The sequence below is a fragment of the Enhydra lutris genome, unplaced genomic scaffold, assembly GCF_002288905.1.
Source record: "Enhydra lutris kenyoni isolate GAN:26980312 unplaced genomic scaffold, ASM228890v2 scaffoldscaffold37, whole genome shotgun sequence".
NCBI lineage: Eukaryota > Metazoa > Chordata > Mammalia > Carnivora > Mustelidae > Enhydra > Enhydra lutris.
The window spans coordinates 25,961,924-26,080,246 of record NW_019154121.1 but is presented as its reverse complement, the minus strand read 5'-3'; the positions used below and the strand labels follow the sequence as shown (position 1 = coordinate 26,080,246).

The 118,323-nt window shown below is 50.6% G+C and overlaps 3 protein-coding genes and 5 non-coding genes across 9 annotated transcripts in view; 4 read left to right on the top strand and 4 right to left on the bottom strand.

The window, feature by feature from the left end:
* Positions 1–12,270: 12,270 nt before the first annotated feature.
* On the top strand, positions 12,271–40,288 carry LOC111154341 (zinc finger protein 777). Its single transcript, XM_022513891.1, has 6 exons — positions 12,271–12,406; positions 16,301–17,152; positions 18,118–18,244; positions 20,607–20,720; positions 35,250–35,501; positions 38,873–40,288. The coding sequence occupies exons 1-6, from the start codon at positions 12,290–12,292 to the stop codon at positions 40,027–40,029; spliced, it is 2,619 nt and encodes an 872-aa protein (XP_022369599.1). The 5' UTR covers positions 12,271–12,289; the 3' UTR covers positions 40,030–40,288.
* Positions 40,289–53,583: 13,295 nt separating this feature from the next.
* TRNAC-GCA lies at positions 53,584–53,655 on the top strand. Its single transcript has one exon. It is a non-coding gene; the product is annotated as a tRNA-Cys (tRNA).
* Positions 53,656–64,926: 11,271 nt separating this feature from the next.
* TRNAC-GCA lies at positions 64,927–64,998 on the top strand. The gene has a single exon. It is a non-coding gene; the product is annotated as a tRNA-Cys (tRNA).
* A 1,604-nt stretch (positions 64,999–66,602) lies between these two features.
* On the top strand, positions 66,603–66,674 carry TRNAC-GCA. Its single transcript has one exon. It is a non-coding gene; the product is annotated as a tRNA-Cys (tRNA).
* Positions 66,675–74,571: 7,897 nt separating this feature from the next.
* On the bottom strand, positions 74,572–74,643 carry TRNAC-ACA. Its single transcript has one exon. It is a non-coding gene; the product is annotated as a tRNA-Cys (tRNA).
* Positions 74,644–75,847: 1,204 nt separating this feature from the next.
* Positions 75,848–75,919, bottom strand: TRNAC-GCA. The gene has a single exon. It is a non-coding gene; the product is annotated as a tRNA-Cys (tRNA).
* An 11,027-nt stretch (positions 75,920–86,946) lies between these two features.
* LOC111154347 (zinc finger family member 783) lies at positions 86,947–104,010 on the bottom strand. The gene is made up of 6 exons (XM_022513902.1): positions 103,987–104,010; positions 101,235–101,636; positions 101,021–101,147; positions 100,735–100,863; positions 93,426–93,548; positions 86,947–90,380 (listed from the first exon to the last, which is right to left on the bottom strand). Exons 1-6 carry the CDS (start codon positions 104,008–104,010, stop codon positions 89,542–89,544), a joined length of 1,644 nt encoding a protein of 547 aa, XP_022369610.1. The 3' UTR covers positions 86,947–89,541.
* A 6,729-nt stretch (positions 104,011–110,739) lies between these two features.
* Positions 110,740–118,323, bottom strand: part of LOC111154346 (zinc finger protein 212) — a 15,516-nt gene continuing 7,932 nt past the window's right edge. The window contains exons 2-5 of one of the 2 annotated variants that reach the window (XM_022513899.1): positions 115,908–116,297; positions 115,476–115,602; positions 113,544–113,633; positions 110,740–112,798 (exon numbers count right to left, since the gene is read on the bottom strand). In XM_022513899.1, coding sequence (XP_022369607.1) covers positions 111,936–112,798; positions 113,544–113,633; positions 115,476–115,602; positions 115,908–116,297 — 1,470 coding nt within the window. In that variant the 3' untranslated portion in view covers positions 110,740–111,935. The remainder of the gene's footprint in view (positions 112,799–113,543; positions 113,634–115,475; positions 115,603–115,907; positions 116,298–118,323) is intronic. The other variant, XM_022513901.1, reaches the window with a different exon arrangement.

Here is a 118,323-nt window from a genome sequence, read left to right as displayed (position 1 = left end):
TTTGATCTTTGTCTTTTTAAGAAAATGAAAATGTAAAATAAAATCTGCGTAAAATTGCCCCAAGGGCATGGGAGTAGGACATGGAGAGAGAGTGGAAGTGGGTCTCACCCACGCCCATTGTGGTGATGGCATCCCTCCTGGGACCCACAGCCCCGATGTCGCCCACATGCTTCTTGTCCGCCCACCCCCCGCCGCAGGACATGTCTCCAGTCCTGGGAAAAGAACGAGGGACACTTCTGGTGCCTGCCCCGCTCACCAAGCCTCCAGCCCACCACCGTGCTCGGCCGTTCGCACACGCCCTCCCGCCACACGCCCCGGGTGCTGCGGGAATCCCGTGTCTCACGCCAAAGCCCTCAGCCATGTAGTGTTTCGCTCAGTAGACGACTCCCAAGGCTCTGGCTTGGGTGCACTCTCAAAACAGGGAATTTGGGGAGGACAGGGCTTCGTGGAGGCAGAGGGTAGAGTTCAGTATCAACACCCCGAAGGGACACTCGGTGAACAGTTAGGAAGACCAGGTCAGCACCTTGGGCTGGGGGCCCCCCCGCTTAGTCCAGAGCACTGCGGTCTCTTCTGGTCTTAGTGTCCTCTTGCTGCTAGGAAAAAGGACCACAAGCTTTGTGGCTTAAGCCAGGAGAGATCTGTTTCGTACTTCTAGAGGTCAGAAGTCCAAACTGAACTTTAGGGGGCTAAAATCAAGGTGTCAGCAGGGCTGCGTTCCTCCTGGGTCCAGTGAAGAATCCACGGCCTCGCCTTCTCCCACTTGTAGAGGCCACGCTTGGTTCGTGGCCCTCATCTCCCGTGGCAGTCATTCCAAGCTCTGCTTCTATCATCACATCGTTTTCTGACCCGGACTCTCCTGCCTCCCTCTCAGAATCTTGCAACGGACTCTGCGCCCACCAGGATAATCCAGAAAAATCACTTCATTTAGAGATCCTAAATTAATCACACCTGCAAAGTCCCTTTCACCATGTGAGGCACTATCATTTTTTTAAAATTTTGTTTATTTCAGACAGAGAATGAGTGAGAGAGAGAGAAAGCACAGGCAGGGGTGGAGGGACAGAGGGAGAAGCAGACTCCCCACCGAGCAGAGAGCTGGACGCGGGGCTCAATCCAGGACCCCAGGATCATGACCTGAGACATAGACAGATGCTTAACCGACTGAGCCACCCAGACGCCCCGTGTAAGGCACCATACTCACAGGTTCTAGGGATTAGGATATGGACTCTTTGGGGGGTGGTGTTCGGCTTACTATGCATTCCAAATCCCAGGGCAATCCCCAACTCCTGTCTAAGGCCAGGCCAAGTCCTCCATGAAATGTCCTACGTTCTGGCATCAAAGTGATGTGCTTAAGTGAGAAAGCTTGACGGTCGTCATGCCCCACCCCTCCCTCATCTCAGCCACCCTCTGCTGCCCATGGAAACATACCCATCTGCGGCCCGCCTCCTCCTGACATCTTTCTTTACTTTAATCTTTCTGTGACTTCATACTTGTCCAAAGATGGTCCCCATCCCTTTCGACTTTCCGTTGTTCCGTAGCAGCGCTGTATCTTTGTCCTGTTCCCAGGCGGACTTAAGAGGAGTCAACCGTGCCGTAACCATTGCAACAGCGTCAAGACCAGTGAGGACGGGGCTGGCCCCTTTAACTATTACTCTATTTTGTCTCCATTCTCGGGCAGATACCCCTCCCTCTCGAGTTTCCTGTTACCTTCTCTCTCTCCTCTCTGTTGTTCGTCAGTCTTTATTCCACATCACTGAAGGCTCGCCAAAATCCTCCTGGACCTCAAGGGTGGAACTCCCAGCCCATCCTGCCCCCACTCCGTCCCTCATACAGATCCGGGGTGACCTTTCTAACTGGGAAATCCGAGCACTCTCACTCCCTGGCTTAAAGCCCTTCATTGACCCCTATGACCTACTGCTGAAAATCCCAATTTTAGGCCTGCATAGCCGACCCCTCATGAAGACAGCTTCTCCGTATATTCATCTTCTGCCTAGACTGAACTACCTCTTCCCTGAGCACTGTGCTGTTCCATGTCTCTGCACATGCTGTTCCCACTTCATGCTGTTGCTCCCCCCATCGGCTCCACAGTGCACCTGGTACACTCCTTACCCTCAGGAGATGGCTCAGCATCACCAGCCGTCCCTGGTCTCTGCAGGCGGCAGTGATGCCTCCCCTGTTTCTCATAGACCCTTGTTCGCACTCCTTCGGTCTTCACATTAGACTCTCCCCTACTTTGTATATAATGTGTCCCTGGAAATGTTATAAAGGTGTATGTATAAAGACGAGGCAGAACACTTACACAAATCCTAAGGCAGGCTTTATTCCCTGACAGCTAGAAACAAAGTTCCTGATTTGACGTGATTGTCAAGCTCCTTTTAAGCCGGAGTCTTGTGCAAATTATACATGATTACTTAAACACATTAAAAGCGCCACTTAGGCATTAAACATATACACTTAAATAATCTGTCTTTAAAAATAGGGCAAAAAGGAATAAATGCAAATATTGTGGGTTGTAGAACCTGATAGAAACATCTGCAAATTCCAGATGGGATATAATAAACATAATTTTAAATACGGAGCTCAGAAAGGAATAAAGGGAAATCCTAGTGTACCAGAAATGAAGGCAAAACTACATCCAGGTTGTAAGCAGGCGAACAGTGGCTGCGTCTAACAGGGTGGGGTGAAGAGAAGGGTATAGAGGCCTTGGGCCCGTGAAGATCAGAGTTTGAGCTGACGCCTCATCCAGAGAAAGTCCTCTAAAGACCTCGACTTCAGAAAATACATGTTCAGAAAAAATACACCCAACTCCAAAAGACGATGTGCTGGGTGGTCCTCAGGAAGCAGATGCTGAAACATAGTTTCAGACAACAGGACATTGTGCTCGCTTCAGCCACACACATACTGAAGTGCAGGACGTTTACTGCACAATGACGCTATAAATGGTAAAGGCAGAAGGAAGCAGGATTTTGCAGACAAAGTCTCAGACCAGGACACAGACCTAACATCCACGGAAGGGAAGAAGAGCACAAGCAGGTTTGGGCAGCAGGAACAAAACATACTTTGTGGTTCTGACAGAGTTTGAGCCAACCAAAGGATTCTAGAGCAAATAATTCCTGTTAGGGGAGTCCTGTGTTGAGCGGAAACACCCAGACCCTCGCACTCTACCTGCTCCCTCACTGGTTGGCGCTGCCCAAGAACAGCGTGGACTTAGCTTGAAAGCCAAGGCATTTCCTGAAGGCATTAATGACTGGAGCTGTGGGCTAGCTGCATTCTTTGTAGCTGGACAGTAAATTCTGAAAGATCTGTGTGGCAGAACACCATGGCTGTCACAAATGACAAAAAGCTTATGCCTCGGGCTGGGCTCTGGGTGATGGCAGTGGGCAGGGCAGCATCATCATTAAGAATCTAAAACCACAGCTTGTACATCATGGAGGCTGGGATCCAAATTTACATTACCCACAGGGCTGGCCAATTGACATAAAACCTGGACAAGGGCCCATGAGAGCACTTATGGTTTCTGGCTGAGGAAATGCCAAAACAGGAGGAACTATCCCACAGTCCAGACCACGAGTCTGGCTCACTATAAGCTCACAATCACAAATTACAAAACCCACAAGGACACAGTCCACCATTAGTGAGACTACAACAAACACCGGGATCAAAATCTAAGAACCTGAATTCATGTACAGATTATTCAAGATAGAATGTAACATGGATAGTTTTATAATGTACCAAAAACTAACAGAGAGCAGAAAGTAGAAGAAGCAGCATGGGAAAAACCTGGTAAATAGAACAAATCAAACCTTAAGAAAAAGCAAGATACTATTAAAAAGAAAGTAACATTTGAAAAAACAAAACAATTTCTGGAAATAAAAGTCAATGAAATTTTTAAAACTCAGCAGACTGTTTAAACAGTTGACCAAGACACAGCTGAAAAAAATTAGTGAAATGAGCTACAGATGAGAAAAATACCCAGAATAAAAGACAGAGAAAATCATGAATGGAGATATATGATATGTTTAAGAGCATAGACAAAAACACCTCCATACACTTATCTAAACAGATTTTCTCATCTAGAAAGAAATAATTAAGAAATTAGGAGGAAATACATTTTTAAAAGAACGGCAGGCAATCTCCAAGACTTGGAAGACATAAATCCTCAAATTCAAGAGGCCCAAAGGTAAAGTCACACATTAAAAAAATTGTGGTGAAGGGCGCCTGGGTAGCTCAGTGGGTTAAAGCCTCTGCCTTCTGCTCCGGCCATGATCCCAGGGTCCTGGGATCGAGCCCCGCATCAGGCTCTCTGCTCAGCGGGGAGCCTGCTTCCCCACCCCCCGTCTCCTTGCCTGCCTCTCTGCCTACTTGTGATCTCTGTCTGTCAAATAAATAAATAAAATCTTTTAAAAAATAAAAATAAATAAAAATAAATAAAAAATTAAAAAATCGTGGTGAAACTAGAACCACCAAAAACAAAAGGAAAATCCTAAAAGCTGCCAGAGAAAAAGACAGATTGACATGAAAGGAAAAGGAGTCAAAGAAGACTGTAGAATCTTCTAAGACAATAACAGAGGTCAGAAGACAATGAGCTAACACCTGCAAAGTGGTGAGGGGAAAACCGTCAACCTAGATTTTGTACCCTGCTCAATTATTGCACACAACCAACACCAAATAAAGACGTTTGTTATAAGATAAAAACTGAGAAGGAAGCAGTCATAGACCCTCACCGATAAACGGCTGAGGACTGTCTTTGGGAAGAAGAAACTTAAACCCAGTATGGAGGAGGAGCAATCATAAGGAGAATCATGAGGGGGGAAACATAGTAAATATGGGTGTATATTAACATACGTGGACTTTGTAAAACAATAATAAAGATAAATTTGGAAGATACAAAACCAAGTATCTACAACACCGGACAGTGTGCAAGACAGAGCAGGAGGCCAGTGAAAGCATCCTGTGGTCCTTGTGATTTCCAGAGAAGGGCAATCATACATATTTGTAAGTCAATCAGACCTACTTAAATGTTCATAATAGGCCCTGAAAGAATAGGAGTAGAGTGGCTCCTAGCAGAGGGAGGGAGGGTGAATTAGGAAAACTTGATTCATCTAACAGACGGGGGGAAAGGGGCAACGTTATGGTAAAGATCACAAAATAAGGTGACAGAAAAAAATCCAAATAGGTCTCTCTATTCACTATGAATAGAAAAATAAGTTCATCAGTCGAAACACACATTGTCAGGTTGTAAAGCTGAACAAAGATCCATCTCTATGCGTTGAAGTTGTAGTGAGAAATATCCGTTGGGGCATAAATCTTCTATTCTCCAGCGATGGCCCCGTGATTGCACATGTCAGCCCTCCTCTCAGTGGCTATTTGGTACCATGATGACATGTTGTCAAAAGTCCAAAATGTTTCATAACTTGCCCTCACCAGAAAAGTCTCATTCCGGCCTCAGTCTGAACCCTATTTGAACTTCAGTGGCAATCTCAGGCAGAACGCATGTCCCCTCCACCCCAGTTCAGGCTCGATCTGTCTGGGGCCCCAGCAGCTTGGGGTGCAGAGAGCCACAAGGGCTGGTCCTCAAATCCTTCCTCCTTTCTCTCTCCGGTCTTCCCACACTTCACCTGGATTCCAACTTGGGTCTTCACAAAGCCTCACTTTTGGCCAATGCATGGAGAGTTCCAGAAGGACATGAAGGAGGACATGCTCGTGTGTGTTGCCATAGAAACTTCAGTTTGGTTCCGCCTGGGATTGTGGGGCTCGACTGGTACAGTGGAGTCCAGGAGGGGGGATTGGGGTAGTACTCAGCTTTACCCCCAATTCCTCTGACATGGAGAAGCATTTCCAGAGGGATATCAAGAAATGTCTGCCCCTGACTCTTCCCAGAAATGGCCCCCCATGATGTGGTCTGTGGCATGTGGGCACCCCAGGGGTCCCCCGCCTCCCACCTGCTGTGCTTCCGCTACAAGAGGGCAAGGAAGTGGCTTGGGTCTTATATTGCTCCACTGGGGTTTGAGCGGAACTGGAGCAGGGTGGGACTAGCCCCTCCTTTTCCCTGTGATGTCTTTAAGCCTTCAACAATCTCTACATTAAAAGCCATCTGTGGGGCGCCTGGGTGTCTCAGTTGGTTAAGCGTCTGCCTTCGGCTCAGGTCATGATCCTAGGGTCCTGGGATCGAGTGCCACATCGGGCTCTCTGCTCTGTGGGGAATCTGCTTCTCCCTCTGCCTGCCTCTCCCCCTGTTTGTGCGCATTTGTTCTCTCTCTCTCTCTGTGTCAAATAAAATCTTAAAAAAAAATAAAACTTTTAAAAAGCCGTCTGCCTCCATGTGCCAGTGTGCTCGCAGACTTCGGGGACTTTGGGGGACACAGAGCAAGGGCTCCTCTTCTTCCCTATGAAGGAAGAGGGAGCCTAGAAAGAGCAATGAGCGAAGTCCTGGGCTCCACAGAGGACACTGACTGCTCAGGAAGGGGAGGATGGCCAACAACGGCCTTCTCTCTAGTCCTCTTTGTGTGTGCACGTGCATGTAGAGGGGTTATCAGCTCCAAGGGGTGCTTCCTGGTAGAGCTCCGCAGGAGAGTGACTGTCCCAGCTCCTTCTGGCCACAAGAAAGTAAACTGTGGGGGCCTTAGCCTCGATCCCCAGACAAGGATAAAATGACACTTGCCGTCTTGTCACATGCTGTTTTCAAGAGACAAGAGTAGGGGCGCCTGGGTGGCTCAGTGGGTTAAGCTGCTGCCTTCAACTCAGGTCATGATCCCAGAGTCCTGGGATCAAGTTCCGCATTGGGCTCCTTGCTCAGCAGGGAGCCTGCCTCCCTCTCTGCCTCTGCCTGCCTCTCTGCCTGCTTGTGTGCTTTCTCTCTCTCTCTCTTTCTGACATATAAATAAATAAATAAAATCTTCAAAAAAAAAAAAAAGAGACAAGAGTAAGACTCAAAAGTACAACACGGTGCAAAGTAAAGAGTTGGGGGAGAAAAGCTCCCCTAGCAAACACTCATGTAAAGGAAACGGACTAGTAAATGCCTTTAGACAAAGCAGACATTACTGGGATAAAAAGGATTGCTGTATTATTTAAAAAAATAATAAACTATAATGTACCTAACAGCATGGACTCAGGACATATAAAGCAAACAATGACAGAATTATGATGAAAATTCTGGAAAAAATCACAATGGGACATTTCTATATACCTCTATTTGATAAAACAAACAAAAATTAGTAAGAATTTAGACTATTTGAAAAACCTATATAACTAATTTTATCCAAACAATTAGAGATTCTATGTTCAAGTGTATATGAAATGTTTACAAAAACTGGCTGCAAAGCAAATTACAACAAATTCCAAATAACCAATTCTATTCAGACCCCCTTTCATAATCACAACATAATAAATTAGAAATAATAAAATACACAAAGTGTTTGTAAAAGAGAAGAATGATTTAAGGGGAAAAAACCACCTTTTGCTCCTATTTGTTTTTTTTTTATTATTTTTTAAAGATTTTATTTATTTGACAGAGAGAGAGATCACAAGTAGATAGAGAGACAGGCAGAGAGAGAGGGGGAAGCAGGATCCCTGCTGAGCAGAGAGCCTGACGTGGGGCTCAATCCCAGGACCCTGGGATCCTGACCTGAGCCAAAGGCAGAGGCTTAACCCATTGAGCCACCAAGGCGCCCCTCCCATTTGTTTTTTAAAAAAGGTTTTATTTTTAAGTAATCTCTACACTGAATGTGGGTTCGAGCTCACAACCCCAAGGTCAAGAATCGCATGCTCTGGGCCTCCTGGGTGACTCAGTCAGTTAAGTGACGCGCTCTTGGTTTTCGGCTCACGATCTCCCGGCTGTGAGATCCAGCCCTACATAGGACTCCACACTGAGCACGGAGTCCGCTTCAGATCCTCTCTCGGCCCCCTCAGCTGTGTGTGTGCAAGCGCCTGCTCTCTCTCTCTCTCTCTCTCTCTCTCTCTGATGCTCTCTCAAATAAATAAATAAATAATCTTTTTTTTTTTTTTAAGATTCTATTCATTTATTTGACAGACAGAGATCACAAGTAGGCAGAGAGGCAGGCAGAGAGAGAGTGAGGAGGAAGCAGGCTCCCTGCAGAGCAGATAGCCTGGTGTGGGGCTCTATCCCAGGACCCTGGGATCATGACCTGAGCCGAAGGCAGAGGCTTTAACCCACTGAGCCACCCAGGTGCCCCTAAATAAATAATCTTTAAAAAAAATTGCATGCTCTACAAACATGTAAGCGAGAGAGCTGCAAGCTTTCGTCTTATCACTGCTTTCCATGTTTGGTTTTTGGGAAAGCCTGGGTGGCTCAGAGGGTTAAGCATCGGCCTTTGGCTCGTGTCATGATCCTGGGATCGAGCCCCGCATCGAACCCCACACTGGGCTCTCTGCTTATTGGGGAGCCTGCTTCTCCCTCTCTCTGTGCCATTCTCCCCCCATTTGTGCTCTCTGGCTCTCTCTGGCTGTCTGTCAAATAAATAAATAAAATCTTTAAAAAAAAATACACGTCTGGTTTTTGGAACAATTCCTACTGTAAAAAATTTATAGCAAAAAAGTTCAGATGATTACAGGATATTTATTTAATATCATCAAATATACAACTAGTAATCTTGAGGGGGGAATACACTGAGAGGATATGCAGTTATAAAAGTAACTTCGTGTTAAACATGTCAAAAGGAAGGCATATTTTTATTTTTCCACTTTTCACATATGCTAGAAGACAAAGAAAAATAAATTCAAGCAGCTAATTAACTCTTGGGTGATTGAAGTCTTTCGTTTTATTTTGGTAACAAGAAATCCAAAATTAGTACTGAACTTCTCATCTTACATTTGTCTGAAAAAGAATGATCATATATTCATTCATCTAGGTGTTTCTCCGTGGGACAGGAGCTGATTAGTTGATTTCTGGGCCCCATCAAAATTCTAGCTGGCTTAGTTGCAGAAATTCACAAGCTGACCCTAAAATTCAAAGGGAAGTTCAAGGCATCCCAAATGACCCAAAACAATTTTGAAAAACAAGAACAAAGTTAGAGGACTCCCTTCCTGCTGGTAACATTTGGAAACATAAAACGTACGCTACCAATAACACAAGGATGGTGGGTAACCTGCCAAGATTAACGCACAGATTAACGTAGCGTGGTGAGGGGGTAAAACTCGTGGGTGGTAGGCTGTTAAAAATTAAAGCTGTATGTGTTAAAACTTAGGGCAACCATTAAAAATGAGGCATAACTAATAATAAGTGTACAGTGAAAACAGAATTACTAAAAAAAGAAATACTCCATCCAAATGCAGGCAAAGAAAGAAGGAACAAAAGAAAGAGAAAGAAATTACCGAAGACCTGGAAAACAAAGTAAACAACTAGTAAGATGGTCGATGGAAATGCAATCCTATCAGTAAGCATGTTAAGTCTGGTGACAGGGTTCATATCCCTAATAAGTTCTTTTAAAAGTACCTATAAGGGGTGCCTGGGTGGCTCAGTGGGTTAAGCCTCTGCCTTCAGCTCAGGTCATGATCTCAGGGTCCTGGGATCGAGCTTCGCATCAGGCTCTCTGCTCAGCAGGGAGCCTGCTTCCCCCTCTCTCTCTGCCTGCCTCTCTGCCTACTTGTGATCTTTCTGTCAAATAAATAAATAAAATCTTTATAAAAAAAAAAAATAAAAGTACCTATAAACCAGTAAGAGGGGCGCCTGGGTGGCTCAGTGGGTTAAAGCCTCCGCCTTCGGCTCAGGTCGTGATCCCAGGGTCCTGAGATCAAGCCCCGAATCAGGCTCTCTACTCAGCGGGGAGCCAGCTTCCCCACCCCACCCCGCCTACTTGTGATCTCTGTCAAATAAATAAATAAAATCTTAAAAAAAAAAAGTAAGAAAAAGACTTCACAACAGAAACACTGGGAAAGGAAATGGAGAGAAAATTTGAAGAAACCAAGTGCCTAGGAAATGTGAAAAGATGTTCCATTCTCTTAATAATCAGGGACATAGAAATATCAATATAGGGGCGCCTGAGTGACTCGGTAGGTTAGGCCTCTGCCTTCAACTCAGGTCATGATCTCAGGGTCCTGGGATGGAGCGCCGCGTCGGGCCTTGGCGGGGAGCCTGCTTGCCCCCCACCTCTCTCTCTCTCTGCCTGCCTGTCTGCCTACTTGTGTGATATCTCTCTCTGTCACATAAATGGATATAATCTTAAAAAAAAAAAGAAATATCAATATAAAGTAAAGTAACTATCGTTTCGATTCAAACTCATCGTGTTGACAAGGTTCAAAGTCCATTATCAGTAAGTGTTGGCAAGGCTGTGGAAACAGGACCCCACGCCCCACTGGTGGGAGTGTCACGGGGCACCATCTCACTGGTGAGCAATTTGGTGAATTTAGGGAAGAGGCATGCGCTCCTGTCACCCCCTCTTCTGTGTCTGGGGGTCGCTCCCAGAGAAGCTCAAAATAGGCAATGAGACATGAACACACGAGTTGCTGCCAGCAGGTTTGTTTTCATCCCCCGCGGAGGGGGAAGTAAACTGGACTTTATTTATTCAATGAAATACTATACGGTGGTTAAAATGAATGAACCAGATATTCTTGTTTAAACAGGACTGTATCTCAAAAACAACGATGCTTACAAAAAAAAAAAGAAAAAAAAAAAAAACCAAACTGCAACCTGATATGGAATGAATTACATCATTCACATACACATTTAAAATACCCAAACCAGTGGTATGCCCTGTTTACTGATGCACCAAGACATAGGTGGGATCTCCAACCTCTGGGAAGGGAAGGAAATGGACCAGCCCTGGCCTTATCTGTATCCACAACTTTCCACTTTTAAAGAGACATCTAACTACACTGCCAGCGGACTGAGCCCTGCTCCTGTCGCCTTCTAAGGCAGCTCCACCCCTGGCCTCCCTGGGGTCCCATTAGGTGAACAAAGATATTCTACTTTTCTTCCCCCTCCCCCACTCAAGTTAGTTGCAGTTGGGTTTTCTCACGTGTATCCAGGAGGCCTGCCTGTACTTTCTCTCTTCCTCGCCCCCCACCCCCCATTTCATTTCTAGTTCTTGCCTCCTGGTAGATGTTCCATAAATATGGGTGTACGTGAACCTGTCCAGGAAAGGGAGCCGCCAACTCCAAGCTCTACCCTTTCTTTTGGGATATCTCTCAAGGTTATAAAGAGCATTCCTGCAAGGGGCTGGAACAGCAACTTGGGGTAAACATGTCCCTTCCCACTCGGCCTCAGTTTCCTCCCAAATGCCGGGTCGGGCCCCTTCCAGCCCTAGCACTCTATGATTCTCGGAATTGTGTCCTCTCCTGTCGAAAACAACACTCGGGCATTTCACAAAAGCACCCAACCCCCTTGTTACCCTTGGAACCACAGTCCGCTTCCCTGGAACCCGGACTGCACAGCGCTGGTCACATGAACCCGGGCTTGCTTTGGTGTGACGGGTTTCTTAGATCCCTTTGTGAGCGCAGGTTTTGAAAGGGAACGACCCGGGTTCTGGGTTTGAGAGGAGCAGGGGGATCCGGCGGGAGGAAGGCTGTCGGAGCCAATCAAGCCGCCTCCAGACCCCAGCACGTCGCCTCGGCCGCGCGCGGCGGTTTGTGCTCGGCTCTCCCGCCTCCGGGTCTCGCCCGAGGCTGCCCGGGGAGGCGAGGACCCCAGGTGAGAGGCCGGGGTGGGGGGGGGCGGCTGGGGGCGGGTGGGGGGGCAGGCCGCGCGGTTCGGCCCGGGCTCCACGACGGGCTGGCCCGGGGCTCAGGGCGTGTCCGTCGCCGCCCGGCTGCTCGCTCGACACTGTTCGCTCCTACCGGCTGTAGATGGAGCTGTCTGGGTTCCTGCAGCCTCCGACGAGCCTCGGAGTGTTTCTCTTTAAACGGCCTGAGAGGGACATGCCTCCCAGGATGCAGTTTGTATCAACATGGCAGCTGCTGTGCAGCTCCCCTGCTGAAGAGGCGCCGGGACGGCAGCGCAGCTCGCAGCCGGGGCCGGGGCCGGAGCCGGGGTCGCAGCCGCGGCCGCAGAGGGGCCGCGCGCGGGCCGGGGGCCGGTGCTGAGGGCCGGGGCCCAGCTCGCGGCCGGGGCGCAGCCCGCCCGGCCGCCCGCACCGCCGCGCGCCCCGCTCCGACGCCGCCGCCCGGCTCGGCCGCTCCGTCCCCGCCCGCCCTGAGCAGGCCGGGCCCGACGGCCGCGCGAGCCCGGGCGGGGAAGGCAGGGCCGGGCGGGCGCCGCCTGCGGAGAGGCCGGGGGACCTGCCTGCGCGGGGCCGCGCGGCGGGCGGCGACTCCGGGCCGGGCCGGACAGCGCACGGCCATGGCCGAGGCGGCCCCGGCTCCGGTAAGGGCGGCCCGCGCGCGCACGGACGCGCGGACTCGGGGCCCGGGGGACGGCCTGCGCGTCCCGGGCTCGGCGGCCCGGCCTGGGGTCTCGGTAAGGGACAGAAACGCCGCGACGTGGGGGGTTGGGGGGGTCCGGCGGGCTCGCGCGCCCCTTAACGGGGGCGGCGGTGGGGGGGGCGGGCTGCGGGATGGGAGCGGGGCCGAGGATCCGGCCGCCGTCCGGGCGAGGCTGCGGGGACGCCGGGGCCTGGCACGCTCGCGGGCCCGGAGGTGGGCGCCCTGGGCGGCGCGCCTCGCTCCCTGCGGAGCCGGCGCTGCGTCCGTCGGGGTTGCCGCCGCACGTTTTCCGCAGAGCTCGCCCCCGCCGAGCCTCCCGCGGCCGGAGCGCGGCGCTGACGCGGCTCACCCCATTTCGCAGAGCGGAGACACTGAGGCACAGACACCTGGCGGCGACCTGCCCGGCCTGCCCCAAGGTCACGTAGCGAATCCTCCGTGGCCCGGTGCCCGCGTCCCCAGAAATGCCAGCTTTCTCGGGCTGCGGGCCTGGACGGGGAGGGGGCGGCTCTGGTGGCGGCCTCTCCTGGGTTAGGGGCCTGGCCCTGAGCGCTGTGGACGCGGCCCGTCGGGGGGGAGGTGACGGCGGGGTGAGAGGCTGGGCAGCGCCCAGCCGAGCGGTTGCGTCGTGGGGAGCAGGTGACCCTCGGGCTCGGGCGCCTGGGCCTTCAGCTTCTGCGTCTGGAGGGCCCCCCCCCCCGCCAGATTTTGGGTGTCCAGACGGATGAGGTCTGGGGAGCGAGCTCCTAAGGGTTTCGTGGCCGATGGTCCTGCTTAGTGGGCCGTTCTTAAAAATCAGCCCTGAAATCTCCCCGCAGACCTGCTCTTTGAGATGCAGTGGCTGTGCTGGAGAGCAGGATGGCTGCTGGGAGTCAGCGCCTGTGAGCCTCAGTTTACTGTTGTGTGGAGGGGGTCGGGATACATGCTTTCTAAAGAGCCTCCCGGTTCAATAAAAATAGTAATCATCTATTGGAAAAATAAAGCAAAATGGAGATTTAAAAATGCCTACCTCTGGGCTTCGGTCTCCAGGGCCCTTGAATGGTATATAATTCTGAGTTAACCACACTGGGTCATTCTAGAAAATGGCATGGCTTTTTTATAAATCGGTATGAATGGTGATGTATTTTTTTCTGCTAATATGCACGAGTCCTGGGGACCCCATCCACTTGGGATGCACGAGGTAGGGAGGGTGGGTTAAATGCTGTGATCTATAATCTAGAATTCTCCCCCTGCCCGCAACAGTTTGAGAATGCAAGCTTATTAATCTTAGATACTATATTTATAGCTCCATTCCTCTCCTTATGCTTAGGGTAAAATTGAGCCACAGGTTTACTGACACGGAGGACATTATAGCAAGGGGCTTTAATTTGGGGGTAGAGGACAGGTATGTTCCTCTGGCCCCCCTCATCCCTCTACAGTCCTCCAAATCTGGAAGTGGAGAGAGCCAGTCTAGTAATAGCAAAGAAATGGTATTTTCCTTTGAGCTCTGATTAGACTAGTTGGTAACTGTATCTTATTCTGCTGGCTTTAGGCTTTAGGTACTGTACTGGAGCTTTTTATTATTATGATTAGTTTTTTCATTGTTTTAGTTAAACCCCTGTATTACTCAGGGAGACTAACTTGACCCCCGGGGATTTTTCCTTCTTCCCATTAGTTGTAGGCAAATACCCTAATCCCCCCTCGAAGGACAGGGCCATAATGTGCCTATTGTGTTCCGATATGCTGGTCATTTCCCCCTGGCATCTGAGGCTCCCGTCCCAGAGGGCTGTCCTGTCTGCCCTCACCTGTGACAAGTTGAGACGTAGCTTGATGAATCTCCAGGTTTTGGGGTCTGTGAACCCAGAATTTTGTGTGTGTGCCCACCTGTGGTTTTGTTTCGTTCTGTTTTGTTAGTTTTTTGAGGGAGAGAATCCACAACTTTCATTAGTTTTCAAAGGGGTCCATGAAATGTCTTTATGGGTAAGGCCTTCCCAGCCATAGACCCTCCCACAGGTCTATGTTTACTCTCCAGGCTTCTCTGAATTTTAGAGGCAGAAAGGATTCAGAACACTTAACCTGACCTGCTACCTGGGTTGACAGCTGAGGCCCAGAGGCAACCTACGGTGTCTGCGGCCAGCCTTTGGTGTGACCTTGGGTGAGCGGGTTGGCCTCTCCAAACTTCCACGCCTCCCTATGCTAAGTGTGGGTAACAGTTCTCAGAGTCCCAGTTTCCTAGGGCTTCCTGAGGATGACGTGAGAGATAGCCCTTTGCTTAACACAGTTCAGGGCGCACAGTAAATGCTGACTAACTGTTAGCTGTTATCTGACTAATAAGCGTTCACATCTGGTTAGCTGCAGAACTATTGGATCATACTACCTCGAGAACATTCCGCCTGCACAGGCCTTCAGTTTCCAATTCTTGGCTTAACGTGTGGTGCTGTCTCGGTGAAGGCCTCGTAAGTGAATGAATGAGCAAATAAAGGAAGGAAAGCGGTAGGAGACACAAATTAGTTGAGACGGCTCTGATAGATGACCGAAGCAATGTCATTCTGTCCCCTAACATTGTTTTTTCACGTGACCCAATCATCTGTATTGTTCATTCATTCAGCAGACATTCATTGAGCACATACTGTGTGTCAGACTGGATCTGCTCCCTTTCAAACGAAGAGAATGGGGATTCCAGTTACATTAAAGATCACTTGTACGTGGCACAGCAGTGGGTCCTTCAACAGATTGGTTGAAGGAAGATACAAGCAAATGGACAAACATGTTATAGAAGAACTTCTGTTCGGTTCCGATAGCGCTGTTGATGGGCTCAGTAAACCCAGAGCGGGCCACTCAGAAGATCTTGGCTTCACCTCCCTGGTGACACAAGAATTCTCCCAACACGAATGTGGCTGAGGTGGGGAACAGGGAGAGAGTGAATAATGAAAATCCCCAAAGGAGTCAGTCTTTACTTCAGTTCTAGTCCCCCCACCAGTTTTGACGGGAGTCACAGAATGGCTGACTTCCGCTCCATTTCCAGCCTCTCCAGGCCTTTGCTCCTCGTTCCCCACCTCACGGACCACAGGGAGGAACTCAGACCACCAGAGCACACCTCCTGCAGTGGGGACCATCGGCCCCGGGCACTTGGGCTCCCGCATACAAGGGGCTGAACTGCTGTCCCCTGGCCTGGCTCGGGCAGGGTCTCTCCTCTCTGTCAGCCTGGGATACCCAGAAGCCCATTCAGCCTCTCTCCATAGACATGCTTGGAGAAATTGTATTGATAAGTCCACAATTCAGCTTTTATCAGAGTCAGGGAAACTTAAGGTTTCCCTTAAGACAGAGGGCACAGGGACTGCCTGCTAATACAAGCAGGAGCAGTGGGGCCAGATGTCAAGTTCGTCATCGAGGGAAGTCCTTTAATAGCCCTGGCCCCACTGGGGTCTCCTTCCACCTTGCTGGGAGTCTGGAGGTCATAACGGTGCCCGGCCCTGACAGTTCTGCTCTTTTGGTTTACAAAGTCTTACTTTCTTTGATGCTCCGTGCTCAAACTCAGTGAGGTGGCAGGTGTGTCAGATACTATCTTTGTGTTACGGGCAAGGACACCGAGAACAGAGAGGCTGAGTGAGCTGGCAGCAGTCGGCCTGAACAGGACTGAGAACAGAGGCCTATATCTTTTCCTCTCGTCCACTTCTAGTCCTGGGTGGTCCCCGTGAGATGTGTGTTGTGAAGAAAGAGACAGCTCTACCAACACAGAAGGTGGCCACCTATTCTTTGTTGTTAATAATAGTTTTATAATTGATACCTAAATCAGCTCTAGGCTCTCAAGAGTCCAGAGACTCGTGTCCGCGCAATGTATCTTATTACCAGGAAACCCACGACCCTTTTCAGTGGGTGCCGATCTTTGGCATTTACTTTGCCATCTGGATTCTGTGGCCTTCAATCCTGTCCTTTCTCTCCTTGAACACAGGTCCAGCAGCTGGACATGGAGACCCAACGCTCGTCACCTCTGTCATTCCCCAATGTTCTGCAAGAAGAAACCCCGCGTCAGGCCCCTGCCGGAATCCCCCGAGAAACTCTGTTCCAGTCCCGTGTTCTTCCCCCCAAAGAGATTCCTTCTTCGTCTCCTCCCATTTCCCGACAAGGCTCCCTGCCCCAGACTCCCAAGCTAGAGACCTCTGGCCGAATGCCGCATGTTCTCCAGAAGGGACCCTCACTCCTGTATCCGGCCGCTTCTGAGCAAGAGACTCATCTCCAGGGTCCCCTGACTTCCCAAGAAGAGACCCAGTATCCACCCCCAGCTGCTGCTGAGCAAGAAATATCACTTCTCTCCCACTCCACCCCCCACCAAGAAGCCCCACTCCACTCACCTGAAGTTCCCGAGAAAGACCCCCTGACCCTTTCCCCCACAGTTCCGGAGACTGACATGGACCCCCTGCTTCAGAGCCCTGTTTCCCAAAAAGACACTCCCTTCCAGATCTCTTCTGCAGCCCAGAAGGACACACCACTCCCTACGGCGGAGATCACCCGCTTGGCCGTGTGGGCTGCCGTCCAAGCGGTGGAGAGGAAACTGGAGGCCCAGGCCATGCGGCTCCTGACCCTGGAGGGGCGGACGGGGACGGCCGAGAAGAAGCTGGCGGACTGCGAGAAGACGGCCGTGGAGTTTGCAAACCACCTGGAGAGCAAGTGGGTTGTGCTGGGGACCCTGCTGCAGGAGTACGGGCTGCTGCAGAGGCGGCTGGAGAACATGGAGAACCTGCTGAAAAACCGAAATTTCTGGATCCTCCGCCTGCCCCCGGGCAGCAATGGAGAGGTCCCCAAGGTAGAGCCATCCCAACTGGGGCCTCCCAAGGAGGGATCCGAATTGCATGTGTTTTAGGAATTTCATATAAAAGAAGGAAGAAGAGGTGGTTAAGGGGACATATAATGATACCTAGTTGCCAGCATGACTTCACCAAGCACAAGACACGCCAACATCACGTTTGTCCTGTTGGTTAAGCCATGGGTGAACAGGTCAGAGGACCTCCTAGTGATCAGGGATGGTCAGTTCTGAAGGGCGTTCAGTTCACAGAGAGTGGGACTTGGTGTGAACGTTGGGAGTTCGCTGTCAGAGGTGGATGGAGACCTTGGTGGAAGGTTCCAGGGCTCTGTCCTGCTCCACGTTTTTAACCGTTGACTTAGAAATTATGTTAATGCCAGTAAATATGTGATTTCGAGAAGTATCCTAAAAAACTAGAGAATAGTTAGGTTTTAATATTATTTTCCCAGAAAATCTTGAACTTGAATGTGGGCTGGTTTTCTTTCTGTTCTTTGTGTGTTGTCCCTGTACATAGCCTTATGTAGGGACGGGACTTGGACTGTATTCTCTATGCCAGCCCTTCTCAAATGTTAGTGTGGTGATCTTACTAAATGCAGAATCTGATTTAGTGGGTCTAGATTGGGGCCTGGGGGTCTGCATTTCTAGCAAATTCCCCGATATCATTGCTGCTGGTCTGCAGACCATGCTTTGTAGCCACAAGGATTATCCCATTAGACAGAAAAACAGACCAGACAAAACGAGACCCTTACTCTGTGGGGCCAGGACAGTGGCTGAAGTCAGGCCAGATTTCTAGAGAGGTCTGCGGTGAAGACCCACCGCTGGGCCGTTGGGCCTTTCCCACTGCAGTCCTGGGAGAAGGGGGTTGAGCCAGGGCCTGGGGCTGAGAGCCATTCGTTGCCTTGGGATTTGGCAGCTGAGGGCCCGTGACTGCTGTCCAGGTGGTCCAAGCTGAGTTTGTGTGGTTCCAGGTTCCTGTCACCTTCGACGATGTCGCCGTCCACTTCTCCGAGCAGGAGTGGGGGAACCTGTCCGAGTGGCAGAAGGAGCTCTACAAGAACGTGATGCGGGGCAACTACGAGTCTCTGGTTTCTATGGGTAAGGAGAAGGTTCACCCACACTGGGGGCTTCCTTGACACAAGCCTGAGGTTCATTTGGAGACGTGGGGAGTTCTGAGTGTCAGTCCTACCAATAATCAGAAACAAGAAAAACTAAATTTCAGTTTTTCTAACAACTGGTTCACAACCAGTTAGAACAAACGCCCCCAGGCACCAGGGTAGCAGAGATGAGGACAGTGTGTAGACAGAGCACCACTCCACTGAGAAGCCACGGGGACAGGTGGGAAGGAGACAGACGTCAGGGTCCCACCTCTACATTATTTCCTCCTGGCTCTGTACGTATATGTTTAATGAGTCTGTCCAAGAAATTGTTACAAAGCAGAGTGTGAAGGGCTTTATGAGAATCAAGTTACTTAATCCCCGCTTCTCCCAAGAGGGCGCTGGGACAGGTATGAGCCCTCACTCCCCTTCGCCCATTCAGGTGACTGAACACTGTCACTGATGGAGAGCCTACGTCCCCCGGGTTCTTACCTCCTCTGTGCAGAGAAGAGGCTGTGACCCGGGGGGTTGATGCTCATGCTGGGTTCCACCAGCAAGTCACAGTCTCACCAAGGACTCTCTTCCCCAGAAGTCTGTGCATTCTTGTTGTTTCCATTAATAAGAGTATTTCAGGAGGAAATCCTGGGAAAATATACTTCATTTTTATACATATCACTCTGTCTGGTGTGGGGAACTCTTTGGGCATACACAAAAAAATTAGGAAAACATTTACATGTGCAAGTCTATGCTTAGAAACTTGGATTCTTGCTAGAATTGTTCATTGAATATCCACATACCTCCCCATTAAGAGAACTTTCTTCTATTTGACTCGTTTTTTCTTTTCTTTTTAAAGTATATGCATAACTGAAATTTCAGTTTATTGAAATTGTTGGAAATTTAACAATTTAGATTTATAGAATAAAGAGCAACCCCCGTGCCCCCCAGAGGTAACCAGCACAATCCCTTCGGCCTGCGTTGCTTCCCATCCTCAGTCGTGCACGTGCAAACACAAGCTTGTGCACAGGCCGCCTGTGGCCTGCACGGATGGGGACGGGTGACTTACTCTATTGAAGGATGGGCCCTAGGCCGCTTTCCACAGCCGCACAGGTAGGCCTGTTCAGAAGGATGTGTGGCCTTCCAGGGAGCCGCTGGGCGTCTGTCTCGCTGTGGACAGGGAGCAGGCGGATCGCATCTCCTGTCTGCTGCCGCATCCAGACTCCGCGTCCCCGTGTGTCCGTGTGCGCCTGCCTGGGGACCGAAGGAGGATGGCTTCCCAGGAGGGCGTCTGCTGGGCAAAGAGGAGGCCCGCTCACAGTATTGTGGCCACTTCCTCCTGAAGGCTGTGACCTTCATGCCCCGAGCGTGGCAGTGCAGTCTCTGCACGCCAGGGCTCGAACCGATGGCCTTGTTTTAAACAGTTGTCCTTTCTGATGGGTGAAGAATGACACCTCATTACTTTCATATGGTTTTGTTTCTTTTTGGTTTTTTTTTTTTTTTTTTTTTTTGATGAGTAGTGAGCTAGTGCATCTTTTCCTGTCTTTACTGGCCATTTGCACTTCTTCTATGAATTACCTCTTTACAGTTGCTTTTTTTTTTTTTTTTTTAAAGATTTTATTTATTTATTTGAGAGAGAAACAGTGAGAGAGAGCATGAGCGAGAAGGTCAGAGGGAGAAGCAGACTCCCCATGGAGCTGGGAGCCCGATGCGGACCTCGATCCCAGGACTCCGGGATCATGACCTGAGCCAAAGGCAGTCGTCCAACCAACTCAGCCACCCAGGCGTCCCTACAGTTGCTTTTTTATCTTGTACGAATCGTGGTGGCTCTTTAGATAGAGTAACGCATGTTAACCATTTACAAAGAAGCCACGTGTGGGCGCACACGTGCATGCACGTCTCCTCCCCATGTCTTCATCTGGTAACTTCATTTCCAGAGAGCTTTAAACTTTTTTAAACATGAGGGACACTATCTGTGCTTGGTTTTTTAGCTTCTGGATTTTTGTCAGGATTCGTTTTTTACCCTATAAAATTTCAACTCTCTTGTGTGCCTTTGTCATGAAAAGCCCCAGCCGGGATTGGCAACCCGTGAGCAGCCACGGCCACCTGCGACAGGGTCGCTTCCTGCTGGTGTGCACGTGGCTGCTGCCCCCCGCCCTGCACGCGTGCAGGCCCCTCACACATGCACGCACAGGCCTACACACCGCGGGGGCCTTCAGAAGGAGGGCTGGGAACCGGGCGCATCTCTTTTCCAGCATTGCCACTGGTCGCGTGACTCCTCCTCGTGTCCCACTCACACAGGTGACACCTTTACAACAGCCAGCGTGACCTCACCACATAGCATATCTTCTTTCCTTCCTTCTGCCCAGACTATGCAATTTCCAAACCAGACCTCATGTCGCAGATGGAGCGTGGGGAGAGGCCGACCGTGCAGGAGCAGGAGGACTCCGAGGAAGGCGAGACGCCCGCAGATCCCAGTGCTGGTGAGTGGCTCCTGGGTGGCCCAGAGCTCTGCCTTCCAGGTCTTCCAGCCCTCAGGAGGCCCGGCGTGGGGTATCGCCACCCGCAGCAGACCCCTGAGGGCTGTGTTAGCAAATGTGTGCAGGAAGGAGGCCTGCAGGTGCGAGACCTGCCTGATGCCTCCTTGACCCCCCTGCCTCCCACCAGTGGCCCAAGTGGCTGAGAAATTAGAACACCATTGGGTTCATCATCTTGGGGAGTTTCTGACATGACCAGGTGTTACCCCCATCTTGGTGGGAAACAAAACCAGAACTGAAAGAAAAGTGGTCACTTGTCAGGGTGCTAGAGATGGTGCCCTGTGGAGCATTCCAGAGAAGGAATGCTCACCCCGGTCCTGCAGCTGGTCAGCGGAGGGATAGGGACAGACAGACTGGACGGGAGACGTTGTGCGATGTGCAGAACGGTGTGTGGAGGGGGTGGTGTGACAGAGGCCGCGGAAAGGCGTGTGTCTCAAGTGCGGACCCCGGTGTCAGATACCTGCGTTTTTGAATCCCGGCTTCTGTGCTCACCAATGGTCTGATTAAGTTAACTCAGCCTTTTGGGGAAGCTTATTTTCCCCATCTGTAAAATAGGACGGGTCCTAGTCTCTGGGGCCTGATGGGGTGACTGGGCTCTACTGGCAGCCCAGTAAACCCCAGGCGCGGTCATTCTGCGTAGGCGTCGTCCCTCGCCAGCCCCCGTGTCCATGGCCCACGTGCCTGCCCTGCTGGAGCTCTTGCGGAGCGTGGTCTGTTTGTGGAGCTCCTGCTTTGGAATTGCCTTTGGACTTGAATCATCTACCTTGAAGGTCTGCAGTGGAAGCCGATCCTTGTCCTTCACAGCTAGACATCACGGGTGATCCTATCTTTGGAAAAAGGATAGTCCAGCCGGAGAACTCACCAGAGCCAGAGGCCAGGTCTAGTTATGAAATTATGTCGCTGGTTCTGGGACCTGTCAGCTGGATCCTCGCAGAAGGTCCAGCAACATCTAGGGTAAAGTCAGCTCCGGTGACTGAGAGCTGCAAGTGACAGAAGAGACAGAAGCCTCTGGAAAAATAAGTGCCGGCATCCCTCAGAGCAACCCGGTACCCCCCCTCCTGGAGATTTGCGAGAGATTTAAGTTGAGAGTAGAGGCTGGTCTCGGTTCATTCTGGCAGACAAAAATCATGATTTAAAAGCAGGTGAGGGGCGCCTGGGTGGCTCAGTGGGTTAAAGCCTCTGCCTTCGGCTCAGGTCATGATCCCGGGTCCTGGAATCGAGCCCCACATCGGGCTCTCTGCTCAGCGGGGAACCTGCTTCCCTTCCTCTCTCTCTGCCTGCCTCTCTGCCTACTTGTGATCTCTCTGTCAAATAAATAAATAAATAATCTTTAAAAAAATAAAATAAAAGCAGGTGAGACTGGGGACTTGGGAACAAAGCATGGCGTATGACAGAAGGTCCTTTTGTTTGGAAGAAAATAAGTCTGTGTCCACAAGTTTGAGTGGCCACAGCCAAAAACAAGGATCACGTGGGAAGAAGAGAGAAATTCAAAGCAGAAGGAGTAAGAACCAGGCCTGGGAGGCAGAGAATGAGAATCTGGGCAAGTGGGTCAGGGTAGATACCCTAAAATCTGATGTCCCGGTGGGGTTCTGTGGTCTAGGTGCTGCTACTCGCGCATTATCTCACACGCGCTGGGACGACAGCCTCCGTCCCCTGCCTCCGTCTGCTTGTTCACACCCTCCTCACAGACGGGCCTCCCACAGAGCAGGGCCACAATCGAAAGCAAAAACCTCAGCCTGTTGGGCCCCAGGCCGGGTTTGTTGTGGTACACGTGCGTCCGTGGCCCGAGCATCACAGAGGCTGCCTTGTGTGGCTGGAATGTGCCATTTGTTCCACGGACCATCCCCAGACACTTGGAGCCCAGACGGGAGGGAGCACAGGGGAGGACATGGGAACCCCCACCACACAGGGCCAGCTGGGGGCTCTCACCTCCGTGTGTGACCGGGGCCCTGGCTGCTGGAGAGCAGGATTGTTCTGTGACCCTGCCCTTAGCAGAGCCTGTTACCAGAGCTCCCACATCTCACCCCTTAGAAGGGGGGCTGCAGAACTGGCTCTGGTGCGATACTGGTGGGGAAAAGCCTAGAAACCTGAGATTTTTCCAGAGTTCCAAGTATACTGAACATGACAATTTTATGAACTGGCTAAGTGAATGTATTCAATAAACTGTTTTTTTATGGTTTGCATCCCTGAGGGCAAAAATGCTTCTGATATCGACCCTGCTCTCAAAACACTCAAGCGGGGGCTCCCATTCATGGCCCTCAAAGGGGGGTAATGAAGGTCTGGGGAAGCCAGGTCCCATTTTTACCTAACAAATTAGCGGAGAGTAGAATCAAACCAGAAGGCATGGCTGAAATCCAAGGTCTCAGTCTTTGTGAAAAGCAATTTGATATTTTTTTAGTCTTAAAATATGTTTTAAATATTTAAAATGTTCATATACTTGACCTAAGAATTTCCTTTGCTTTCTGAGAGTCTGTAGCACGGAAAATAATCCAAACCATGGGGGTGCCTGGGTGGCTCAGTTGTTAAGCAGCTGCCTTTGGCTCAGGTCATGATCCCAGGGTCCTGGGATTGAGCCCCTCCTCGGGCTCCCTGCTCAGCAGGAAGCCCAATTCTCCTTCTCCCATGCCCCCTGCTTGTGTTCCTTTTCTTGCTGTGTCTCTCTCTATCAAATAAATCAATAAAATCTTAAAAAAAAAATCCACTGTGGATTAAGATGGACAGATACTATATTACATTATGCAGACTCTCCTACAGCCACTGAAATCATCAATGAAGTTTTTATACCACATGTTTCATTTGTATGTTTATTCTTTAGTTCTTGTTTTTGCTTTTAAGATTTCATTTATTAGCGAGCACAAGCAGGGGGAGTGGCAGAGTAAGAAGCAGACTCCCCGCTGAGCTGGGAGCCCGACTCAGGGGCTCCATCCCAGGACCCTGAGATCATGACCTAAGCTGAAGGCAGATGCTTAACAACGGAGCCACTCAGGCGCCCCTTCAGGGGTTTTTCTGGACCAGGCACTATGTCAGGAGACCAATAGTAAAACTAACCCCATCGCCCCCAACCACACATTCCACTAAGGAGGGCAGTGGTGCTGTGAAGGGAAGCATCCGGGCCTGTGAGACACACAGCATGGACGACTTTCTAGTGGGAACCTAAAGGGCGAGTAGGAGTTCCAGTTGCCCCGAGGAGAATTCAATTGGAGGGAAGAAAGTCTGGAAGCATTAAAAGCCAAGATCTGAGCTAGAAACAGACATCTGGGCCTTGGTAGCATAGACCCGGTCTGGAGAGGGAGACAGGAGAAAGCACAGGCCATCCCCTTAGGAGCCCTGACTTTTAGAGCAGATTTGGAATATACTGTTCTGGGTAGGGGCCCAGGCATTAATGTTCTTTAAAACAGTTCCAGGATGATTCTCACACACAGCCAATGCTGAGAACCACTGTTGAAGGAGTTGGAGAAGGAAGGAGGAGGCAGAGGAACCGGAGGAAATGGAAGGACTGGTCAGAAAGGTAGCAAGACAGGAGGATAGTTGGGGCCCTGGCTGGCTCAGGCGGTAGAGCACGCGAAGTTAGGGTAGTGCATCGTGGGGTCTTTCAAGAGAAGAGGGTTTCCAGAAGGAGGGCGTGTGGTCAGCCGTGCTGAATTCCGCGGTGTGGCTTAGTAAGGCAAGACTGACGTCCGCAGGACGTGCAGGTGGGCAGCGACAGTGACCTGGTGGTGTGATGGGGCAGAAGCCCGTCGGAGCAGGCTGGGGGGGCCGGGGAGGTGAGGGAGCCAGCACACGTCCTCGCTGTTTCAGGGTTAGCCGTGAGCAGGGAGTGCACATATGGGGCCTTAGCTGGGGGTGGACCTTGTTTGCTTCAGGTGGGCTTTGCTCACGTGACGCTGATGGCCAGATCCCGTCGATAGGGGAAGTGACTGATGTAGAAATGGAAATGTAACTTGAAGTCCGTGATATAAACAAAAGATAGGGAAAAAATTGAATGGAAATGTAACAAAATCGTATTTCTTTACACTGTAGAATGTTCTCGAGTAAGTATGTATTACTTATTCAGTAAAAATAATTAAAAAAAAAAACACACACACATGAAGAAAGACTTCGAGTTAAAGATGGCAGGTTGAACATGTGTTTACTCCTACCTCCCAGAATCCTTCTAAAGCAAGAGCGAAGGGCTTTTAGAAGGAGTGAGCAGGGAGACAACAGCAAGCACATTCTGGAAGCCCCGCGAGCAGATGGCTGGGTGATCACTGATTTAGAAAGCTACATCCAAAATTGGGATTGGGGAATGTAGAAGAGAAACTCCATGTGCACTGCACCCCCATTCCCTAATCCAGACTCGGGAAGGAGCAGTACTAGAGACCGTAGGTACCTCTGGAAATGGGGCAAAGGTGTGCTTAAAAACAGAAGATGGGTCAGACGTCTTTAACCTCCCCTCTACGGCCTCCCTCGGTCCCTCAGCCAGCATCTACCTCTCCCAGCCCTGGTGGACAGCTGGGCCTACTTCTCTGGAGAAGGTGAACAAGACCATGTCTGAAGGCGACACCGGGCCCCGTGGAGGACAGGGCACCACTCTGGCTGTTAGGTAGGCAGTGAAGCGTGACATGCAGGTACTGAGATCTCCAGTCTTCCTCCCAACCTGGCTCCCAAGCAGTAGCAGACATCGGGGATGAAACCCCCAGGCAGGATACTGGATGCGTTTTGCCTGGAGACTTCGGGGACCAGCCCATGGTATCCTCCCAGGAAATGACTCAGCCAAGCCATCCTGGTGGGAAGCCCATCACCAGTAAGCCCTACTTAAAGGCACCAAACTTTTCAATCTCTTTTGAGTGTTCTACTTTTAAATGTAAATAGATAACCATACCGCAGACATTTGGGGAAAGCCTCTAATATAGAAAGACCAAAGGAAAAGAAAGCAGAAAAAATAAATTTCAAGGAAACAGAGACTATGCAGAGAGATTTTTAAAACTGGGTTTAAACACATATGTATATATTTGTTTATATTTACGTAATATATATAACATATGTATTTCACGTTCCATAAGGAGATAAAAGAAGTGAATACATCCATGACACAACAGTATAATGCTTATTGGGGCACCTGGGTGACTCAGTGGGTTAAGCATCTGCTTTTGGCTCAGGTCATGATCCCAGGGTCCTGGGATTGAACCCTGCATCGGGCTCCCTGCTCAGTGGGGAGCCTGCTTCTCCTGCCCCCTGGTTCCCTGCTTTGCCCTCTCTCTCTGTTAAATAAAGAAAATATTTTTTAAGTATGATGCTTATAAAAAAAAAGGAACTGTGGGAATTTAAAAGTACTACAGATTAAAAACTCCAACTAGCAGTGTTAGAAGATAAAATTGAGCACATGTCCCAGAAAATAGAGCACAAGACAAAAAAGAAAGTAGTGACAGAATTTTAAAAAGTAAAGGATGGAAGTCCAACATCCAGATAATAGGAATATCAACAACCACAAAAGGAAGAAGGGAGAAGAGAAAAGAGAAGAACAGGAAAGAAAAGGGGAAAAATAGCAAAAATAGGGAAGAAGGAATTAGCAATGCAGTAATTCAAGGAAAATTCTCAGCACTGAAAGACACGGTTTTCTAGATTGAAAGAGCCCAACAAATACCCAGAACAGTGGATAAAAACAGACCCATGCCTTCGATACATCAGCAAGAAATTTCCAGGCAGCTGAGGTCAAAACGATCCTACAAGTCTTCAGAGAGGAAAAAAAAAAAGCTCATACAAAGGAACAAGAATTAAAATGGCTTTGGACTTTTTAATGATATTGGAAGAAGACAGTAGAGCAATACCTTTAAAATTCTCTAAAATTTCAAAATTGGAAAATATTTTCCAACCATTCTAGAGTTTTATATCGGCCAGATGATTCGAATTAAGTGTGAGAGATGAAATCAAGACATTTTCAAGGTCTCCCATGCACCCTTCCTCCAACTGGGGGAGGCAAGTTGCTGAAATGAGGAAGTACACAAAGAAAGAGGTGTTGGGAGTTCCAGCAGAAGTGAGGCGAGGGGGGGGTCCCCAGGGTGCTGCCCAAGGGGGATCCCAAGAAGACAGCTGTGCAGCTGGAGGCAACCAGTCCACACTGGGGCACATCAGGAGGTTGTAGAAAATTGTTCTCCCAAGTCGATGAAACTGAGAAATACCCATTATGTCTGAATGCTTTGAGGAGAGGCAGAAGAGGTCGGGGAGTTTGAAGCTGGCTTAATGAAATTTGTAAGCTGAGCCAAGGAAAGAATTGTGAGCTCCAGGGAAAGCAAAAGACACATAGAAAATAGCTGTGGTATACTCCACGGTCCAATGTTATGTAACATTTATGTGATCTAATAATGTAAATGCCCGAAATTCCTCCAAGCGGACTTGCAGATTAAAATGGAAGGCTCGGGGATTTGGAAGAGATTCACCTGGACGGGGAGAGAGGGCCTCCTGTCCAGCTCTCGGAAGCCGACAGGTGATGTTTACGCTGAAAATTCGAGGGACTCCTCGAATACATCCACAACACAAAAGTATGATGCTTCCGGGGGTGCCTGGGTGGCTCCGTGGGTTAAGCATCTGCCTTGGGCTCAGGTCATGATTCTAGGTCCTGGGATCGAGCCCCCCTTCAGGCTCCCTGCCCAGCGGAGAGCCTGCTTCTCCCTCTGCCCCTCCGCCTGTGCACGCACACATCTGCTCTCGCGCGTACTTTGACAAATAAAATCTTTGAAAAAGGAAAGAAAGATAATTCAAGGAGTAGCAAGAGAAGTGTTCCTTAGAGTTAGGAAGGGGATAACAGAAGAGTCAGCGGGAGGAATTGGAAGTGTTGCTCTGGGGAAGTGCGGCTGGGTGTGGAGGAGAACTTTTTAAAAACAAGTGTTGAAAAATGTTAAAGCTTTGGTAACGCTAAAAAAACTTCCATGTGGGCCGTCTGGATGGCTCAGTCGGTTAAGCGTCTGCCTTCAGCTCAGGTCATGATCGCAGGTCCTGGGATCGAGCCCCGTATTGGGCTCCCTGCTCCGTGGGGAGCCTGCTTCTCCTTCTGTGAGCTCTCTCTCTCTCTCAAATAAATAAAATCTTAAAGAATTTTTAAAAACTTCATGTAAAAACAGTATTGTGGATGTTAACAACAGAGTAAAGTTTCTGTGTCAAGGTTCGCTTTTAGTTTTATCCCTAGAGGAGGATTAGCTTTGTGACCTGAACCTGAAAATGATAAAATAAATCCAAGGAGACCACAGCAGGCTTAAAGTGATGTGACAAAAGCAGTTCCTCTGTACTAATGTCACAGTTCTTCTGTAAATCTAAAAATATTTCAAAATAAATGTTTATTTAAAAAATTTTTAAAAATAAAAATCAAAACAAGTTTTGAGAAACTAACCCTCAGCCTGTGTGCATGTGTAACTTTTTTAAGATTTTATTTATTTATTTCAGAGAGAGAGAGAGAGATCACGAGCAGGGGGAGGGACAGAGCAAAAGTCTCAAGCACATAATTGGAAGGAACACAGTGAAGAGAATAATGCGGCGCTTTCCCTCTCTCTGTATTTATTCCTTACAAATTATGCTGATGAAACTTCAGAGACTTACTGGAAAGTAAAAACCATGTTGCCACATTAACCTTCTTCATCAGCTCAAAACAGAGAAATGATGGTCGACATTGGCTTTCCAGCATCTTTATGGCTGTACTTTGTTAGATTTTTAAACTTTTTGGCATATTCTTCAAGTCTTTCTTAATGCATTTTTAAAAATTTTTATTCTTTATTTTTTAAAGTTTATTTATTTAAGTAATCTCTGCACCCAACCTGGGGCTCGAACTCAGGACCCGGAGATCAAGAGTCACACGCTCTTTGGACTGAGCCAGCCTGGTGCCCCGATTTTTAAAATGTTTTTTAAAAAGGTATGTAGGGACACCTGCATGGCTTGTTGGTTAAGCATCTGCTTTTGGCTCAGGTCATGATCCCAGAGTCCTGGGACTCGAGCCCCTAGTCAGGCTCCCTGCTCACTGCGGAGTTTGCTTGAGACTCTCCGTCTGTCCCTCCCCCTGCTCTCTCCGTCTCTCAAATAATAAATCAGATCTTAAAAAAAAAAAAAAAAACCAAATAGACTTTCTGGGTCCAAGGATAGACCCATTTAAAAATTTGATACCTATTTTAAAAATGTCCCTCAAAACGTGGGCACCTGGGTGGCTCAGTGGGTTAAGCCGCTGCCTTCGGCTCAGGTCATGATCCCAGTGTCCTGGGATCGAGTCCCACATCGGGCTCCTTGCTCAGCGGGGAGCCTGCTTCTCTCTCTGCCTCTCCCTGCCACTTCGCCTACTTGTGCACTCTCTCTCTCTCTCTGACAAATAAATAAAATTAAAAAAAAGAAAAAATTTTTTAAAATGTCCCTCAAAGCAGTTGTGCCAATTACTATACCTCCGGTTTGTACACAGACACGAGACTGCCTCTCTCCCCATACCTGTGCCGATAGTGGGTTTTATTTATCTTGTTATTATCTGCCACGGTGATGGGTAGAAAAGACAGTATTTTGATGCTTTCACTCAACTTCTGTAATGATGTTGCGCCTATTTTCATATCTTTATTGATAAGAAGGATGTCTTATCTTATGAATCTTCTGATCACTGTCCTTTTGGATTATTCATCATTTTATCATCTATCTGTAAAAGCTTTTTAAAAGTTAAGGATATTGGGCACCTGCGTGGCTCAGTTGGTTAAGCGTCTGGCCTTATCTCAGGTCCTGGGACACAAGTGTGTGTGCGCTTGCTCGCTCTCTTGCAGAAATAAAATGTCTTTAAAAAATTTTTTTAAGTTAAGTTATCCTATGTATGCAGATATAGTCATTTATTAGTTTATTTGAGAAAGAGACTGCATGAATAGGAAGGAGAGGGAGAAGCGGGCTCCCTGCTCTGATGCCGGACTCGATCCCAGGACCCTGGGATCACGACCCGAGCAAAAGGCAGACGCTTAACCGACTGAGCCACTCAGGTGCCCCTGTGTTTTTGAATATATGGTTTACCTTTGTATTTAGTATTTGTGTGTGTGTGTGGAATTTATATTTTGAATTTTTGTATGCTCAGATTTTATCAGTTTTAAGTTTCTATGTATTCAAATTTACCCATAACTAACTTTATGGTGTCTGGGTTTCATATTAAGAATAGAAATACTTAACTTAGCCCTTTTTATTCAGTAAACGTGATTACAGGTCTTGGGCCTATGAGCTTTTTAAAAAGTCTAAAAAGTCTAAAAATATTTGAAATCTGAAATAAAATATTTCTTGCTCCAGAAAACAAAAAGAAAATTCCAAAAGGCAAATAGTCAAGTATTTTCACTAAGTGTCTGGAAATATAACATTATATCAGCTTCATTAACTATTAAATGTAATGCTCACAAACACATGATACATTTGGAAACAATTTGTAGGGTTGATTTTTTTCTTTATTTCCCATCTTGCAAGAGTTCTCAGGAATAAATGTAGTTGCAGAGATCACAAACCAAGCACAAATTAGATCAGTTCCTCATCACCAAACAACATCAAGGCAAAGCTACAGAAATTCTTCCCAAAAAATGTACACCTGAAAATGAGAGTTGGTATGTGTTGGGCACATGTGACGTTGCTATGACCAACCAGATAGCTTCCAGAAGGAGGATCTGGAGTCCCAGGGGGCTGGGAATAGCCCGTTCCTCAGTTCACAGTCGTAAAGAAAGAGGAGAGAAACTGTTTTTTTCCTGACACTAGGATGAGTTTATTATTTGCGTCTAAATTTTTGTTTCATCAGTAATTTACTTTGATGTGACGCGAGTTGTCACCCCTCCATCCATTCATTCCCGCCCCATTTATTGAAAACTTTTCCCCAGTGGCTTGAAGTCCTACCTTTGATCGTAAACTGTAGTCCTGCAATACACGTGTCTTTAATTTTTTTTTAATGGGAGAACAAGTCGCTGCTTAGAAATGCAGTCGGGGTGTCAGTGCTCTTTCAAAAGTTGTGTGGGGTGGGGAAACCTTTTTGGTGGGAGACCACTGGCTTCCCTGCTGTCTAACAAATGGAGGAGAGGCATGCAGATGAGTAAATGCAGCACCTTGCAAGGGGAAGGAAAAGTGAACACCATGGAGAGGGGCACAGTTCCGTGCAGCTGAGAGCATCGTAAGAGGTTTGGCCGAGTGAGCTCTCGAAGGAGGGGCGGATCCTGGAGGGCAGCGGTCTCGAGCTGGAGTACCAATGCCCCTTCAGGCGCACAGAGACTTCCCAAGAGGGACATGACATAGATGGCTTTGAGGGTTCAGTAAGTCCTTAGTTGATCTGTTCTCATTCATAAAACTCATCAATGAAGGCACCCAACACATGTAGCCCGTCCTCGTCAGCCGCACCCCTCCCCAGTCCCCATCTTACAAGGGAGTAGTTCTCCGATGTATAAAAAGCCCTCTGGGTTACGGAGACAGTCCAGACCGTAGGGGCACGTGACCACAAACGCAGTGCCCTGGGGCCTGGATGGCAAATTCTTTTTTTTTTTTTTTTTTTTTTTTTTTAAGATTTTATTTATTTGACAGAGAGAGATCACAAGTAGGCGGGGGTGAGGGGTGAAGCAGGCTCCCTGCTGAGCAGAGAGCCCAATGTGGGGCTCGATCCCAGGACCCTGAGATCATGACCTGAGCTAAAGGCAGAGGTTTAACCCACTGAGCCACCCAGGCGCCCCTGGATGGCAAATTCTTTTGCAAGTTAGATCCCTTGCAATACTTTGCTTTCAACAAAATTGAAAGAGAACCTAATTAAGTTGTCAGCTAATAGGTCATTAGAAACAATTTTTGATGCTATGTTAACCATGTGCTTTCATAGCATTATAATTCAGAGCAAATTCAGAGAATCAAGTGACGATTCCACAACAGAGCCCCTGCCAGCCCATCTATATGTCTATGTAAATGAGCTTTGCCAATGCTTGTGTTTATGAAAATGAAAAATAGGAACAGATTTGATTCTGAACTCTTGTCTCAGTCATGTGATAAGAATATTCATTCTCTGATAAGCAAACTAATTAGGGGACAAAAAATTCCTCTCCATCCTCATAAGAGCTGTTTCCAACAAGTTTTTAGTTTTCTATCTTGAGTATCTGTGTATCATTATATATTACTAATAACGAAGGATAACTTAAGACAGGAAAACAGTCAACACTTAGAGCCCCATGGTTATTAGAAATGAAAGCAAAATTAATCTTTCAATTTACATACACATTTTTGCAGCAGAGTGGTAGACCAGGAGATCAGTAAAAGGCTTCTCAGCATAAAAAGATGTTCTATTGGGATAAAATTCTGTGGGCAAAGTGGGAATGGAAATAGAAGTTCAAGGTGAAAAGGAATGATATAAAAATTTCAACTATCAAAGAAGAACTTGTTCATGTAGGTTTTAAGTGAATAATAGTGGGTCGAAAAGTGCTGCCGTTCTCAGATCCCACTGGCGACATTCAAGAGTGACGGAAGAGTTTATTTCAAACCATCAATATTTACAGTATGCCAGAAATGACATCTTTTGCAGTTACTGAAGCGTTTTATATGTTTATTCAAAAAAGTGCAAAGGGGTGCTTCGTTTTTGAAAAACGCTTTTGAGGGAGGAGGCGAGCAAAATATCTTCAGAGTTTGTGAATCGAGGGAAGGCATTTTTATGATGCTGGGGTCCCGGTTGTGCTGGTGGCTGTAGGGCTGTAAGGATTGCAGAGTGAGAGGCGGGCACTGCAGGGGAAGCGCGATGGCCCCAGGAACGGGGTGGCTAAGGCAGTGAGCAGAGGCATCACCGTGGTGCCTCCCCAGGTGGGAGAGAAAAGGGGAGTCAGCAGGGTGACTTGGAGCTGGAGCAGGAGCGAGCAAGGATGTGAGGGAGGGTGACCACATCTTTTTTGTGAGACCGAGAATAGGAGGAAGAGGTTTTGGAAACTTGGTTGTAGGGGAAGGTAGGCAGGGTCCAGGTTTAAGGCTGTGGCCGAGGCGACGGGACCGTCCCAGCTGCTTTATATTCTGCTGCTCCCCATGGCCGGCAGGAGATTGGGTGGCAGGTCCGAGAAGAATGAAAGGATTGCCAGGCACCAAGGAGAACCCAGTTCGGGTCCTGTGGCATCAGCTGCCCGCCTGCCGGGTGGGTCTGGTTTCCCGGCTTTTAGCTTGGGGATCACGAGTGGGCGTGGTTGAGATCGGGAGGCTTTCCATGGGCATGGACGGTTGGGTTAGTTTCCGAGGTTCCTGGTGTCTTTCTTCTTTCCACAGCACTTACCACCTTCGGACACCCCATACAATGTATTAATTCTGTTTATTGCGTTGGGTAAGGTGTATGAGGGTGGGGAGCTCTCTTATGTTCACCGGTGTCTCCCACGTCATTAGAATACCCCGTCGCACATAGTTGGTGCTCAGTAAGTAACCAGTGCTTCAGTGAATTCGGTGAAGGAATAAATGCGTCTGCTGATGCGTTACACGTTTATAATTTCCTTCATTAACAAAGTGATTTTCAGGGCGCCTGGGTGGCTCAGTGGGTTGGGCCTCTGCCTTCGTCTCGGGTCATGATCTCAGGGTCCTGGGATCGAGCCCCGCGTCAGGCTCTCTGCTCAGCAGGGAGCCTGCTTCCTCCTCACTCTCTGCCTGCCTCTCTGCCTACTTGTGATCTCTGTCTGTCAAATAAATAAATAAAATCTTTAAAAACAAACAAACAAAAAACAAAGTGATTTTCAAGCTGTGAGGGAGTTTCTGCTGGCACAGCTCTCTCCACGGGGAAGAAAGTAAAGCTGAACCCCTACCTCACACTCCACACAGAATAAAAATAAATTTCAGATGGAGCAAAGACCTTAATGTATATAATAAAGCAATAAAAAGCTTGAGACACACTCCAGGAGACCCTGTGAGCCATCCAGGAGCAGAGGAGACCCTCTTAACGAAGAAAACCCAGAAGCCATAAAAGACGGACAGACATGTGTGACCACGGGAAGACTTGAAGAAGGTAGTCTGATAAGCAGTGGCTCAGAGTCAACAGACAGATGCTAGATCTGGGGACTGTTTGAAATGCTGATAAGAGAAAACGGGTTATCTTTAGCACAGGAACCAAAGAACTCTCACCAGTTGACGAGAACAGAACACAGTTGATACGGAATCAACTTGAAAAGGCCAACAAGGAAAAGAAACAATATTCGATGAGCCTCGTCAGGAAAGTGGGATTAAAGTATCAGAAAATTACCAATGTACACCCGTCTGACTGAGGAAAATATGAAAGAGCAGTGGCGTCTGTCTCCAGCAGGGAGGTGGGGAGGAGGCTGGGCTCCCGCGGGGCTGGTGGAAACATGTATTGTCACAACCTTGTTCAAGAGCGGCTCATGACATCTGTCAGATTAAAAATAACCACACCTTTGACTCTACGGCCCCACTCCCGGGACTCGCATGGAAATCAAACCCCTATTTTATAGTGAGACATGTAAATCCACCTGTGACCGCGGGATAGTTCAGCATGCGAAGGGCCGGAACCAAACAGCGCCGGTTCCTCCGGAGGGGACGGCGGGACACGCTGCTCGCCTCACCATGGGCTGCGGACAGCACTGGGGGGGGAAGGCGGTGGCCTACGGAATTGCTCTGCAGCGATTTCTACAAGACAGCTAAGTGAGGAAGCGGATGGAGAGGACTGTGTAGATGCCCATTTTTTTAAAACTAATAATGGCCAGAAAATAAAAACAGACGTAAATGTTTGCCATAAATCCCTAGAAAAGCGTAGAGGAAAATGCCAGGTTGCTGACGGGGCTGACCTGGGCAGGTCACAGCTGTGAGATGGGAAGGGAGGGGAAGAGGAGGGCCAGTCAAAAGAGAAAAAATGCTGCGCGAAAAGATTACGTGCTAAGTCCCATTTATGTCAAATGATGCCCGTGTGTGTTGACATGAGAAGTTACCTGTAGACCTATGGGCAAATTAAAAAAAGGGCAACGTGTGTAATCAGAGGCTGTTTTAAAACAAAGCTGAGAGCTCCAAGTGCATGTGTGTGTGTGTGTATGTGTGTGCGTGCTTGTAACTGTGGGCCGGGAAGGGGTTCGGGAGTGTCCGGCCTGTCTGAATCGGACCCCAGGGGCCTGGGCTAGGAAGGTGTGCAGGGTGAGGAGGTGACTAGCCTTTTCATTATTCACCTTGACCGTGAGTGAGGGAAAACTGTCTGCTGACTTTGACTGGCCTGACCCAGGAAATGGAATTAAGATCTCGTTTGTTCAAAAAAACAAACAAACAAACAAAACCCTGATAATACTGTTTTTTAAATTGTAGGGGGTCGTGGAATACAAACTCCACATCTATTTTCACTTTACTCCAGTTTGTACTGATGTTCAAGAAACTTCTGTGTCTGCGCACTCGACCCCACATTATAGTTCCTCCTGGTCTCTAAAATGAGAATTTTTGAGATGTAAATCCTAGGCTGCAGAAACCTCGTGCAATGAACGTGTTCTGGGTTCTTCTGTCCTCTCCCCCTCCCCACCCCCCCCACCTCCGCAGCACACGACGGGATCGTGATCAAGATCGAGGTGCAGACCAACGATGAGGGCTCCGAGAGTCTGGAGACGCCGGAGCCCCTGATGGGGCAGGTGGAAGAGCACGGCTTCCAGGACTCAGAGTTGGGTGACCCGTGCGGAGAGCAGCCGGACCTGGACATGCAGGAACAGGAGAACGCGCTGGAGGAGTCTACGGAAGGCTCCAGTGAGTTCAGCGAGCTCAAACAGATGCTGGTGCAGCAGAGAAACTGCGCAGGTCAGTTGGCGGGGGTGCGGGCTGTGGGGGGAGCTGCTACCGTGAGGCCTGCAGACAGGCCCCTGCCTTGTGGGAAAGCTGGGCTTCCCTTCAGACAGGGTCGTTTGACCTTGTCGGGTCGACAGGTGTGACAACCCCGGGCACGGCCTCGGGGGCGGGTTTCCTGCCTCCAGATTTATAAGAGTCCGTCTCTGGGCTTGGAAGAAGGTATTACAGCCAAAGACGAAGTCAGATGCAGACCCAAAGGGATCTCCGAGATCACCTCTCCAGCTCCCTCCTTCTACAGACAGAGAAGATCAGACAAACTGCCCAAGGTCATGCCGTTATGGCGAGGCTAGAACTTCCATTTTTGCTATGTTCTTTTTTTTTTTTTTTTTTAAGATTTTTATTTATTTATTTGAGAGAGAGAGATCACAAGTAGGCAGAGAGGCAGGCTGCGGGGGGAGGGGGATGGTGGGCAGGGAAGCAGGCTCCCCGCTGAGCAGAGAGCCTGATTCTGTGCTTGATCACAGGACCCAGAGATCATGACCTGAGCCGAAGGCAGAGGCTTAACCCACTGAGCCCCCCAGGCACCCCTCTGCTATGTTCTTGATAGTTCTTAGGACACATTAGAAGTCCCAGTAACCCAGAGAGCTTAGCCCTAGCCAGGCATGTGTTTTAAAATAACAGACTGTATAGTCTCTTCCTGGTACGATCTGGCCATCACTCATGTTTAATTATAAAACCTCTGGGTCACCCTCCTGCACACTTTTGGCTCCATGTGAGTTCAAGAACAGTGAGGAAGTAGGCTCTCAGCGGCCTAGCCTCAGGACATCTTTTGTGGCTGATTGTCTGACGCTGAACAGTCCTTTCCATCCTGAGAAAAGCCCGATCTGGTCATCACAGCGTACTTTTCATATACAGCATGAAATTCAGTGAGCTGCCGTTCATTCAGGGGCTTTCAGCTATAGTCATAAATGAAACCAGCCTGACGCTTTCTTGAATCACCCCCATCTAGTTTTGGAAATAAGATTGTACTCAACTTATATGAAGGTGAACTGGGAAGCTTTTTCTCTTTCTTTCTATATTCTGAAAATAATGTATAAGATAGGAATTAAGTGAATTCTACCAAATTTTTAAGGAACACACTTCACTTAGGTTTTGGTTTTTTGTTTAGATGTTTTCTTTACGTGCTAAAGCGCCATTAATTATCATAGCAGTTTTGATACTGTATATTGGTCATAGAAAGGTATCCACATCCATTTTATTTAATAGGTTTTTAGAAGTATGGTGCTGATGATTGGTTGTTGTTGGGGTTTTTTTGTTTGTTTTGGGGTTTTTTTTTTTTTTTTTGAGACTTTATTTAACACAGAGGAACACGAGCAGGGGGACATGGGAGAGGGAGAAGCCGTCTTCCCGCTGAGCAGGGAGCCCGATGTGAGGCTGGAGCCCGATGCGGGGCTCGATCCCAGGACCCTGGGATCATGACCTGAGCCGAAGGCAGACGCTTAAGCGACTGAGCCACCCAGGTAGCCCCTGTGCTGATGACTTTTTACATTTTTTCATTTTGCCTGTAGAGAATCCCTTTGCAGGTGGCCTTTCCGCACTTCATAAGATATCGCAGACGGCTTGCTTGGTCAAAGATGTGGATCTAACCCCTTGCTTCTGAATAACCGCATGATACCCCCAAAAGCATTTTAATCCACAGGCTGTCTCTGTAAAACAGGGGAAGGTGCAGGGCACATCGTGAGGCTGAGCTGCGGCGGGGCCTCAAGTAGAAATGTCAGCCTGCCCTCTGGGCCTTCATTCTAGTGGGACCTCAGGAAAGTTTGCACGGTACTTGGTGGGATTTTGCATCCTGGATTGCGTCCCTTGCTGAGAATCCTAACAGGGCCCAGGCAGTGCTGGCCGTGACGAGAGGCCTGAGCTGGGACTGGCACATCTGTGTCCTAACTGTGACCCTACTGTTTCTTGGGTTCCGAGGAGCAAGAGGAAGTCCCAAGGCCCAGTGGTCACTACCGGCTACTTGGTAAGACCTGGGCCGGCTCATGCAAACCACCAGCTTGTTTCCCTGGTAATTGAGGGGACAGACTAGATGGTCCCTAAGTTAGAAGCTCTGAAGAGGTCTGGCTTTACTTACTTAATTTGGAACGATCACTAGGTATCTCTGGGCTTGGAGGCCCCATGTCTGTGAAATGGGGCTAATCCTTGCTTGGCTTATCCCATGAGAGATTGTGAATAAAACAACAAGCTCTCAGGCGAGACCTGGAAAAGTTCTCATTCGTTTGCTGTTAAGAATTCTGCAAAAGCAGACTGTAACAGCAGCTTCCATCTGACGGGCTCAGAGAAGGGAGTGCCTTTCTCGTGTCACATAGTGACTAAAAACAGAGCTCTTCAAGTAGCCGTGTTTAGGGAGTACATAAGTACAAGGCATTTAAGAAAATGCAAACAGAAGTCAGAGGGCATTTCTTTTCTCTAGGACTAACATTCTCGGGGAACACTCTAGAACACCATGTAGAACAGCTAACATCTTGGGCCCTGAAGGGCCAGCCCAGAGGACGGAGAGCCGGGGAGGAGGAGGACATCCTACAGTTGTATGCAGGGAACCCTTCCTGGGTGGGAGGGACCGCACACCCGAGGCTGGGGGAAAGGCAGGAGAAACCTTGGCCCTAGCTTCAGACTTGGTAGGGTCACAGCAGGTGACCATCTGTGTGGGTGTCATGTTGCAGGTGAGGCCAAGGTCCTAAGCCCTGGGCAGGCACCCCAGTGAGTGCTGATGGCCCGGGAGTGGTTGAGGGCTGCACTTTGGGACGGTCAAGGAAGATTTAAGGGCAGAGCCGGAACTGGAGCTGGGTGGTATGTGGCCTGTGTGATCTGAAGGCAGGGAAAGGAGGGGGAGATCGCTGGAGGAGGGGGAGTACAGACACCTGGGGAGAAACCCGCAGGTGCCTTCCGGAAAGCCACAGACCTGGGAGGCTGCCGGATTTGGTGTGGAGGAGGCCTTAGAGCCTGAGGAGTCAGCCATCCGGTAGCTCCAGTGGAAAAGGGAGGGTCCGTGTCAGGTGGTAACTGGTAGGCACGGGGGGCCCCTGTGGGCAGCTGCTCACCACCCGCTCCGGAATATGAGCACAGGCAGGGCCGCCAGAACCCTTCTGAGCTGCACAGGGTTCCCAGAGAGGGTTCCTTCCTGAACGAGCCCGGGGCCTGCGTGGGTAACACCTCCAGCACCGGGGAAGTGGGGACCGCGGGGAGCGGAGGGGAGGGTTTTCCCACAAGGGGCCAGGAATGTGCGGGGGCGCCAAGGCGAGGCCACCGCACCTGCCTCCGTCCCGGGTGCAGGCCCCTGGGCCGCCGCTGACGTGTGTCCTTCTCTCTCCCTGTCCCTGGAGCAGAGGGGATCGTGATCAAAACCGAGGAGCAGGAGGAGGAGGAGGAAGAGGAGGAGGAGGACGAGCTGCCGCAGCACCTGCAGGCCCTGGGGCCGCTGTCCGGGCGCTACGAGGCCGCCATGTACCAGACGCCCCTGCCCGGGGAGCTGTCCCCCGAGGGCGAGGAGAGCCCCCCGCCGTTGCAGCTGGGCAAGCCGTCGGGGAAGAGGCTGGCGCCGCCGGCGCACGGGGAGCGGCACCTGGGCGACAGCCGCGGCCCGTCGAGCCAGCAGCAGCGGAACCGGCGCGGCGAGCGGCCCTTCACGTGCATGGAGTGCGGCAAGAGCTTCCGCCTCAAGATCAACCTCATCATCCACCAGCGCAACCACATCAAGGAGGGGCCGTACGAGTGCGCCGAGTGCGAGATCAGCTTCCGCCACAAGCAGCAGCTCACGCTGCACCAGCGCATCCACCGCGTCCGCGGCGGCTACGCGTCCCCCGAGCGCGCGCCCGGCTTCGCCCCCAAGCACGCGCTCAAGCCGCGCCCCAAGTCGCCCAGCTCGGGCAGCGGCGGCGGCGGCCCCAAGCCCTACAAGTGCCCCGAGTGCGACAGCAGCTTCAGCCACAAGTCGAGCCTGACCAAGCACCAGATCACGCACACGGGCGAGCGGCCCTACACGTGCCCCGAGTGCAAGAAGAGCTTCCGCCTGCACATCAGCCTGGTGATCCACCAGCGCGTGCACGCGGGCAAGCACGAGGTCTCCTTCATCTGCAGCCTGTGCGGCAAGAGCTTCAGCCGCCCGTCGCACCTGCTGCGCCACCAGCGGACTCACACGGGCGAGCGGCCCTTCAAGTGCCCCGAGTGCGAGAAGAGCTTCAGCGAGAAGTCCAAGCTCACCAACCACTGCCGCGTGCACTCGCGCGAGCGCCCGCACGCCTGCCCCGAGTGCGGCAAGAGCTTCATCCGCAAGCACCACCTGCTCGAGCACCGGCGCATCCACACGGGCGAGCGGCCCTACCACTGCGCCGAGTGCGGCAAGCGCTTCACGCAGAAGCACCACCTGCTCGAGCACCAGCGCGCGCACACGGGCGAGCGGCCCTACCCCTGCACGCACTGCGCCAAGTGCTTCCGCTACAAGCAGTCGCTCAAGTACCACCTGCGGACCCACACGGGCGAGTGAGCGCGCCCGCCGCCGCCGCCCGGCCCGCCCCGGACACCTGCCGGCCGCCGCGAGGCCCCAGCCGGGCGGGCGGGGCCGGGGCGCCCCTAGCCCCTTTGCTGTGAGCCCCCCTCCCCTCCTTTCGTCCCTCCTCCCAAGGACACCGGGGTAGTGAGACCAGGTCGCTTGCTGCCGTGTTTACCCGGGTGGGGGGAGTGCGCGGACCTGGGGAACCCCTTCGGGCTGTTAATTTCCTTGACAATAAAATGGATGAAACCAATCAGCACGGGGGGAGTGATTTGGCCGCCGGCCACTCGGAGGGGCGGTGCAGGGCCACTTAGTTGGGGACTAGAACTTTATAATTACCTTTTGGATACTGTGGTTCTATTTGATAATAATAGAGTAATTTTTAAAAGATGAGCGTTTCCTGTTTGCCGTTTTTGTTTGGTTTTGAAGGGGAGGGCTTGAGAAGGTGGCCGAGGGACCTGTGCCTAGTGTCGCTTGCCAGGTTCCCTTGAGCCCCTCTTCTGTGCTCGTTCCCCGTGTTGGGCGGCGGTGGGGGCGCAGACCCCACGGATTATAAGGTCAAGGAGGAGACGGGGCTGCGGAGCTTGAGGTAGTGAATGGGTGCACGGAAGGGCGGCCCCTGCTGGCTGCCCGGAGGACAGGGTGGGGGGGCGGTTTAAGGGGGAACAGGGCGCGCAGTTAACGATGGTCGATGGTCGGGGAGGTTTGGAATGCTCTGGGGAGACAGTTACACGGTTCAACTGCAAAAGCTACGTGCCTCCCCCAGGGCCAGGCCGACTTCCCTGACAGCTTGGAATGCAGCTCGGGGTGCGGTGGCATGGCCCGGAGTGCAGGGGGGCACAGGGAGGGGTGGGGAAGGGGTGCGGAGGCCCCTGGTGCTAGTCGTTGGGGAAAGCTCAAAAGGCTCCAGTGAGACCTTTTTTTATGTATATGTTGTGCACCAAAGCTACCCTCTTTGGAGTTGTCAAATGCGCAGAGGCACCCTAGGTCTAGGGACTGGTTCGTGTCCAGTGGCCCTCCAGTGAGGCCTAGAAAGAGAAACCGAGGGCGCATGACACTGGCCAGAGTGACTCACCCTCACCCTGCTTCTGGGCTCCGCTGTGACCCGGAGAGAATTCGGACCATCGGAAGGGACAATTCCTGGAGGCCCGCAGAGGGCCAGGCTCAGCCTCCTTGGCCTGGGGAGGCCAGACTTGGGCCAAAAACAGGGAGAAGAGCTGGAGAGACAAGGACTACTGAAGGGAGGAAGATTAAGTCATGAGTCAGAGGGCGGAGAGGAGTGGACAGCGTAATTACGGAGTTCAGAAAAGAATTTAAGAGCGAAGGTGCCATATTATTGACTGGGAAGAGACCAAGAGGTCACCAACCACCTCCTTTATAGAGACGCACAGAGAAGAGAAGTGATGCTCAAGGTGTCACATTTGAAAGGATGGGACTTCTCTGTTCCCTGAAAATTGTCTGCGAGGCTGGTAGGCAGAGCAAGCAGCGGGAGGAGGGGCGGGCCGGGGCTGGGATGGGGGCTGGCAAGGCTGGTCTGGGTCCTGGGCTGCAGAACCTGACCCAGGCCCAGGCGGTGACACTGTGTGCAGTAAACCAGAGGTGCCATGAGCGGGATGGGTGCTCTGCCACCACAGGAGGAAGAGCCTGGAGACATCAGAACCCCTTCTCGGGGGAGTGGGGTGTCAGTGGGGATCCTTTGGGCTGGGGAGGATTCCAAAGATGGGGAAGATGGGCAAGGCCTTGTCCATGCAGGGATTCTTAAAGGGGGGCTTGTGGAAAGCGGGCTCCCGTGTGAAGAAGCAGTAACTAATGACACCCGCAGAACTGGAGAAAGGGTTTATGTAGAAAACCAAGGTCAAGGAGGTTGGCTTGAGGCGGACTCAGCATGCACAGAGGGTCTTGGATCTGGGATCTCCCACGACTGTAGTTTGGTTTGAGCGTGTGCGGGAAACCACTGCAGAGCAGGGAAGAGGCGTGAGGCAGTTGGGGCCAGGAGACTGAGGCCGATGGGCCGGAAACCGGCCGTGGTCTGCCGTCTGGGTGAGCCAGCCAGGTGCAAAGGGCAGGCCACAGACCATGGAACCGGTGGCTGGAGGTTGCAGGGGTGACAGAGGAAATGGTCCTTGGCCACACCGGCACATCGAAAGCCCAGAAGAGATGTCAGGAGAGGTATTTGGAGATACTTGGTGGACAGCCACTGCCGCCCAAAACCTCTACTAGTCCAGGAATTTGAGGACCAGAGGGTGCTGGAGATGTTTAGATGAGAAGGAGACCACAGTGGTCCGGGGAGGTCACAGTGACTTTGTTTGTTATACACGGTTACCAGGACATCCTCGGGCCATTGTGGCTCACGTAGGAATGGTGAGCCTTTCTTTTCCTAGGAAATCTGGTTGTAAAGGGTTAAATACAGAGACTGGTACTTCTTGTGCAGAACTGTGCTGCAGGGGGTTCTCTGTGATTCTACTTTCCCTCCCTTGGCTCTAACCCCCTCTTCATGCCTCTGTCCCCGAGGGACCCTGAACTCCAAGGTGTCCTCCTCTCGTCCCAACTCCCTGGCCCAATCGTGATTCTCACTTCCCATCCACCATAACCTCCGCGGCGCCAGAGGCCAACAGCTATCAGAGGACGGTCACTAGAGCATAGACTGACTCCGGAGTCCAACAGATGTGCATTTACACTTGACCGTTGTATGGCCTTGAATCAGTTAATTAACGGAACGTCCACCTCGTCATCTTTTCAGTGGGGATAATGAGCCTTCCATTGTTCTGAGGCGTCAGTAACATGCAGAATAGATAGATAGCAAAGACCTTGGCGCATAGTAAGTTCTCGATAAAACTTTGCTGATTTCATTATTAGCTCATGGTTAAAGACGACTTGGTTTAGTGAACAAGGAAGTTCAGGTAGGTAGTGGGCTAGTGCCGGAACCTGAAAGAATGAGTCTCTGAGAAGGAGATGTCCCCCACAGGCAGAAGCAGAAAGGTATTTCGGCGTGAGGACGTTCAAAGCACATGGACAACTCCATCTTGGTCTCGAAGCCAGAGCGGACAGGGATTTAAACTCACCTCTCAGCCACAAGCCAGAGCCTGCAGTGGGCAGCACCCCACCTTTCTGGGGATGGGGCACCCTTTCCCAGGGTTTTCTTAGGGAGCCCTTCATTGAACTAGAAGGCCAGACTTTCAAACTCCTGTCTTGTCAGTCACCACTGGCCCCACGGAGTTGTGCACCAGAAAGAGTAATTGCCATGAAGCAAATGCTTCTTTTGAAGACTTTATGTCACACGCATTTGATCGGTGAAGAGCTTGAGGCTCCGAGAGGTTAAGTAGACCCAAAGTCGCACAGCAACCAAACGGTACAGTCAGGATTCGAACTCTGACCTTTCTACCTCCAAAACCCAGGAGCCTGACCGCCGCGCTCTTTCCCTGGGATCTGAACGGTCGTTGGAAAAGGAAAGCCAGCCCTTCTTTCAGATTGTTTCATTCTATCCTCAGGACAAACTTTGAGGAAACGGTAGATCTACTGAGCCGGACAGGCTCTGAGCCATATATTTGCCAACATTACAACCAGAGCAAGAGACTAAAAAAGAATTTTAGAGGCAAAAAAGACCTTGGGGTCAAGTCTGTGGCATTGCAGCTGAAGAAATTACTGTCTGTGCTGCCTCCTCCCTCAGGTGTGTGTTGGGTGGAGGGGGCCAGAGGGGCAGCGGAGGGAGCAAGGGCTGCGTCCAGGGCCCTGGGGAATGCTCATTGTCCTATAGCTCCCAGTGCTGAGGAAACATCAGTACGTGCAAAGCGGAGTCCTGGGCTCCAAGGCCAAACAGGGAAGAGGAAGCCATCTACCACCTTGACAGCGCTGAAGACTGCGGCCTCGTCCTCTCGACCAAGCCTGTGGGGATCTGGAAAGCTGGAACCATCACAGGCACATTGAGGCAGCCGTCTTCCCAAAGAATCCCACCTCCATCTCTGCTCTGTCCCTCCTCTCAGGGTAGCTTTAACCAGCCAGGTGTCTGTGGGAGACCTTTCCAGAGGCACAGTCATGGAGGCTCCTCGGATTAAGGGATCAGGGACGGAGGCCTCCGGGCCCTACTGTTGCCAGGGCAACGGTGAGTCAGGCCAAGGCCTCTCCTCCAGCTCTGGAAAGCCGTGTGGCTACTGAAGCCTCTTGCTGCTTCCCAGGCATGGTGGGAATGTCTAGGTTTCAATTTTTTAAAAAATCCATTCTGCCTTTACCACTTCTAGCTGGGTTCCTTGACGTGAGTACTGTTAGTTCAAATATAATAGAATCTGATGCTTTTAATTTTACTTCCTGCAAGAGGTCACTCCAGGCAAAAAGGATTTTTTTTTTTTTTTCAAGAAAGGGAGAGAAGAAAGGAAGGAGAAGGAAAGAAAGAGAAATTGAATCTAGCGCTAACGGTGGCCTTACCCGAGAACTTCCGGTCAGCGATGAGCCCCAGCCTGGAGTTCATTAGGGACAGTAACAATAACCACGATTCACGGGGTCTTGCCATGTTCCAGGCACTATGCCAAGTCCATGCTTTCATTTCATCTCCTCCTGTGACGACCTGTGAAATCGGTGTTCGGTCCCGCTTTTCCAGATGACGGTCAGAGAGGTTAAGCCACAAGCCCGAGATCACATGGCCAGAACTGAAACCTCAGTGTGTGGGACCAAAGTGGGTGATGTTATTAGGGGCTGTTATATACTGTCCCCCGATTTCATCCACGTGGATCCTCAATAATGGCAAAGAGTACTATTTCTCTCTGATTCGCAGCTCCGACTATCCCGTGGACACTTGGGAAGTTCGGCAGGCAGCCACCCTGGGCAGGCCCGGCTCTCCTGCGGGCTGGTCGGGTCATGCAGAGAGGTTGCTGGGGGCTCCCATGAGTGGGCCGCCCGGCTAGTCCCTGGTTTGTTTTTTTTTGTTTTTTGTTTTTTGTTTTTTAAGATTTCTCTATTAACTTGAGAGAAGGAGAGCCAGCGGAGGGGCAGAGGGAAAGGGGGAGAGAGATCCTCAAGCCGACACCATACTGAGCACAGAGACTGAGGCGGGGCCGATCCTGTGACCCTGAGATGTGACCTGAGCCAAAATCAGGAGTTTGCTGCATAACCGATTGAGCCACCCTGACGCCCCTGGCCCCTGTTTTTAAACATGAGCCCCCCCCCTCCTGCTTCAGGCATTTGGGAAGAGAGCTACGCGTTAGGGTCAGGGCTCCCCTTCTGTTTGTTTCAGAAGTGGGGACCTAACAAGCCATTTGCTTAACAGAGAAGGAGCTGGGTGACGGAGATTATCACAAAGAAAACGTACCTGCTAATAAAATCACACTCTCACTTTCCAGGCCTACACCACCTCTTGGTTCTCTCCGTCCCTTCGAACGAAACTCCCTTTCTCTTTGTAAAATAATACCCAGGTTCTCAAAATAACTCGAGTATAAGACAGGAGTACCACTACTGTCTATCACCTAGAGTCATGGAAAGTTGAATTTTAATGGCAAAGTATACCAATGAAAATGTCTATGCTCATTAGTAATTTTTATTTAAATAATGAATATCAGGATAGCCATTTCCTTTGAGATTCAGTATCGCCTAAGTATACAATCTTTTTAAGAAATGGGACGCCTGGGTGGCTCAGTTGGTTAAGCAGCTGCCTTCGGCTCAGGTCATGATCCCAGCATCCTGGGATCGAGTCCCACATCCGGCTCCTTGCTCATCAGGGAGCCTGCTTCTCCCTCTGCCTCTGCCTGCCACTCTGTCTGCATGTACTCACTCTCTCTGACAAATAAATAAGTAAAAATCTTTAAAAAAAAATTTAAGAACTATATTTAATCAGGGGCGCCTGGGTGGCTCAGTAGGTTAAGTGTCTGCCTTCGGCTCAGGTCATGACCCCAGGATCCTGGGATCAAGTCCTACATCAGGCTCCTTGCTTAGTGGGGAGCCTGCTTCTTCTGCCTGCTGCTCCCCCTACCTGTGCCTGTTTTCTCTCTCTGACAAATGAATAAATAAAAATCTTTTTTTTAAATGTGATTAAAAAAAGAACTATATTCAATCAGTTCTTTGTTTACAGGGTACACAAATACCAAGGCTGTGCCCTCAAAAAATTGAAATTGATTGGATTTAAGGTAAATTCAGCAGAAAATTTAGCAGGTTATGAAATATGACTTTTGCTATTCTCCCACTGAAGATATGACCCAAGAGCCACATGGTTCCACAATCAGATTTTCTGCAGGCAAATTACTTATACAAATTCTAAAATCTAGGAGAAAATGATTTTGTATTATCCTGCTTAGATTAATCGTCATCCCTAAAAGTCACATTAATTTTGTCCAAAAGTAAAAGCAGTACATTGGTTTGTATAGTTACCACTTTGAACAATTTAATAACATACATCCAACTAAAATAATGATTATCCCTTCCCATTTAATGCGGTGGATTCCTTCACTTATCTTGACTTCATTGATGATTTACTAGCTGAAGGTTTGTAATACATTTTGAAATAGGTTTGGAAAAAAAAAATGAAACTTCAAACATTTCAGAACATGCCAAAAAAACCAAGTTAATATCCAGACCAAATTACACCAATCTCCAGTATATTTAATTTAAACAGTAGACATACTGAGAAGAAAGACACATTTTTCTTGCTCGAATCTGTGCCAGCTCCTTCAAGTCTTGGAATGAGCAGAAACTGCATACAAACATGCTGGGGTGTTCATTTTACCAAAAAGACGAACTCACATTAGTATGTAATAATCGCATAATAGAATTTCAGAATTTAATTTAAAAACCCTTCTCTCCCAAAAGAAAATAGCATTGTTATTTGCTTTCTGTGAGAGGAATTTCTGAGTCCCAAACAATAAAAGTTTATCTTTTTATTGAATGAGCCCTTTATTTCTTCAAGAGAAGGTATCAATTCTCCTCCGAAAATGTAACAGAAGAAATAATTTTATTTACCACCAGTATGAGGACGTTCAACCACCTCCACACCTGTGAAATGAAGCCGATTCCTTGGAAGAAATGAAATCGGTAGGAACGAAATCTACAATATTTTAGAATCTCAGCTTAAGGACACGACATTTTCATTAAATTTACAGTGATCAGCCAAAGGCTCTGCGCTTCATCTGGCCGTGTTTTCAGGCTTTTGTTTTTAGCCCTAGAATCCGGTTTAAACACCCCCGTCTTCGCAACGTAAACAAGTGAAGTAACGGGGTCCGTGCCACGTTGGAGCACCCCCACCTCGGGGGAGGGACTACTCCCACCTGCTCCGCCCTCTCCGACCCCGGGGCTGCCCTGGGGGTCTCTGACCACCCTCGTCCCTTACTCCAGCTTCTCCCAGTTCAATCCAAACTCTGTGTGTTGCTTGCACCCAGTGCCACATCGCAGGCTTACTTAGTTCCCTGATAGGACAGGGGGTTCTTAAGTTTCTTTCTTCTTTGGGGGGTATATGCATTTCTACTCTCGGTAACCTCTCCATCACTGGGCAGATGTTCTCATCAGACAGTGGCGAGTCGCAGTGAAATCCAGCGAAGTGACACTCTCCAAGAATCCCTGGAAGGCGGGGGAAATAGCACAGATGGCCAGAAAAGCCCTGTCAGAAGCTGCAAGGATCCCCCACGTTATTTTTACAGCAGTCGCCTACACGGGGAAGGCGAGAGGAGATTCAGGTCCAAGTGGCGCCTGCAGGACCCTTGGCCACACAACATGCCTGAGGGCAGCCTGGAGGGTCACCCGGCTCCTGGGGGCTCCCCTGGGCTCCCCCGAGCGCCCCAGGCTGACCCAAACGAGGGGCTTCGTGCACGTTAAGCGATGGGGTGAAGGAGCCACAGGTGAGTGTGCAGGACGGAACACAGGTAATGGCCCCGTCTCTGCCCCGTGGGGATGCAGACCGTTTTCTTCATTCAAGCCAAGCCAAAGCCTTTCAGAGATACGTGTTTTATCATTCCCGCCGATATTTCAGCCCCAGTATTAGGTAGAGCCCCCGGGTCACTGCCAGATCCTCCTGCGGCAGTCGCGGGCCGCCCAGGGCGACGACAGAACGCCTCCGGGCTGCCCCGCCTCGGGAGGAGGGTGACGCAAGGGCCCGCAGGCAGCAGAGCCGGGCCGCGGGCAGAAGGAGCCGGTGGCATCTCCCTGGCGGCCGGGGAGCCCTCCCTCCCCTCCGCGGCCTCCCCGAGCTGCAGCCGTCGCCCTCGTCCGTCTGTTCGCACAGGCCCGCGGCGCCGCCGAGGCCGTCCCGCTCCCGGCCGTCGCACGCTCAGCCCCGGCACGGCCCGGGCGGCCCCGGGACACGACCTCCCGCCGCGCGGCCCCCACCCCCACCCCGGGCCCCGCCGCGCCGCGCCGCGCACCCAGCCCCCGCGCCGGCCCTTCCCGCCCGAGCCTTCAACGCCCCGCCCGCCGGGCCCCGAGCGCACCCCTGGGTAACGCGGACCCGCGAGGCCAGCCGTGCTGCGAGCTCACGGGGGGGGCAGGAAAGCCACAGTTTTTAATTTTATTATTTCTATAGATTTATTTTAAAATATATTTCTACAGATCTATTTTAAATATATATGCGTTTTGCACATTTAATCTTTAATGGCTTGAATTTTTAAAATTCCTCGGCCCGAGAGGCCGCCCGCCCGCCGCAGGAGGCGCCCCCGGGCCCTGGGCCTCGCTGCCCGCGCCCCCGCCACGTGGGGCGGCCGCGGCCGTGCTGCCCCCTGCCGGCCGGAGCCCGGAGCCCGGAGGCCGCCGCGCGCACCTGGCCGCCCGCGGCCGCTCTAGGAACGCGGGCCTCTCGGTGGTGGCGCGGGCGGCTGCCTCGCGCCCACCAGGGGGCCGTCCCCAGAAGCCGGGGGTCTCTCCCTCCGGGGCGCCCCGGGTCCGCCCCCTGCGCCGCCTGGGGCCACCGTTTCCGGCGTCCTCGGCTCCTCGCGCGCCCCGCCAGCCCGGCCCGTCCCCCGAGCTTCGCGGCGCCCGTTCTTTGTGCGGATCCGGGCGCGAACACAAAGGCGAGGCCTCGGGGTTGGCCGCGCGCCGATGGGGGTCGGGGGGCGCAGAGGCCGCCCCGGACTCCCGCAGCCGCCGGAGGGGAGAGCGGGAAGGGGGTCGCGGGGCGCCGCGGGCCGCACTTCCTTCGGCCGCTGCCCGCGGGCTCGGCTCGCCGGAGCAGGAGGCGGACCTCTCGGCCCCCCGCGGAGGTGGACCGGGACGAGCGCCCTGACGACGGGCCGGGCTTGCTTGCGCTCGCACACAAGTGCAGCACTGGTCTCGCTGTCGCCGAGAGGTGGCATTGCCCTGTCAAAGGGTATGGACTTCCCCCCCCCCCCCCGCAGGCTTCTGATGCACACCGCCAGGCCTTTCCCCAGAGCGCCCGCCAGCTGCTGCTTGTCTGCGGCCGCAGGTCGGGTCCCCGCGGGCTGGGAGCCGGGCAAGGCGGCTTCTGCGGGGGAGGGCAGCGGGGTGCACAGTCTCCGGGCGTTTGAGGAACACAGCGTGTGGGGTTCCGTGTGGCCCGGCGAGGCTTTGGAGCCGGGGCTGGGTCCTTGTGGGGCCCGACCCTCGGCTCTCCGTGGATTTGAATGCTTGGAGACACGGAGCACCTGGACGGATCCTGTGAAAATGCGGATTTGACCGTGATCTTCTTTAGCTTGTCACCCTAAGCGGGGCTCCCCATTGCTCTGAGGGCAAAATCCAGAATCCCAACGGGGCCCACCAGGCCCTACCTAGCTCTGCAGCCCTATCGTGGGCTGTGGATCAGTTTCCCAGAGTTGCCATAACAAAGGACCACAGACTGGGTGGCTTTCCGCCACAGAAGTTGATGGGGAATCTGTCCCTCGCTTCTAGCTCCTGGTGGTTGCCAGCAATCCTGGTGTCCCTTGCCTTATGAAGGCTTAGGTCCAGCGCCTGCCTCTGTGATCACATGGCATCTTCCTTGCATGTGTGTGTCTCTAGCTGGGTGTCTCTCCTTTTATAAGGACAACAGCCCGATTAGATTAAGGACCCACCCTAATCCAGTATGACCACATCTTAATTTAACTAATTATATCTTCAATGACCCTATTTCCAAATAATGCCACATTCTGAGGTTCCTGGAAGCACATGAATTTGGGGGGGACCCCATTTGACCCCCAAGGGTCTGTCTCCCTGACTCGGACATCCTGCCCTTCTCTCTGCTCTTCAGCTCAGGCTTCCACCCGAACTGCACGGCCCTCCTGGACCACTTGTCTCCACCCAACTTCCCTTTCTCCCTCAATGTGTGGTGGAGATGACACCGCCTCAGAGAAGCCCTCCGGAGCCCCACAGTCTAGGGTCACCCTGCCCCCTGTCCGGGGTCATGGCAATTATCACAGTCACCGCTGAAGGAGGACCTGAGTGACAGTGTGTCTCCTGAGGGACAGGCGTGCCTCCTCCACTAGAAGGTTCCCTCCACGTGGACGGGAGCCCCGAAGACCGAATGAACAATAACAAACCTAAATTCATGGCCAAGGAGACTTACAGATCGACACAGCAGGCCCTGGGTTGAGTCCACTGCAGAGAGCCCATGAGGAGGGTCTCAGAGGTGGTGACTCAGGGACACAGGCAAGACAATCTGCATTCAGCCTGGGCTCCGCCCTTCCCTCCGTGGCACATGAGATAAAACCCACCGGCTGACCCTGCCCCACCTCGCTGCCTTCCACGTGAACCCCTGTCCTGCTCCGTCCCTTTGCTGTGGCCACACTGGCGCAGGTCACACTCCTCCGTCCTGCCAGGCTCGTCTCTGTCCGAGCCCCAGCAGAGCGGTGCCCACAGCCGGGAAGGCTCTGCGTCCGCATCTGACCCACTGGCTTATCATCCAGACTTCCGCTGTAATTGTCACTTCCCTGAGTATCCCATTTCGCCCCCGTCACCCTCCGTCCCGTCAGCCTGCTCCGTGTTCCTATCGTGTTTTCCTTCTCTGCAATGATCTGCTTCCTTTGTGTTCCTGTCTGTCGCCCCACACCTCTCAGAACACAGGTTCCTTGAGGGCAGGGTTCACTGCTGAGCCCTCGCTCAATGCTAGACCGGAACCTGGGACGGAGTGGGTTTTGTCACATGACTGAAAGTTATTTAAAACCCTCTAGTTTCTGTTTCTTCATCTACAAAATGGGCGTCCTCTTAGCTACTTCCCAGGAGATAATCATTGTACTGCCTCCAAGGGTCCTTGGGAGGATTAAATGGGAAGAGGCACGAGTAGAGCCTCAATGTGCTAAACACTCAACATATCTGAGCCACCATCAATGTCTTAGGTTGACACACATCCTCACCTGGAGGGGACCATGATGGCTGCTGGGGTGGTAGGACTTACCCCGGGGATTCCACCCTCCTGCTCCTCCCGGTACCCGCCCAACAGATGGAGTGTGGTATCGTGGAAACAGCCACACACCTGGACCCGGGAGGTCTTGAAATTGAGTCTCTTGGAGACTTTCGGAGCCTGTGTCCTCATCTTCAGAGTGGAAGAACTATTCCTCCAAAAGCTTAAATGAGTTATATGTAAATTATAACGTATATTTCCCAAATTAGTATTCCATTGATTCTTTTGATCTTAAAGCAATTACTTACTATGTCAATAGGAAAAGGTATTTCTTGCAATTAGTAGAAGGGAATAGTGTTTTGTTTTTAGAGAGAGAGAGAGAGCACGTGTGAGTGGAGGCGGGGCAGGGTTGGGGCCCTGAGGGAGAGAGAGAATCCTAAGCCAGCTCCTTGCCCAGCACAGAGCCCGGCATGGGGCTCCATCCCAGGACCCTGAGATCATGACCTGAGCCAAAACCAGGAGTTGGACACTTAACCCATTGAGTGACCGGGCGCCCCTAGAAGGGAATATTCCTAAATTTGCAATATTTATTGGTTTTTCTGATTCTGAAAATAATACATTTTATTGTAGAAAATTTTTTTCTAATTTGATAAACGTAAAATATTATAATGTTTTCATTTGGATTTCTTAGGTGCCTCGTTAGCACAGTAGGTAGTGCATCAGTCTCATAATTTGGATTTCATTGGTTTTACTAAGATTTATTCTGATTTACTGAGATTGAACACATCCTCAATGGCCTTTGTCATTATATGTGGGCTCTTTAGTCGTGAAAGATTAGTCAGTAATATTTTGTCTATCATAAATGATGAGGACATTTTCCAAGTTGCTATTAACCTTTTGATTTTGTCTACCTACCTAAACTTTTAATGCTTATTAGCCAAATCTATTGCTATTTTCTGTTGGGATTTCTTCTACTGGAATGCTTTCTTTGCTGTTCCTAAATCAGTTAGATACTCATTTTTACTTTTCTTTGTACATCATGCTTTAATCCACTTGGACTTTATTTGGGTACACAAAGAGAAGCTTAGGTGCTACTTTATTTTTTTTTAAGATTTTATTTATTTGACAGAGAGAGACATAGCCAGAGAGAGAACACAAGCAGGAGGAAAGAGAGAAGCAGGCTCCCCACTGAGCAGGGAGCCAGATGCAGGGCTCGATCCCAGCGTCTTGGATCATGACCTGAGCTGAAGGCAGACGCTTGACAACTGAGCCACCCAGGCACCCCTAGTTGCTGCTTTAATAATTTTTCCCAAATGACCAACTGAATTCTCCCAGCGTTATTTACATAAACGCCTTTCCTTTCCGTGTGCATTTCGGATCGCTGTGGCTCTCAGGCTGCAACCCGGGGGTGAGGCGTGTAGATGAGCGAGACTGCTTGGATTTGCAACCCCACTTGCTAATCATTGCATGTCGGATTACTTATGTAAGATCCGGGGACCTCAGTTTCCTCATCTGTAAAATGGAGGTAACAGTCACAGCCCCTGTGGTCCGGGATTGTCGCGAACATAATGATGGCGAGATCAACCTGTGTGATTATTTTATTACGCTGTGACTCTGCCATGGCGGTTCCCAGGTCTGGGACTCAGGTGTGCCGTCTGGCGTTAGGCTGTTTCCAGTCGCCTGCTCTAGTAGACGGCCTCTTATTTGCCAGGACAAGCCCTCCAGTGTTGCTCGTGTTCTTTCAGTTCTGGCAACTTGGCTCACCTATCCTGTTTTATTTACTGGGCCTGGTCTCCCATTCACAGCGCAGGCCTGGAGTTAGTTTGGGGAAGACGATACTTGATTTAGGAATGGGTCTATGAGGTCTCGGCGGCTTGGAGAGGGGAGCAGAGCAGAGCAAAGGGCCCTGAGTGACACCAGGGAACAGGGGGAAGAGGCACGGAAGGAAGGAAGGCAAAGGAGAGAAAGGACTGGGGGGGGGGGGGGCAGAGGAGAGAAGATGTTAGATGGGGAAAAAACCAGGTGGCCCCTGCTCTCAGCCCCCGTGCAGCGCATGGAGAGGGCCTCTGGAGGCCTGGGATTCTGAGTCTAGATAAGGAGAAGGTCCCCGATTTTCTGCTGCCTCCGGCTGTGGGCGCCTGACCCATTCATCCACCTAACCCGGGGAAGAGAGCGAGCTGGCGTTCAGAGCAGAAAGGCGAGTTTGGGAGGAAACTGGAGGCCAGGGAGGCCACAGAAGTCACGGAGGCTGGCAGGACCGGTTGCAGCTGGGTGGGGTAGAAGAGTGTGTATGAGAAAGGGCACATATACCTGGGGGTATAGCTCAGGGGTAGAGCATTTGACTGCAGATCAAGAGGTCCCTGGTTCAAATCCAGGTGCCCCCTGTTGCACTGTTTTATCCCACTTCCCTGCAGCTCTGGAGTCACAGGTGAGGTCAGCCTTGCCAGCCCAGACATAGTACGCAAGCTACTTACCTAAGTTTATATTTGCCAGTAGGCACTTTAAGTAAAGTTTAAAAAAAGGGGGGGTGGGTGGGTGAAGAGTGTCAAAAGGTACAAATTTCCAGTTAATTACAGTTAAGTCCTGGGAGGTAAGGTGCAGCTTGCTGGGCACAGCTAACAATACTGGGTTGTGTGTTTGGAAGTTGCTAAGAAAGTAGAGTTTTTATAAAGACTTTATTTATTTAGAGAGAAAGCAGGGGAAGAGGTAGAGGGAGAGAGGGAATCCCCAGCGGACTCCACCCTGGAGCTCTCACCACCCAAGATACGACCTGAGCCCAATGAGCCACCAACTCAGCACCCCGGCGGCCTCTCCCAGAGCCTCTTAGAAGTTCTCATCACCAGGGGACAAATGTCTAACTCTGTAAGGTGACGGATGTTCGCTAGACTTCTTGTGGTGCTCATTCCACAGTCTGCACAGATACTGAGCTATTAGATCATTACGCCAAACTAATACAATGTTAAGTGCCAATTATATATCAGCAAAGGTGGGACCTTTTTTTTTTTTAAGATTTTATTTATTTATTTGACAGAGGGGAGAGAGAGAGCATGCGCACATGAGCAGGGGCAGAGGGAGAGGCAGAAGCGGGCTCCCGGCTGACCAAGGAGCCCGAAATGGGACTTGATCCCAGGACCCTGGGATCATGACCTGAGTTGAAGGCAGCCGCTCAACCGATAGAGTCACCCTGGTGCCCCAAAGGTGAGACACTCTTAAAAATATAAAGTAAAAAGAAATGGGTGAAACTGATTTCTGTATTTTGATGGAATAGATCTGAGACATTATCATTTCAACATGTAATCAATATTAACATTTATAAATGAGATAGTTTATGTTTTGTGGGATTTTTGGACTCTTTGAAATCTGATATGCACCTTCCTCCTAAAGCCCCTATCCCTCTGGACCAGCCACCTGTAGATGGTGCGCACTCCTGAGCGGGGGGAGCCTCGTAGGTTTCTGGCAGTTTGCAGGGGATAGGTGGGTGTGGGTGTGCTGGTCGGGGGGGCTCCCCTTGCTCCCCGCAGTATGCTGGACTGCTCCCCCAGTTACAGAAAAGAGACCGTGGGAGGCAGGTGGCTCTTGGGAAGGTATAAGAAACCCATGGATTTCCAGGTCCCTAGAGAGCCACCTTTGATTTGCTCCGCAGAACATAGGATATTTCATGAAAATGCTCTGATACAGGTGCTGAGGTGGCTGCTACCTCGGAGCCAAATTTGCTACTTAAAGAGAACTCTTAATGCTGACTTTTTTGGTACTGCAATATATAATAAGTATTTTGGCCACAAGATTTTCATAGACATTGTCTTTTTGCTTTCACTCAAAGGACATTTCTTCCACGCAATATTTATAAGACAAATATTTCCCAAAAAAGTCCTATAAGACAAAGCTCTTCAGATGAGTATGATGTGTGAGGAAAGTGGTGGCTAAGTCTCATTCTGTCACGCTGTAAACTGGGACGAGCTGCTTTAATCCTGGGCATCACTGTCATGCTCGATAAAGATGGTGATAGTGGTGGTACCCCCGAAATGCTTTTTAAGTCGTTTAGAAATACACACACACATATATATAGATGTCTCTCTAAGATCAGTTTCTCTAGCACAGTAGAAGTGTTCAGTAAACATTAAGTCTAGTTCTCCCAGGTGTCTTGGGTGTAGCTACCCAAGTGAGAAGTCCCAAGCAGGTCTGCCTGCTCAGGGAGGGAGCATAGCTCAGGGGCAGAACACTGGTCTGCGGATCATAAAGTCCCTGGTTCGAGTCCAGAAGTCCTCTGTGATGACTGCAAAGCTCTCTCCATTCTGCTGCCGTCTCGCTCACAGCCTGGCATGCAGGGATTCTGAGCCTCTGACGCTGGGGTTGCCTTTCTCAAAGAGCTAGGGCTGAGTTTTCCTCTTATAGAGAGAAAGGTTTACAGGCAAGTAATATCATTATTTATATTAAATTATGTGAAAAAGCAAGTGCAGTGCAGTGTGTATGCTCTGCTACCATTTGTGTTTATTAATAAAGTCCGAGAGAGCCTGGTGGTAATTCCTCCCGTGCACAGACTGTGGAAGGTCATAAAAGAAGCTGTTAATCTGGCTTTCCTCCAAGCACAAGAAGACGGAGGCTTCTACTGTGGAAGATGCCCTTCAACGGACGAATAGGTAAAGCAGATGTGGTCCATGTATGCAATGGAGTATGACGCCTCCATCAGAAAGGATGAATACCCAACTTTTGTAGCAACATGGACGGGACTGGAGGAGATTATGCTGAGTGAAATAAGTCAAGCAGAGAGAGTCAATTATCATATGGTTTCACTTACTTGTGGAGCATAAGGGATAACATGGAGGACATGGGATAACATGGAGAGGAGAAGGGAGTTGGGGGAATTGGAGGGGGAGACCAACCATGAGAGACTGTGGACTCTGAGGAACTAACTGAGGGTTTTGGAGGGGAGGGCTTGGGAGGGGGTTGGGTGAGCCTGGTGGTGGGTATTAAGGAGGATACGTATTGCATGGAGCACTGGGTGTGGTGCATAAACAAGGAATCTTGGAACACTGAAAAAATAAAATTAAATTTAAAAAAAAAAAGAAGTTGAGCCTGAAGATGGGATTTGAGTTGCTACAAACTCATGATAAAACTTTCGTGGATGAGGCTTGTTTCTCATGGATGAGCAGAGAGACGTTTCTTGAGATGGGATCTACTCCTGGTGAAGATACTGTGAAGACTGTTGAGATGACAGCAGAAGATTTCGAAGAGCGCGTAAACATAGCTGATGACTCAGGGGTTGGGTTTGAGAGGATTGACTCTAATTGTGAAAGAAGTTCTCCGGTGTGTAAAATGCTATCAAACAGCATCCCCTGCTAATGCAAAATTGTTTGTGAAACGAAGACTCGGTTGATTCAGCAAACTTCACTGTTGTCTTCTTTTAAGAAATTGCCACAGTCACCCTTTTAGCAGCCACCATTCTGATCGGTCAGCAGCCACCAACACTGAGGCAAGAACCTCCACCAGCAGAAAGATTACAGCTCACTGAAAACTCGGGTGATGGTTAGCAACAGGTGTTTTTAAATTAAGGTATGTATATTGGTTTTTTTTAGACAATACTATTGCACATTTAGTAGGTTGCATTACAGCGTAACATAACTTATACATGCACTGGGAAATTAAAAAAATTCTTTTGACTATTAAAAAAAAGAAGAGGGAGGCTTGGGAGAATTTTGACTGCATAAACTTTTTCACATTTTATTCTTTAAATCTATTTATTTATTCTTAACATTTTATTTTTTTAGGGGCACCTGGGTGGCTCAGTGGGTTAAGCATCTGCCTTCGGCTGGGGTCATGATCTCAGGGTCCTGGAATCGAGCCCCCCATGGGGCTCCCTGCTCCCCAAGCAACCTGCTTCTCCCTCCTCCTCTGCCCCTCCCCCCGCTCATGCTCTCTGTCTCAGTCTCTCTCTCAAATAAATAAAATCCTTAAATTAAAAAAATTTAGGGGTGCCTGGGTGGCTCAGTTGGTTAAGCATCTGCCTTCAGCTCGGGTCATCATCACAGGGTCCTGGGATCCAGCCAAGCATCCAGCTCCTGGCTCCGCAGAGGGCCTGCTTCCCCTCTACTCCTCACTCCAATCGTGCTCACTCTCTCTCTAACAAATAAATAAAATCTGTAAATATATATATATATATATATATATATATATATATTTATAAAAAAAACCTTTAGGTTTACTGCAAAATTGAGAGGAAGGTCTAGGAATTTCCCACAAGCCCCTGCGTTCCACCCGCCCCCCCCTCCCCCAACCCTCCGTGCTCAGCTTGTTGGTGTCTCCTCACCCCCAAAACCCCTGGCGACGACCACTGGACTTTTGACCGTCTCCACAGTTTTGCCTTTCTCGGGAAGCCGCACAGCGCGCAGCCTTTCCAGATTGGCTGCGTCCCTCAGTAACGGGCCCTGAAGCTCCCTCCACGGCCACCCCGCTCGTGAGCTCCTTTCCTTCCGCGCGGAATACTGTGCCCTTGTCTGGACGGTTTATTTCTCTCTTCACCTCCTGACAGTTGCTTCCAACAGCAGGAATTTTTTGCCTTTTGAGCATTATATCATATGAATTCTATGAATCCAGTATTTATCTTTTTAAAATAAAATATACGATTTTAAAATACATTACTTAAGGTCTCACCCATAAAGACTGGTGGGGAATCCAGCCCGGGTATGTTTGAACGTCCTCACCCTTTGCACTGAGTTTTGCCAGATCCCTCAGTGTGGACGATCTGCACCGAGGCCCACTCCTCAGCCAGGTCTGCTCCGGCCTCTTCCAGGCAAGCAGCTTCTGTGGGGGTCCCCCCACCCCCTGTCAAGGCCTGAGCCCTAGTGCTCCCCGGTTCTGCTGGAGTTCTCTCCCAAGGCTCTGTGTTCTCTTGGGAGTCAGACTCCTCCATAACCCGAATGTTCTTCCCATCTTGCCCCAGAAGCTGCAGCCAACACCCTCAGTGAGGCCCACCTTCCTCCACCTTGGGGACGACAAGCCCGTCTGAGTGATGGGGCTCGAGGCCCCGCTACAGGCAGCCCGCCCAGCCTGGCAGTCTCATTTCGCTTGTGAAAACACACACCCTCACACTCACCCACACAGAAATTCTCAAAGACTAGTAGAAAGAAGCATGTTAAATGGACATAGGAGCCAAATTAAACAAGTGCCCAATGGCCAAAGGTGGGACTATGTGAGAATCAAAAAGAAAAATTAGTGTGAGTGATTGAAACACATAAAACAGGGGCACCTGGGTGGCTCAGTGGGTTAAAGCCTCTGCCATTGGCTCAGGTCATGATCTCAGGGTCCTGGGAGCAGGGTCCTGCTCTCTGCTCAGCAGGAAGCCTGCTTCTCCCTCTCTCTCCCTCTGCCTGCCTCTCTGCCTACTTGTGATCTGTCTGTCAAATAAATAAATAAAATCTTAAAAAAAAGAAACACACAAAACATGCATTTAAAAATCCATTAATTCATTAGTGTGTGAAAACTAACTATATATATGTATACACACTAGTGTATACATATACATACTAGTGTGTATACATATATATATATATTAAAGTTCTCACTGGTCAAATCTGGAGGTTGCTAAGGCATCAATTCATTATTCTGGAAATTCACAAATAAAAGGAAAGAATCAAGCATTTGTTCTTGTTCAGAACCAAGTAGCTGGTAAAGGATATCTTTCCTTATAAAAGAATTTGAGCTAATAAGGGAGAGGACTGGAATAAAATCATTTGCAGCTCCTATCGACATAAGAGATGTAAGCAAGTATCACCAAGGCCACTAAAGCCATGAGATAAATGTTTGATGGGGAAATTGACCAGGTTAGTGACACCTCCACACACCACTTAATCCCAGTTCCACCAACAGAAAGAGCAGCAGACATGAGCGTCCTGACACAGCTCTTCCAGCAACATCATCTCACCAAAAGGCTGAACTCTGATCAAGGCTCCTTCTGTAACCAGCTTGGCTATGTTGAAATTTGTTGAAGCTGAGTATGATGGTTGAAAATTCTTGAAGCTGAGTATGATGGTTACTTTTACGTGTCAACCCGACTAGGTCACGGGGTACCCAGATATTTAGGTAAACATTATTTGGGGGTGTGCCTGTGGGGCATTTCCAGATGAGATTAGCATTTGGATCAGTAAAACCTAAGTGAAGGCAGTTGCCCTCCCCAGTGCCGCCAGGCATCATCTGAGCTGCTGAGGGCCTGAATGGAAGGAAAGGGCAGAGACTGGGCAGGTAGTTGTCTCCCTATTTGAGCTGGGACAGTGGCTTCTCCTGCCCCAGGCTACAACTTAGATCAACAGCTCTCGGGTTCTCAGACCAGCAGTCTCGGGCTAGAACCACATCACCAGCCTTCCTGGGTCTGTAGTTGGCAGATGTGCGAACATGGGACATCTCAGCCTCCACAGTCACGGGAACCAATTCCTTACCACAAACCCCTCCCTCTCTCTCCCTCCACTCCCCCCTCCTCCACTGCTTCTGTGTCTCTGGGTCTGTGGAGAACGCTGATCTGCACACTGAGTGATGGACACCACTACTCTAGTGTATATTTGAGATTTTCCATAATAAAAAATTAAAAATCTCTTTCCCATAGATAAGTTTGTTTAAATATAACAGAAGGAAATTACGCTCCCCGATTTAAAAAAAAATGTGATTTTCGTTTTCGGGTCCTGATGAGGGTTTTTATCTTACATGAATCAGCCGCCGCGCATCGGTGTGTGAGGAGGACCACGTTCTTTATTCCTCTTAGCACCGTGGAGATAGGTTGACTTCTCAAAGGGAACGTCTCTGAAAAGCAAGGAGAAACAAAGAAGCACGCTCACAGAACCAGTCACTATGGTTTCGGGCTCATCAGCGGCATCAGGGGTATCATTAGCAACGCAGGGCGAGGTCACGACTGGATGGACGAGGTGATGAGTGCTGGCTGCTCGGTGCTCCTCCAGCCAACCGGGCTCCTGCCTCAGGCATTGGTGAAATGACTCACCTTGCCCAGAGATTGGGGGGGCGGGGGTGGAGGAGTAAGGAGTGCTTCCCTCCAGCTCCTAGGACCTACCCACTTTGGTTTATACGTGAGCTGGTGATACCCCTAAAACGTGGAGATAATTCCCTGTGAATGTGAAACCAGAATCAGCACACAACGGATGGGACTGGCCATCAGCAGAAGTGACAGTTATGACCTCATTAACTGCATCACGGCCTAAGCAGCCTACAGTAACAGGTGATCCGCCGTTACCTCCCTAATATTTCAGAAAAGAAATCACCCAGTAAGGAACTGGCCGACGTTTCATCTAGTCCCGCCGTGCAGACAGAGACCCAATTCATTCGTGTGTTAGAAAAACATCTTGCAACGTGGTCCCCAAGCTTTAGTCCCAGAGTTAGACTGGTTGGACTCCTGAATTTCTCTAAGCCTTAGTTTCTTCATCTGCAACTTGGGGATAATAATTGTGTCCAGCTCAGGGTGGATGTGAAGACACAAGGCGACAATTCACAGAAAGCATTCAACACTGAGTCGCAGGAAGGGTTAGGTTAGTCGCAGGAGCTCTGTTGTAAGGACGGAGGGTCCGGGCTCAGCTGAGGGGAGACAGCGGCTGAATCTTCTTACAGCTCAGGTGCGGCCGGTCACAATGGAGATGGTATCCGACATCTCCCGCCCCTCTGGCTCCTACTCCATACCCCTGCCCCCGTGCCCCGAGCCCCAGCCAGGCAGGGAGAGCTTGCGTCCTTCATACCAGAGGAAAGGGATAAGCCTGGAGATGCAAACTGTCCGTGCTCAGCTTTCCCATTCCCGCCATCCGGGCGCTGGGGGTTCAGAGCCAACAGACGGGCACCTGCAGCCAACTCCGTCCCAGCGTGGAAGGGCCGCGTGGGCAAGGTGGCCAGTACCAGGGGGCCAAAGCAGAAGACGCAGACGAGACCAGCGTGGGATCAGAAAGTCCCGGTGCTCACAATGGGGTCAAGACCAGGCGGCAGACCAGACGCCCACCTGCCCCAAAGGTGGGGTACTCTGAAAGCCCCTTTAGAACTTAGGCACAGCATAGGGGAAGTTGTGCAGGACCCCAGAGTCGAGTCATTCGATTTCTGTCCTTCAGCAGGTTGGGACACAAAGGAGGAATCAAGCTGTTTTGTAGAGAAATGAGGTGACATATCCTCTAGCCCTCCCTCTGGGGACCAAGATTAATACACACTTAGCAGGTCAGAGAGTGGAGACACGAGACGGCGAAGGGGTATGTGCGTACAAGAGATGGGGTGACGGGACCCAGCCACCTAGTAGGGGCGGCCGAGGACACACTGAGATGCCCACTTTGGTGGGTGTGAGTATTCCGGCCTCTAGAGAAGGGACAGTACTTTGGAACGGGAATAATTCACTAAAATGTTCTGTGGCCTGAGGAGAAAACCTTCAGGAACTTTCCATTCCATTTGCCCTGATGGCAGCCTCACTGAGCAACCTTCTGACAGCTAACTTGGTTTCCCAGGGAACCTGGAGGGCGTCCTGGTTTCCTATGGCTCTGTACTGTGAGGCCGACTAGGGAGGTGTTGAGAGCTGGGTCCGATCAGGTGGCGCCTGTGAATTTGGGGGTCTGCTGGGGGGTCTGGGAGCCCAACTTCATACCCGGGCGACCACACCGAGGTTGTACTGAGTCGGGATTGGCGGACGTTGCTCCAAAGCCAATTGCTGCACCATGCTGAGGGGCAGGTCAGTGTGCAGACCTGGCAGGGGGTGGGGGGAGTGGGGGGTGGGGGGCGCAGGGGAGGGACGTGGGGGGGGGCAGCCGCTGGGGAGGACTTGATCCTGGGAAATCATGAGAAATGGGCCACACGTGCACTTATGTTCAACTAAGTGCTTCTCATAGTCCTGGGAAAAAATCATCCACTTTGCAACACTCTCGACCCTTTTCTTTTTTTTTTTTTTAAGAAAGGCAGACTGCCGCGTACAGCACCTCATTTGCGTGTGTCCAGAGTATGGAAGTATGACTAGCCTTGACTAGCCTCCATCGTCCCACAGCTGGACCCGAGAGTTTGTTGGAAGGTTCTAGCACAGGGAGCAGCTGCTAGGAGACCCTCGAGCAAGGAACCAATCTCCTCTACAGGGGAAGGCCTCACTTCAGAGTCCTCTCAGTACAAGAGCAGAAAATTCTGTCCGGCAGTACAGGACAGCAGAACCAAGAAAGAGGCAGACAGACACGCAACGTAAGCTCAATATTGGAAATGGATCACTGCCAAGCAGGGGCTCTTTGAGATCGAGTACCCTGTGCCCAGCCGCCAGGTCCTCCCGCCAGCGGACCCCTGGGCTGGTCTTCACTTACTCTCCTCCCTGCAAAATCTGGGGCTGCGGCTTTCTCCCCAGCCACCCCGGTGCCTCCCCAGGGGTACGCCCAGCTCTGAGAGCCTCTGATTAGTCCCAGGTCTTAGTCCCTGGGAAAGGAAAGCAAAACAGTGGCATATGCAGAAAAAGAAATAAAGCATCTTAGATGTGGCGGGATGGGTAGGATCCCTTTGGTACCCGGTAATCACTACCGGCGTCGTCATCACCTGGGAAGAGGGGTGTTCACGCAGACACAGGTGCGCAGACGGGAGATGGAGAGCAGCTTCTGACAGTTGGGGAGGGGGGTGCCCAGAGAAAGCGCTCCGGCAGCTCCCGGGGAGACCCACCGTGGGAGCACAGCTGGGAAAGACTGGAATTATGGACGTATCTTAGTAAAAGGACAGAGGGAGGTGGAGGTGGAGCCCAGGAGTAGAGCATTTGACTGCAGACTAGTAGGTCCCGGGTTCAAATCCGGCTGTTTCTAGGTGGTGGGCCTTTCACTCCAGCGGAAGCCCAGCTCCTTGCCACCCCTAGGCCTCCCAGCATCTATCTTTCCAACAAGTAGGAAAGACTCAAGTGTGTCATGTTTATCTCCTCAGCCACACTCATTTCCTGAAGGGACAGAGAAAATCTGCCCTAGGCTTTCTCAGTGTTTCCCTTGTGCCTAATTATTACCATCCTGATTTTATTTGTTTATACCAAGCTTGCTTCAAAAAAAAATGGAATTTGAGGCAGCTTGCAATAAAAGATACATAAAAGTCAAACCGATCAAACAAATATACACAGGACTGACTTATACGAGGTTGTCAAAATCATGGTGACAGAAAGCAGAAGGGGGGACGTCAGGGGATGGGGGCTGGGGGCTGGGCAGTTACTGATGAACGAGAACAGGGTTTCAGTTCGGGAAGAAGAAAAGGTCAGGAGGCGGACGGTGGGGATGGTTTGCACGACCATGTGAGTGTACTTAATGCCGCTGAACGGTACGCTAACCACGGTGAAGGCAGTGCATTTTATGTCATGTGTCTTTTACGACAATTTTTATAATTGCAGGGGGGAGAAAAGGTGAGGACTGAACATGTAGGAGAGGAGGTGAAGAATTATGCCCGAGAGCCCAGGTTAGGAGAAGCTACTATTCCTGAATATAAATCCCATCTCTGAGCTTCCTGGTAACCAAACAGGAGTAGAAACATGCCCATTTATCAACAGAGTGAAATATTCCATGAGCTCCAAAACAGAGCAGGCACCCATACGGCAGGTCTTTATGGGTAGAACCCTGGCAGGGTGTGATTCGCCTGCTGGTTGGAAAAGGGGGTTCTACAGAGGGCTTGCATGACTATCTTAACAGAGTGGTAAAGTCATCCCTCTGCTGCAGAGGAGTTCATGGTCAGCATGTCCTCGAGCCCGGGGCCCTTCAGTACCCGCTTCGCCGAAGCGAGCAGGAGCCTGGTGCCATCCGAAGTGTCGTCCAGGAGCTTTCTGGCAACACTTAGAAATTCTACAACAATCTGACGCCGGCCCGCTCAGGTGCTGGGGGGTGGGGGTCTCAAAGTCCGCAGGTCTGATGCGCTGCTATGGAGCCATGAGAGGTTTTAGGAAAATAAAGATAAAGCTGGTCCTTCACTGCAGAAAGTTGGAAAAGCTTCGCTCGACTTCGCGCCCGCTCCGAGATGCGTTTGTCAGCAGCATGGAGCATAAGGCACGTCAGGATGTAGCCCGCTGCGGCGGTCAGGGCCCTCGGGTCCAGCAACGGAAGCCAGATGGAGCCTCAGACGTTTATTGCAAATATCTGTGTCACCAGGGAAGAGGAGGGGGAAAGGCATCTCCAGACTGGCCTTCTAGAACAACGGCCAGAGCCAAGCTGCAGACCCTTCGTGCCGAAGAAACACCCCCACCCCCCACCACCCCCCATCACCCGGGGCCAGTCTGTTTCCACCCGAAACCAGCACACGCTCCACATCTATCCCCAACACTCAAGGCACCATCCCGACGCCAGGCGGACGCAGCCCTCAAATCAATTCTCTTCTATCAAAATGTAAATGTGCATAGGATAACATTGAAAAGCTGGCAACGAACCTTCTAGACATTGTTCAGTGAGCGGCGCCTTACCCCTGGGGTTCACTTTCTGCCTTTGGAAAGCAGGCCAGGTACAGACCTCGTGGTCTCAGATGGAAAGTTCAGGGATCTTCCACGCTGAAGCCGAGAAGGGATGGTGTCTTTTTGGAAAAGGAGGATAGTTATGGCACGAGAGGGTGTGTGTAGAGTTGCCCAGACCCAGCAGTTCTGTACAGAGCCTGAGTGAGCAGCTTGTGTGTGGAAGTCTGAGTTTATTAATTACATGCCACTCCTGTTGGGAAGGGGTATAGCTCAGGGGTAGAGCATTTGACTGCAGATCAAGAGGTCCCTGGTTCAAATCCAGGTGCCCCCTTTGAGAGCCTGATTTTTTCCTCCTTCACCTGAAATGACAAAATTCAGTGGTATAGACACCGTCCCCTAGTTCCTCAAACAGGATAAGGCTGGGTTGAGTCTGTGGTCCAGCACCCCTAAGGTCATTCCAGAGACTCAGCACCACACTGAAAACTAAGGTCAAGACCAAATCCATCCTGAATGTCCTCGTCGAGGGTCTGCTTCCCCAGAGCCGCCGTGGTCCCAATTTCAGTATCATCCAGGGTCTAGTCTGGAGGCAAAAGTTACCTCTGTCATTTTGATGGAGAATTTAATATAAATAATTGTTAACGAGTGTATCAGTTTCCTAAAGCCGCTGTAACAAAACTGGCTGCTTAAAACGACAGAAATTTACCGGCCCAATGCTCGGGGGCCCAGGATGGGAAATCAAGGTGTGGGCAGAGGGTCCTCCCTGCATCTTTCTAGCTTCTCATGTCCGGTGGCCATTCCATCTGCCCATGGTTGTTGTCACCCTCTGTGTCTCTCCTCTTCCTACAAGGACCCGGTCCTACTGTGCCCCACCCCTCTCCACCGTGACCTCATCAGAGCTAATTGTCTCTCCCATGACCCCATCCAAGTAAGGTCGCATCCTGTGGTACCGAGGGAAAGATTTCAGCAGATCTTTTTGGAGATCCAACCCCTAACAACCGGCACTAGAGAACTGAAGGACGACAAGGAGAGACTGAGTGTCACAGAGGTAGTGTCTGGAAGGAACGTCTCCCGCTCTGGGGCCCAGGAAACAAACAGAGCAGGAGAACTTGGGAAATCTCACAGGCTTGGGGAGTTTCTCTGTGGATCCCGGCCTCAGATCCCTAAAGAGGCACTGGTGTCCCCGAAGAGTTGTGGCGAGGCGGGTCCTGTGAGCACCAGACTGCAGGCGGCAGTCTCGGTTGCTCCTGGGACGGACTGCCGCTGCTAGGTGACACGGGCAGGAGCCACAGCAGGCACAACAGGGGCTCCGGCCGGCTCCGACCTTCCCGCCTCCCTCCGAGAACCCTGCTGGGGACCAACCAGGAAGCCACCTGGCAAAGGATGAGGGTGGTTTACAGAGTCCCAGCACGGCAGGGCCGGCAGGGCCGAGCACAGAAAGGGGGACTTGGAGCCTAGGGACAGTCATTTCCTCAGGTGGCTCGTCTCAGCCAGCAGTGTTAAGGGCTGACCACGTGGAGATCTGAGGCAATGAGACAGGGCTCTGCCTGCATCCGAGGGAGTAGCGTCGTGCGGGGAGCTCTGACCCATCGCCAGCCCGGGTGTCTTCTACCTTTTAAGTGGTGCAGACTTAGCCAACCACTGGGCCTTCTGAGTCTCTGTTTTCAGGTGCGCAGCACAGGAACTGCAATACAGATGTTACGGTAGATCCTTCCAGCCGTCGGGGAAGGCTTCCCAAGTTGCCGCTCGCCCAGGATCTGCAGACGGAGAAGCTGCAGAGCTGGGGGAGAAAGCAACCTGCTGCTGCTGCTTCTGAGCAGGGACAGGAGTCGGCAGTAAAGCAGGTCCTGCAACTCAGCCGGCCGAGCGCATCTACGGCGGGAGCTCTGGGTGTGGCCGCACAGGGAAAGGGTATTAATTGGAGCTCCTGGTAGAGCAGGGGGTGTAGCTCAGGGGCAGAGCATTTGACTGCAGATCAAGAGGTCCCCAGTTCAAATCTGGGTGCCCCCTAGCAATTTAGCAAAGAGTGGTACTAAAGAAGTCGCAGTTTCCTCTCCTCTTGCTGAATCTGGTTTCTGAGCTTTCCTGCAAAGGGTGAAGAAGCAGAGATCACACCCAAGCAGGCAGCTCTGCTCTGGTGACGCGTTTGTCCCCTCACTGACCTCCCCTCACCTGGTCCTGCACACGCCAGTGTGTACTTGGTCCCCTGGCTGAGGGGGAGGACTCTGTCCTTGAAGGTAGCCCGAAGGAAATCCGAGATCATCTACAAAACGACCGTATTTCGGGCGCCCGGGTGGCTCAGTTGCTTGGTGACTGCCTTCGGCTCGGTTCGTGATCCCGGAGTCCTGGGATCAAGTCCTGCGTCAGGCTCTCTGCTCAGCGGGGAGTCTGCTTCTCACTCTGACCCTCCCTTCTTGTGCTCTCTCTCTCAAATAACTAAATAAATTCTTTAAAAAAAAAAAAGACAGTATTGCAACTGCTGTATGACTTATCAACCGTTGCAAAGGAAGCCAGAAAGTAGTGCTGTAACACATTCCATATGTTGCGAGGAAATCACAGTCGGCTCTGAATTCTATTCCCAGCCGAACTATTCTTCAAGAACAGACAAAAGCTGAAAGAGTTTACTGCCAACAGACTCTCACTAAAGCAAATTTTAAATATATACTTTATTTATTTATTTATTTATTTTTAAAAATTTTATTTATTTGACAGAGATCACAAGTAGGCAGAAAGGCAAGTGGGGGCAGGGGGCGCAAGCTCTCTGCCGAGCAGAGAGTCCAATGCAGGGCCGAAGGCAGAGGCTTAACCCTAAATATATACTTTAGAGAATATATATATATATATAGGCGCCCCTAAATATATACTTTAGAGAAAAGAAAAGTGATCCCAGAATGGGAGGTTTGAGACACAAAAAGGAATGTTGAACAAAGAAATCATAAGATATGTAAATAAATCTAAACAATCATTTACCATGTAACACAATATTAATGTCTAATTTATAAAGTTTTTTAAAAAGATATAACTAAAATAAAAATACTGGTTAACAATAACATCTAAGGAACAGAGTGATAAGAGTTAAAATCCTTATGTAATTTGCGAGGAAGATAAAGATATTGATTAACATTAGAATTTTAAGATTTGAAAGCAGAAATTTCTAGTGTATCATTTCAAAAGTTGTGATTTTGCCAGGCAAAAGGGGATAAAAGAATGCAGGGTATATGCTGACAGTCTTGCTAAACACTCATTAACTCTAATAATTTCTTTGTTGATTCATTTTGATTTCCAATGTATATGCTCATATCAGCTAAGTACTTTGCAAGTTTTATTCCCGATGTTCCAGTCCTTACAGACTTTTTCCTTACCTTGTTGTACTGCCTAGAACCTCCAGTGTAATGTTGAATAAGGGTATTGACAGTAGATATCTTGACTCATTCTGATTTCAAATGAAAGCTCTCAACATTTTACCGTTAAGTACATATCATGAACTATACTTTTTCTAAGCAGTCTTTATCAAATTAAAGAATTTTTCTCCAATTTCTAGTTTGCAAAAAAAAATTGTCATGGATTGATGTGAGATTTTATCAAAACCCCTTTTTGCATCTGTTAAGATAATCATATGAGGGGCACCTGGGTGGCTCAGTGGGTTAAGCCCCTGCCTTCAACTCAGGTCATGATCCCAGGGTCCTCGGATCGAGCCCCGCATCTGGCTTCTACTCAGCTGGGAGCCTGCCTCCCCTCCTCCCTCTGCCTACTTGTGATCTCTCTCTGCCAAATAAATAAATAAAATCTTAAAAAAAAAAAAAAGATTGTGCTAGTCTCACAAAAGGAGTTATAGAATGTATATATCTTTTCTATTCTTAGATTTTTATGTAAAAATAGTTATTGCTTATTTAAGTATTAGACAAAACTCACCAGTAAAACCATCTTGTCTGGATTCTTTTGTGAAAAAGTTTCAAATGACAGTTTGACTAAAGCAGCTACTTAAAACTTAGAGGACGATTCAGCTTTTCTATTTTTTTCTTGTGTCAGCTTTAAGTTGTATTTTTTTAAGTTCTTGCTCAATTTCAGCATAGCATAGTAGCAAAGTCTTTGGACTCCTAAGACATAATACATGGTTTCAAATTCTAGGTTCTGAGTGGACTTGGTGAAATTTATGAACTCCCTTAGCCTCAGTTTTGCCATATATAAAATGGGCATGATGATAGAAATGAGCACAGTGTTAGTGCCTCATTTGTGGAGATGTTATGAAAATTGAATAAATTAATATGTTTAAAGTACATAAAATCATGCCTGCCACATAGTAAGTTCTTTTTTCATGTTAGATTTTAACATTTTTTATATATTTTTGTATATTTTTTATTTTCATAATGTTAAGTATTCATTAAAGTCTAAAGAATCTGCAGTTTTTCTTTTTAATTTCTGATATAGGTTTATTTGTTTCTGTTTATTTTTCTTAGCAGTTGCACCAGAGGTTAATCTATCTTTTCTTTTCAAAAACCAACTTTTGGCTTTGTTAATCCTGTCTATTTTGTGCTTTTTTTTAAAGTCATTATTTGTCTGCTTTCTAATTATTTTTTTAAGGTTTTATTGATTCATTTGAGACAGAGCATGAGAGAGAGAATGAGAGCTGAGAAGGTCAGAGGGAGAAGCAGCCTCCCCATGGAGCTGGAAGCCTGATGTGGGACTCAATCCCGGGACTTCGAGATCATGACCTGAGCCAAAGGCAGTCACCCAACCAACTGAGCCACCCAGGCACCCTTGTGTTTGTTTTCTATTTCATTAATTTCTGCTCTTTCCTTTCTTCTCTCATATGTTCTTTTATCCAGTTTTTCTAACTTCTTGAGATAGATTCTTAGTTTATTTCTATTCTTTTCCAGCATAGTGCTCAAAGCCACAAGTATATCTCTAAATGCTGATTCAGTGTCCATCAACGGATGAATAAATAAAGAAAATGTTACACATAAACACACACCTACACATACGCACACACACACACGCACAGTGGAATATTATTCAGCCATTAGAAAGAAGGAAATCCTGCCATCAGTAAATACATGGATGAAACCGGAGGGCATTGTATTAAGCAAAATAAGCCAGACCCCCTCCAAAAATGTAAATACTGTATGGTATCACTTATATGTGGAATTTTTTAAAAAGTCAAACCCAGAAACAGAGAGTAGATTGGTGATTGCCCAGGCCCGAGGGGTAGAAGAAATGGGTGGTGGGGGGGTGTTGATCAAAGGGTAGAAACTCAGTTATAAGGTAAGTAAGTTCTAGAGAGCTCATGTACAGAATGGGCATTACATTACAGTTAATAATACTGTATTATAAACTCGGAAGTTGCTAAGAGAGATCCTAAACATTCACACACACACACACACACACACACACACACACACACACGCATGCACACAGGTAATTATATGGGGTGAGGGGTGTGTTCAATAACTTTTTTTTTCAGTCCCCCACTACCATAAATTATGCAGCTGAGTTTCTCCCACATTTGAGGAAATTACGGGGCCAGCACATTCAGAGTGCAATGAATGAGCCTCACCCCGGAAAAACCACCGTCATGATCATGGTATCTCCCCTGCCTGGTAAGTGTGGGTATGTTAATTGACTTGATTTTGGTAATCATTTCACAATCTATATGTAAATCATATCATTACATTGTACAGTTTATATTACAATTCTATTTGTCAATTACACCTCAATAAAGCAAGGGGGGAAAGAAACTAAAAATTGTAAATTATTCATGACACTTTTCTGTTAATTAATGAGAAAGGTATGTAGAATTTTTCCACTCTAATTCTAGACATGTTTATTTCTCTTGGCTATTCTTTTCTTTTTTTTTTTTTTTAGATTTTATTTAGGATTTTATTTATTTATTTACTTGACAGACAGAGATCACAAGCAGGCAGAGAGAGAGGAGGAAGCAGGCTACCTCCTGAGCAGAGGGAGATGCGGAACTCAATCCCAGGACCCTGAGATCATGATCTGAGTCGAAGGCAGAGGCTTAACCCACTGAGCCACCCAGGCGCCCCCTCTTGGTTATTCTGTCAAGTTTTTGCCTTACATATTTTGAAGCTTTATTACTAGAAGCATAAAAATCGGGAATTCTTACATCTTCCTGTTAAATTCAGCCTTTGGTTATTAATAATTTATCTTTTATCTCTAGTAATATTTTATTATTTAAAGAATATTTTGTCTGGGGGTACCTGGGTGGCTCAGTCGTTAAGTGTCTGCCTTCAGCTCAGGGCATGATCCCAGGGTCCCGGGATGGATTCCCACATTGGGCTCTCTGCTCGATGGGAAGCCTGCTTCTCCCTCTCTCACTCCTTCTGCTGGTGTCCCCTCTCCTGCTGTGTCTCTCCCTGGCAAATAAATAAATAAATAAATAAAAACTTTTTTTAAAAAAAGACTATTTTGTCTGATAATAAGATATACCTGCTTTCTTTTTGTTAATGTTCTGTCAGTCAGATAATTTTTCATCCTTTTGCTTTTCAATCTTTCTGTATCCCAAATTTTAGATGATGTCTTTTGTAAATAGAATACAGTTGGCGGGTTGTTTTAACCCCAGTATGATACTCTCTGTCTTTCAACCTGGGGCACTTGCTTTATGTACTTCTGACGTAACTGCTGATGTATTTGCGTTCCAATGCACCTCATTTTATGCTTTCAATTTACAGTGCTTGTGCTGCTTATAGTACTTATATTTTATGTTTTTCTTCTTTCTTCATTTTTTTTTGTTTGAGATTTTTCTAACGCTATTATTTTCCCCTACTGGTTTGAAAAATATAAATGCTATTTCTTCTTTTTTTAGTGATTATGCTAGAAATTCCATGTGCATAGTTACTTCTCAGAGTCTGTGGCTAACCAATGGCTTTATCCTCTGCACAGGTAATACAAGCATCTTAGAAAACTTAAAAAAAAAATTTTTTTGTTGTTGTTTACAATTTCTTTTTTTTTTTTAAGATTTTATTTGACACAGCGGTGGGTGTGGTTGGAGAGCAAGCACAAGCTGGGGGAGTGGGGCAGGCAGAGGGAGACACAGATTCCCCACCGGGCAAGGAGCCCGACGTGGGGCTGGATCTCAGGACCTTGTGATCATGACTTGAGCTGAAGGCAGCTGCCTAACTGACTGAGCCACCCAGGCGCCCCAGCATCTTAGAATACTTTTAACTGAACTTACTTTCCTCCCAACTTATATGCACTTTTTATCTTCTACATTCTACATAAGTTGTGTTAACCTCATTATTGTTACTCTTTTACAGTCAATGTTCACTTAGATTTATTCATATATTTACCATTTCTTTGCCTCTGTCTTCCTTACTACATCTGTCCTTCCATACAAATCATTTCCCTGCTGCTTAGAATATACCTTTCAGAATTTCTTTCCGTGCCTGCATGTGATGGATGAGTTATTTCAGTTTTTATTAGTCCAAAATTGTCTTTATTTTACCTTCACTCCTGAAGGATTTTTTACCTGAGTATGGAATTTTATGTTAACAGTATTTCAGTAGATGTAATTCCACTGCCTTCTGGTTTTCATTGTCACTCTAGAGAACTCAGTTGTCAATCTCAATGGAACTCATTGAAAATAATGTGTTTTCTTCTTACCATGCTTTTGAGTTTCTTGTCTGTGATTTCCTGTAATTTTATTACAGTAACTCTGGGTATGGATTTAATTTTGTTTCCTATGTTTGAGATTCACTGGAGTTCTTGAATGTCAGCATTGATGTCTTTCCTAAGTTGCAAAATAGTCTTAGCCTTTGTGTCCTCAAATATTGTCTCTACTTCATTCTCTCATTTTCTCTTCCAGCAGTCCATTTAAATGTACATTAGACCTCCTCGTTGTAGCCTCTAAATTTGTTACCCTCTATTCTGTGTTTGCCATATTTTTCCTTGCATGCTTTATAATGGATGTGTTTCATCCCAGTGGTCTAATTCACCAATTTTCTCTTTGGCTGAAACCATTCACTGACTGTAACATGGACATCTCATTGAATTTTTAATTTTAGTTATTGATTTTTAGATACACATTTTTTATGTTATTCTCATATCTTCTTAGATACTTCTTATGCTTTCCAGCTTCCTACTGAAATTTTCAAGCTTGTCTCTTATCTTCTTGAAAGGAGCAAGCGCTTTTTTTTACAGTGTGTTTCTGGCTGTTCTAATATTTTTAAAAAGTCCCTTCCCTGTGTTTAGTTCTGTGGTCTGTTGTTTCTATTGATTTTCATTGATGATTTTTGCCTCCTTGTGTATGTAGCTATTCTTGACTACATACTGAACACTGTATTCGAAAATGTATCTGTAGGACTAATTTGGAGCCAGGTGGAGATAATAGTTTCTTTTGTTTTTTCCAGAGATCTGAGGGGCTCTAACAGTCAGGATACCTTAATATAATTTCAAGGCTTGAGTTTCTGGGCCATCCCGATGTCACAAAGACCAGCGACAAATTCTTGCAAGGACTGTTTTGGTTCAGTTTGCCTTTCCTCCTTAGGGTCCCAGCCCAAAGCCAGAGATAGTTTACCTGTGTCCCTACTCTCGGTGGGCCCAGAACTCTGACTTCTATCCCCCTGGTCCTGAGAGACTTCCAGAAATTCACTTAGCCTCTCTTGGATGGAAAACCAGGGCCAGGGCGAAAGCAGCCTCTCCTGCAGAGCTTTATCCTTCTGTTTCCCATTTGTTCTGAATCTCCATCTTGTACTTCATATTTAACTAGTTAGCTCTTTGAAGCTTTTGTTGACTTGTTTGTAATACGTTCCCAGCTTTTTTATTTGTTGTCATAGGAAAGATTGGTTCAAATTATCTCTTCATTAAGGAACATGGAAATTCCTCTGAGGGATTCTTGATACCATTATATGTGTTTTAAATCTTTTGACTACATTTTTAATAATTATTATATAAATTAGGGCCTACTCCTTGGCATTCTCACCAAGGAAATATGGATGCAGGTTAAAAAAGAAAGAGTGCGGGCACCCGGGTGGCTCAGTGGATTAAGCCGCTGCCTTTGGCTCAGATCATGATCTCAGGGTCCTGGAATCAAGCCCCGCATTGGGCTCTCTGCTCGGCAGGGAGCCTGCTTCCCCCTCTCTCTCTGTCTGCCTCTCTGACTACTTGTGATCTCTGTCTGTCAAATAAATAAATAAAACCTTAAAAAAAAAAAAAGAGTTAGAAAGCATATCAAAAACAGAGCCCCTGTCCTCTCCCTGGGAATCTGTCAGAGGGCAGACTTAGACCACTTGATTTTCCCTTCTCCTTCTTTTCTCTCTTACCAGTTTCTCTCTTTCTTTCTTTCTTTCTTTTTTAAGATTTTATTTATTTATTTGACAGAGAGAGATCACAAGTAGGCAGAGAGTCAGGCAGAGAGGGGGGGGAAGCAGGCTCCCTGCCAAGCAGAGAGCCCGATGCGGGGCTCTATCCCAGGACCCTGAGATCATGACCTGAGCCGAAGGCAGAGGCTTAACCCACTGAGCCACCCAGGCGCCCCAGATATGCTCTCTAACTCTTACAGTCACTCCTGGGAAGTAGGAAGGTACATATCCACACTTCAAAAGTGGCTTTCTCTCTCTCTTTCTCTTCCCAAGAGATAACTTTCTCTCTGGAGATTATAATAAGGTTGAGAAAACGAGACACTGAGAGAAAGGAAGTCTCCCCACACACCATGAAAGGCAAGAGTCTCCAGGTAGGTAGGAGTGGACTGAGCCAACTTCATCAGCCCCTTCACTGAAATGTGACCCCAGTAGCTATTGCCTGGATGATGCTCAAGGAAAGATTCTTGGAGCTGGTCCTTGTACAGAGCCTAAATTTTTATCCCAAGACAAAGAGCATTAATTTGATGGTTGTACGTGGGTGGCAAGAGGCAGAATGCCAGCACCTGCTTCAATCATTTAGAAAGTAAAAAAGGGGGCACCTGGATTTGAACCAGGGACCTCTTGATCTGTAGTCAAATGCTCTACCCCTGAGCTATACCCCCACCTGTTGCTGGCTTCTCATTATCACCTTTTCACCCATGCATTGCACTCAGGATCTCTGTGTCCATATTTGGCTGGTTTTTTTCTGCATGTCCCAGGAGGTGGCAAGTCTCCTCCACTGTTGTCCACTTTCCTCTCTTCCCCTCTCAGCCTTAACTAGTCCTCTCTCCTGCTCTCTTCCTCAGGCTGAGCAATGACATCAACCTTTACACCCGGAAAGATCATTCGAGTCTATAGTAGTCTTTCTCCCTAGGCTGGCACATAGTTATCGGAAAAAAAGTGGTTGCTTTCTGGGTCCCAAGGGAACCTCACGCTCAGTGCAGGGACAGCCTCCTCCATTCTCCAAGCCTCGGGAGGGTGTTTCATTCATTCATTCACTCAGCAAACACTCTTGGAGCCCGACTGGTGCCAGGCTCTGTCATCCATGTTGAAGACACAGACTACTAAAGCATTATCCCTTTTCCTCAAAGAGTCTTAGTCCAAGCAGGAGACAAACCCACGAACCGAAGTATTTCCACAGAGTGCCGAAAGTCCAAGCAGAGAGCTGTGAGAACAGGGAGTAAGAGGCTCGGCAGCTAGGAGGTCGGGGGCGCTTTCTGGAGGAGATGGACAAGGACGACCTGCTAAATTGAAGGAGCTGGGAAGGGCAAGGAGGACTAAGACCATGGAAGGAATAAAAACAACAACAAAAAAAATGTTTTTAAAAAGTGCGTCTTGGGATGCCTGGGTGGCTCAGTTGGTTGGACGACTGCCTTCGGCTCAGGTCATGATCCCAGGATCCTGGGATTGAGCCCCGCATCGGGCTTTCTGCTGAGTGGGGAACCTGCTTCCCTTCCTTTCTCTCTGCCTGCCTCTCTGCCTACTTGTGATCTCTCGCTGTCAAATAAACAAATAAAATCTTAAAAAAAAAAAAAAAGTGTGTCTCGAGATCAGTGAGACTAAGATCAAAAGGGAAGGTGTGCTCATCACGCCAGGAAACATTTCAGAAACCTGGGTTCCCGCTAATGCAATGAGGGTGCTCCCAGACATCGCTGCTGGGGAGTCTGTGACTCGGCATGACTAGCTGTGACCTCAAGGAACCCTCACAACCACCCTCCCTGCTGTCCAATCCTAGAGATGAGGACAGAAGAGAATCCAGGCACAGAGGCTTCAGAATGACTTGCCTCCTTCTTGTTTACCACTTCATAGCCAAAAGGGACTTTAGCAAGGGGGCACCCGGATTTGAACCGGGGACCTCTTGATCTGCAGTCAAATGCTCTACCCCTGAGCTATACCCCCAGGCCTGCCTTTGAACCTTCACTGCACCTCTTGAACTGTGCAGTTGCCTCGTTCCTGGGCTGCTACAGACAAGTTCCTGGAGGCAGGCAGCCTGCCCCGTGACAGCCCGGCTCTCCCTGCCATCACTCACGCATTCGTCCACGTGCAAACGCCTACTAACCAGCTTCTCCGTGCCAGGCTCGTCCTTCCTTCTCCTTCCATTTCCTCTTCCTCCTTCTCTGGCTCACTTACCTCTGGCCGCCCCCAACCCCGTCTTCGCTGTGCGGGGCAGTCACGGGCTTGCCCATCTGAGCAGACCCTATGTCCTCTCCTCGCTCCCTGCACTGCTCTGCGCGGATGCAGGAGCAGCTCTGGGACAAGAACCCTGTCCTGACACCACACCCCGAGGCGCAGAGAACCCCCTTTGTCCCTGCCCACCCTACGCTCGGCCACTTAAACTGCTCAATACTGGGCGGGAATCAGGTGGACCAGTTCCAGATTCCTGCTCAAGGAGAAGACCCATTGAGGAGGGGCGGGACCCTGGGACACCTTGCTTGCGGCCCCGGGACACGGAGAACGGCGGCTTCCAGGACGCCTCAGCAGAGGCAGGCAGCTCTGGGTGAGACTTGTTTGAGCAGCTGCGCTTGCAAACAGGCCCGAGGGGCTGAAGCCAACAAGGGTGTGTGCCCTGGGGTCGGCAGGGGAGAGAAGCACCTCGTTGGGCTTGGCCCCTCGGGAGATGGCCAGGAAGGGAGACCCAGAGAGAAGACTGTAGGGGGACAGTGTGTGGGACAGGCAGAACTGCTGGGCCTTGGCACCGGGAAGGGACAGTTCTCCGACACCGTTCTCGCAACCTGTGTCACTAAGAAAGAAACCATAAGTGAAAATAGCCAAAATGTTAAATTTCTCAGGAAAGCAAGAAATATGGGCTGTAGGCAGCACAGGGCTGTGCTGTTGTCACCGTGATGAAGTGAATTCTGGCAGAACGGGTCACAGCAGCAGCGGGCACAGAGGACAGGATGCGAGGCTCTCTGACCCGTTCGCTACACACAATGTTCAAAGGCGCCGCTCCTGCTGCGTCGTGTTGGGGGAAGAGCGGGCAACTTCGACACTGTCGTACTGAAAACCAGAAATATTGGGGCTTTTACATAGAAAATTTCATGAAGTTTTTACTGACACGTCATACTGCCAGCCATCAAAGAAAATCGGTTCCTTTCTGAGACGGAGAGCCGGTGGCGTGACTTGAGGGAGGCAAACATTTCTTAAATGTGACATCAAAAGCTCACTTGATAAACCGGACTTTAATTAAGAACCTGTGCTCTTTGAGTTAATTTTAATTAAATTAAAAACTCATGCTCTTTGAAAGACACGGTTAAGACAATGAAAAGGCAAGTGACAGAGAGGAAGTATTTGCAAGCCGCATATCTGATACAGGACTGGCACCCACAGACAGAAAGAGCCTTCAAAACTCATTCATGGGGCACCTGGGTGGCTCAGTGGGTTAAAGCCTTTGCCTTCGGCTCAGGCCCTGGGATGGAGCCCCGCGGGCTCTCTGCTCAGCAGGGAGCCTGCTTCTGCCTCTCTCCCCTCTGCCTGCCTCTCTGCCTGCTTGTGATCTCTATCTGTCAAATAAATAAATAAAATCTTAAAAAAAAAAAAAACTCAATCATAAAAAAACAAACAAGCCAAAGGAAAAAATGGACAAAGGATCCAAGCAGATACTTCACAAAAGAAAACATATGATGTCGGGGTGCCTGGGTGGCTCAGTGGGTTAAAGCCTTCAGTTCAGGTCACGATCCCAGGGTCCTGGAATCGAGTTCTGCACTGGGCTCTCTGCTCAGTGGGGAGCCTGCTTCCTCCTCTCTCTCTGCCTGCCTCTCTACCTACTTGTGATCTCTGCCTGTCAAATAAATAAATAAAATCTTAAAGAAAAGAAAAGAAAACATATGATGTCAATAAGCCCACAAAAATAACCTCAACATCAGTAGTGATGAGGGAAATAAACGTTAAAACCACGATGAGAGATCACCTTGTGCTAGAATGTAAATAAGAAAGATGCCCATGACCAGTGTTGGCGAGGATGGGGGGCAGCTGGAACATTCATTCACTGCGAGGCCGGCGTGAAACGGTGTGGCCACCCTGGAGAACAGTTCAGCAGGTCCTTAAAGGGTGAGGCGTACCCCTTGCCTAGGACCCAGATACTACACTCCCAAGGATTTCCCTGAGCGGAATAAAGGCACACAGCCAGGCACGGGTGCACAAGTGTCCACAGCAACTTTATTTCAAAAGCCAAAAGCTGAAAACAACTCAAACGTTTACCAACAGGTGAAAAGGCCCACGACAGAATAATTCTCATGGATAAAAACAAAGGAACTATTAATACATGGAAACGTAGGGATAGATCTCAAATAATTATCTCGAGTCAAAGAAGCCAGACCCAAACTGAACAAGCAAAGAAAGGAGGGGTGGAGTACATACGCTCTGATTCCACTTATAGAAAATTCTAGAAAATGAAACCTGGTCTGTGAACACACAAAGCAGGTCGGAGGTTGCCTGGAGCTCTGGCAAGATTTTAAAGGACTAGAGGTCGAGGGGTGGGCGATTCCGGCTCAGACACAGTGTGTTTCATCCCTGTCCCACCATCCGCTCCCTTCCCAAAGCTCTGCAGCCCCCCAGCCCCCCATGGGCGGCACCCCCCGACCCCGCTCTCTCCCAGCAGCACCAGCAGACATTATTTGCTTTCACATCTAGCAGGGATGTTCGCTGCTCCTGGACCACTCGTCTTCTCGTCCATCCGGCGAAACTGAAGAATGCATCATGGATTCCTCCAAGCACATGGAGTCAGAGGTGGTTCTGTGATCCAGCCCCCCGCCCCCCATCTCCCTGAACCTCTTGCGAGTGCTCTAAGCGGCCTGTCAAGCTCCTTGTCAATCTGCACAGGACATGAGCCCCACCTGGGGTTTCCCCTCCTGCCATCCCGCTGTCTGTTCACGGCTCCCCCTCTCTAAACAGGGAGCTCTGCTCTTGTGAACCTGCCTCCTAGCCTCGGGGCTGCAGCAGTGGCGGCCTCCAGGATGCTTCCTCCACGCTCTGGTTGTGCCTGGTGATCTCTGCATCCATGTCCATGAGCCTCTCCCAGCCCTGGTCCCTCAGCGCTTTGACTTTGGCTCCTCTTTGGCCAGAGGACACGGCTGGGACCTGGTTATCACTAGAAACTGCCCCACTCCAGAAGTTTGAACTCTGAAGTTCCCCATCCTCCTGGTAATCTCTACCCCTCCCGCCACCACATCCCTCCATCCTTCTCTTTCCCTTGCCCCCGACTGTTCAGCTCTTTCCTGCCTCCTTTCACCATCCTGCCCGACACAGACGCCATGCCCTGCCACTGTGCTTGGCTTCCTTGGCTGTTCTCACCGGGTCCCAGAGGGCTAGGGCAGTGGGGACCAAGACCGCTAGAAGCTCCAGACTCTGGGAAAGCCTATATTCATCATAATTTTTATTTTCTGTATAGGCACATCTCATTTTATTGCACTTTGCTTTATTGTGCTTCCCAGATTCTGTTTTTATACAAATTGAAAGTTCAGGACGTTCACAGAGGAAGTCCCTGCACTTGGGGTAGAAACAGCAAGAGACCAGAAGCAGGAGCGGAGCCCGAGGAGGGGACGCAGCTGCTGCAAGCTCCGGGTCAGGCGGGACGGCACGTGGAGGCGCTTCCTCGGGACGAGCAGAGCGAGGGGCGTCCTGAGCTGCCGGTGGGAGCCACGACGGGGGGATCAGAACACGACGGAGCCGCGCGGATGAAGCAGCGGCAGGGCTCGAGGGGGCGGACTCCAGTTCCGAAGGCAGTTTTGTGGGTAAAATGCCATCAGGCAGCAACGCCGGCCGCTGAGCAACCGTTCGGGACAGAAGAGCCATCGGTGCGACAAACCGCAGGGCCGAGCAGGCCTCCAGCGCCCAGCACCCCGATGGGTCAGCAGCCGGCAGCGCCGCCGAGACCCGCCACCCGCAGAAAGACCGACACGCTGAGAGCTCAGACGGCGGGTCGCATGTTTTAGCAATAAAGTCTTTTTCAGTGACGGCATGCACGTTGTTTTAGACACGGTGCTGTTGCACAGCTCACAGACTGCAACAGCGGGTGCGTGGAAAGTCCGTGCCCTGGAAACCAAAACATTCCTTGGACCCACTTTATGGCAATATCAGCTTTACTGCAGTGGTCTGGATCCCAGCCCGTGGTTACCTCCCAGGTGCGCCTGTACTAGGGATTTCTGAGGACAGAGACAGGTGTCTCGGTGGAAAGATTTCTGGGCAGGTTGTCGGGAAAGCCGGGAGAGCTCAGCCCACAGGTAACAGGCTGTGAGCTAGGATGGAGGCTGTCAGGCTGTCCCCAACACCACGGATCACCTTCAAGTTCTAGAACATTTGGGGTGTTTTTTGCTGAGCACGTGGCCACCTAAATAGGACCACGTTTCCAGGCCTCCCCTGCTGTGCGGCTGGTTCTCCTCCGCGGGGGGCGAGAGGCTCCGCCTTCTACACTACGTGAAAGGGGATCATTTATTCAGCCACTCTGTGCCTTGGTCTCTTGATCTATACCATGAGTAAAAAAAAGGTTGTAATGAGGCTTCCGTGGGTCAATACTGATAGTACAGGATAGGCACTAAATATGTGTTAATTAAATAAGAAGTAAAGACACGTGCTGTCCTTAAAAGGAAAGAGCTCTGCGCCCCTCCCTGCCTCCCTCTGACAGACTACTGATGGTAGTGAGCCATCGAGAACCACGGCACCATGGCAACAGGCCCCATCCCGGGACGGGTAGAGCAACAAGCCGGCAGGGGCCTGGGGCTGTGACACCGAGAGCCTGACAGGGCAGAGCAAGCGCTCACCACTATCTTGTTGGAGCTACTAGTTCATTGTTCGTTTTGTGTTTCTCCATCCCACTTCTGGCGCCAATCACGTATCCTACATGACACGGAGAGTGTGAGTCAATGTCCTTCAAGGGCTAAGTGACCTCCCCAAAGGCACCAATCTCTAAGCGCCCTGTTAAAAATGGGGAATGATCACTGCTCCTCCTTCCTGCCTCAGCCATCAGGGTAGGCACAATTCTTGTTAAATCAAGAAATAAGCAGAGAACATTCCAGGCTACCAATATCTAACGGCTAGCCACACTGCGCAGCAATGAGCCAGATTCTGTCCCTAGGATGACAAGGGCTCAGCGTGTCCCTTTCTGTGGTCCCTGGAGGCGCCCGTAACACGGTCGTGCTGGGGAGATGGCCAGCCAGTCCCCTGTGCCCGGTTCCCACACATCAGGCTGGCTCCACAGTGAATCCGGGTCCTGGACACCAAGTTCCTATCCTGTAGCCAGTCCAGCTCCCGGAGAAGGAAGTAGATCAAAATGTGCCAAACCTTTTCCTGAAGGTTCTTAAGGCGTACTGCTAAGGCAAGACAACAAGCTGCTGGGTGATACGTTCACGACAACATTCTGTCTTTGTAACCCCGTATTTTCCCAGCTCCCACGTGTATGAAAATGCATGAGAGGAGCCTGAAATGTCACATGCCACAGTGACAAGGTGGAGTCCCTCGGGAGGGGCTAGGGTGAGGAGGGCGGCCAGCAGAGAGAGCCCTTCCGCTTCATCTGCACCTTTTACATTTCATGGTGGGAATGTACCCTTGTAGGAACACATCTGCAGAGTCCAAATGCAAACACCTCCAGAGAAATCACCAACCTTGCTTCTCAAACGTGGACCTGCCCAGGGTCCCCTGAGGAACACCAGGGAGACACCCAGACCCTACCCAGGCCTACTGAAGGAGAACCCGCATCTACGCTTTCCCTAGGAACCCAGGAGGAGAGGCCTGCCCGTGGAAGCAGCCGGTAAATAAAGCAGTCACTGGGGCCTCTGTGTTTGCAGCAGACGACGCAGAAACAGCTCCCGGACTCAAGACTGTCCTGGGCGGGGAGGGAGGAACCAGAGCTCTCTCCTGCGGAGTCTGGAAAAGCTTACAGAGGGAGTGGAAGGCAAGAAAGTAACCATGAACAAAGCAGGGATGTCTCAGGCCACAGGACAGACCCCACGTCCCCTGAGGACCTCGCTCCCCTGCCTCCCACGGCTCTCCTGAGCCTGACTCGGGAGCAAACCCCAGCTTTGCAGCAGAGCTGAGCTGGGGCTGCGGGCAGGTCGACCAATGAACAGCCTAGTCCGGCCACCCCAGCTGCAGGGGCCCAGTCTGGGGACCACAGACACCCCGCAAAGGCTGCCCGGGCTCCTGCCTTTCGAGCACTCACAGCACTGGCCCTCCCACTCGCTGCCTCAGCCTGCTGCCCAGCGCCCTACACGAGACCTGCCCTTGGTTGTCTTACGTCCATCACTCAGCGCCCGGGTCAGCACCCACCTCCTTTCAGCTCTGAGGTCAATGTGACTGCCTTCACGCGCTCAGAGAACTTGCTTCAAAAATAACCCTTTCTCCCCAAATAAAATGTCTGAATCTAGAAAGCAAGGAACAAGTGTCTCGGCAGAACCTATGTTCTGAGAGAACGTGTCCCCTGCTCCAGAGTGGTCCTGCTCTGCCCTGGGCTGTAGGTTTCCAGCTGTCATTCAAATAAAGGGTTCCTGGCCTTTAAAAAAGGGGTGGAGGAGGCTTTGAAAACTGCATGTTGAAGACACTGCTACCATCTGAGAGAGAAAGACAACTGAGCTACCGTTGTTCAGCCTTCATCTAACTTTCCAAAGGGCCGGGCAGTGCGGGGGTGTAGCACAGGCATTCCCTGGGTCCCGGCACGCTGGGTCTGGCCCTAACAGCCCCTCACTGTACCCCCGTCTGTTTCTCCAAATGGGGGGACTCCTGACACCAGAACACCCTCACCAGGTAAAGGGGGAAGGCGGGGGCTTGCACTTTTCTCGAGGGGACAGGCTCTGGGAGCTGCCACCCTGCTCTGCTGCCTGCTTTGCCGCCCATCTCCACTGAGCTCGGGCTCAGTGGTAGCATGGTCTGTGAGGGAGGGAAAGGGGCCTGGTGCCCTGAAGGCAGTGATGGGGCTCGGCTCTGCAGGCCTTGAAGGGAAAGGGTGCCTGCCAGACGTTTCGAGTAGAATCCACCCCCACTTCAAGATGTGTGGAGGACAGCAGGAGGGTGAGGTACAGCAGACCCCCTGTGCTCCCTTTGCAGGCAGGGCCAGTGACCAGGCCAGGAGGAAAGCCCCCCATCCTGCTGCCCCGATGGGGGATAGAGTAGAATCCAAGAAAGGCAGGAAGAACCCAAAATCACCCAGTCCAGCCACCTCATGCGACAGATGGGGAAGCTGAGGCCCGGGACAGGGAGTGAGTCACACATGGAGGTTGGCTGTCAGTCTGTGCATCCTGAGTGCAGGACGACTGCAGCCCTCCCTTCCCCCTGCTCCCCTGCTCCCTGGAGCCCAGCATCTTCCCTTATCCCGTGGCCGCACAGCACATGGGACCATCTTCTGGAAGGGGAACACTGGTGGCCAGGCGAAGGGAAGGAAGCCACCCTGCTCTGGGCCTCAGCCTCCCAGCTGGGCCGAGTAGACAAAAAGCCACCTGCCGGGCTGCTCGAAGCAGCGGGAGAACTCAGGTGTGCACGCTGAACTGGGATGGGAGTGTGGCAGCTACAAAGTCTGTTTCATCAGGTCTTACACAAACACGCACATGCACACAGACTCAACCTCCTTTTCTGGAACTGGGGCACCCTTAAGAAGACGCCTCCAATACAGCCTTCATTCAGCCGTTTCTGGAGAACTCACAGTGTGCAGAGTACAGCTCAGTGAGTCCTAGAAGTGCAAATATCAGGAGAGGCACAGCTCCCCAGAGATAAACAGGCTGGCAGGTGAAAGACGTGCGTGTAAGAGCTGCCCTGGCGCCACGGGAAGGGCAGTACAGTGAGGAGTGGCCGCGGAGCCCCAGTCTCCATGAGGCCTTGGACAAGTCATTTCACCTCCCTGCATTTCATGTCATGTCATTAAACCCAAACATGAGAATTAAGGATACCTTCTACCTGCCTGAAAACAGCTGATCAAAGGACCTCAAAGTGCTTTCTGTTCTCAAATCCAAGAGGCTCATTTGGTTCAATAAAGGAATAAAGCCAAGGACTCTGGGCCCAGAAGCCCCCAGGAGCCAGCCTCCTACCCGGGGAGACCAGAGTCTCACGGTGCCCTTTCACATGCTTATGGAGCTCTTTCTGCCGGTCTCCCAGGCTGCCCCACTCCTGATCAGAGTCACACGGCCGCATCTTCTGTGGTCGGGGACACGTGGAAGTGTAAGTTCCCCACCAGCATGAGTCACAGCCATTTCAGAGAATGGTAAAACCAGCTTGTCTCCTCTCCCCGCCCCCAAACCAGAGGGCATTGCTGGCCAGACCACCAGGCAAACACAACCTCATCTCCAGCACACCTGCTTCAGAGGAGAGCAGGGACCCGTGGCTAGAAGGATTCAGGATCGGCACTCCCGGGTTCTCGTCCCCTCTCCCAGGTTCCCATGCAGTTTCTGTGATTTCCCCAACCCGAGCCAGGCCTCACCCTCTGAGGTCACTCTGGAGCGGCAAGCACGACCAAAACCCTCCCTACCAAGCCCATGCCCTCTGCCCCACAGCCCTTTCCGCTGTGTCACACTTCTCTTCTGAGATTCGTCAAGCCCTTTGAAGTCAACTGGTGACTGGCATTAAGAGCCAAGAGGCCCAGGGGGTGCCTGGGTGGTGGGGTCAGATAAGCGTCTGACTCTCGGTTTCGGCTCAGGTCGTGATCTCAGGGTTGTGAGACCCGGCCCCCCATCAGGCTCCGCATTCAGCGCGGAGTCTGCTTGGAATTCTCTCTCCCTCTGCCCCACCCACCCCCAAGCTCTTTCTCTCTAAAACAAAAAGAGCCAAGAGGTCAAGTTTTAGCAGACATGGTGCTCCCTCCACTATGAGTCTGAGGGCCCTGCTGAAGCCAAGCAAGCCCCCTATGGCCCACCAAGTTCCTGTACTTTGGGGGCCTCCCCCTTGCTGCCGCCATGAGAGAGGTACCAGAGCCATTCCTACTACAGGGTCCTTTAAAATGGGGGAAACTTGCTCTGGATGCCAGAAGACCTCTCTGGTCAGACCCCAAACAGACCCTGGCTGGCAGTGGACGCTGGACACCACAGAGCCCCCAAGGGAAGAATCCTGAACCAAGACCCAGGGGCAATGGAGGATGAATAACAAAGCATTTGCACCATGACTGGACAGAGTGTAACGGATTTGAATCACAGCCCTACCACATAATAGAGATACTGGCCTAGCCAATTACTGAGCCAGACTTTTTTCCTTCATCTGGGAACACAGCCCAGAAGTGAGGAAGTGAGTGGTCCGGAAAACTTCCCAGGGAACCAATGCACTCTGGGAATGCTATGTCCGCTGTGGAGCGTTCTAGAGCAAACCCGCTCCCATTATTCAGGACTCAGAGGTAAGGTTCTGTTGTTCTGGCTTTGGTGTCTGTAAGGCCCTCCACCCGACATTTACTGGCATGTGACCTCTTGACCTGCCTATTAGTGCCCTGCGACCCAGGTGCCTTGTTTACCAGCCCCCGAGTGCCCGCCACACTGGGTCAGTCCTAGCTGCCAGGAAGTGGAGCCAGAGAAAGTTGAAAGCCAGCACCTAAGAGTCGTCAGAACAAGGAAATAGTTCAAAAAATATCCTGCCCCAGGGCATAGAAAATTTATTGCATATTACTAGAAGTCATAAAATAAGAAATTCAGGAGTGCCTCCCCGGAGATACCTGAGGTATATTGGAAACATTCCTCGAAACGCAGCTTTACTAGAAGTTGACTTGATACCTCTCCTGCTATTCGAATCCTGCATGTTTGGGGGGTAGTTGTGAGGATGAAGTGAACTAAAGGTGTGGAAAAGCACTCGGCGTGTATTACTGGCTTTGGCACATGTTATTATCACTAAAACAAACATAAAGGCTGAGGGCTGACAATCAGACTGGGTTGTGAACCAAAGACTGATTAGCCCGATTCTGGCAACTGAGACTCCCCTGAAACCTCCTCCAGAAAGCGCTTTGCAAAATGTTCAACACGTGCTAAGTATGAATCATCAGACTCTTGTCCCTTCCTTCCTTCTCTCACTGTGCCATCGTTCCATCTCTGAGTCTGGCCTCTGATCGGTGCAAGGTGTAGCCTGGAGGATGAAGATCTGGTCTGCACAGATTAAGGATGAACAACTTCCAGTCCTGTAATGCGCTGTCAGAGACCTGGCACTGAGGGATGGACCGAAAACCATTTCAGAGCTATTTTCTACCAGGAGATGACACCTCTACCTTCGGAGAGAAGGGAAAATCTCGTCTTGACAGTTCTTGTCACATAGGCTAGGGACAGACGAAGTCCAGTCTGAGCCTGAAGCACACGTAACCGAAAGTCCTCTCTAACCCAGACCCCCTCCCAGCAGCTGCAGGAAGGACTTCTTGGCGAATTGCAGAAAAGAGCAAGCAGGCCCTCAAACGCATCCTGACTGAAATCAGAGTTCGGGCCTGGAAGAGTTTAGGGGATCCTCACAGTCGGTGGAAGACAGCTCCACAGGAGGAAGGCAAGGGCCTAGGTTGGGGAGGAAAGTAACCTCCCAAGATGACAGCAACAGGTCTCAGCACGGAAAAGGGGGTGACGGTCTTCCTAAGGGGTCAGTGCTGGGGGCGGGGTGGATGGGCTGAAGGGCAGGCCCAAGAGAGGAAGGCCGGGGAGGGTCTCTGGAGTGAGGACGTCCGTGGTCCATGCTGCCCCCTCCCCATAGACCGGGCTCCCCCAGACGTCGGCGCTGGCGGGAACCTCGGAAATCTGGCGGCTAAGTCCGCACACCGGCAAACTGCGGCCAAGAGAGAAGGTCCTTTATCGTTGACCTCACACAGCGGCGGCCTCGAGCATCGCGGTGGTCATCACCACTCCACGAAGGCTGCGCCTCCCCAATTCCAAGACATCCTCCGAGACAACCGCGCTAACCCGTGCGCGGGCCGGGCTTGAGCGCGAGAGCGCAGCGTCCGCGTCGCGGTAGCCCCAGCAGGCGGCAGCCCTGCCCCGAGTGGGACCCGCCCCGCGTCCTGGAGCCCGCTCCTCATTGGCCAATCCTGGAAGCTCCGCCCCAGCACGCGCCCCCGAGGCCCGGAAGAGGCCCCGCCCCCGCAGGGGACTCCCAGGGTGGGCGGGGCTAGCTGCTGATGGGGCGTGGCAAGGGGGTAGCTCCCGCGCTCGGTTACAGCCTGGGGGCCCCTGGCCTGTGCGGGGCAGTGGGGCCAGCCTGGAGGTCAGACTGTCCAGAAGGGCTGACTCCCGGAGCGCAAGCAACGGACCATGCGCACTCACTCAATTCAACATATTTATTGAGCACCGATGAAGGCAAAGGGCCGCTACCCTCACAGTTCCTAAGGGCCTTTAGCACCAGGACCCCACCCCTCCTCGTTTCCAAACAAAGAAGCCAAGACACAGAGCTAGGAGCCAGTCGAAGGCCAAACGGGTTTCTAGCTGCCAGCTTCTGGAGCACCACTCTGCTCCCACACCACGCTGCACGCATCGGCTCCTTTTGGTGTGAAGAATGTTCTCTGAAAACCTATCGAGTGCCAGGCAAGCTCACAAGGCCCAGCCAGGAACCAGCACCCTGAGTGCTTTGGAAGAAATGAGAGGGCCTGTGTCCAGCGATCACCCCTGGTTTGTACTATTGCTAGAGTACCCGTGTTTACACAGGGCATTTAGCCTTAGAAAGGTCTAGGACTTTCGACCCTTGAGGCATCCCGAGGGAACACCCGAGACTAGCTCTTACAGGGAAGAGGAAGGCTCAGAGCAGCTCCATTTGCACCATATCCTGTCTGAACACTTGGTGACAGCCCAGCCCTGACTTGTGGTGCCCCTGGTGAGGGTTGGGGATGCCAGAGGAAACGAGCAGAATGCACAGCTGGGGAGGGTGGAAGCCCTTCCTCCCAAGCCCAGGGGAGCTTGGCTGGGCTCTCACTGACTTGCATACTCACTCTTGCCCCAGAGATGATGGCAACGTTCCCATCTGCCCCCAACTCTGTTCAGGACTTTGGGAGAGGGGAGAGGGTCAGAGGGATAAGAAGAAGTGGCACAGCCAGGGACCCAGACGCCTGGAAGCAGGTCTGAATGCTGGCCACTTCACATAGTGCCAAAGCCAATAAGACAACAATCAAAATAGCTGAGGACGCAGTACTCCAGTTTCAAATCGCCCAAACCAAGGGTTGCTCTCTAGGCAGCACCCAAAGTGGTGTGACCGAAGAGGCACAGATGCTAGCTGCCACCAAGACTTCTCCAGGAGGCCTGACGCTATTGCCCGAACTCCTACGGTCCGAACCTCGTGCTTTGGTAAGAATTTGTTCCACTGAAATACAAAGGGCTCCTTGTCGATATAGCCCAACGGGAAAGTCTCACCTCGCTCTGCACCCGAGACCTTCCACTCACCCTAGGAAATAAAGGTCTTTCCTGAGGGATTCTGACAGGGACAAAGAGCTGGAGAACATGGAAGAGAAGGGGGGCCCTGAACTTGAAGAGGATACAACCAGGCTTCCTATCTGCCCCACTGCCTCTTAATCTTTTGTGACCCTGAAAGCGCTAAGGTGAGGTAGGATGCACCGGGGTCATTACCCCCTCTGACAGGTGAGGAACAGGACACAAGAGGTGGTTAAAGAAACCCATCCCCGTCTCTTGGCCTATCTCTGCTACCAGCCCCAAGTTCTTGGAACACACCGCTCCTTTAACAGGACAGCTCAGGCGGTGGCAGCCCAGGAGTCCAGCCTGGCTTCCCAGCCTCACCCACATCAGGAGCTTCCTCTCTGGGAAGAGCTTCCTGGGCTGGGTCTGCATCTCCCCCACCCCCTAAGTCCATGGAGCGTGCATACCCATAATACTGAGACCTTGGGGGAAGGGTCCGCCACTCCAGGCCTGTTTCCCCTCTCAACTAATAACCAAAATCAATCACGGATGTTGGGATACTGGGAAGCACTCTGGGCCAAAGAAGCACACCCAGGAAGGCACCCCGTGTCAGAGCAGCAGCCAAGCCCCCACCAATACCTGGGCTGATCTGAACAGCCCCTCCACCATCCCTACACACAAGGAGGTAGCAGAATAATTCCTGCCCCTCAGGGCTCCTGGTCCCCTTTGCAACCACACGTAACCCTTAAAAAAACACTAAAAAAACTCCATAAGGAAGGGAAAAAAAGGTTTCAAAATAACACAGTAGGAAAACTCAAATTTCCAGCTCCTACTCTTCAAACTGTCCACTCTGCTGTGACCTCTGTGTACATTACGAACGGCAGGCCCTCCGTGTCTCCGTCGCCCGCTACTGGAAGGGCCACTATCTCCAGTGCCGGTCTCAGATACCCGCCACAGTCTCTCACCAAAAGTTGGCATCCTCTAAGCCTGAAGGGATCCTTTCTAAGTCAGGAATGTAGAAAAGGCAGCAAAGAGTGATGAACTTAGGAAACAGGAATTTGAGGCTTCTGGTCATACACACACTGTCACCAAAAAGGCCACTGCTTCCCATCTGAATGAAAAAAAGCTCTCTCCAAAGCTATTCCAGAACGAGGAACCAGCGCCAGGCACCGGGGAAAAGCCCGAAGGCGGACAGGAGTCCTGCTGTGGGGTGACCCCGGAGAGAGCCGGAGGGTACCCCTGCAGGCTCCTGGCCGCTTAGCCCTCCTCGCTGTGGCTGGGCCGGGGCCGCGGGGGGCTCCGGGGGAGGGCCGGGGAAGTGGGGCAGTGCGGGCCCGCCTGGCCTCGGGCGTGAGTCTGCATGTGGACCGCCAGGTGGTGGTTCCGGTTGAAGGCGCGGCCGCACTGGGGGCACTGGTAGGGCCGCTCGCCCGTGTGGATGCGCTGGTGGCGGAAGAGGTCGGAGGGCCGGCGGAAGGCCTTGCCGCAGTAGGGACAGGCCGGCCAGCCCTGGCTGGTGCCCGTGTGCAGGCGCTGGTGCAGCAGCAGACTCTTCCGCTGCTGGAAGAAGCGCAGGCACTCGCTGCAGTGGTACACCTTGCCGGCCGCTGGCCGCCGCACCAGGAGGGAGCGGCCGGCCAGGGAGCGGCGGCCTCCGGGCTCCTCGGGGAGCCAGCGGATGACCGGGCCGGGCACCACCACCTCCCCCGGCTCCAGAGTGGAAGGGGCCTCCCCCCAGCCAGTGGGCGAGCTCCCCGGAGTCTCCCTGGGCTCCTCCTCCACGTGGGTCCGCTGGTGAATGGTCAGGTTAATCTTCAAGCGGAAACTCTGCCCACAGTCAGGGCAGGGAAAGGTCCGCTCTCGCCGGCGGGGGAGGATGCGGGGCGGCTCCCCAACGGCTCCAGGGGCCCGCGGGTCCGCCGGCCGCACCCGTGGCACCCCTGCCGCAGGCAGCCGGCCAGGGCCCTCGGTTCTGCTCCTGGGCCCCTTGGCCATCCTACACACTGGCTGGCTGTGGGACTCGCCCAGGAAGAGCTGCTCGGGTATCATCTCGTCCTCGGACTGGGCTTCTGTCTTGATGACCACGCTGCCACCGCCTGGAGAAAGGAATCTCCATTGACTTCAAGTGGGCCACAGTGGTGCCCACCGAGGCCACGCCACCCAGCCCCGGGCTCCAAGCACAGCCCTAGCCGGGTCAGCTCCGCCCTGCTCCCGTCTTCACGGAGCTCTTTCTCCTGCAAGCGCTCACAGCACACACATCAGGGACCCCGTTCCCTTGGTCCTACGGAGCAGGCACTGTCGCCTGAGCAGCCCCCCACTGGCTGTTTGCTGTCACACGGCCCATTCCTGGAGGCCAAGCTACGGACATCAGGAGAGAGGAGACGAAACCGCAAAACCAGAAGCCAGGGTGCCAGGGGTCAGAGGGCAGACAGAGTGAAAGCAAACAGGTGGGAGGATGTGGGGGGACCCTGCACCCTGAGATACATTGGCCGCACCGGTCCCCAGGAGTTCTGACGAGGTTAGTTCCCATCTGTGAATGACAGTGAGCCCTGGGGCCACTGGGGCAGGTAAGGAGCCTCGGGCCTGGAGGAGGCCAGCGTTTCAGCCACACTCCCAGCTGCTCATCCACGTAACAAATCTACCTGAGCATCCACTCCCTGTCTGGCACCTGCTCTCCGGGGACAGGTGGGAGGCACAAGGACCTCGGCTTCCTGGCTGGACCTCAGTGTGAGTCAGCACTTGACTCTGAGATGGGATTGAGGCTGGGAACTGCCAAGACAGAGGAGAGAGTGGGGGCTTGGAGGCAACACACGGGCCCTGGTGCTGGGAAGGAAGATCCCGGCCACAGGCCCTACCTGGAACACCGTGCACTCTTCGAGATCCTTCACTGCTGTTCCCCTCTGGGCTTTTCTGGAATCAGCCCCGACTGGTTTCTCTGACCTCTCCCCGAGCCCAGCAGCTCAGCTGCGGCAGCCCATGGTCTGTTCGAAGGCTGACAGTGAACCTTACCCTCTGCCTATTAGAACGGAACCTTTGGCCCCTCACGAGCGATTTCCAAGATCCAGAGCAAGAGGGAGTTCGCTTCTTGCTGAAGCATGAATTTAAATCCCACCCCAGGAGACTCCGCTAACTGCCAAACCTTCTAGACCAGCACCTGATGTCAAGACCTCGGGGTTCTTTGCTCAAGTGCAGCTGCCCAGCAACCCTCACAAATAACTCCGGACAAAACTTTGGTTTCTATGTTGGACATGACCCTGCCGTTTGTAATTTAGTCCTACAGCTACAGAATCAGTTAAGAGTCTCTAAGAAGCATCTGAACTTTGCATCTAAAGTGTTGCATTTAAGGGGCTACTGTGGTATTCCTAAACTTGGGGATTAGTGTGGGTCTCCGGCCCTATTCCATGTGAAGGCCAAGGTTCCCAGACCTCTTCATCTGAAGCCCATCTCCAGCTTGGACGCCCACCATGCCACAACCCCAAGGTGGGCCCACATCTCACCTCTGCCTCCCATCAAAGCAGGATGGGACCAGGTGAGAACTGGATCCCTTTCTCTCAGGGCAGAAAACCACCCCAAAGCTGGAATGGGCGATAATTGCTACATTTTTTCCTGCTCATCAGGGTGTAAGCCCGGTTTTGTGGCCTCTAGGTGGAGGACCTGAATTTAAATCGTAGACCACCGCATACAAACTGTGAGACATCGGAGACTGTGCGTTAGGACCATTCACAGGGTTGCCGTGAGGCCCTTCTGTCACCAGACCCCGAACCTGGTGCGCGCAGCCTGTGTTCGAGCAGCACCTTCCCACCAGGCCAGACATGATGGGGGAAGACCAGGACCTAGACAGTCGGGGTCACGAAGAGCCGTAGGGCAACAGGACCTGGGAATGAGGCAAGGACCCCTAGGAAGAAGCACCCTCCCGGGGCCCACTGCACCGCCTCCCACCCCACAGCCAAGGGCCCCTCCCGTCACTCACCTGGCCCCATGCCGGGCAGCCTCTCCCTGGGAGGGGATGCTGGAGACTCCCCACCTGAAAATTCTTGCTCCTGTTTAACCACGGCTGGAGGCCCTGTGCGAGAGACACTGTGAGGGCCCTTCCTGACACTGGGCTCGTGCAGGACGGCAGAGGCTCCAAACAGACCCCGGATATGCTCGAATGCCTGCTCTGTCCAGAGGACTGCCCGCTCCATGGCCTCTGCTTCGGAGGGGAGAGGAAAGCCGTGAAGGCCATGACCCTAGTTCCCATCTGGGCCAGCGCGGACAACTCCGTCACCCTCACGGACCATCGAAGGACAGAGGGTTTGGGGAGGCCCCTGGGGCCCGGTGTCAGGTCTGCAGGGGAGCAGGGACAAAGAGAAGGTCCTCTCTGCTTACACACTGGCTGGGCAGGAGGGCACGGGGAGAGAGGGAGGGTCACCCCCCCCACCCCAGGGAGCTCATAGTCACTGAAGGGAAAGCAACCCAGACTGAAAAGTCAGGCCCGAGGGAACAAGGAGGAAGGAGGAGGAAGGAGGAGGAAGAAGAGGAAGAGGGCAGGAGAAGGCAAGCTGGCAAAGCCATGCTGCAGGCAGACAGCAGGGCTCTGGAGTAAATGTGTGAGGCCAAATGCCCTCCGAGTTGTGCTCTATTTTGTGAAAGGATGGACAGGAACTTCCTTCACACACGAGCGAACAGAGAGCACTGGAAGGGGGGACGGAAGCCAGAGAGTCCCCCACAGGCCTCCAGAGAGAGGACATTTGCTGAGGAATGAATGCATGTGCCAGCACCGCGCTAGGCCCAGAACACAGACTGCCCGGTTAACGGGACCATTGCAGGAAGCCGGAGGAGGCCCGGTACCTGCCTTCATGCGCCCTTCTCCTCACTCCAGCCCAGCCAGAGGGCCTGGCCCCTAGCAGGCCTCAGGAACCCACACTTTTGCTCAGCCCATTTTCTCCTGCAAAAAACGCCCTTCGTTCCCAGCTAAAATCTACGCTTCCTCCTCTAAGGCCTGTCGCAGGGTCCCCTTCCCAGGAAGCCCGTCCAGCTCAGCCAAGCCTGGTGCCCGTCATCTGTCCCACCCTCACGCTTCAGCACGTTTCTCAGTAGCGCGTCTGGTCATGTGTCACGATGCTCTTTGCACAGCGGCCCGGTGGGCGGCCCTCACTCACCCGTGCTTGCTCCGGGTACGGTCACTCTCTTCTCGGAGTCTTGCCGGTGCCTGGGGACCTGCTCTTCTTTTGGTTCTTCCCGGGCAGGGCTGACGGGGATGTGCTCTGGACGTGGAGGTACGCCTGGAAAATGCAATTCAGTGACGCCAAGGACAACACAGAGATCCCTCCCGGTGGCAGGAGCCTGTGCCGCAGGGCCGCCTGCAGTCACCAGGACTGGGGGCATCGGGTCCAACACAGGCTAGGACATTTAAGTGGACGTCACGGATCGCTTGTGGCTAAAGGAGAAGGAAAAGATCCAGCACAGTAACGTCTGAGCGCACCAGACAAGTCGTGTGGCTTGTTCGGGCGTCCCGGCTCAGAACAACACAACAGTGGTTTCCGGGCCCAAGTCCTATACCACCCTGACGTATAGGGATGCCCCTGGAAGCACCCCAAGATTCTCATCGGTGGTTCTGGGTAGGCCTAGGAATTACGCATTTCTTGAAAAACACTTTATTGTATTTATTTTTAAGGATTTTACTTGAGAGACAGAGACACTGAGTGCATGCACACACAAGCAAGGGGAGGGGCAGAGAGAGAAGGAGAAGCAGCTTCCCCACTGAGCAGGGAGCCTGACATGGGGCTTGATCCTGAGGTCCTAGGATCATGATTCCAGCCAAAAGCAGATGCTTAACCAACTAAGTTACACAGGTGCCCCTGCAGTTTTGGTTTTTTTAAAGATTTAATATATCGGAGAGAGAGAGAGCACAAGCTCGAACATGAGTGGGGAGAGGGAGAGACAGAGGGGAGAGAGGCAGAGAGAAGCAGACTCCCTGCTGAGCACGGAGCCTGACATGGGACTCAATCCCAGGACCCTGAGATGATGACCCAGGCCAAAGTCAGATGCGAACGAGCCACCTGGGCGCCCATTAATCGCATTTTTAAAAAGGTTCTAGGTCAAAAGAGATGAACACAGAGTTCACAGAGTAAGAAATTTAAATGGCCCATAAATAAAAGGATACTCACCCCCCCTCATGTAAGAGAGGTATCATGAAAAATACACTGCTAATGGGGCGCCTGGGTGGCTCAGTCGTTAAGCATGGGTCTTCGGCTCAGGTCATGATCCCAGGGTCCTGAGATCGAGCCCTGCATCGGGCTCCCTGTTCAGTAGGGAGCCTGCTTCTCCCTCCCCTGCTATGCTTGCACACTCTCTCTGTCAAATCAGTAAATAAATCTTAAAAAAAAAACAACACTGTTGGGGCACCTGGATGGCTCAGTCAGTTGGGAGCCCCAGAATCGAGTCCCACATCAGCCTCCCCAATCAGCAGGGAGTCTGCTTCTCCCTCTGACCCTCCCCCATCTTGTGCTCTCTCTCTCTCTCAAATAAATAATATCTAAAAAAAACCCAACCAAACAAACAACTGTTGCCGGGGTGCCGAGGGGCTCAGTCATTTAAGCATCTGCCTTCAGCTCAAGTCATGATCCCAGGGTCCTGAGATCGAGCCCTGCATTGGGCTCCCTGCTCAATGGGGAGTCTGCTTCTCCCTCTCCCTCTGCCACCCCACCCCCTCATGCTCTCTCTCTCTCAAATAAATAAATGAAATCTTGGGGGGAAAAAAAAGGATTAAACACCATGACCAAGTAGAGTGTATTCCTGGAATGCAATGTTAGTTCAGCGTATGAAACAAAACCAACAGAACACACCATATTAACAGAATGAAGGGAAAACACCTCACGAAAACAGGGAAAACATCTCAGTTAATGCAGAAAAAGCATCTGACAAAATTCAACACCCTTCCATGATAAAACCATTCAAAAGACCAGACACAGAAACTATCTCAACATAATAAAAGCCATATATGAAAAACCAACAGTGAACAGCACATTCAATGGTCAAAGAATGAAAGCTTTTCCCCTAAGATCAGGAACAAGGCAAAATGTCCACTTTTACCACCCATTCAACAAAGGACTGGAAGCCCGGGCCAGAGCAAGTTAACAAGAAACAGAAATAAATAACATCCAAATTGGAGAGGAAGAAATAAAATGATCTCTTCAAAGATGAAATATGCAGAAAACCCTAAAGATTCCACAAAGAACTGTAGGGACTAGCAAATTAATTCAACAAAGTAGCAGGACAAAAGTCAATATACAAAAATTAGTATTTCTATACACTAATAACAAGCAATTTGAAAAGAAAATTAGAGAAACAATTCCACTTATAATAGTATCAAAAAGAATGAAAGCCTCAGGAATTATTTAACTGGGGCACCTGGGTGCCTCAGTGGGTTAAGCCTCTGCCTTTGGCTCAGGTCATGATCTCAGGGTCCTGGGATCAAGCCCTGCTTCGGGCTCTCTGTTCAGCAGGGAGCCTGCTGCTCCCCCTCTTTCTGCCTGCCGCTCTGCCTACTTGTGATCTCTGTTATTCTGCCAAATAAGTAAAATCTTTAAAAAAAAAAAAAAAAGGAACTATTTAACCAAGGAGGTGAAAGGCCTTTACAATGAAAACTACAAAACACTGCAGAAAGAAATTAAAGGCATAATAAGTAAATGGAAACATACCATGTTCATGGGTTGGAAGGCTTAATATTGTTTATATTAACTACCAAAGTGACCTACAGATTCAATGCAATCTCTATCAAAGTCTCAATGCCATTTTTTACAGAAAGAGAAAAACCCCATCCTAAAATTCATATGGAATCTCAAGGGACCCCAAAGAGTGAAAATAATATTAAGGAGGAAGAACAAAGTGGAAGGACTTCCTAATTTCAAAACTTACAAAGACACTGTAATCAAAACAGTGCGGTAGTACTAGCATCAATAGAATAAATAAACAGAACTAAGCCATAAACCTTCACATACCTAGTCAAGTGACATTTTAGGAGCATCCCAAGACCACTCAATGGGGAAAGGACAGTCTTTTCAACAAATGGTGCTGGGAAAACTGCATATCCACATGCAAAAGAATAAAAGTTGGATTTTTATCTAACTCCATATATAAAAAATCTAACTCAAATGAATCAAAGATCTAAATGTAAGAGCTAAAACACAAAACTCTTAGAAGAGAGGCGCCTGGGTGGCTCAATCAGTTGGGCATCTGTCTTCGGCTTAGGTCATGATCCTGGAGTCCTGGGATCGAGCCCCACATAGGGCTCCTTGCTTATCAGGGAGCCTGTTTCTCCCTCTCCCCCTGCACTGTCTCCCCCTGCACTGCGCTCTCTCACTCTCTGTCAAATAAATAAATAAATAAAATCTTTTTTAAAAAAATGATTATCTATAGGGACAAGGGAATAAGAATGGAAATAAGACTTTCCTGAATGCATCCTTTTAAACCATTCTGACTTTGCAAACATAACATGCCTTATGTATTCAAAACATTAAATGAAAAGGTAAAAAGAGCCATTTCTAAACACCTAAAAATAGGGCCACCTGTGTGGCTCAGTCAGTTAATCCTCTGCCTTCAGCTGGGGTCATGATCCCAAGGTCCTGGGATAAGCCCCATACTGGTCTCTCTGCTCAGCGGGAGGCCTGCTTCTCCCTCTCTCTCTCTCCCTCTGCTTGTGCTCCCTCCTTCCTATGTCTCTTTCTGTCAAATAAATAAAATCTTTAAAAAAATTTTTTTAAATCTTTTTAAAATAAATAAGTAATCTAAAAATAAATAGAAACAAGTGAACTTAACTGTGTATCAAGTTGGTGACATAACCCCATAGAGAAAATAATTATTTCAAGTGACTTTAAAAGGCATTACTTCGGGGCACCTGGGTGGCTCAGTTAGGCGTCTGCCTCTGGCTCAGGTCACTGTCCCAGGGTCCTGGGATTGAGCCCTGCATTGGGGTCCCTGCTCATCAGAAAGACTGCTTCTCCCTCTCCCATGCCCCCTGTTTGTGTTCCTTCTCTCACTGTGTCTCTGTCAAATGAATAAATAAAATCTTTAAAAAAATAAAATAAAATAAAAATAAAAGGCATTACTTTGTCTATAAGTCCTGAATGGAGTATGTTCAGAGGACAAAAAGAGCTGCAGAAAAATTTCAGCCTTCAATCGAAAGTCTAATTGTTTAAGATTTCCATGTAAAATAAAAGTGATATTCAAGTATAAGATCAAGAACATTACATTTGAATGAGAAATATCACTATGAACTCATGATATTTTCCTTTCCAAAAATACTTTTTTTTTTTAAAGATTTTATTTATCCACTTGACAGAGAGAGAGATCACAAGTAGGCAGCGAAGCAGTCAGAGAGAGAGGAGGAAGCAGGCTCCCTGCTGAGCAGAGAGCCCGACGCAGGGCTAGATTCCAGGACCCTGAGATCAGGACCCTAGTCGAAGGCAGAGGCTTAACCCACTGAGCCACCCAGGCACCCCCAAAATACATATTTTCTAGGGGCACCTGGGTGGCTCAGTGGGTTAAAGCCTCTGCTTTCGGCTCAGGTCATGATCCCAGGGTCCTGGGATGGAGTCCCGAGTCGGGCTCTCTGCTCGGCGGGGAGCCTGCTTCCCATCCCCCTCTCTCTGCCTGCCTCTCTGCCTACTTCTGATCTCTATCTGTCAAATAAATAAATAAAATCTTTAAAAAAAATACATATTTTCTTTCTTTTTTCTTTTTTTTTTTAAGTAGGCAGAAAGGCAGGCAGAGAGAGAGGAAGGGAAGCAGGTTCCCCTCTGAGCAGAGAGCCCGATGCGGGGCTCGATCCCAGGACCCTGGGATCATGACCTGAGCTGAAGGCAGAGGCTTTAACCCACTGAGCCACCCAGGTGCCCCCAAAAATACATATTTTCTAAAAAAAAAAAATTTTTTTCTGAAAAGGCCTAAAGTAATGCCAAAAATTAGCAATCATTAGCACTCATATTGAGGTATCCAAATATCATTTGCCACTGAATCAATACTCCTTGGAGAAATTTGTATTCCAGATCTGAGGCAGGAAATACATTAGATGATTCTAGAACATCTTATGGTATCTGAAAGCCACTGAAGTCACATCAAAATGACCTCACGGCCAACTTGAAAGGGCTCCCATGAGCTAAAGATGGGACAATTTAAGCACAAAAAATAATGGCTGCAAACGATTGGTATATATAAAATATTTAAAAGTCTCTGAAGTCATTAAAAAAAAGTCAGAAAAGGGGCGCCTGGGTGGCTCAGTGGGTTAAAGTCTCTGCCTTCGGCTCAGGTCATGATCCCGGCGTCCTGGGATCAGGCCCCGCATCGGGCTCTCTGCTCTGTGGAGAGCCTGCTTCCTCCTCTCTCTGCCTGCCTCCCTGCCTGCTTGTGAGCTCTCTTTCTGTCAAATAAATAAATAAAATCTTTAAAAAAAAAAAAAAAAAAGTCAGGAAAAAAAAATCCCAAGTACTGGTCACCTTTAAAGGCTCCTAAAGGAGTAACTTCACTGTGAAAACTTATAAAGATAAAGAATTAAGCTTCTATCCTGCCTCTTCTGTACAGACCCTATTTCAGGGTAACTAAGAGTTGATTAAGGAAAGTACTGTTTGTAAAAGAATTTCACCGATGCAGTGCCTAAGTATGACAGACTCTCACCATTTTGCAACCCTAATGGAATAACAAATCTGGGGAACAATGTTCAATGACCGGTAATCACCAGGTGAGAAGGTGATGGGGAGCTTTGTAACAGAAGACAGAGCCCAGGATCACCAGAAGGCACGAGGATGGAGCCTCGGTGCCTCGTGCCGTGGGCCTGGCAAGGAGTACACGCCACCACCTCTGAAGCCATGTGGCCCGTGAGGTTGAACCTGAACCCAAAGAAGCCTCCTGATTTACCAGTTTATAGGAAATGCAAGAAAGAGAAAAACAATAAATGACACCAAATCCAGAATACGGGAAATGATGGCATTTGAAATGATAAATGACTTTATGGCGCGCCTGGGTGGCTCAGTAGGTTAAGCCTCTGCCTTCAGCTCAGGTCATGATCTCGGGGTCCTGGGATCAAGCCCCGCATCACATCACGCTCTCTGCATGGTGGGGACTCTGCTTGGCCCTCTGCCTGCTGCTCCCCCTGCTTGTGTTCGCTCGCTCTCTCTCTGACAAATAAATAAAACCTTAAAAAAAAAAAAAGATAAATGACATTAGAATGTCAACAAGTAAATAATATTCAAGAGGGGGAGGGGAGGATGGGCATGAACTGAGGTGTCGAGAGACAGAAGGCAGCAACGTGTGTGCCCAGGGAGGCAGTGCCGCAGGCCACAAGGTGGGGAAGCCCGGAGCACGCGCCCAGTGACAGACGGCAGACACGAAAGGTCGCACACAGTAGGACTCCATTCACGTGAAATGTCCAGAACAGGCGAATCTAAGACACAAGAGGGCAGATGAGTAGTTGCCTCGGGCTGGGGAGCAGCAGGAGGGAAACAGGAAGTCAACACCACGGGGACAGGCTTCTCTTTGGCGGGCAAGGAAAGTTCCAGCTGTGGCAAGGGTACACAGCTATGAAGAAGGGTGAAAACACCGAGCTGTATACTCTAATCCGGGAACTGCCTGGGATGCTAACTTCATCTCAACAAGGCTGTTAAATTTGGGGCGGGAGGGGGGCTTTTTATAAATCGAAAGCAACAGGTGGACTTCGGTGTCCCCGCATCAGGACCCACCACCTATAGCAAACAGTTTTGAGACACTTGGGGAAAAGAGCACCGGGACGGGGGCAGATGTTCATCCGCTGCTTCCGACACTGGTAGGTCAGTTCCGCTCAGAGAGCGGGAAGAGACGGGGGAAGCCAACGCCCGGTCGCCGCCCCACACGGGTGACACTCACGAAGAGGTCTGGCACTCCTTCCTACCTCCATTTATTTTTTTAAATTTAACCTTTTAAAAAGATTCCCAGAAGACTCTGATATCAGAGTCAACTTGGGAACCGCACCGTCCCTTACCACACCAGCTGTGGGGACCAAGTCGGCCCTGGATGCCCCCCGGGGGGGCCGCGTCCACACAGGGAAGCCGTAGGTGACAGGCCTTACCCCTGCAGGCTCACGTCGAGCAGCAGAGGAGGAGGGGGCGAGCTAGAGGGCAGTAGGAGAGCTGCGGCTGCTCGCGGGGTCACTGGCGGCCCTAAGTCCCCGCTTACGTAGCGCTCGGCAAGTACAAGCCGGAGGGCTGCCGGGTCCCGGAGTCCTCACGACAACCACACAATGCCAGAACCGCTGGCCGCCCCGTTCAGAAGCCGAAACCCGGCGGCTCTAAGCTCCGCCCCCACCCCTGACTAGGCTGGCCTAGGACAGAGTGGGCCCCCCTTTGGGTTCAGGGCCTGTGCCCCTTCCTGGGCTCACGGCTCGTCCGCAAGCCCAGGAGAACAGTGTGGTCCACTCACTCCCCGTCTTGCCCCACTCACCAGGGCTTGGCCTCCTTGGCTGGGCTGCCTCCCTCCTACTTCCCTCCTCCTGGCCCCACGGGCCTCCAGCACAAGGCTCCTCTCCCCTCTCCATCCGGGTCAGGATGTCTGGTTTGGAGATGGCATAATCTGCACACGGAATGGAAGGAGAGCTAAGTCAGGCCTGGACACCTGCCCCCGCACCTGCCCGCAGAGCTGGAGACACATGGAGAACAGAAGTCAGTGCAAAGACGCAGACCGCTGGAGGCCGATCTGCGGACACAGACCCAGATCGCCACCTCCTTACCCAGGGACACCAGCGTCTCGTAGTTGCCCCGCATCACGTGCTTGTAGAGCTCCTTCTGCCACTCGTCCAGCTTGTCCCACTCCGGCTCAGAGAAATACACGGCCACGTCATCAAAGGTCACGGGCACCTGGAACCATAAGGGTCACGCACGCTCACCCACACACTTACGGGCACAGTCCCTCGGGCTGTCCCACCCCAGGGGCCCGAGGGCTACCTTGGGGGCCTCCCCCTTGCTGCCCGGGGGCAGGCGCAGGATCCAGAAATTTCGGTTTCTCAGCAGGTTCTCCATGTTCTCCAGCCGCCTCTGCAGCAGCCCGTACTCCTGCAGCAGGGTCCCCAGCACGGCCCACTTGCCCTCCAGCTGGTTCCCGAACTCCACGGCCGTCTTCTCGCAGTCCGCCAGCTTCTTCTCGGCCGTCCCCGCCCGCCCCTCCAGAGTCAGCAAGCGGGCCAGGCAGGAGTCCACCTTCTTCTCCAAGGCCTGGATGGCGGCCACCACCGTCCACAGTGTGATCTCCGTGGAGTACAGGTAAGAGTTCTTCTCCACAGCTGGTGGGGGTGACAGAGGAGGTGTCGAAGGGCTTTCGTCCTCTGTCTGCTTGTCCCTCTCTGGAGCCTGGCCACAAGAAGAGAAAGGGGAGATGGTCTCTGAATGACCCCATCTAATTGTGTACTTCAAAAAGCCTCACGATGACGCCTGACCTGGGAAGGCCCCAGCTGGGATCCTAAGGGCCAGTCAGGCAGGTGTCGGAGGTGGGCAGGGACATCAGTGAAGGCAGGAAACACTGGCTGGACCAAGGCGTTAGCAAGTGGAAAACGGGAGGAAACATACGGCCAAAGACAAAAGCATCTGCGGCTCTCAGGGGGCTTCCATCTTGGACCTTAGTCTCCTCCTCCTCCTCTGCAGACGAAGGGACAGGCCTGACAGCGCAGAGAACATGAGCTCTGCGGCCAGAGAGCCGGGGTCCAGGCAGCAAGCCCGCCGCTCCCACGCTGGCTGACTCTGGGCACCGTCTTTCCACACAGCTTTCAACTTCACTTCCACATCTAGAAAACGGTACTCACAGGAGATGATCGTGAGAATGAATGACCCAGTCTTTGTTGAAAGCACTTAGCCCAGTGTCTAGCACGTGGTACATACTCAACGCACGCAAGCCCCACGTGGATTCAGCTGAGACGGTAACAGTAAGGATGCGGACGATGCTGCTGTTGTTGGTTCTGGCTCAGGGACGTGGCAAGAAACGGATCCCCCTGGGCTTTTTTCCTCCACCTTTTTCATTCCACTGTCCTTCGGCACCTTGGAAAGAGCTTCCAGAGTGCCTCGACTCAGCCCAGTGCTGATGCACGGGTCGGAGCGTGTGCAACAGCCCAGTCCCAGGACCTGGTGCTAAAAGCCTTTTGGGGGGGCCTGGGTGTCTCAACTGGTTAAGCTTCAGCCTGCGGCTCAGGTCATGGTCCGAGTCCAGGGATCAAGGCCCGTGTGAGACTCCCTACTCAGCTGGGAGTCTGCTTCTCCCTCTCCTTTCTGCTTGTGCTCTCTCTTGCTATTTCTGTCTTTCTCAAATAAATAAATAAAATATTAAAAAGAAAAGAAGGCAGGTATGCATCTGCCTGGGTTCTGATTTGTCCACCCCCCCAACGTAAGTTCCCTGAGGGTGTGTGTGATTCACCATTGTATTCGCAGCTCCTAAAAGAGTGCTAGCTGCTGAATGAATGAATGACCCCACAATTAAACAACATTCATTCAGTAACAACTACTGGCCACCTGACTTTGTAAAGGGACCATGGGGGAATGCAGAAAAAATTATGTGGTTCTTCCTTCTCCAGGAGAAAAACTCTATAGAAGCAGAGTTGGGGGCAAATCATTCCTGTTTGTAAAGTTTCTCGGCAATCTCAGGCACTGTATGATGACAAAAGGAAAGGAGTAAACGGAAAGAAATGGTCAGAAAAAGTTCTGAGGGACTGGCCCAGGGCTAGGTGGGAGCTGGTGATGTCACCAATGAAGTTCCAGAAATGCCCTGGGGGCGTATTCCCCAGGGGACAGGGCCACAAACCACAGTATTCCCACCCCCTTTCTCTCCCTTGCACTCAGGGAATCCTAAGGGAAGCACACACCAAATTCATTAATTAAAGGAGTCGGAGTGGAAGTTCCTCCTTTCAAAGAAGCCACAAAAATCAAGGTTTCAAAAACTTCACTAAGAGGTATTAATAATAGTAGAAACCATTTACTGAGCTCTGTTTGCAAGGGATTTTCTGGTGTATCAAAACTAGCCAAAAGATTCTTTTCTCAGAATTGGGCATACTGCGCATTACCGGCCAACATTCTAAAATAATCCAAATAATCTAATCCAACATGCCAATCTGAGAAAAAATCTACCTACAGTCCCTCTCGTAAACAGCATTTGACACCTTTCTCTTCAGTAAATGTAGAACACCGGGTGCCTCCATGAGAGTGTAATCCCGAAGTTCTCGCCTAGACGTCGGGCTACAGTCTGACTCGGTGAGTGACCCTGGGCCAGTCCCTTCCCTGAGCCTCACACTCGCGCTGTCTGAACCGCGTGGGGCTGGGCGACAGTCGTCCCTGCGTGCCTCCGACCAGACAATGGACGGGGGTGGGGCGGGCAGGCGGGACACACAGCCAGCCGGCTTCAGGGCAAGGCCTGTCATCTGAAGTGCTGCTAGGAAGCAGGGCCTGTCCCCCAACGTCGGGGCCGCCCCGCCGCGCCCCGCAGGCCAGCCTGCCATTTGGGCCGCCCGCTCGGTCGACCCGAAAGCCCGGCCGGGACTCCAGACCCGGGGCGGCGGGGCGGACCGCGCTGGCGGGACGCGGCAGGCGCCAGCCTGGGCGGAGGCAGGAGGCCGCGCGGCGGGGCCGCTCCACGACTGCGGGGCGCAGACCCTCACGGCGGCGGCGGCGGCGGCGGCGGCCCCAGGCCGTCTGCGCGTCCGCCGGCCGAGGCGCTTACCCGGGCGGGCGCCGCTTCGGCCATGGCTGCTCGCGTCCCTCACTCGGCGGCTGTCCTCGGCCTGGCCTGGCGGGCCTGGCGCAGCGCGCAGGCGGCGACGGAGGCGGAGCGGAGCCGCCCAGCCTCGGAGCTGCTGCCGGGCGGCCGCGAGCTGCGTCCGAGCCACGTGCCCCGTCGGCCCTTTAAACAAGAGCTGCGCTCGCGGCCGGGCACGAGGGTGCGCACAGCGCCCCCTGCAGCCCGAAGGACCGCACGTCCGCGGCCCGCGGCCTTCCGCGCGCGCCCGCCGGCCCTCGCGGCCTCGGGGGTCCCGGGTACCGAGGCCGCCCGCCCACCCTGGCCTGGGCCGCGAGAGTGGACGCCGGCGCGGGCTCCCCGCAGACCCCGTGCAGGGGCAGCTCGGGCGGGGGGGGCCCAGGCGTGGCCCCTAGCCCCCCTCCAGGACGCTTGGGCCCCAGCGTCCCACTTGGGAGAATCGAGTCAGGGAGCTAGGAAGCAGCTGTGCAGGACGCTAAGAAAACGTGGGAGTTCCCGTGTCGGGGCGGGGAAGGGCTGGCCTTGCCGGGGAATCTGAAGTAGCTTTCCCGCCGTAACGCCTCTGAAGGACCCAAGTGACTCGGTGTGGGTATACACGCTGCGCCGGGCGGGGCTGGGGGGTAGGGTGGGACAGATTTTAGCACTACTTGTTGCGCGCCTGGGGGACTCAGTCGGTTCAGCGGCTGCCTTCGGCTCAGGTCGTGATCTCAGGGTCCTAGGATGGAGTCCCGCATCCGGCTCCCTGCTCAACAGGGAGCCTGCTTCTTCCTCTCCTCCCTGCTTGTGCTCTCTCTTTCCATCTCTCTCTCAAATAAATAAAATCACTAATTAATTTTCAAAAACCCACTTGTTTGGTTTTCCAGAACAAATAGTCTCTAGAAAAATTTATTTCATTAAAAAGAAAAAAATCTCTCTCTCCCTTCCCCAAATCCCCTTTTGGGAATCCTGCGTCTCCTCCTCCTTCCCAGGGGACCTACTTCCCCAGCAGACACTCTGCTCAGGGATGCTTCGCAGAGTCCCCTGGAGGCTTAGAAGGCTCAGTCTTCACCTGCCCGTCAGCCACCAGGCGGGGGTCTTCTGTACCTTCGGCTCCAGGCGGGGAGTACAGCAAGAATAATCCAACACTTAATTCGGACCCTCACACTTCTCTAATAAACCACTCAAGCTGGAACCCATCTTCCTGATCTGTAACCCAAGAGCCTTATTTTGGAAAACCAGAGTTAACCACTAAACATAAAGTAAAACGTGCTATATGCAGTTTAAGCTTTATCTTCTTTCCCACATTTCCCGTTCATCTTAGTCTCAGAGCCTAGAGCCTATAAACTCTTCCCAAGGGAAATTATTCTGCAGGTCTTTTTAGTATTTTCTCTTTTTGGAGGAAGGGGAGAAAATTATTTGCCCATATTTTTGATCCAAGCAAAGGCATGGTCAGCTGACATATAAGAAAGAAACTGATACCTTCTCCGAGTAAGGTGCACCCCTAGACTTTAGGGCAAGCTTAGGAAGTTTAGGAAATACAATCAATATGTAGATCATTCATTGTGGGGATCTCTGTTGAAATAACCCAACCTAATAACTTAACAAATGTGTGCTGAAAGCATCAAGAGCATCCTTAGGCCCTCAGGGGGGTTGATCAGACCAAAATATTAAGGATTATAAAATACTGGTAAGTTGGGGCGCCCGGGTGGCTCAGTGGGTTAAAGCCTCTGCCTTTGGCTCAGGTCATGATCTTGGGGTCCTGGGATCGAGCCCCACATCAGACTCTCTGCTCAGCGGGGAGCCTGCTTCCCCCCTCTCTCTGCCTGCCTCTCTGCCTACTTGTCATCTCTCTCTATCAAATAAATAATCTTTAAAAAATACTGGTAAGTTGTGAGCTTATAAGATTCAATGCCCATTGCAGAGAGTCTGGAAAATGGATGGGAGAGGGAGAAAACACTAGTATTTAATAAGCTCTGTTCAGGGAAGAGTGCTCTAATTTTCGCCACCTGTCTTGGATTTTCAGAAAGTTTCTGTAAGTCAGTGGTACTCAGATTTGAGTGTGCGTCACGCTTCCTGGTGTGCTGGTTACAACACAGACGGCTGGGCACCTGTATCAGAGCGTCCAGGTCTGAGGCTGGAGGGGGTGGCGGTGGCCAGAACTTGGACTTCTGACTAGTTCGAAGGTGCTGCTGATTCTTCTGGCATGGTGATCGCGCTGTGAGAAACACTCTGTTTATCAGGTTCCTACAGCTGCCTCCCATTTCCATGCTCTCATTTTATAAATATTTTAAACAAAAAGCGCAAAATCTTTACCCCATAATGTGGCTTGCTGAGCAGACCAGCCCGGGATAGCTCGAATATAAACTACAATTACCTCCATCCTTATTTACTAATGTTTCCTGTGTTTACTCTTTTTCTGGATGAGACCTCCCGAGCCTGAATACCTCCCAGGGAGCTGACACTGCATTTCCAAAGTGAAGGCGCAGAACCTGGAGGAACAAGGGTGGCTCCATCAAGGCACAGGCCACTGAAACAGCCCATCGCCATGCCTCTCCTGCAGAGGGGGTGTCATCATGCCTCTCCTGCAGAAGGGGGTGTCGTCATGCCTCTCCTGCAGAGGGGGTGTCGTCATTAGTCGAGGGCCCATGAACCACCATCTAGGGTCACTCAAGTGGGTTCAAGATGCTAAGGTACTGGTGTCCCCACCAGCACATCCCAGCCAAGAGACAGGGCAGCTTGAAGGGAGAATGCATAGGACACCCCTCCCCCAATTTCCAGGCATGTAAGTTAGATTCGGAAGCATTAGGAAGGGAAGTCTTAGCAGAGAAAGACCAGAAGTATAACCAAGTCCCCCTTCCTCCAAGGAGCTTTCCCGAATTCAGACAATACTGAGCTCCCTATTTGTGAATACCCATGATACATGTTCATTCAACAAATATGGTGAGTACGTGCAAAGCCCCAGTGTGCAGAGCTGTGGAGTCTGGTCCCTGTACGAAAATCATCACATCCTGTTGATTCCGCCTTGGTGGTCTTGTCCATCCAGCCTTGCCCATGGCTCTTTTCCCATGGCAGCTGCTCCCAGTCAAGCCCTCATTGGCTCTTCTGGGTCTCATTTAGAAACCTAACATCCCCCAGCCCCAACCAAAAGCAAACCAAAAAACCCACATGATAGAACTCTCATTAATGTTCCTAAATCATAGCTAGAATCAGGTCACCCTTTTGCTCAAAATCTCGGCTCCCCATTACTAACTCAATAAAATCCAAACTCCTTAGCCTGATCCCAACCCATCTTTCCAACCACATCACCCATTACCCCCCTTCTCACATCCTAACCTTCAGCCAAATCAAATGAATTACGTGTATATGGCCAGAGTGTCTTCTCTCTTCCTCTTGTAGCTCCAACTACAGTGTCCTTCTTCCCACCCTTAAAGATCCAGTTCAAACGTCACCTCTCTTAGTCTTCCCCAACACCTCACAACTAAACGTAATTGTTCTCTGAATTTCGACCTTTTTTTAGCCTTACTCGGGACATGTAATTTTCTAATTGAATTAGATTCCCTTAACGGCCTAAAAACCCAAGAGCAAGATCTCAGATTTAACCGTACACACCTCCACGGAACTTGCACGTGGGGGCTACTCAGAGACTTGTGTGTGAACACACACAGAATGGAATCTTGCGCTAGTCTGGGAATGGTTTATACAAACGTGCACAAGGGAGGAGACAGATTTTGATAGAATATAAATTTAACTAGGGCAAAGATCTGCTTTGTACACTTACTACACCAAGTATTTAAAACAGTGCCTAGGTATCAGGTGTTTTGTTTTTTTTTTAAAGGAATTGACATCTTTATTTATTTATTCATCTATATATTTTATCTTATTTATTTTTTAAAAGATTTTATTTATTTATTTGACAGACAGAAATCACAAGTAGGCAGAGAGGCAGGCAGAGAGAGAGGAGGAAGCAGGCTCCCCGCGGAGCAGAGAGCCCCATATGGGACTTGATCCCAGAACCCTGGGATCATGACCTGAGCTGAAGGCAGAGGCTTTAACCCACTGAGCCACCCAGGTGCCCCTCATCTATATATTTTAAAGATTTTATCTATTTGACAGAGAGAGAGAGAGATCACAAGTAGGCAGAGAGGCAGGCAGAGAGCGGGGGGAAGCAGGCTCCCTGCTGAACAGGGAGCCTGATGCGGGGCTCGATCCCAGGACCCCGGGATCATGACCGAGCCGAGCCGAAGGCAAAGGCTTAACCCACTGAGCCACCCAGGTGCCCCTGATTTAATCTTTCTAACCTGATCATCCCTGTCCTTCAGACAGCTCCATTTCCTGTTTCCTTCTCAGCACCTAAGAGAGCTTTTTTTTTTTTTTTAATATTTTATTTATTTGACAGAGATCACAAGTAGGCCGAGAGGCAGGCAGAGAAAGAGGGGGAAGCAGGCTCCCCGCGAAGCAGAGAGCCCGATGCGGGGCTCGATCCCAGGACTGAGAGACCATGAATTGAGCTGAAGGCAGAGGCCCAACCCAGTGAGCCACCCAGGCGCCCCCAGAGCTGACTTTTAAAGACATTTGAAGCAGAGAGAAGTTGATATTTTGTTCTCTCTCAAGAAGGTATTTCTGTGTACAGAGATTGACCTGGAGATCTGGTTAAAATCTCTAGATTCTGGGGGACCTGGGTGGCTCAGGTGGTTAAGCGTCTGCCTTCGGCTCAGGTCATGATCCCAGGGTCCTGGGATTGAGCCCAGCATCGGGCTCTCTGCTTAGGGAGGCTGCTTCCTCCTCTCTCTCTCTCCCCGCCTGCCTCTCTGCCTACTTGTGATCTCTGTCAAATAAATAAATAAAATCTTTAAAAAATTAAAAAATAAAAAATAAATCTTTAAAAAACTCTTCAGGGGCGTCTGGGTGGCTCAGTGGGTTAAAGCCTCTGCCTTCGGCTCGGGTCATGATCCCAGGGTCCTGGGATCGAGCCCCGCATCGGGCTCTCTGCTTCGCGGGGAGCCTGCTTCCCCCTCTTTCTCTGCCTGCCTCTCGGCCTACTTGTGATCTCTGTCTGTCAAATAAATAAATAAAATCTTTAAAAAAAATAAATTAAAAAAAATAAAAAACTCTTCAGATTCAGAGTCTGAATCTGCATTTCCACCAGGCTCCCAAGATATGCTGATGCTGCTGGCGCAGGGTCCACACTCTATGAAACAAGGACTCAGAATCCAGCCGGACCCGAAGTGCCTGATTGCGGTCAAGCAGAAGCAACAGTGCCCACGGCTGAGTGTGCGGGATCGGAAGCAAGACGGCCTGGGTTCGCAGCTGCCTCCGCCTGCTCCTTCACTTCTCAGAATGCTTCCCACATCTCGTGTGAGACAGTATAGTCATATCCACCACATAGGGCTGTATGAGGACTAAGTTCATTTTGAAAAGAATCCCTTGTGGGGTGCCTGGGTGGCTCAGTGGGTTAAAGCCTCTGCCTTTGGCTCAGGTCATGATCTCAGGGTCCTGGGATTGAGCCCCACATCGGGCTCTCAGCTCAGCACGGAACCTGCTTTCCGCCCCCACCACCCACCTGCCTCTCTGCCTACTTGTGATCTCTGTCAAATAAATAAATAAAATCTTTTAAAAATAAATAAAAATAAAAAGAATCCCTTGCAGAGTGCTCAGTACTAGCCGTTATTACTGCCCACCTGCCTAATGCAATTATCCTCCTGCCTCAAGGAAAACAACACTGCCAGAGAACCAGAATCCTAGCCTGTAACTTTCTCTCCCCACAATGCAAGACAGACGGGGCACAGTAAAACACTCAACTGGGGGGTGGGGGCGGGGGCGCCCGCAGGGCTCAGTCGGCGGGGCATCCAGCTCTTGGTTTTGGCTCAGGCCATGAGATGAGCCCTGGGGTGGGCTCCAGGCTAGGCACGGTGTCAGCTTCAGAGTCCTTCTCCCTCTTCCTTGGGTCCTTGCCCCACTCATGCTCTCTAAATACACACACACACATACACACATACCACTCCATCGGGATGTAAAAATAAGGATGGGGTATAGGGGAATCTGAGGCAAAAGCTTGAGGGTAGGAGACTACAGAAGGAATTCAGGAGAGTAGCTCCTTAGGGTTTCCCACATCTAGTGTAGCTGACACCTCAGCTGAGCACGGCTCCCGCCCAAGACTTCCCTCCACGTTCAGTTGCTCCACCAAGACCATCCCATTCGTTACCGCGACCCAAGTTTATTTTTATCTATTTATTTATTCCTTTTTATTCCCATATCCCACTCACTGCTCCCACAAGCAACTCTAAGGCCTTCAAGATGTAACTTTGGGTTTCTATGTGTTCTTTCTTGCCCAGTGTTTTGTTTTGTGTACATGCTTTTTGACTGTACATATACAGTACTGACATAGATCTCAATTAATCGCTTCCATCTTCCTACCCGGCACTGTATGTTTCTCTAAGCCAATATCCCTAAGGCCTACTCAGGAGTCCCCGGTGCACCCACCGTAGCTCACCCGCCCCGTCTTCCCACCATCTCCAACAACCAACAGCCAGACCGCCTGCAGCCCTCGACCACCACAGAGGGTCCCAAGACTACTCTCATACATGCTCTCTGCTCATCTGTTCTACATTTAAGTAACAATGCACGTCAGCCTGGGACCTCAGGCCTCTGTCACTGCTCCCCATCAGCCACCTCCTCCACCCTGGTATTCCTAACAAAGGGAGAAAAATATCCAACATGAGCTTTTTTTTTTTTTTTTTTTGCTAATAGCCAAGTTTTATTCTAAGCAACTATAAATCATCAAAGGGGACATTCACATAGGACCCAGGAGCCCACTCCCATCTCCCCAAACAACACAGGGGCAGGCATTCAACACTCCTGAGAAACAAGCAATTTTGTGCGTTTTTTCCACCACCTCTGGAATAGTCAATCCCAGAACTAATTTGGAAAATGTGTGATCTACACAACCCCGAGAAACAACTGGTGTAATAAGAACAAACTCCAACACCCACGGGAACAAGTCAGACAACCGTAAGTAACAAACAGTCTTCTGCCCTGGGCGGTGGCAGGACCCAGCGAGGACTATGACGGAAGAGGAAGGTTCTGGTGAGAAACCTGGCCTCCCGAGCAGCAGCAGCAGCGCGCTCTCAGCTGCGTCCCCGGGCTCTTCCTTCTCAGCAGGGGCAGGTGAGGTCTCCCCACTTTCCTCCTCTCACTCCTCTAGATTCGGTGACCCACGTGAGCAAGGACCCCCACAAGGAGGAGCTCAGCCCTCTGCCCCCAATCTCTGAACTAATTGTAGATGGGCTAAAAGAGCCCCATAAGCAAATCCCTCGTAGAGGGCAGGGCCAGTCCCCATGTTAGGAACGACTTCTACAATGCTGGAAATTTAAAAAAACAAGTGTCAGACTGTGTATTTTTAAATCAACTAAAATCTAATTCCAAAAAAGTTTCCTCAGAACAGGGTGAGCAGTCATTTAAATTACTTCTTCTACGTGTTTTTAACAAAGACACTACAAAAGAGGAGAGAGAAGGGGGTATGTCCCACAACTCCACACACCTGCTCGCCCCACTGGCCGACCCAACCTCTGGGAAGACCTGAAATGCTGGCACACGACCTGGAACCAGCCACCAGTGCCCGCAGGGTCAGAGAGCCAACCGCAGCCCACAAACAGCAGCCCCGACGGGAAAACCAGAGTCTTGCAGGTGCCAGAGACAACAAGCTCCACAGCAGGGTAGAGACAGCAGGGAGAGGAGCGGCCCCGGACTCCTCCTCTTCCACAGTTTCCAGGACAGCCTCTGGGCTTGGCCTGGTGCTTGGCCAACGGAAGGCAAATCAAAGCGACTCTCCTCAGGAAGCAGTCAGTCCCTGACTGTGCACAGTGTCTCTTCTGGGGGAACCAATGCCAGCCCCTTCTGCCCGCCCCCCCACCTGGACGGACAAGGGGCTGGCACCCTTAAAGCAGGCCATTGGGCCTTCCGGGCTCCAGGGCCAGCCCGCCCCGCTCCCGCTGATGGATCTTCTGGTGCTGCAGAAGGTGCTGCTTCTGGACAAAGCTCTTCTCGCACTCGGAGCAGCTGTAGGGCCGTTCGCCCGTGTGGATGCGCTGGTGCCGCACCAAATCCGACGGATGGCTGAAGCTCTTGCCACAGTAACCACAGATGAGGGAACTCCGGCTTTTCCTCCAAGGGATGTGGCCAGGCAGGGCCACCAGGCTGTTGGGCGAGAACCTCTCCTGGACACGGCGGCCAGCACTGGGCCCCTCCTGCAGGTGGCAGCGCTGGTGGGTCACGAGGCTCACCCTGCAGCTGAAGCTCCTCAGGCACACGTCGCACTGGTGCAGCCTCGCCCTCTTGGACGGGGGCTTCAGCTGCGGCCTGGGTCTACGGCTCTCCTCGGGCTCTGAGGCTGCATAAGGCCCCCACCCCGAGTGGGTCTGCAGGTGCGTAGCGAGCTGCTGCTCATAATGGAAGCTGACGTCGCACTCGGAGCATTCATAGGGGCCAGAAGCGTCCCTTTTCAGCTTTAGGCCCGGCCCGCATTCCTGACCCAGCTGCACCTGCCTACTGGGCTTCGGCTTCGGGAGGCAGCTCAGAGTTCTGCCACCGCTAGGGTCTCTACTTCCCTCAATGGGATCCTCCAGAGTAGCGTCCCTGGGGCCCGAATCCAAGAGGACAGAACCACCCTGACCACCCCAGAGTTCAGTATGCTCTGGGCTCAGGAAAGCCTGCTCTTCGGCAATGCCCGAGAACTCTCCAGGAAGATCCGCAGAGCCTTCCTGAGCGCACTGGATCTCCGGCTTGATCATCACCCCTTCTGCTGCCAAGAGAAAGACGACCAACAAGAAAGATCACGTTCTAGCACTTTCGGTTTCTTCAGAGCTAAACAAACACCTGTGAGTTTCACAAGAGCTCTAATCAAAGCACCCCACGATAAGGGCATTAGGACAATTTGGAGAATGAGACTGGGTTCTAAGACCAGAAAAACTAAACCCATTTTTTTTAGGACAATGTTATAAATAACAGTTCTCTAAGCTTGTCCATAAATCTGTATTCAATTCCTGTAAAAACATGGCAAAATATACTATAACTATACTAATTTAACAGTTCAAAATTTAAAAAGTGAACAATTAAAATAAAAAACAAACCCAACCACCCTTAAACCTAAAGTTTAAATATTCACGCATCCAGCCCCAGTCTTCCTGCACGTCTCCCCCCTCCCCATACCTGGCTTATAAATGCTCTGCCTGCCTCTCACCCCAGGCTTCACTCCTACGATCTGACCAACCCTATCCTCAGGCTCCAGCAGGTTTTCACTTGAGCTACTGCTCTGCTCTGTACGGGAGCGCAGATGTGAAGCAGGATCCATCACAACACGTACGGACTCCCCAGTGGTAAGAAATGAAGACACAGAGATGTTAGGTGAACTCATGAAACTCAGAAAGAAATCTAAAATAAGTAATACCAGATAGGCTGCTGATAACCAGAGTTCAGTAGTTTGGCAGTGGGAAAGCTCACTATAGGCCGCAGGGAGTGCAGGGATGGAATATTCTGGATCCACTCACCTGGGTGGACATCACCAGGGCCTTCCTCCTCCAAGTCGCCCAGCATCCCTGCACCCAATTCCGCTTCTTCTTCTGGCTGGCCAAGGACCTCTGGTATGGAATAGGCACAGTGTGAGCCCAGCAGACGGTACAAGCTCACCGCGCACTGTGCAGGTGCCGATGAACAAGGTGACCAATGTCAGGGGTTGATAATACAAGTTCCAAAGATTAAAAGGCTACTGTTCTTCCCACTTCCCCGCCAGTGGCAGCTTGAGACGACTAGAAAATTCGAGCTGATTCGAGAAATCTATTCAGTCAGCTGCTGCCTCCAACGGTCCTTCCTTAGCCACTGCGTTTCCGGCACTCAGGCTCCCCAGCCCACTCCCCTTCCCCGACCACCCTGCCCTCACGTGCACCCGGTCTCAAGGGCTGCTTCTTTTCAGCGTATTTAATTTCGTCCATGCTGACACGCTGCAAGGTGAGGTGGGCACCATTATCCCCAGCTGGGACAGACAAGGAAACCGCCACGAGCAGAGCACAGAACTCGGCCCAGGGTACACACTCCACTCCACCCCTTCTGCTTTCTCCCTCTCTGCTGCAGTCACACTGGCCTTTTTGACACTCCTCCATGGAGCTCAGTTTTAAAAGATTTTGTTGGAGGTGCCCGGGTGGCTCAGTCGGCTGAGTGTCCACTCTTGGTTTTGGCTCAGATCATGGTCTCAGGATTGTGGGGTCGAGCCCCACGTCAGGCTCTGCGCAGTCTGCTTATCCCTCTCTCTGTTCTTCCCCATGCTCGCTCTCTCTCCAATAAATAAATAAAATCTTAAAAAAAGAAAAAAACTCTACCAAAATCTACTTACTAATAACTAATATTTTATAAAGATGTATATCTATTTTTAAAAGATTTTATTTATTTGAGAGAAAGAGAGAATGAAAGAGAGAGCATGAGAGGGGAGAGGGCAGAGGGAGAAGCAGACTCCCCACCGAGCAGGGAGCCTGATAATGGGTCTTGATCCAGGGACTCCAGGATCATGACCTGAGCCAAAGGCAGTTGCTTAACCAACCCAGCCACCCAGCACCCCAAAGATGTTTATCTATTAACCAGCACTTCTAATTAACACACACACAAAAATAAAGTAAAAAACAAAAACTGAGCTCACAGGGACTGAATGTAATTCCACCCAAGGCCAAGAAAAATTTTTTGGTTAACCTGTACTGCCTGCCTCATCTCAGGTAACGAAAGGATTTCTTGCCAAACAGTTTTAAGTATTAAAAACCGGATGAGGAACCCTGCTCACATAACACTACAATACACATTACACTATAATGATGACATCTTTTAATAAATCTTATAATGAACTATGTGACCATAGAGAAGAAATACAAAATGCACAACACTAAGACCTTTCCAAGTCTTCATGAACCGAGGACCTAAAGACTCCCATTTCTTTTTTCTTATTTTTCAAATTTTTATTTAAATTCTAGTTAGGGGGTACCTGGGTGGCTCAGTGGATTAAAGCCTCTGCCTTCAGCTCAGGTCACGATCCCAGGGTCCTGGGATCGAGCCCCACATTGGGCTCTCTGCTCAGCAGAGAACCTGCTTCCCCCTCTCTCTCTGCCTGCCTCTCTGCCTACTTGTGATCTCTGTCAAATAAATAAATAAAATCTTTAAAAAACAAAACAAAACTTTAAATTCTAGTTAGTTAATGTATACTGTAATATTGTTTTCAGGAATAGAATTTAGTGATTTATCACTTGCATATGACACCCAGGGCTCATCACAAGTGCCCTCCTTAATGCCCATCACCACCTACCTATCCCCCTACCCATCTCCCTCCAGACCAAGAGAGGAGCCAAAGCCAACTAGTCAAGGGTGTAGTCTGAGTCACACGCTACTGGCCAGGGATGTGCAGACGTCTGCAAGAGAATTCTCGGGACGAACGTGCTACTTACTCAGAGAGACCAGAGTCTCGTAGTTGCTCTTCATCACGTTTCTGTAGAGCTCCTTCTGCCAGTCCTCCAGATTTTCCCACTCCTGCTCTGAGAAACAGACTCCATCATTTTCAAGTGACCTGGACACCTGAAATTACAAATATCGTAGCATGAGTGCCTCCTGTCATAGCCACAAAAGCAAAGCCAGCAACTTGAATCTTAAATAATAAAGGGTAGGGCTCCCCATTCGGGCTTTTAAAAAAAGATTTTATTTACTTATCTGACACAGAGAGAGACACAGTGAGAGAGGGTACACAAGCTGGGAGCCCAAATGTGGGTCTCAATCCCAGGACCCTGGGATCATGACCTGAGCCGAAGGCAGACGCTTAAAGACGCTTAACGACTGAGCCACCCAGGCGCCCTAGGCTAACTCTTAATTCCCAAGGGATCTACCTTGGGACCCTCTCCATTGCTGCCCGGGGGCAGCCTCAGGACCCAGAAGTTGCTGCTCCTCAGCAGGTTCTCCATGTTCTCCAGCCGCCTCTGCAGCAGCCCGTACTCCTGCAGCAGGGTCCCCAGCACGGCCCACTTGCCCTCCAGCTGGTTCCCGAACTCCACGGCCGTCTTCTCGCAGTCCGCCAGCTTCTTCTCGGCCGTCCCTGTCCGCCCCTCTAGGCTCTGTAGCCGGGCGGCCTGGGACTCCATCTTCTTCTCCACGGCCTGAATGGCGGCCACCACAGTCCAGAGAGAGAGCTCTGTGGTCTGCAAGTAAGAGCTTTTCTCTGTCGCTTGTGGGGGAGGTGTGGAAGAGGTCAAAGGTGTGGAGCGGCGTTTCCTCCTGTGCTGAATGAAGAATCAGACACAGGGCCAGTCAGTGTCACTTCCAAACATCAAGTAAAGAAAACAATGGGTCCAGTGGGTCCAAGAGTATTACAGCTACTTAGTTTCTACCTTTTTTTTTTTTAAAGACTTTGACAGAGAGAGAGACAGCAAGAGCAGGAATACAAGCAAGGTGAGCAGGAGAGAAGAGAAGCAGGCTTCCCGCCGAGCAGAGAGCCCGACCTGGGGCTCAATCCCAGGACCCTGGGATCATGACCTGAGCCAAAGGTAGACGCTCAATGACTGAGCCACTCAGGCGCCCCAAAAGTATGCTCTTTTACACTCTTTTACTATAGATTACACATACATGTACATTTTAACACTGAAAAGTACAAAGAAAAGTTATGTAAAATACAACCATTCAGAAATAACCTGTTAGAATTTTGAACTTTTTTTTTAAATCATTTAACTGGTTTTCCAAAGTTGAAATAATACTGTACATGTCTTATTACCCGCCCTTCACACCTGGCACAGTCTCTAAGACGACCAAGACACAATTACTCAGCAAGACCAATAAAGCTCAACTCATTTACCTTTGCACCCAAGCAGCTAGTACAGTGAATAACACCAACTAAATTTTTTTTTTTAGATTTTATTTTTTTGTCCGAGAGAGCGAGCGAGACAGCAAGCCATAAGCAGGGGGTGAGACAGGCAGAGGGAGAAGCAGGTTCCCCACTGAGCAAGGAGTCCAACGTGGGGCTGGATCCCAGGACCCCAGAATCATGACCTGAGCCGAAGCCAGATGTCTAACTGACTGAGCCACTCGGGCATCCCCAACTACATCCTTCGTAAATATTTACGGACATGATTTGACGAAGCCCGCTGACATTTCCTTACACGGCTCATTTTTTATGATCCAGCCCTGAGGAGGGAAATCACTACCGCTGAAGCTCAACATTACTAAAGCCACCATGGGGGGGGGGGGTGTCTCCTCAGTTTCCTCTGACCCTGAAGTACCACTGCATGTTCACTTCAGTCCTAGCCCCCAAAGCTTCATGATTTTATACGGCATACACTTTCTTCAAAGCCGCTTCTCTATCCACAAGAATAGACACTAAGTTGGGTGATGGACATTGGGGATGGCATGGGCTATGGTGAGTGCCATGAAGTGTGTAAGCCTGACGATTCACGTACCTGTACCCCTGGGGCAAATAATACATCATATATTAATTAAAAAAAAATAATAAGACACTAAGAGGAACCAGTTCTGAAAGAAGTGCTGGGGCCGGGACTTAGTGTCTAGAGAAACGGGACAAAACGAACCCAAGTGGCATGTAAATGAACACGTAAGCTTGGCCATGACCTATTCCAGTGACTCAACTCAGTTCATTACCGAACACGTGGGTTTAAAGCTTAACTGTCCCCCCTAAGAAGGATTTAAATATAAGTCTCATGTAAAAGATCATCCCTGTCCCGCTCTCACTGCTTGTGCTCCCTGGGTCTCTCTCTGTCAGTAACTACAAACAAAACAAGACAGAACATCAGACTGCTGGACAGACTCCTTTTATCCCATGTTCTGCTTTTCACTTCCAGTCACTCATCTCTAGCTCTTCGGAGCTGCCTCCTGCCTTTCTGCGGCTCAGCATTTTGTTGCTTGCTTCGCACAGGAAGGTGGGTCAGGATCTGAGCACTGAGCAAAACGCAGAAAAGAGGTGTGAAATCAAGCTGCTTCTTCTGTTTTGAACTACCTATTGAGATGGAAACAATTCAAATGTCCACTGACTGGTGATTCAATAAACAAACCACAGTCCATCCGTATGTTATAGGTTGAATTTTCTTTTCCCAAAAAGATATGTTGAAGTCCCAACGCCTAGGACCTCAGAATGTGATCTTATCTGGAGAAGAATCTTTACAGAGGTAATCAAGCTCAATGAGGTCATCAGATGGGCTCTAATCAAACACGATTTGGTGTCCTTATAAAATAGGGGAGAGGAGCACCTGGTGCTTGCGCAGCTCGGTCAGTTAATCTGCTGCCTTCAGCTCAGGTCAT

Bases quoted from the DNA above. Each gene is read 5' to 3' on its own strand.
- LOC111154347 (XM_022513902.1), bottom strand. From the start codon at position 104,010: ATGGCCGAAGCGGCGCCCGCCCGG. The intron at 101,637-103,986 runs GTAAGCGCCTCG...TCTTGTGGCCAG, and splicing joins CCGAAGCGGCGCCCGCCCGG to GCTCCAGAGAGGGACAAGCA. The intron at 90,381-93,425 runs GTGAGTGAGGGC...TCCTTTCTCCAG, and splicing joins CGTACCCGGAGCAAGCACGG to GCGGTGGCAGCGTGGTCATC.
- LOC111154341 (XM_022513891.1), top strand. From the start codon at position 12,290: ATGGCCGAGGCGGCCCCGGCTCCGGTAAGGGCGGCCCGCGCGCGCACG. The intron at 17,153-18,117 runs GTAGAGCCATCC...GTGTGGTTCCAG, and splicing joins GCAATGGAGAGGTCCCCAAG to GTTCCTGTCACCTTCGACGA. The intron at 35,502-38,872 runs GTCAGTTGGCGG...TCCCTGGAGCAG, and splicing joins GCAGCAGAGAAACTGCGCAG to AGGGGATCGTGATCAAAACC.